This window comes from Spea bombifrons, chromosome 4, assembly GCF_027358695.1.
Source record: "Spea bombifrons isolate aSpeBom1 chromosome 4, aSpeBom1.2.pri, whole genome shotgun sequence".
NCBI lineage: Eukaryota > Metazoa > Chordata > Amphibia > Anura > Pelobatidae > Spea > Spea bombifrons.
In genome coordinates, this window is record NC_071090.1 from 56097303 (window position 1) to 56241481 (window position 144179).

Sequence of the window (144179 nt, forward strand, 5' to 3'; positions counted from 1 at the left end):
TTCAGCCTTGTGTGTTTTCTATTTGCCTGTCTATACCTACCTACCAGTTATAATGCTTTGTGGGGTATAATCAGAGCCCCTGGCATCCCTTGTAACTGGGCTCCTACCTGACCTGCTTACTCGAGTACTGACAGGATGATTAGTTGATGAACAATCAATATAATAAAATATAACGTTGGATATAACGAGGGTGCTGAAAAAAGCAGCAACAATGTTCAATGTGTTTGGTACATTAAATAATTTTATATTTACATAAATCTGAATTATCCATTCATTTAAAACAGGATAGAAAAGAAGTAAATTATATTAGTTGACTTAGAAATGTTTTACGTGAGTGATAGGGTTGTCACCAGTCTGATGAAAGCCTTACTTAGTTTTATAAAAACAAAAATACAAATGCATAAAGAGTATAGAATTAATCTTAATGACTGTAAAGCACATCATCATCAACAAATGTATTTTTGTCAGAATAAAAACAGACAGCTTAAGGAAAAGAAAGTTATCATTATTTAAGAAGAAAAATCAATGGTTCCTAGAAACTCATGTAGTTTATTAATGTTCATGCTTAACCACAAAATGTCTTTAAATAAACAAATGAACTCTCAAGCATTTATTTAAAGAATTTATTGCAGACCTGTGCTATAATCAACTATAGCAAACTGTTTTTATAAGCAAGTTTATGTTAAGTAAGCAGATGTAGTTAAGTGGTTGGTCAGTTTCTCTGATCTCAATAGTGGCATACCGGCAATACAGGGGCCCCCATAAGCTTTATTGAATGGTTCAACCTTTTTTTTTTTAGTAGTACACTGGGTAACCTATTCTTAATGTTAGGCTGCATAATTAGTTGAATCAGTTTAACTGATCAGTGTAACTATTTTGTTTCTTTTAATAAGGTGATCTTTAATGCCTCATTTTAACTCAATTTGTAATTAGTTTACCTTAGTCATCCTTCTGGATCTCTCTGCAGCCTTGGCAACTGCTCCAGGCGGCACTTTTGAAGGGGCGGCACTTTGCTGCCCCAAGCCCTTTTTTTTTTAAAGCTGAGAAGAGAGAGCGAGAGGGGCGCCGAGTGTTTTATCTTACCAAGTTGTCAGTACCTGCTCGGCGCCCCTCTCTCTCTCCTCTGCAAGCCCTCTACCTCGGTCTCGTTGCCGGCTTGTAATGTTCAGCATTACAAGCTGGCACCTAGACCGAGCAGGGAGACTCACCGAAGGACTGCTGAAAGGTAAGTATGGGGGGGGGTCGGAAGGGAGATGAAGGGTGGATAATGGGGGGGGGGTGGCATTTTAAACTTCGCCTCAGGCGGCATTTTGTCTTGGGCCGGCCCTGCATTCATTCCTATGACATCTGTCAAGTCTGGGTTTTAAAATCAGCCCTACATTTTCAGAGGGACACATGCTAAAGTATTTGATAGGACACACAAGCAAACATGGTTAGTGGGAGGCGCTACTGGGAACCAGCAATCTACTGTAGGTAGTTGCTCAGTGTGCCTGATGGTCAATCCAGACATGGTATATGTGAGATAGCTCTCTTACCTTTGCTCGTCTATCTATACCTCCTCACTATCTTCACTATCTAGTTCTGTCAGACCCTCCTCTACTTATTCTAACTTTAAGCATACACTACAAATTGACATTTTTATAGCAGCATATGCTCTATCCTCTTAAAATCGTATATCCAGGAAGGAATCTGTTTGTCCATCATCATGATCTCTAGGCCACTGACTTACTACAATCAAATAATCTTTGTCCAAGCAGTTGTTTACCTTCTGTCTCATTTCCCCTTAACCTTTGTAAGTTTCCAAAAGCATGTATTATTATGTATTATATTCATGTTACAGTTAATTTTTGTGTTGAGTGTATTCTTCCTCATAATGGTGCTTTACAGTCTTTGGATGATTTATAAATAAAGTGTATGAATGTATACATTAGTTGTGTAAATGCCTTGTACTCCCATTAAATTACTTGATAGAATTTTATATTGTTTTACCATAGTATTTTAGTGGCTGCAGTCTAGATTCCATGATCAGCATTTGCAATTTAGCCAGGAAAACAGATCGTGCATTTCCACCATCGCTAACAATGTGAACATTTAACCGAATCATGTCTGGAGTTTCTGGAAAGTGTGTGATTGATTATATATACACACATAATGCAAGCTTACAACAGAGTAGCAAAGTACAGGCAATAAAGAATGCACTGCCAACAGTATGTCTACATTATCTTCAGTAAATCAGCAAAGCTGTCAGCGCTGACCACAGCAATAAATATAGCTCATCAAGTAAAATAAAACTCATAAGATCCATGGAAAGTTCAATGCACAGACAATATGTCACATTACAATAACCTGAAACACAAGCTGTCACTTAGTTACATAGTTACATAGTACAGTATATAGTTTCATTGTTATATAGGCTGAAAAAAGACATGCGTCCATCAAGTTCAGCCTTTCCTATATCGGTTAATTTGTTGCTGTTGATCCAAAAGAAGGCTAAAAACTCCAGTTTCGCTCTTTCCAATTTTGCACTAACCAGGGAAAAAATTCCTTCTTGACCCCAAAATGGCAAAATGGATAAATAAACTGTCTCCCAATAATTAAAGATTATATACCCAAATATTATGTTTTTCCAAGTATCCATGCTTTCATCCATCCATTTCCTTCTCATTTGTCGTGACATGACTTTCAATGCCTATTGCCAAGTCATTTATAAATATGTTGAATAAAATTGGTCCCAGAACAGAACCCTGAGGGACACCACTTACCACTTTTAACCAGCTTGAAAATTTACCATTTAACAACTCTCTGTTCTCTATCTCTAAGCCAATGTTCTACCCAAGAACAAGAATTTGCATCTAGACCAATTTCCTTCAGTTTGAATACTAACCTATTGTGTGGAACCGTTCAAACGCCTTGGCAAAATCCAAGTAGATTACATCCACTGCCACACCCTGATCTACACTTCTACTTACTTCTTCGTAGAATGCAATTAAATTAGTTTGACAGGACCTATGCTTCATAAAACCATGCTGATTTTTGCTAATAATACTGTTCTTCCCAATGAATTCTTGATTTTTATCCCTAAACAGCCCTTCAAATACTTTCCTAACCACAGAAGTTAAGCTCACAGGTCTATAATTTCCGGGCACAGAGTTTGAACCCTTTTTGAATATAGGAACCACATCTGCCTTCCTCCAATCCTGTGGTACAATTCCTGAAAAAAAAGAATCCCGAAAGATTAGAAACAGAGGTTCACTTATTTCCTGACTCAGCTCCTTAAGTACTCGTGGATGAATACCGTCAGGCCCCGGAGCTTTGTTAACATTAATTTTCTTTAGTTGCTGCAGCACCTCGTCCTGAGCCATCGAATCACAGTTTGACTGAAAAAACAATTCAGTGGTCCTATATATATCCATTGCCATAGGTTCCTCCTTAATATATACTGAGGAAAAATAGTTATTAAAAGTTTCTGCTTTTTCCTGGTCCTCCTTAACCAACACTCCCCTCTCTGTTTTTAATGAACCTACGTTTTCATTTTTTGTTTTTTTAGAATTTTTTGGGGTTAGTTTTGCTCTCTTTGGCAATCACGTTCTCATTTTCTAGTTTAGCCCATCTAATCAGCTTTTTGCATGCTTTATTGGCTTCCTTATATCTTATATAGGATGCCTCTGATTTGTCTGATTTAAATGCTGTAAAAGCCATTTTCTTATTTTTAATTTTCTGCTTAACATCCCCACTAAGCCACATTGGTTTCAATTTGTTTCTTTTATATTTATTTCCTAGTGGTACATACTGAGAAGTGTACCCTGCTAATATTTGTTTGAAAATACTCCATTTTTCCTCAGTGTTTTTATCACTGAAGAGTTTATGCCAGTCAATAAGTTGTTAAGCTGCCCTTATCTTATTGAAATTGGCCTTCTTAAAATTATACGTTTTAGCCATGGTATAACCCATGGGCAATTTCTTTTTTGAGTTTAGTTCCCTATGGTCAGTATCACAGACAACATAAGCGTGAAAGGTATCATTTTTTTATGACAATTTTTGGTATATTGTTAGTAGTAAACACAATAGAGGAAACAAAGGTTCTTAAGAAACCATGTGTTGCAAGCATTATGAAAGCATGTCCTCAAATAAGTGTGGATTGCATGTGTGCCTGTAATCCTTTGTGACCTTTGGTTAACAGACAGATGGAATAAATTATATGGGCCCTTTGGTGTCTGTTTTTGCATCTGGTGCGTATTAGCAATATCAGATCAAAATTCATGTTCACCAAGAATGTAAAAGATGGAAAGAGAACTGAAAAAATATTAATCTGGTTCTATGTGGTTCTATGGCCAGATGAAACCAAAATAGGAGAGGTGGGGTTGGGGCACATAGAGAGGTAGCCATATGGAAGAGTACCTCATACCCAATGTTAAATATGGTCATGGCTTTTTAATGTTTTGGGGCTGTTTTTCTGTCAAAGGACCTAGACATTTTGTTAGGATACATGGCATCATAGACCTTATCAAATATCAACAGACATTAAATGAACACCTGACTGCCTCTGCCAGAAAGCTTGAAGAGAATGGGCCATGGCTGGATCTTCCAACAGGACAATGATACAAAACATACATCAAAATCAACAACAACATGGTGTACTGACCACAAAATCGAGATGCTACCATGACTATTCCTGTCTCCTGACTTGAACACCAAAGAAAACCTGTGGAGCGAACTGAAGAGGAGAGTCCAGGAGTGTCAACTGCGAAATTTGAAGGATCTAGAGAGATTCTGTATGAAGGAATAGTCTAAGATCCCTTGTCATGTATTCTCCAACCTCCAATCCTCTAATCTTGGCAAAGGGAGGTAGTACAAAGTTTTGACTAAAAGGGTTCCAATAATTGTGTCACACATAAATTTAACAATTTGTTTTGTTTTTTTGGGGGGATAAACCAATGTTGTGTTTGCAATTCTTTGAAATCCACGGTAGCAGAGTCTCTTTGTGTATTTTTTAAACAGAGATCAAAAGGTTAAACAATACAGGGCATTTTTCACAGCCCTCTTTGCTCATATTTACCAAGGGTGCAATATTTGTGTTGGGCACTGTATAATAAAAGAAACAACCTTTATTATTTAATTCAGAATCCTTTGAACAAGTAAGTAATAGGCAGATATTACAGTGGGGCAAAAAAGTATTTAGTCAGTCACCAATTGTGCAAGTTCTCCCACTTACAAAGATGAGAGAGGCCTGTAATTTCCACCTTTTCACCATAGGTACACTTCAACTATGAGAGACAGAATGAGACAACAAAGTCCATAAATCACATTGTCTGATTTTTAAAGAATTTATTTGCAAATTATAGCGGAAAATAAGTATTTGGTCAATAACAAAAGTTCATATCAATACTTTGTTATATACCCTTTGTTGGCAATGACAGAGGTCAAACTTTTTCTGTAAGTCATCACAAGGTTTTCACACACTGTTGCTGGTATTTTGGGCCATTCCTCCATGCAGATCTCCTCTAGAGCAGTAATGTTTTGGGGCTGTCGCTGGGCAACACGGACTTTCAACTCCCTCCAAAGGTTTTCAATGGGGTTGAGATCTGGAGACTGGCTAGGCCACTCCAGGACCTTGAAATGCTTCTTACGAAGCCACTCCTTTATTGCCCGGGTGGTGTGTTTGGGATCATTGTCATGCTGAAAGACCCAGCCACGTTTCATCTTCAATCTCACGATACATGGCCCCATTCATTCTTTCCTTTACACTGATCAGTCGTCCTGGTCCCTTTGCAGAAAAACAGCCCCAAAGCATGATGTTTCCACCCCCCTGCTTCACCGTAGGTATGGTGTTCTTTGGATGCAACTCAGCATTCTTTCTCCTCCAAACACGACGAGTTGCGTTTCTACCGAAAAATGACATTCGCCCAATCCTCTTCTGGATCATCCAAATGCTCTCTAGCAAACTTCAGACAGGCCCGGACATGTACTGGCTTAAGCTGGGGGACAAGTCTGGCACTGCATGATTTGAGTCCCTGGCGGCGTAGCGTGTTACCAATGGTAGCCTTTGTTACTTTGCTCCCAACTCTCTGCAGGTCATTCACTAGGTCTCCCTGTGTGGTTCTGGGATTTTTGCTCACCGTTCTTGTGATCATTTTGACACCACGGGGTGAGATCTTATGTGGAGCCCCAGATCGAGGGAGATTATCAGTGGTCCTGTATGTCTTCCATTTTCGAATAATTGCTCCCACAGTTGATTTCTTCACACCAAGCTGCTTGCCTATTGCAGATTCAGTCTTCCCAGCCTGGTGCAGGTCTACAATTTTGTTTCTGGTGTCCTTCGTCAGCTCTTTGGTCTTAGCCATAGTGGGGTTTGGAGTGTGACTGTTTGAGGTTGTGGACAGGTGTCTTTTATGCTGATAACAAGTTCAAACAGGTGCCATTAATACAGGTAACGGGTGGGGGACAGAGGAGACTCTTAAAGAAGATGTTACAGGTCTGTGAGAGCCAGATATCTTGCTTGTTTGTAGGTGACCAAATACTTATTTTATCGAGGAATTTACCAATGAATTCATTAGAAATCCTACAGTGTGATTTCATGTATTCTTTCCCCCCATTCTGTCTCTCATAGTTGAAGTGTACCTATGGTGAAAATTACAGGCCTCTCTCATCTTTGTAGAACTTGCACAATTGGTGGCTGACTAAATACTTTTTTGCCCCACTGTATCTGCATGGATGCACCACTGTAGCATAACCACAATTATTATGTCTGAAACATACATCATACTGAGAGGTCTCAGGACAAATACATAAATATCATGCATAATCATTAAAGTGTTAAAAAAAAGCTAGACTGAGAGATTAATTATAAGAATATTAAATGGCATCTGGTATTGTACAGTAACCTTTTTAACAGCCAACTTTACTTGTATATTTTAATTTACAGCTTTTGAGTTGGTGGAGAGACTGTTTTTTTTTTTTTTAAGAAATCTAGTAAGCATTGTAGAATTGACTCAAAGAAGGAAATATACAGAAACACATTTTTGGAGCACCTTTTACTTTTTTTTTTTTTAAATACATTTCATATGAAACATAAAGGGTTCTTTAGCCAAATACAAATACATACATAAATCGAGCTCAAGGACTGTATTTGGAAGGAATAAAATCGCTACGCCTGGTGATAACATAGTGACACATTTATATATTTACCTTTATTAATCAGTGAAATGACGTGTCTTAACTTATTAGATAAGCTTACTTTTAGCTTTATATTTTTAGATTAGTTTAAGCAGTTAGGAATCCCATTATATTAGGGACCTTCCCATCTTAGGAACAGAAAGGCAACATAAACATAAGAGAATTTTAGATTCATAAGATATGCTTACATTTTTATTATTTATTATTATTATTAGGGGCGGGCTGGGCCTCTTGATATCTAAACTAAACAGCCACTGCAAAGGGCCGGATTAACATATGGGCTGATGGAGCTGCAGCTCCAGCCCCAACCTAGAAATAGGCCCAGTCAGGGCCAGGCTTTATGAACGAGTATGCGTGATTGAGGGAATGAGTATCTGTGAATGAATGAATGAGTATCTGAATAAATGAGTATCTGTGAACGAGTGAATGAATGAGTGAATTAATGTTTGTGAATCAGTAAATTAATGAATATGTGTGATAGCATGGATGTGTAACTGGAGGGAAAGCAGGGAGGCTGCTGGAGGCTAGGATGTCACATGGGCAAGTCCTATGCTTCCAATCTGGGTGCTGGGGAAATACTGTGGATGAAATCAGGGTGCCAGGGCTGACATGATACTAAAGGGAGGGGGCATTCATTCACAATGGTGGTGCTGGCTAGGGGCATCATATAAATGGGTGGTGGGATAAATATACAATGTAGGGCTAGCTGGGGTCAATACATAAAGTTGTGGGGACATTAGGGTGACTACATCGGCCATGTTTTCCAGGACACATATGTTTGGGTGACTGTGTGGCAGAGCCTGTACTGGTGTGTGTGTTTTGGTGGTGGGGCAGAGACTGTCCTGGTGTGTGTGTTTTGGTGTTGTTGTGGCAGAGCCTGTCCTGGTGTGTGTGTTTGGGTTTCAGTGTGGCAGAGCCAGTCATGGTGTGTGTTTGGGTGTCAGTGTGTCAGAGCCTGTCCTGGTGTGTGTGTTTGGGTGTAGGTGTGGTAGAGCCTGTCCTGGCATGTTTGTGTGTCGGTGTGGCAGAGGCTGTCCTTGTGTATGTTTTAGGTCATCTGTTTCCTGGCACTTTACTTACTGGAAGAATAAATTGAACTATTTAAGTAAAGGTTTTGTGTTATTTACTCTATTTGTTTCATTAAAAAGGATTAGTGGCACTAAATTGTGGCTTCAGGGGTCCCATGTTTTGTTTTTAGTGCACTGATGTACTCCCAATCCCATCACATTACATCAATTTTCGTTAGAAAATCAGGAAAAGATGGGCATGGATGGTGGCTGATTCGGTGCCGTAATGGGCCACTTGACTAGACTTGTCCCCCCCAGGCCTTAGGATACCAGCCCTCCATTGTCTGTTATATTAGGGACCTTCCCAGCTTCCAACATGAAGGCCACGTAAAAGAACATTTTAGAATCCTAAGATATGCCTTAATGTTTTTTTAGTAATATTTAAAGGTAAGGAAATAGTTAAAAGATAAAGATTTTGTACTGGACTTAAATGTTTTATGTTGGGGTTTTCGAAACAAGTAAAGGAAGTCAAAAGTCCTGTTTTATTTTTACCAAAAACCAAAGTATAAGCAAAAATGTGTGGTATCTGTATAAATTCAACCCCCCTCCTGAGGCACAAAGGAAATTTGACAGTTTAAACACGGAAAATAGTATGCCATAATGCATTTTTGTTTAGGGGTATATTTTTTTAGAAAAAGTATTTTGACACCTGGGGGGCATTCTCATTTTGTCTGCATACAAGGTGTTCAATAGTCCTGACATTGTACTTTGTGAGAGTAATTATTCAATAAACATTGATATAGTGTTAAAGACTACTTGAGACAAGTGGATGATTTTAGGTTCAACTTAATACTGGTTAAGTCTGATTTAAATCCAAAGTAAAGGTGAAAAATGACAAAACAGAAAGAAATGGTTACATTAAAATGCTTTAATTTCCAACAATAGCAAAATTATACAAAATCAAATTCCTATTATAACAATGTGTAAAATATTAATTCCAAAAGAACTGATTTTATCCCTAAACATATGTAAAGTGTTCACATTTGAGACCTGTTTAGAGCTAGACAGTGCAATTGTACAAAATAATTACAATTAGAGGAGAAATAATATAAATGTTGCTAACAATCAACATATTAGAAATTGTTGCTTACCTTAAAATACAAAAACAGTGTCTAAAACAAAGATATGCTGTTTATCATAGTAAATATAAGTAAAACACAAATTCTATTGTACATACGCCTTTTATAGCATGAAATTCCACAATAGACAGTTGTACAGACAAGTGTACACAAGATCTTATATGCCTCAAAACTACCAAAAAATCACATGCCTCTTATATTCTTTGAATTATTAAAACTTGTACCTACGTGTTTAGTTGTACTAATCCATTACACTAAAGTTTCTGTGTAATCTCTTATTAATAATTGCCACTGTGGGCTTACATATATTATTTAAATGGAAACGTAGTTGCAGCAAGGATTAAATTAAATATATTTAAAGAAAATATATATATATATATATATATATATATATATATATATATATATATATATATATTCTTTAAACTAAACATACTGAAAGATTGCAAGGAGATATGAAGTTCTAAACCATTAGCTCCATCCTTCAGTGATATCACAATATGCCCTTCACTGTTTGTCAATGTGGATTGACTAGCGTGGTGTTGAGTTTGTTATATGGCCACTCAAAGTTACTTATTGCAACTGATACCGGCCGCAATGATATTTAACATATACAAATCTTGTACACGTCAGTTGTTGTTTAATAATTGCATACACTTTAGGCTATTACAGGAATTGTTGGTTTGACACTTTTCTAGGATTTTTGCTAACCTAATTCAGAAAAGATACACATGAAATATAATTTGCATTGACAACTACGCATTTCTAGCATTTTTAAACATCCAATACAATACAAGAATGTGACACACACACACACACACACATATATATATATATATATATATATATATATATCACTACAAACATATGTCTGTGTTATTTTGTTCTACAGAGTATTGTTTTCCAGCAAGTGAATAGGCTACACCTAGAATAACATGAACATTTTTAAACATTTGGAGTCCATGCAACAAATCATCTTTTTAATTAATCACTTAAAGGAAGAAGAAGCAAACTAGGTTGCTGGGAGAAAGAGTGGCCTGAACCAGACCCAGGGCTCAGCTAGCATGAGCCTAGCCAGACACATCTGCTACAGAGAGAAAGTTCCCCCAAGTGACCCCAATATTATGTCTATATAAAAACAAGTTATGTGATGGATCACACAGCAAACTATTGTATATTTAAGGATAATGCAAATCAGTTGTAAAGGAAAGTACTTTCTATTGTCCATAAACCAATTATAAAACACAACACGCATATACAAAGTATTCAAATTTCGATAGCTCCCTATATAATTTAATATTCTGTGTCAGAGGTGACTACTGAAAAAATGTGTACTACTGGAATGTTTGTATAGATGAGTTACTTTAGTATATTTTTCTGCTTAGGTCACTGTTTATTCAAAGAAAAGGTTAATTGCCTATGTATACATCTTGAACCCCAATTTCAATTGAAGAGGGAAAAAACATAACTTAATGGGCCATAGCATCAAAATAAACAACAACCATCCTTCATTCCTTTTTTTAAAAATCAGCAATAAACAACAGCTCTGTTATGGTACTCAGATATTTTGCAGGAAGAAATGACAAAAGAGTCTGGTATCTCTTACTGCGCCATTAAAGTAGAACGTTTTAGTTTTTTGTCTTAAAAAAAAAAAGATATGCAGGACATGGATCATTGTACAAGGACTTAACACAACATACCATTGACATAAACCAAGTTTTGATGCAATGTGCATTTTTTTTTTGTTATTAGTGATCAACTCCTTGCATTTCGTTATAATAGTTTGGCATAATTGGTATCATGTCTGCTAGAATTATACAAATGCAATGAGTTCTATACATAACTTGGATTTTGAAATTGTTTCTAAGGGAATTATGAAATACAGTCATGAACATCCATTAGTGACACAACGTTTATCTTAAGCATGCCATGTTATTTGTAAAACCATTTAATGAATTCAAAATTTTTGTTGTGTTACTTATTCAATAGCAATTTTTGAATACACTGAAAAAAATACTATTCATTCATTTAGTACATTTTAAGTTCTAAAACAAAGTGTTCAGTATTCATTTACAAAGATTAAAAAGCCACAATGGTCTCTTATTTACAGAAATATCAATGTTGAAAAGATGCTTATCATTCTTTTTTTAAAATCTTGGGACAAAATTTTAAACTAACCACCTCTGACAAGCGATCGGGAAGAAAACAGAAAGCAATCGGTGACCGGGCAGTCCTTTTCAGCTGCATGGCCATTGTCAACATCACTGGCATCAATAGGAAGCTGAGCATATGCTTTCATATAAAGGGCCCTAAATTTAAAAAAAGCCTTTAAATAACATCTTCTAAACAAAAAATTCTTTAAGAGGCAGAGGAGGTAGCATTTGTTTCACTTTTAAGTGCTTCTGTTTTTGAAGGCTAATATTATTTTGTTATATATACTTTAATATTCACTTAAAATTGTAAATAAATGCTGGTTACGAAAATAATACATACATGTCTGGACTTTACAAAACACTACCAATAATGAAAGATCCTATCACTATTTATATAATACTACTTTAAAAAAAATGTGCATTTCACCATATGGGACTCACAAAAATGTCCTTAAATATGCCTATATACAGAAATCTACAACTATATGTGCCTATTTGCTTTGCCTAAAATGCTATATGATATTTAATCAATCATGACTTTTCAAGCAAGTCCAAAGGGCATCATAATATATAAACCCCAAGGGATACCGTAATCCATGTAGTCATTTTGTCATACTACCAGTCCTGGAGTATTTTTAAAACTTCCTTGAGAGTCTTTGGAAAGAATATGGTCATTTATTTTGGTATACCAAAGATAGTATACATCACTAAGTACATACCTTATTGCTTTTCTGCTTTTAAGGGTAAATGGTCAGACTATATCTTCATCAGTTTGCCATGATCCTTATTTAGAATGGACCTTTTAGAATTATTTAGAATTGACCTGGGAACTTCTGGGCTCCGGCTACCCGGAGCTTACCCTTGCTGGACACCACCAGGACTGCCCACTGATGTCAGAGGGCGGTACCACTGATGTCAGGGGCGGTCCTTTTGACATCGAGGCTTACTCGCTGATGTCGGAGGGCATTCCCTCTGACATCGCAGGAAACACCCCCATTTAAAGGGTAAATGGGCAGGGAGTGAGGCCTGTCAGGACCCCGCTTCTGGGACCTGGAGGATTCAGTTGTTGACCCGGAGAACTTTACCCAGAGAGTTCCCAGGTATGCAAATCACACTCAAATGAAAACTTCCACTACACTTTTAGATTGCCTAATTATTGTTCTATGGTTGTAAGGAATATATAAGTGATACTTGTCACAAAAAAGTCATAACTTCTATGTTCCACAGGACTACTTACCTATTAATGATCTATTGCTATTTGTGAAGCTAGTTCTCATGATTCACAAGTCAATCCAGAGCGAACATTGAATTTACTGCAGGCAAATCACACTGGGAAACCAGGAAGAGAAATAAAAAGTTGTGCAAATCCATATGTAATCTGCTCTTCTGCTTCAAGTAACAAAACACTACTTAGCACACATTTCTGACTGCACTCTACAAACATGGAACCTACTGAAAACAAACAAAGCAAAAAAAGGGTATTCTCCATTAATGTTATAACCTCCTCCATCATTAGGTACCGCTAAGAGACACAATTTCTTGTGGATCAGAGGAAGTTTCACCAATAAAAAAAAAACTTTTAAACTCTGTAAAAAAAAAAGTAAGCAGAGTCAGAAGACATTTCAACACATTTAACATTAATCACATTTATGACTTGGACAAACATTTCTGAATCAGTAATTTAGTTGTTTGCCCTAATTTTTACTCTGAATATTTGGGAAGGTCACAACCTTTTGATATGATAGTTTTTGATAGTGCTGCACATCAGTGATCAATGTTTAAACACGACCACAGTCTAGGCATAATAATTTGCCAATCCACATTTTTATGAATTATGAAGAAAAACTGAAAAAAATAGAAAACTTTCTGGCAAAAAAATAACATAAAATAGTATTCCCTTAATTAAGTTTCCACAAAACAGAATATTTACACACAAGAAAAAATATATGTTGACAAAAATAACATTAATGCATAAAGTTCCAAGCTGCCAGCCTATAGACCCACAAACCTATGATACAAATGATAACAACAAAATACAAATGTATGGTTACTGGTAAAAATTAATCATCACAACCAGCCGCAGATTGGGTACTTTGTATATATTCTATTAATCACTACTTTAGGAGCTTTATACAAATATTAAAATATTGAAAAAAATAAATTGTTATGGAAGAAATACAATGGTATGTGAAGATACAACAAGGATGTTAGCATTAATCTAATTTGACAAAATGCTGACACAAATGATTGAAGATTAGCTAGATAAAAATGTATTTAATTGCTAAAATAGCCAAAAACTTATATTGATTTTCAGTGCAAACCACCTTAGAGTATAATAAATTTCACCTTGTGTGATATATAATTGTAAAATGTTATAAATTGTGACTATAATTAAAAAAATCTAATTAAGGTGCAGAAACAAGTTAAATGTTTACTGGAAACATACCCTGTTAGTTTTAAAACATCATATATCTATTTTTATAGCAGTTTTAATGTTTAATCTTAAAAAATGAAAACATTTCAAATGTACATAACAAGTGTGTTTTATAACTAGATAGCTATTTTCAACAGTGGGTTCCAACAGAGGCAAATGTGGACATTTCACGTCGTATGGTACTAAAAGGGGAAAGTTCCAGTTCTGTGGTAAACTCATTGTCATTATCATCACTTGTTGCAGTTGAGGACTTCTGAATGCACTCATCACAACAACAGCAACAACATTCCATGAAAGCCCGGCTAAAAGGCTTGCAAAGGCAAAAAAGTAGGACAGGGGTAACACATGATTTAAAGAACAAAAGAAACTGACTAATGAGATGAAGAAGATCCAAAGTCTGCCTAGAGACTCCAGTAGACATGTAAGCTGCTACAATGTTACAGATATTTTCAGGAATTATACAAAAGCCATATAAAATGGTCAGAGCTACAACAGTACAGTTCATTTGACTTTCAAGTTGAATTTGACGTTTATTTCCTCTTGTACAAGCTTTCTCTGCCTTTCTGATTTTTCTTGCTGTTACTAGTGAACAGGTAATTGTGAAAAGAGTGGGCAAACAAAAATAGCAGCCAAAGTACCACCAGAGTCTTGCACCATCATAGGTGAGCGCTAAAACATAAATTGTATCAGGAAGGTCCGTGGAGATTTTAACAACACAACGTTCACTGAGGAAGTTGGTGTTTCCTCCTGAATCATCTTTTGATAACTGACGAAGAACAACTTCTGGTAGAGCTAAAAGAAGAGCACCAACCCATATTACAGCTAGCTTGGCAGTCGTTGAAGTGCAGTTCTCAATCATTTCATAATACATCTGAACGTTTGTAGCAGCTCGGAATCGGTCAATGCAAAGGGCACATAACGTGAACGTCGTTACACCAAGGGAGGCAACCTGTAAGAAACAAATGAATATGCAAGTAAGATTCATTAAAATAAGACGCTCATTCCAATTAGATAACTAACACCAAAAAGTAAAATATTTCTTATGACTGCAATCATTTAGCTATAATATCCTTTAATTCATTTTCAGGAAAATACACATTCTAAGTCCCTATACAAGGAAACAGAAGGTTTGCCTATGAGCCAAAGATAGCCACGGCAACATTATGAAGTTGGAAGTTACATATTTCATAGCGGTAATTTAATTAAGGTTAGGATAGTGATGACAACTTCATCATGAATGTGTTTAATTGGCCTTCTTTACCAAAGGTACCCAAAAACCCAGAGCTTGTTCAAATTTGTATCATATGTCTGTTCAGCCTCAATTGTTTATATAAAAAAAGACACATTTTGTGAGCCTTTAGCACTTTTAGAGCTTTGCTGCTGGTGCTAGAGTTCTACCTGTTTATTGTGAAAAAGAACATTGAAATCTGAATACTTATATAATGTATGTGTTTAGGGTTTTTTGTATTTTTTTTATTGGGGTGGATTTGCTGTTGGGTGGGTGGTGGCTAGTTGCAGCATAGAGTCTAATCACCTGCATGGCAGTAGTGATCGTACAATTTTCATTGGCAGCTGGCAGCCTGATGGCTCACATTTAAAAAAAAATTCTATTACTTGTGAATTACCGTATTTGCTCGATTATAAGACGAGGTTTTTTCCAGAGCAAATGCTCTGAAAAATACCCCTCGTCTTATAATCGGGGTCGTCTTCTAATCAGACCCCAAAAAAATGGCTGGGGCCATGCTGCTTACCGGTCGCGAGCAGCGTCTCTTCCGTTAGAAGCAGGAGGACAGGAAGCTTGTAGCTTCCTCACAGAACTCTATCTCCCCCTCCCTCCTCTGGGGGCGGGGCCAGAGAAGTTGCTGGTACAGCCGGTCCCCTGCAGAAGTCTTCGAGTGAGAGATCTGCAGTTCAGGTAAGGGGGTGGGGGAGGGTTTTTGGGTAAGTATGTGTGATTAATGTGTGAAGTATGTGTGATTAATGGAATGAATGAGTATTTAAATGTTTGTGAATGTGTGTTTGTGTGTGATAGCATGGATGTGTAAGGGGGGTGGGGGTTGTAGCATGGCATCGGGAGGCTGTAATCCCACTACTATCATCCCCAGGTTCCAGCATGTACTGGCTGCCTTGGCTTGATAGGAGTGTGATTGCTGGACCTCCAGAAATGCATTTTAACCCCCTATATGCCACTCAGCCCCATGATATGCATATATACCTCCAGAAATGCATTTTAACCCCCTATATGCCACTCAGCCCCATGATATGCCTTTTAACCCCCTATATGCCAGAGTGGCATATAGGGGTATAAGGCATATCATGGGGCAGAGTGGCAAATAGGGGGGGGTATAAAGCATTTCTGGGGGCAGAGTGGCATAACTGGGGGGGGCAGGTTGGCAAATAAAAGGAAATTTAAAAAATATATTTACATGAATTAATATTTACTGGTAAAACTTTTTTTCCTATAGGGTCGTCTTATATTCAGGCTTTTTGTTTTTTTCCTAAATTAATATTTTGATTTTGGGGGGTCGTCTTATAATCGGGGTCGTCTTATAATCGAGCAAATACGGTATTATTCCTGAGGCTGCTGATCAGTCTCTGACCAATCAGTAGCACTCCCTGTGAATGGATCCTCACATACAGTGTAAACATAGGCTTCCATACATGTAGGTCTCACATTTACATGTAGATTGCGCACGACTTATGGTGCGAGGATGGTTCCTGACTACTGCCTTGGGTGTGAAGCAATGCCCTGTACTGAGATCCATGCCGTCATGATGGATTTTTGTAGGCACACATTTTCGTGACAGCATGGAACGTTATGAAGGAGTTAAATGGTTAAGTGGCTTAACAGGAAACGATAGTGTGTAGCAACAAATCACTTTGTATCGCTCTTTGTTTTGGAAAACAGTATTTTAGCACTGGGTTTACAAGCATGGGACATTAAAACAAGTCTTGTGGGCATCAGCCTGAACAGATTTTACCCAACTTAGAAGTCTGTGAGTTGAAAATGCATCTCTCCTACAATTTATGCTTTAGAGAATAAACCCCGGGGTGTGGTGCTTAAATTTCTCATATTAACACATAAGTGAATAAGAAACATAGAATTTAACAGGGCAAAAATAAATTGCCCAATCTAGTCGGCCCATTTTGTCTGGTGCCAGGACTCAAACCTCAATCAGTCATTGGTCTAGTATAAGATTCAGGAGAGCCATATGCCTATTCCATGCATCCATTCCGACTGTATGTAACCTTGTGCTTGACACTTGTTCTAGGACTTTACTTGGAAATGGACCATTTTTTTATAAACTATGTGAGGAGTTTTACTGATGTAGAATGGGGTAGTGTTTTGCACTGTACAAATTAAATACTGCATCAGAGAAGGGCTTTGTTATGATGCTTTTATGCTAATAAAATATACTGGAGCAGAAATGGTGATTGCTCTGTGATTACTATTTACACACTTTAGCTTCACATTCTCATTTCTAGCACATTTACATAATCAGCAAGTCATTGTGAACACAGTAAATACTAACAATCCAATTAATTCATTGTGAATTATTCTGCTACTATTGTGTGAGACAATATGTGTAAGTCGTGTTTGCAGTAATAATCAGTACTACGTGTCTACTGGAAGTGTAGAATCAGGTATTTTGAAGGTTTCATTGTTATCACTTTAACCCATGACTAGTTGCTTACAAAAAAGATAATAAACTTTGGCATGAGGTGGCATATTTTCACAAGGCAGATTGATATTTCTGAGACAAGAAAGATAGTTATAACAACTAAACGACAATAACAATTTATACTGTGAAATCCTATATGGCTTCAAAGCTTCTGAAAACTGTCCAAAACTAGTATATGATTTATGAATATGAATATACACTATACCACTATGCCCAATGCCAAGTGTAGTGTTGGTTGGCAAATGAGTAGTTTTAAGCACACAACCACTTGACTTTGGAAAATTACGAAATTGATGTAGCAGCAGGATGAATATACAAACATGTTAGAAATGAATTTACTGAATATTAAAAAGTAATTTCTAATTACTTAGAAACACCAGAAAATGTGAGACACATTTGTGCAGAGAATATTATCATGCATATGTGTGGCTAATTTATCTCAGCTGCGTACACCATAGCATTACCCTGATTCTTAGGGGGTGCTAAAAGCCTATCATTAACTAATGAGAAATCAAGAAGAGAGGAATGAATTTATGACAGCTGAGCACCATTGCCCTTCTGGTCCACCCATCTATTATCCTGATTTGAGTAGAAGTCACCTGACTAGCCACATCTGCTCTTGACCTGCCCTTCACTGTCCAGATATGAACAGCATCTCATCAAACCGTTGTACTGACAGGGGTTCCTGCTTCAATTATAACAGTGTTCTAGAAGCTACAGTGGGTATTTGTACCAAACAGATAAGTGTAAACATTGACTCTGTTCTGTAGTTTCAAGGTCAAACAGTACATTTATTTACCAATAAAGGCATACATCCTTTGTTTTTGTACATAATAAAAATAATGAAAAATAGATATATTTGTTGAACTGCAATATGTATGCTGCTACTGCCCCCTGCTTTAGTTAACCAAGTGCTATATTTATTCTAAATGGTTTACATTGCATTTTGTGCACAGGAGCACCATACTGTCGACATACGTTACTGAGAATTTCAGGTATTACCAGAAAAATGGAGAACAGTATTGAGATGGCTGAAATAAATATTGCAGTAATTTAAGTTTTAGTGATAATGTGAGCCATAATTGATCACGGAACCAAAGCTCTCCTCCTACAAATCCTTAAATTACAGGTAATGTGCATGGATTAACATTTGCAGGATTTTCAATTAACTAGAGTGAAAATTAAACATAATGATTACACTTTTACCACATTACTTATACTTCCTACCAATTTAACCTGTTTGCATTGCTACTCTAAAAGAAGCTAAAATTTTGATTTAAAAAAAATAGCAACTGAAATGTATTTATTTTTTTGAAACCACATTTGTTTCAAATTGTCTACTATAGTAAGTACCCAGATCATTTTCTTGGGCAACAGGGGTACATTATTAGAATCATTACTTTCTATTATTGTATGTTACACAAGATTAACAAATTATTAGTTTTTATTTTGCAATGGTGGTCGATATCTGAACAACAACAAACTTATCTAGTAAGTAGCAACAATTTCCACATCAACCTGTTTATAAGTTTGGAACAAAATATTATCATATTAAATGTTGATCTAGTCGTTTTCACCTTTTAATATATTTCTGCATTAAGCTGCTTTTGGTTAAAACGTACAAACCCAAAATATATAAAAAAAACAAAAAAGCCACTTCCATGTTTATATTATGAGGAGTAACTCCATTTATAGATTATTTACAGAGTTACCAAGTGATGGTCCCTAGCTTCCAAAGTTCTATTAAGAACAAAGAAGAATAAACGATGTTCTTAACAAAACAATCATTTGGAGAAAAGAATAAAACAATGATTAATGGTTTGACAAGACGTGTACTTTCCCACCATTCTGATAACAAAGGACACTGTTACTTGGCACAGAACTCTGATACACTGCTCCATTGTTAGCACCATGACATTTTGTTAATAGATGTGCAACTCCACTATGAGAGAAAGGCATGCTTTACTTTGTAAAAGCTATCTGTCGGTTATAGGTTTAGCTAGAAACATCAGCATTATTTGTATGGCTATACGTCAGCACTTAGGGACTGGTTATTATCAATGTTAACAATATCTGCTACATTTTAGATATACCCTATGGTTCCTGGTGTAATCTAGTGTAGGTATTCCAAACAGATGTAAAAGCTAAATGTCTATATGTCTTGCTTTTGTGGAGAGACATTTGACCAAATCTCTTCCTTCAGTGCCCCTCGCCATGGTGCTAAAAAGACAATGAGACACATAGTAAGAAAATACATACCCCTGCTAGTATGCCAACCTTGTGACAGCTTTGGCGCACCAGCTTTTGAGGACTACAACTCCTTAATAGATTGATGGGTGTTGAAGTCAACAAAGGCTCATCTGTCAATTTAAAAAAATGAAAAAATAAATGTTTTGTAATAAAATATCTTGTTTTTTAATTTTATTTTCTAAATTGGGGGAAATCAGTAGCCCTGATCCAAGCTTGTTAGCTGTTATCATGCTTTTTCACCAGCATGAAAGCCAGCTGATCTCACAAGAGATGTAGCAAATATCCATATTGGGTTTCCTGATCCATGGGCCAATTGCTGCCTAAAGGTCTATGACTGATCTGCAATGTTCTGTTTGTTTCCTCTTTAATGGAAATTTGGCACATTGACTTCCTTCAGAAGAGGGAATGGTGGCTCCCTTACATTACTAATGTGAGAAATTTGACCTTAGTGTGGCATTACACACATGGTACATACCTAGCACATTTAGCCCTTTTGGTCCAGGCAACCAAGTGTAATAATTATGGGGACGCGTAAAAGGTTTATTTCAAGGAAGATGAGATATAGTATTTATTCAATATCCTGCCCTGAAGCATCCACATTAATCAGCAACTTAACAATTGTCAGAAATAATTTAATGAAGAGAAGTGATCATGCAGGTCTTGAGAATGGGAAGTTAAGATGTCTGATCTTGTGGTATGTGCATAAAGTGAGTTTCTAATACATGTATATTATTATTTTCATCCTGAAAGACAGTTACATAAAAGTATGTTAATTTACTGTACAGAACAGCAAAATATTGAATTTGGGAAAGAGATGGATCCAATTTACATTCTTATATAGCTGGTATTGAGAATATCCTCAGTTGCAATATTTAATGAACACGCCTTTAAGTACTTTCAAAAGAATAAAATGATAGCTAGAACCGGACTATGTCAGACCTCATGCGATATGTAAAGTGCTATGTAAATGGTTGGTTTTATATAAAGAATTATGATAATTATCAACAATATTAAGCAATAATAATTATGGAAAAGACACAAACTGTGCTGTATTATCAATCAAATGGTGTGTCACAAGATACCAAAATATTTCATGTCATAACTTCCTAACCACTTAAGGACAAGGAAGGACTATATTACACTAGAGGACTATGGCAATTTTCTTGAACTATTATTTTTTTCTTTCTCGTTTAGTAAACCCACACAAATAATATATTTTTTTGAGGGGGGTTAAGGTTTTTATGTTTAGCTTTTTTATTTTTATTATTTTTTTATTTATTCTAGAATCAAATCTCTGTTTATTTAGAACAATCAGTAAATAGCATGTGACAGTATAAAATATACAAGAATCTAATGATATGAGGACATATACAGAAGATAAGTAGCAATGGCAAGTGTACAGGAGAATAGCATACAGCGAGTCTCATACAGAACTCGGATAAATATTTATATAACAAAATTTCTGGAAAACATAAAACCAATTTAGGAATAATTGGTGTGCTGGTATGGAAATGTTGTTACAAAAACCAAAGGAAGGCAAAAAAAGAAAAGTGGAAAAGAGGAACATAAAAACTAGCTTTTGTTTTAAACCCCTACCTAACAAATTACCCACTAACAAAACATCCACCACGGTAAATATATAGTTTAGCATTTTTAATGAAGCCCTTAGGCTTCATTAAAAATGCTAAACTATATATTTACACAATGTAAGCCAATAACACACAAACAATGATAATCTTCCATGTCTTTATTGAACACACCCATTAAACATTTACAGTGCTCTCCTTTTGTAGCAATAACCTCAAACAAGCACCTCTTGTAGCTTCAGATCAGACCTGCACAACATTTAGCAATAATTTTAGACCATTCTTCCTCACAGAACTTAAACTCAGCCATATTCCTAAGATGTCTGATGCGAACATATAGAAATATTACCTTACTGAAAAAGTAGTGGATGCATGGAATAAATTTCCAGCAGAAGTGGTAGATGTTACTACAGTGAAGGTGTTTAAGCAAGCATGAGATAGGCATAAGGCTAAGCTAGATATAAGATAAAGCCAGTGACTAAAGGAAAGTATTCAGATGTTGGGCAGACTGGATGGGCCAAATGGTTCTTATCTGCCATCACCTTCCATGTTTTTGTTCCTATTTACTTGATGTTTAGGGTCATTGACCTGTTGTGCATCACACAACTTCTAATAAGATGGACAGCCAGGTATGATACCTTGATAAACTTGGGAATTAATTGTCCCCCTAAATGATGGCAACCTGTCCAGGCAGCAAACCAACCCCAAATAATGATGCTCCCTCCACCATAATTTACCATTGGGATAATGTTTTCATGTGGGTATTTGGTGCCTTTATGCAATACATAGAGCTGCATGTTCTTCATGAGCAATTTTTCATCAGTCCAAAACACTTTTTCCCATTCGCGTTGTAGAGTGTCAAGGTGCTCATTGGCAAACTTCAGATGAACAGCAATGTTAAATTGTACAACAGCGGCTTCCACCGTGCTGTCATTGACCACATGCCTGTCCAATATTTTGCATATGGTACACAGAGATGTTAAACAGTTCCAATGATTCAAGCAGTTTACCTGTAACTCTAGGCATTCTGCGTTGTGCCCTTGGAGTCATCTTGGCTGGGTGCTCAGTGTAATATTGTCTCCATTTATAAAACATGTGTCTAACTGCGGACTGATTAACATGTAAATTCTTTATGAGGTTACTTTGTAACTCTTTCCCATTTTATGCAAATCAACAATTCTTGATTGTAGGTCTTCTGAGATTTCATTTTTGGAAGGCATGGTTCACATCAGCAGATGCTTCTTGAGAGTAGCAAACTCAAAATACTTAAGTGTTTTTATGTCAAAGCAGCTCTAAACCACACCTCCATTCCCTTGTCATTGATTGGACTCCATGTTTGTTAACTCCTGACTTCAATTAGCTTTTGTTAAAATGATTTGCTTAGGAGTTCACATACTTTTTCCAGCCCAGAATATGAATGCTGTATTCAATATGGACAGGAACAATCTGTGTGTTATTAGTTAAAACAGATTGTGTTTGTTCATTATTGTAAATTGAAGATAAAGATTATATAATATTTTAAGACACATTCAGGGCCGGCCCAACGCATAATGCTCTGGCCGGCGGCATCAGCACACATCGGCCATTTAGATTAGATTTCCAGCAATCTGATGGCCTCATAGCGATGGGAGCAGCGTGAGGGGTGAAAGGTCCGTGCGAGGGGGCAGAGCTTTCAACTCCCACGCTGCTCCCATCACTAGGCGGCCATCGCACACGGGCGCTGGGTGCTGATGCCGCCGGCCGGCGCTGCTTTAATACTTTCTTTTAAAAAAAGAATTGAAGTAGCGCCGGCCGTGAGCAACTCTATGATGTCTCCAAATGAATGTGCCGCCTCTATAGTAGTCATGACAGGGAACATGCACCTACATCAGTGCACCCCCGTGCATAAAAATTCCTAATGCCCTTGCACCATTAAACTGCTATGCCTGAGTTAAAAAATCTGTATTTTGCTATACAACCATTTACTAATATGACATCGATAAAAATAATAAATATATTTGGAAATGTATTTAGATACCAGCAAAACATAGATACCATTCACAATCAAGAACAACAAAAACCCAAAAACAAGAACGCACAACAGGATTTATTTACCAAAAGAAGAGTTGTGGTTTTACCTCCTTCACTATTCATTATGAAGGGCCAAAACTGACAAGTTTCTCTACCAAGAAGGCCTGGGCTGGCCCTTTATAATTAAAAATTCAATATATACAAAGACTTTAAAGACATCTCACTGATGTTACTATTATGAGGTTGCTAAACATAAGAGACCCTTGAGATTAATCATTGCCATTTTTCACTATGCCCCCAAGAGGTGCTGACCAACAGCATATTTCTACAGCAGTACGTACTGGAGAAATTTAGATTTTTCATCTGCTCATTGAGTTTTATAGGGCAATGTAAGACATATGTTATCAGCCTTCTGAAACTAGTCATTTTAAAAATTAACTCATCACATATAGTTGGCTGCTGGGGCTTCTGGTTGATCTCACAAAGATCACAACGGAGAACTGTATATTTCTAAAGGAATGTAAAAATGAGTACAAGTCAAAGTGAGACTGGTAACATCTCATTATCCTGTTACCACAAAAATGTCCTATTGCTTTTTAAACAGACAATGTGTAGGACTGGCATAAAATGTGGTATCAAAATGTAATTTATGAAATTCAACTCCCTAACAACCTGTTTTTAATTTTTGTACACTTCGTGACCGATGCTGTTTTAACATTTTTGCGGTGTTTGTGTTCAGCTGTAATTTTCTTCTTGCTTATTTAGCAGTGCACCCACACAAATTATATTTTTTTTTTCAGGACAAGAAAAGCGTTATTCAACTTGGGGTATTTTTACACTTTTCGTGTAGCCATTTTACCACCAATCTTTGCCAAACAGGTACATTTTTGCTGCTTTTTTCCCACACAGGATTGCAAATCATGTATCAATTTTCTAAGAATATAGCGGGTTACTGGGAAACAACACCCATAATGTAACAAATATGTCTTCAGTAACAGTGATACAACCCATGCATAGGTTTATTTGGTTGTTTGGGGGCTAAAAGACCAAATTTGGGAAATGCACATTTCAGTTTTTCAATATCTGGTCATCCTGTGCCCATGTCCTGTTTGAGACTTCTTTGAAGCCAGCCAATTTAGTTTACCCCCATGAAACTATATATGTTTTTAAAACTAGAGTGCACAGGGTATTTCAGATGATGATATTTGAACACTTTACATGCACTAATTCTACAACCAGCCTTTGTCAAAGTTTGAGGTAATAATTTTGTATGTGTTTTTTATATATACATTGTACATCAGGTATGAATTTACAGTTCCTTGTAGATATCACTGTCAAACAACAGCCCTGTATGTGTTCAGCAACATCTTCTGACTACAGAGATACCACTCATATGCTTCTTCACTCATGAGTGAAAAAACCGCAATCATTGATCACTTTCTAAGCTCATTTACCCCATGACATTTCAGGCACGTCACTGGCCCTTAAATATATGTTTTTCCGTGATGTGCCTGGCGCATCATTGGTTGTTAGGAGATTGAAGGTATAAGAAATTATTCACCTTAAATAACTCAAGAAAGATCTGGCAAGGTACTGACAAATAAGACAGATTTTAGCAATGAACAATATGTTGAACTGAATAAGGTTTTCAACGGGCTTTGAAAGATAGAGGCATAGAATTTTATGGCAGATAAGAACGATTCTGCCCATCAAGTCTGCCTATTTTTCTCATGTAAATACTCTGACCTTAATGAGGCCTTGGTCTTGTCTTCGATTCAGGATTCCTTTATGCCTACTCTATGCATGTTTTAATTCCCCCACTCTATTAGCCTCTATTGCTTTAAGATTGTTTTAATATGGCAAATTATCTTGAAAACAAAACACACTACATGTATGGAAACATTTGTCTGTGGTGGTGGTGGGGGGTTTGAGAAGGGTTCTTGGGGGATTATAGAGAATAGTACAACAGAAAAAAAAAAACAGAATAATTGGGAAGATAAAATTTACAGAGAATCAGCTTTACAAGTTACAGCCTGTGACCAGTTTGGAAAAAATGCGTTCTACTTGGCACCAGATATATGAGATCCAGCCATGACTCAGAAACTGCCTGGAAAACTAACCACCTCTGAAAATGTGGCACATACAGATATATGCGTTTGCCCATGCAGTTCTAATACAAGTGATATACATTGGTTGAGACCTGGATTTTGGTAGGTGCTGGCTCACATCACCATGAGCATTCTTTGATGCTCTCTTTGTTTTTTTGTTAATGGTGGTGGAAGGAAGCCAGTTGGCCAAAGGCTTGCTTGGCAGAGCTACAAAACGTATTCCAAAAGCCTGGCACCAATATGTGGCTTGGTCACTTTTAAATAAGGAACAAACAAGCATGCTAATTCAAAGCAGGCAATCAGCTTCACAACTTAAGTACTTATTTACTCTTTACTCCTGATCAGGAATGAAAATGTTAACCCTCTTGGTAAATGTTAATTCTTTTTCAAAGGCATATTTTCCCCAATAAGTGATATTAGATTACTGTGAATATATATAAAATATAGCATATGAAAAAGCACAACAAACTGGCAATAATCACAAATATCAAAAATCATTTCGGAAACATGAAAAAGTCAAATTCTTACCTCAATGTATGGTACGATTTTGCATGAGAAATCCTCCAGTAACCACTTCTTGGTAAGTTCATGAAATATCACCAATGGCAAGCAGAAAAAAATGATCAGAAAGTCCCAAAAGGCCAGGTTTGCCAAAAGTGAGTTGGATATACTTCTCATATAATAATTGTGGCAGACTATACACATAACAGCCATGTTGCCCATAATCCCAATGACAAAAATGATAATGGACAGACACATGACTGCATAGGCACCGTACGAATCATCTGTGATCGGGTAAAATGGATTTCTTATATGCTGTCGTTTCTTTGAGGTGTTTTTGGGCATCAGAGCTTCACTGATTTCCATGCTATCTGGAAACACCTTGACATCATTGGTAGCAATAGGGGCAGAGCCATTTAAGGCCAAAGCGTAAGGTTCTGTATCCTTTAACATGATCAGATCCTGCAAAGTTTCATTTAAATTCACAGATACTTTTCTGTCATCATTGCCTTTATTCCACTGGTGGTTACCGGCTCCTCTCCTGGTCCTCCCATTTTGGATATAAAGCGTCCCTAGGGCATGATCAATCTCCTCCTGCTCAGGTGTAACAATCAGTTTGTTTAGGGCCAATGCTTTGTACCTGATATTGGATGTAGGGATGGCGTCTCTTTCTCCTTTTTCATTTTGCAGTGCTGATCTTTGCATCACATATGAAGGTTCAGTTGGGTTATTTAACGGTCCCTGCGACAGAGTTACATTGCATTTACAAATGAGTTTCTTTAAAGTCCTTTCACCGAGAGATTCCATATAAACAGATTCATCTCCTGTCCTTTTAGGGAAAAGTTTGCCAGTGATGCAGTGGAAACCGTGGCACCAGCCTATGCTATGCACATTTTCTTGCCTCCGGATAAAGAGATCATCCTGCAGACCGTGGACACTCACTATAAAAACCCACACAAAGCATGCAGAGAATAATGAATCGAAGGTGTTCTGCATGATTAAAAGAAACGCTTTAGCTAGAAACGAGGCAATGCATTGGTAGTTCCAAACATGTCACTCGATCCTGCTGTGCCAGACAAAAGCAGCAATGCCAGAATACAAGCGGACAATGTGCTGTAAATAAATGAACGATCCAATGGGTCAGGTTTCAGGTTTACAGGTAATCTAACAATATAAGAGAAACTCAATGCACATGACACAAAGGCTCTGTTTTCTCCATGTCCTTGATGCACATGCAGTTCAGGGGAAAAGTTAAGGTGCCTGATGCTGTAAATCCACAGAAATCCCAGGGCTCCACCCTATATGAACAGTCTGGAGAAACTGTTAGGAATGAGCCTTGCTGCTCATTTACATTTTCCTCCTCTGTACGGTGGTATCTTCTATTTTATTGCAGGGAGAAACTCCTCTCCCTCCTCTTCTTGTTAATCCCAAATGAATATAATCCCTCCCTGCCTTGAAGTAAACAGGTTGTAGATGTCATCAGAACAGATTAACTGGGAGGCATGAGATACGGATGGCAGTCACAGGCAAAAGAAATCTAAATTGCTTGTTTTTTTTCCTTTGTGTTGAGAAGAAGGTGAACAAGTGTTGGTCAGCAAGGTGCAGCATGAGAGAGACCTTTGCTTTCCAGACTGCCTGCCCCTTAATGTGGCTTCTGCTGTCAGTGCTGTGTATGCATGGGAGTGCTGAAGAGCCCCGCCTGCAGGCTTCACCACACCATCCTCTGCGCCTGTGTGGGTCTGGATTGAGACTGCCTCCCTCCTCCTTCCATACACTATCTGCACATTTACGTGGCTGTAAACAATTATCGCACCTTGCTGTCCACCGCTACTAGTGTCTGCTTATTGTCTGCTTGGAGTAAGCAAGGAATATTGCTTGCTTTTAAGTTTTAAGCGTCATGTATTTTTTTCTCCCATTTGACTTGTTTTTCTACCATACCATTTTCACCTTATTGTATTAGAAGGGTTATTTGAACCAGATACCAAGTTCTTTCTGCTATAATGAAGCAAGGCTAGTTTTCATCACACTGATGCTGACACAAAGGCTGTGCTGCTGGAGGGGGGAGTGAAGAAAAAGCACAAAAGATGCCAGGGAGATGCGAGCTGTTAGGTTGTAGAAGCGACTGTGTGCTCTACATCACGCTAACACTGCAGAGCCCCTACCGCAGACAGCACTGTGGAAATGCACTAGGTGGCAAGATATCAATTGGTTTAGTTTCATCAATGGCTTTTCATTATACTAAATTTCAATAGTAAAGTAATATTATCATTAAGAATAATAATTAGTGATAGCAATACATCTTTCCTAATTATTTTTGTAATTATCATCTTAGCCTAGAGATCTGGGAGCATAATAATATAGAGTATATATCAGGGTATATTTTTCTGTAGTGGGCCACTTCATCAGAAATGTGTGGGCCTCACTTGTTATCCATTGAGAGAAAATATACAGCATGACTCCTATCATTATAGAGTGAGCCAGACATAGACTATGGTATAGCATGGCTCCTATCATTATATAGCAAGCTAGCAGTAGCATTGTTGTGGGGGGGGCATCATCGGTGACTAAAATCCACTGAAGTTGCAAGGCTGGATGAGGATATCATAGATCTCCTTCTAACCAGCCGAAAAAAGGAGTGCAGGGTCTGTTCATGTTTCCCTGCTCCTTTACAAAGTGTGCCAGCTATTAGTCTGAGCGCCAGGATATGATGTCAGCACTGACCGAGCCGTGGAACTGAGTTAAGCCAGGATGTTTATGGAAAGCATGAATGTACTTGTGTAGCAGGCATGTGTGTTCATAGGGAGGCCTTTGATACAGTATACGTGTGTATTTTGACAGTGCATCGTTTACTGTTACTGTTTTGGGCCTAAAGGTATAAAATGAAATAAGAGATGAGCCCTGACAGAGGAGACCTAAGATATGATAATTTTGGGTGCAATGTGGGTGCTGGGGCAAATCTTGTGGGTGCATATTTTTAGATTTGTATTTTTTTTTTTTGCAAATATTTATGTGTGTGTATGTATGTGTGTGCGTGTATATATATATGTCTGTGTGTGCATGGCAATAATAATCCCCCCCTACTTTTATCCCTGTCCCCCCATATGCCCTCCCTAAATTTGCCACTGCAAGCCAGACACATAAGGTGGTACAGCAGGACTCCTATTATTATATAGTGGTTCGGACACAGACAGTGGTACAGCTTGACTCCAACTTTTAAAAAAAAAATGAGCCAGACATAGTCAGTAGCACAGTATAACTCCCATCACTATATACTGAGCCAGACATTGATGTTGGTTCAGGATAACTCCCATCATCCATTATATTTGTTTGCATTTCATTGCTTTTTCATTGCTCTTTCTTCTACTCTCTTTTACACTTTCATTCACTCTTACTCCACCAACCACATCCCTGTCCTCTTTCGAGCAGCTCTGCATCTTCTCTTGACTCTTCTTGTTCGTTTGTCTGTAAATCAGGCCTCCCAGAGCACCTCCACAAAAATGGAGAGCCTCTAGGAACACCCTCTAGAGACTCTGAAAATTAAAACAGGAGAATTTCCTGTGTTGAGATGATGCATTTGACATCACATCCTGTTTCCAGTGTATTCATGCATCACTTCCTTTAAGCAATGTCTTGAACTGTGGAAAGGAAGGATTCTAAGCCCATCCACCTTAACCTGTTTACTTTGTTTATGGAGATCATGAAGACAAGGCATGACAAGTTACCACAAGCAGAAAGCCAAGTTGGCCCTTGTCAGGCTCCATTCAGGCTGCGGAGCTGCTTCTCTCTTGTTCCCCCCATCTCGCTAGTTTCCCCCCATCTCGCTAGAGGTTCCCCTTTGCTGTAATCCATTCCTGGATTTCCATATGCTCTGTTCTGTGCTTCTGATTCCTTGATTCTAGCTCTGCTCTTTGCTTCAGCTCTGTTTCCTTTATAAGGTGTGCCCCACCCGTTTGTTATATTTGTCTCAGTCTGCCGCCTAAAGGTATGCCATTCTTGATTCTGTGTTTAGGCTCAATGTTTAGTTTTAGCTTATTCTTAATTCAGTAGACAGGGTTTAGTGCTAGAACCCACCAAATATTGGAGTACTTTGGCGTAGTGATGGGCTAAGCATATTATGGACATACGATGTGACGGAATCTAAAATTGTTATCGCATAGTCCTAGGCTAGTCCTGTATTTATGTGTGTCTGTCTTTTATGTACCTTTTCCCTCTTTTGTCTGAATCATCTGAGGATTTCTGGAGAAGCGTCTGAGGATCTCGGCTCCTCACTCCATCCCTTCTATTCCTTGTTCCCTGTCCTTTGTTGTGTCCTGTACCATGTATGTCTTGTCTGCCTGTGTTTCTTGCTCGGTCTCCCTGTTCCTTGTTCTGTCCCCCTTGCTTGCTATGTTTCAGCTGTTACTCTGCTAAGCTTCCCTACTCCCAGCTTGCAGCATCCTGCTTATTTCTCTGTAGAGCTATGTCTCATGCTTGCGTGCAGGATATCACGGTTTTGTTCTGGACAACATGAGCTGCTATGTCAGGGTACTGGTATGTGGCCGCACAAGCCTAGATGCCCACCCAGGACAGTGCAGTCACCCTGCACCAGGCCCTGTCCGACTTGAATTCCATCGATTGGGCGCCCTGGGTCTTTATAGTCGTCTGTATGGATCCAGTCCCTCACAGCCCTCCAGTGGTTACAGCAGAACAAGGTGAAGGTTCTGGAGTGGCTATCACAGTCTGCAGACCTTAATATCATTGAACATGATGCCATGTTTTGTTCATAACCTACAGTTGAATATGAATCCCATAAAAAAAGAAATATGTTTTGCTTGCTTACTCATGTTTTCTTTAACAATGGTACATATACTCACTGGCCACTTTATTAGGTACACCTTCCTAGTACAGGGTTGGACCCTCTATTGCCTTCAGAGCTGCCTTCATTCTTTGTAGCATAATTTCTACAAGGTGCTGGAAACATTCCTCAGAGATTTTGGTCCATATGGACATGATGGCATCATGCAGTCACTGCAGATTTGTCAGCCTCACATCCATGATGCGAATCTCCCGTTTCACCACATCCCAAATGTGCGCAATTGGATTAAGAATTGGTGACTATGGAGGCCATTGGAGTACAGTGAACTTATTATCATGTTCAAGAAACGAGTTTGAGATGATGTGAGCTTTGTGACATGATGCATTATCACCATGATTATACACTGTGGTCATAAAGGGATGGACATGGTCAGCAGCAATACTCAGGTAGGCTGTCGCATTAAAACGATGCTCAATTGGTACTAAGAGGCCCAAAGTGTGGCCCCCACACCATTACACCATCACCAGCCTGAACTGTTGATACAGGGCAGGATGGATCCATGCTTTCGTGTTGTTTACGCCAAAGTCTGACCCTGTCATATGAAAGTTGCAGCTGGTATTGAAACTCATCAGACCAGGCAACGTTCTTCCAGTCTTTCACTGTCCAATTTTGGTGAGCCTGTGCGAATTGTAGCCTGCTCTTAGCTGACAGGAGTGGCACCCGGTGTGGTCTTCTGGTGCTGTAGCCCATCTGCTTCAAGGTTCAATGTTTTGTGCATTCAGAGATGGCATTCTGCATACCTTGGTTGTAACATTTGGTTATTTGAGTTACTGTTGCCTTTCTGTCATCTCGAACCAGTCTGCCCATCCTCCTCTGACATGAACAAGGCGTTTTCTTCCACAACTGCCGCTCACTGGATATTTTTCCTTTTTTGGACCATTCTCTGTAAACTCTAGAGGTGGTTGTGCGTGAAATTCCCAGTAGATCGGCAGTTTCTGAAATACTGAGACCAGCCCGACTGGCATCAACAACCATGCCACGTTTAAAATCACTTAAAACCCCTTTCTTTCCCATTCTGATGCTTGGTTTGAACTTCAGCAAGTTGTCTTGATCAGGTCTACATGCCTAAATCCATTCAGTTGGCTGATTAGCTATTTGCGTTAACAAGCAATTAAACAGGTGTAACTAATCAAGTGCCCAGTGAGTGTATATTACCAATTCTTCATGGGTATGCAAACTTTTGAGCACAACTGTATGTAGTTGTATATACATGTAGATGTATATAAAATCCAGCGAAGACTTTACTCTTTATAAATTCATGCTTCACACCTACAACTCTGCCCTCTCTCTCGCCAAACAGCTCTACTTCTCCACTCTCATATCCTCTCTTTCTTCCAACCCACGACGCCTTTTTTCTACTTTCAACTCCCTTCTCTGTCCCTCCACACCCACACCACAAACCTCTCTCACTGCCCAAGATCTTGCTACCTACTTCAAAGAGAAGATCGAGACTATTAGAAAAGACCTCTCTTCCTTACAACTCCCTCCTACACCACTCACCACCACCCTCTCTACTCCTACTATACTAACTGCCTTTTCCCCTACAACCGAAGAAGAGATAGCCACTCTTCTTTCTTCCTCTCACCCAACAACCTGTCCCCTTGACCCCATCCCTTCACACCTCACAAAGTCTCTATGTCCATCCCTTGGTCCATCACTTACCCACCTATTTAATCTTTCTCTATCATCTGGATCTGTACCATCTGCCTTCAAGCATGCGCTAATCACACCAATTCTAAAGAATCCTTCCTCAGACCCCGTCTGTTTGACTAACTACCGCCCTATCTCTCTGCTTCCTTTTACCTCTAAGCTGCTTGAACGGATTGTGTACAATTGCCTCACTAACTTCCTCTCCTCTAATTCCCTCCTTGACCCTCTACAGTCTGGTTTCAAACCCCTTCACTCTACTGAAACAGCTCTAACAAAAGTCTCCAATGACTTGCTCTCTGCCAAAGCTAAAGGTCACTACTCTATTCTAATACTACTGGATCTCTCTGCTGCTTTCGATACTGTTGATCACCACCTTCTTCTTGACTCACTTGCTTCTATGGGCATTCGAGATACAGCTCTCTCCTGGATCTCCTCATATCTGTCTAACCGTTCCTTCTCTGTCAGCTTCTCTGGCGAGACATCATCGCCCCTTCCACTTTCGGTTGGTGTCCCCCAAGGTTCAGTCCTTGGCCCTCTGCTGTTCTCTCTTTATACTTCCTCTCTTGGCAAACAAATCAACTCATTTGGTCTCCAGTATCATCTATATGCAGATGATACCCAAATCTACCTGTCTTCTCCTGATCTCTCTCCATCTCTCATGTCCCGGATCACCAGCTGCTTGTCTGCTATTTCTTCATGGATGTCACAACACTACCTGAAACTTAATCTTTCTAAAACGGAACTCATTATCTTCCCTCCCTCCATCTCCACTCCACTACCTGAATTCTCTATCACCATTAACAACACAACTATCTCTCCTACTAACCAGGCCCGATGCCTTGGGGTCATCCTTGACTCAAACCTCTCCTTCATCCCTCACATTCAGTCCCTCGCCAGATCCTGCCGCCTGCACCTAAAAAACATCTCTCGTATCCGCCCATTCCTCACCCAAGAATCCACAAAAACTCTGGTTCATTCACTTATCATTTCCCGTCTTGACTACTGCAACACTCTTCTGGTTGGCATTCCACTGTCTCGACTCTCTCCACTACAGTCTATCCTTAATTCCGCTGCTAGGCTCATCTTCCTTGCACGTCGCTCCTCTTCTGCTTCCCCCCTCTGTGAAACCCTCCACTGGCTTCCGATTACCTTTAGAATTAAATTTAAGATCCTGGTACTGACATATAAGGCCATCCACAATACTGCTCCTCCGTACATTTCTGACCTCATTAGCAAATACTCTCCTACTCGATCCCTACGTTCCTCCCATGGGCTAAGGCTCTCCTCCTCACTCATCACCTCTTCCTTTTCCCGTCTACAAGATTTCACTCGAGCTGCCCCATATCTCTGGAATCTACTCCCAAGGAACCTTCAGCATTCACCCTCCCTCCCGACATTCAAGAAACATCTAAAAACCCACTTCTTCAGAGAAGCATACCATCTTAGCTGCTAGAACATCCTTGTCATTGATACCCCACAATACCTCTCACCCTTTCTCTATGCCTTATGTTTGTCACCCCATTTTCCCTCTAGATTGTAAGCTTGCGAGCAGGGCTTTCTCCACCAAATGTATCGGTTTGTCTTAGTCTGTCAATTCTTGTCTTGTCATATCCCTTGAATTTATGTATTGTATTAAGCGCTGCGTAAACTGTTGGCGCTATATAAATAAAAGATAATAATAATAATAATAATAATAATGTTGCATGTTACCCATGCAAGTGACAGTTCTGAACTTATTGCAGGGTAAGCTTTTTTAAGAAGGGGCTAAATTCCATAACTCTGCAAAATAAATAAAATATAGGTTGTTAATACATTCACCGATCAGTCATAACATGACAACCTTCCTAATATTGTGTAGGTCTCACTTTTGTCACCAAAACAGCCCTGATCCGTCAAAGCATGGACTCCACTAGACCTTTGAGGGTATGCTGTGGTATCAAGACCTTAGCAGCAGGTTCAGTAAGTTGTTAGGTGTGGTCTCCATGGATGCATCCTGGTGCCATGTGTTCTCCAGTTAAGCGGCGCAAAACCACCCGTGCGTTGAGTTCTTATGCTCACATGCCCATTGTAGGCTCTTTCGGCAGTGGACAGGGGTCAGCGTGGGCACCTTGACTGGTCATCAACTTTGAGAACAAAATGTTCACTTGCTGCCTAATACAGTATCTCACAAAAGTGAGTACACCCTCACATTTTTGTAAATATTGTATTATATCTTTTCATGTGACAACACTGAAGAAATGACACTCTGATACAATGTAGTGAGTGTACAGCCTGTATAACAGTGTTTATATTTTCTCCTCTTCACTCATCTTGTCTCTCAGCCTGGGAGGGTCCTCTATCCTCATGTTTTAGTCTAGATATGTTTCTCTAATTTTGTCTGTTACTTCCCTTCTTATGCTCTGCACCAAATTACCTCATCTCAAGATTGTAAGCTTGCAAGCAGGTCTCTCGCCACCTAAGGTTTGTCCTAGACCAGGCATGTCCAAACTTTTTTCGAAGAGTGCCAGATTTGATGAAGTGAACATGTGCGAGGGCCGACCATTTTGCCTGACATTTTCTGAACCATTAAAATTAAATGCAAATTAACTATTTTATGCAAAGTTTATTGAAAACGGCATACCACATCTATCCCTTTCTCACTATCTCCCCTCCATACCCCCCTTCTCACAATCTCCCCTCTCCCTCCCTACCCCCCCTTCTCACAATCTCCCCTCTCCCTCCCTACCCCCCTTCTCACAATCTCCCCTCTCCCTCCCTACCCCCCTTCTCTCAATCTCCCCTCTCCCTCCCTACCCCCCTTCTCACAATCTCCCCTCTCCCTCCCTACCCCCCTTCTCACAATCTCCCCTCTTCCTCCCTACCCCTCCTTCTCACAATCTCCCCTCTTCCTCCCTACCCCCCTTCTCACAATTTCCCCTCTCCCTCCCTACCCTTCTCACGATCTACCCTCTCCCTCCCTACCCCCCTTCTAACGATCTACCCTCTCCCTCCCTACCCCCCTTCTCACGATCTACCCTCTCCCTCCCTCCCTACCCCCCCTTCTCACGATCTACCCACTCCCTCCCTACTCCCCTTTGTAGGTCACTTACCGTCAACTCCTGTGTTGGCCGTCATATGCCAGCGCTCAGCACCCGAGACAAACACCTCACACTTCCAACACTGCACTCTGGGCAGCGCAGAGGCAGGCGGCGGCGGCAGCGGTGAGCAGAGGAGTCCTGGATTTCTGTCAGTCAGGGGGGCCCAAGAGGTGCCGAGCGGTCGTTTTCAGCAACCGCTCGGCACCCCTTGGGCCCCACTGACTGGCAGAACTCCAGGGCCCGGTCGCAGTCGCGACCCCGGTAGTTCCGCCACTGCCTACAAATTTCTTCATTAGATGCCCTTGTGGCTGTGCGTGCCGGCGCAGGGAGAAGGAAAGCCCAAATCTAGCGACGTCCGAGATCGCAAGATTTGGGCTTTCCTTCTCCCTGCGCCGGCACACACAGCCACAAGGCACACACAGCCACAAGGGCATCTGATGAAGAAATTGTGTAGGGGAGGGCAGGGGCGTACCTAGAGTATTTGGCACCCGGGGCGGATCCTGTATGTGGCACCCCCCCACACACACACTTCAAAACTACCTGGCCGAAACTGAATATGACCCCCCCCACACACACCATAAAAAAAATCTAACACTTATTTAAAGTAAGTAACACACCAAAATAGGACAAAACAATTAAATAACAATATATATATATATATATATATATATATATATAATTGTTAACAGCAATCACATTCCTATCATGCCCAGGCATACCCAGATTCCAGGAGGCACTCGCAGACTTGGCATGATAGGAGTATGATTGGCCTATCTACCCCTTCTCGCTCCCTTCTGCCCTATCTACCCCTTCTCGCTCCCTTCTGCCCTATCTACCCCTCCTAACTATCTACCCTCCCCCTCTTTGAAGTTCACTTACCTTTCAGGAGTCCTGCGGTGGGGGTGCAAGGCCTCTGTCTCCCAGCTCTGCCACTGTATGGAACAGTATAGAGTGATGGGAGTTATGATGTACTTTAGAGCATAATTATATAATGAAAAATACATTGGAAATGGTACAGCATAACACCCATCACTCTCACACACTTACCAATCCACACACACACCAATCCACACATACACCAATCCACACACATACCAATCCACACACACATACCAATCCACACACACATACCAATCCACACACACACCAATCCACACATATACTAATCCACACACATACACCAATCCACACACATACACCAATCCACACACATACCAATCCACTCTCACTGTATGCTTTCTTACCTTTCCTCTTTTCTCGTTACAGCTCCTTTTCCTGCTCTTCGCTCCTCTTCTTCTTCAGTTCTTCTGTCTTCTTCTGATGGCACGGGGGTCAGAGGGCACGGACAGCGGTGGGCGCGGCTTCAGTGTTGTGCGCCGGGATCTAACAACAAACCCCGGCGCACAACAGCTGTTGCCGCGCGGATCACAAGGGAGCGGTATCGGAGGTCTTTAACAGACCTCCGGCTCCCTTGAGTGATTTTAAGCCGGGTTCAAGGGAGATCCTTGAACCGGCTTAAAATCACTCAAGGGAGCCGGTGGTCTGTTAAAGACCTCCGATACCGCTCCCTTGCGAGCCTGCTCCTCCAGCGGCGGACATTACTGTCCGTCTCTGGAGGGGTGCCGGCAAGTTGCCACCCCTCTGATGAGCGGCACCCGGTGCGGACCGCCCCCCGCTCGGTACGCTACTGAGGGGTGTGTGCCGGCGCAGGGAGAAGGAAAGCCCAAATCTCGCGCTTTCCTTCTCCCTGCGCCGGCTGATGACGCCAAGTCCCGTGGCTCACTTGGGGGCCGTATCAGTCCGGAACGCGGGCCGCAATTGGCCCGCGGGCCGGACTTTGGACATGCCTGTCCTAGACTGTCAACTCTTGTCTTGTCATACCCCTTGAATATATGTATTGTATTAAGCGCTGTGTAGATTGTTGGCACTATAAATAAAAGATAATAATAATCTTATAATCAAGGTAGTCTTTTATTCAGACTTCAGATCTGCGGCACAACTGCACAGCCGACTAAGTCTAGGGCCTTCTCACTCACCAAATAGCCTTAAATAGCGTGACCTGGACTTTACCAGTTGCCTTTTATTTAAAATCTATTTGGTACTATATGTGTATTCTACTACTACTACTGTCTTGTGAAAAAGATTATACATCCCTCTAAGAAATCTATGGTTTTACATACCAGGACACAATACCAACCATTCTTTTCCTTAGCAGGTCTGAAATTTAAGTAAATAAGCCTCAGATCATATTTCATCATGTCATGATTGATTCAACAAAAATGAAGCCAAAATAGAGAAGCCATGTGTGAAAAACTAAGAACACCTTATGATTCATGACCTTATGTTTGTGCAAATATACAGTGTTTGGTTTTTGCCAAATGTGGCACTGTAAATTATGGACAAAAGTCTCCACACCTTGGTCTTGTCTATCCAAAGGCGTACTTTATTTTTCACACGACTGTATGGGAAACCCAAATTCAATTTCTGAACTCACCCTGGATCCTGGGTCAGCAAATCCCCCAAAATGGTATTTACTACGATAGCTATGAAACCCTTTCCAGACTGATAGATGTCATGACCTTGTTTATCAACTGTTCTTGAATTTAGATTGCAGTATGACATGCTGCTTTATGAGGCATTTAGCCTACTTCACTTTGCAAGTTAGTGAAATAGAAGAAATCAGGAAGGTGGCAAATGCCTTTTTCACAGCACTGTAGTAAAACAAGCGCATATTGTAAGTATAACATTATTGAAATGTAGCCAAAACCTTGAAACCAGAGGAAAACAAAAATAGCACAAATCAGAATTACTTAAGGGATGTATAAAAACAGTTCTTTAATTGCCATTTTATAAACTGTAGACTCTGAAACAGCCAAACATTTGCTGCTCACAATTCCTTAAAAAGATCACCAAGCAAATATGGATTATCTCTTTAATATACTGACTCTTGGTACAAAATAAGTAACTTTGATGTAAGCCCCATGGCAGTTTTATTTTGCAATTTCTTCAGGCTCTAGAGCAAAAGTGACAGATGAGTTCAGAAAGCAGAGTTCCGAGATGATTGAAGTGGACATTGAAGACACCAGATTACGTAGGACGTCTCAGAGAAAAGGATATACACCTACAGCAATAAAGAAAACAGCGAGTGAAACAGAAAGAGATCAAATATGTTTTGCCTAATGCAACCAGTCACAGAGTGAATGCTGTAAGGCGTATAAGATTCATGCATAATAAAAAGGATCATGGGAAATATTCTCAGATGATGATGGAGAAAGGTGTACGGTAGAAAGAAAAGACAAAGCAGCATATTTATACACACTTTATGCTTCAGTTAAAATGCTTCTACAGCCTTAAATGTTACAAATTCTTTTTTTTTTTTTTAATACAATCATCCACCAGAAATGTTCTATTTCATGTGTTAAAGGAGTGGAAAATACGATATGTTCTTTATCCCTATTGTTTGCTTATTATTATTTTCCCTATTATTTCTCATTTTGAGAGATGAATTACAGATTTTAACATCTTTATGACATAAATTTCAAGTGTGGATTTTTCCCCATTTGATGTCACCATACAATTGCTGTTCTTTATCTAGGTCAACTTTTGTTATTCCACCAACATAAATTTGGTAATTTTAAAAACAGATTTATATGGCTCATTTCACAAGAGGAAAGTCTGTATATTTCAAACACAATGTTGTTATAGAAAGTAATAGAACAAGCCAAAATTAACCTTATAAAAGCTGGAATGCCCAGTAGACCTTACAGTCAAAGAAGTAATAAGCAATGTGCAGATATGCAAATACAATGCTGTTTACATAGTGTATTCTGTAAAGCAATTGTGGCGCCATTATTAAAAAGTGAATTTGTGGATAGTTCCAGATATGTACTTTTTTTATAAGAAGGCATTTTAGGTTTTAAGCTAGGTTTCCATTTGGTTTTTTTTTGCTAAAAACGCCTATAAAAACGCCAATAGCGCCACCTGGCGTTTTTTTTGTGAAAAACGGCTGCAGCCAGATGTTAGCTGTAATTCAATAGGAAATCGCAAAATGCCATTTCCACTTGGCGTTTTTCTGTTTGGCGTTTTTTCAGTCCTCTTTGGCGTTTTTCTGCTTTTTTGGGCTCTGTGGCAGTTTTTCAAAATCGCAGCATGTTCACACTCTGGCGTTTTTTGCAAGAAATCTTGGCGTTTTTCCTCCAATAGAAGTCTATGGGAGAGAAAAAACGCCATGAAAAAGCCATGTGGGTTTATTGCCTTGGCGTTTTTTATGGAATTTTTTCCACAGTAACAATGCAGAGGATGGACCCAGTATCTGTGTGTCCTACGAGAAATAGGCGGAAAACAAACAGTTTCACACAAAACAAAGTCCTGGACTGGTTCATATTGAATTTTACACCATTTGGAACAAACATGCCATTACAAACAAACATACGCAACTGAATCCTGCGTGCCAAAAGCAACAGCAAACAATTTGCACCATCATTTGGGGCCAATCTTCCCAGAGGAGCAGACATTCGGAATAAAGCATGCCTTACAAACCACAGAAAAGAGACAAAAGGGTCTACCAAGTAAATGACATCAGGAGAGGGCAGATACTTGCCATTTATCCTAATCCCTTTTAGCTGGGTGAAACTTCTAACTTGTAAAGGCTGGAAAAACTGCCTAAGGTCAAAAAAAGCAATTTCCACAGAAAGGCTAAAACGCCAGAAAAAACTGCAGAAAAAAACGCCAAAACGCAGGTAAATGCAGCGGCAGTTTTCTTGGCAGTTTTCCTGGCGTTTTTCATCAAGAAAAAAACGCCGGACAAAAACCCAAGTGGAAACCTAGCCTTAGAGGTGTGGGGTGAATGAGTTTTAGAGGTTCTGAAGGAAAGAGTATTCATTGTAGAGGAGAGATATGTCAGGAAGACCATCGAAGTTACAGTAGTCTAGACAGGAAAATATTATTGCATGTATTAGTGTTTTGGTTATTGTCAGAAAGGGTGTGAAGGAAGAAGTGTCATGTTTTAGCTGTTTTCTTAATTTGGGTAGTAAAAAAGGAACACAAAAAATCCAGAGGCAAAAAAGCAAAGTGGATCCATCAGCAGTAAGGTGTTGGGAGAAATATGGGTCGCAAAATAAGTAGCTCAGCCATCTAGAAAAAGACAATCATAAGGTTAGCGTATGCTGATTGTCTGGATAAAGTAATGGCCTGGACAGATAGATTTCAGTATAAGTTACCTTCAGAAAGTAGTTGAAGCCAAATGATTTTAAAACAAGGAGAACACAATGAGAACAGAACATGGGATAGACCCCTGTGTACTCCTACTGAAAGGAAAAATGTAGTTGATACAGAGGACACAGAAAAAGCTTGTGGGAAAAATCAGAAACCATGAATGAGCCGACCGCAAATGCAGAACTTGAAGGAAAAGAAGAACGGTGACGTAAAGAGTAATTTGAAAATGTAAGATTCTAAAATCGTGAAAAAAAATAAACAAATTAAGGTTAACACTAACGGCAATGAACTTTATGTCCTCTGGTATGTTGCATCATGAGAGATCTCTCTGTTGATGCACTGGAGAACAGGCTATCCAATGTCATTCTGATCTTTCCTTTATCATAAGGAGGAGGATGCAAGAAAGTGCTATTAGACTGAAAATATTTTTTTCTTTTAATCTTTCAATTTTTTTTTAAAAGAGATTTTCCATACCCAGAAGAATCCAGCAAGAATATCAAACACATAGGTCATAAAGCATTACACAAGCTTCAGGTTTTGTAGTATAATCTGAAGAGCAAAAGGAGAAGATCATATGCCATAATTGCCAATTATTCTATCCATTATTAGACGGTAAATGAGCAATTAACACTGGAAGAAAATAAAGTGGTTAGCAGATGATTACCCGGAGGTCTGAGAGGGGTTTTAGGTAACACATTACAAACACATTTGTTTAAAGTCCATATCAAGGGTTTACTACAGTTTATTAAATAGAAATGAAAGAACTTCAAAAACCTCTGGACAGGTCGTTTAAGACCATGTCCCATACCTATTGGGGAAATGCATTATTTAAACCTGACTCCCATTTAAGCATGTTTTGGTGTTTGGTTTGTCCGGCAATTCCAGAAGGTGATTGTAACATATGGATATGGCTCCACACCAAGAGCTTCCAACGCAGTGGATGAGCAGGTCAGGTGAAACACTGGCTCAAACTGTGATGATAAACTGTGTCATAGCCCTAAAACTAACCTGAGCAGAAAAGATAATAAAATGTAACCTTTATCCTGCCAGACTGGGTCCTAGGAAAATTAGAAATGCATCACATTTTTCCATGCAATGCAGAGATTGAAAATCATTGACACACAAATACATTTGTAATAATGACCTTAGTTAATTACATTTAAATGTGAACAAGCAAATATACATAAAAAAATTCCCTCAACTTGTTTGCTTGGGTTACAGTATTTGAAGCAAAAAGTATACTTCAGCTTATCCAGCAACCAACAAATATCTTGATAACGGCATTATTGTCTTGTGTTCGGCTACTGACGAAAGGTTAATATGTTTAACTTGCTAATTTGTTAAAATGTTACACATTTTTGATTTTACAGTGGCAAGAAAAAAGTAAACAAACCCTTTGGAAGTACCAGCATTTATGTATAAATTTGTCCTAAAACAATGTGTTTTAACTAATTGTATTGGTCTTGTAAATATTGAAAACATACACAGTGTGTGTTGGAAAAAGTATGTGAGCCCCTAGGCTAATCACTTCTATAAAAGCTAACTGGAGTAAGGAATATTCAAACCTGGAGTCCAACCAATGAAAAAGGATTGGAAGTGTGTTTACAACCATATGCTATTCCTAAAAGGCATCTGTTGATGTGAATCAAGAATTGTTAATTTGCATAAAGCTGGAAAGGATTGGCACACTCAGGAAACAAAGTCAGGAAAGTGAGAGGGGAGGAGTGGAGAGAGAGAGCCATCTGGAAGCACCACCATATCTTTCAGTATCAAACAGGGTCAGGGTTGCTGTCCACTAGCTGACATGCAGTAGATGTTATCTAATGCAGCAGGACAATGTGACCCTAAACATCAAAATAACTAGTATAGAATGTGTTTTTTTTAAAATGATTTTCTTTTTAAATGGCCCAGTCAGACCCATTAGAAATGCTGTGGCATGACCTCAACATTCACACCCAACATCCTAGAAATAAGCAGTTCTGTAAAGAAGGATGGTCTGAAATTCCTACTTAACATTGAGCAGGTCTCATTTGCAGCTACTGGAAGAGCTTGTTTGAGGTTATTGCTGCCAAAGGTTTGAGTAATTATTAAGTTTAAGGGCTCACTCACTTTTTCCAACATAACTGTTGAATGTTTAATAGGTGTGTTCAATAAAGACACCAAAATTATGATTGTGTGTTATTAGCTTAAGCACATTATATTTGTCTGTACCTTAAGGACAGACAAAGTTTTTTTTTATATAATTTTGTACCCTTTGGGGACTGTTTTAACACTTCTGTGGTGTTTACAAATCTGGTCAGCCTGCACCCTTGTCCTATTTGGTACATCTTTGATGCCGGCCATTTCAACCCCTGCCCCCCACAACCAAGGTACTTCAAATAGTGTTTTTTTTCTAACCATTTTCCATGCTAGGATTTTTGGGAGGATACAGTGCCAACTTTAGGACTTGCTCATAGAAATAACCATTAAAAAAAACATTTTTTGGTGTTGCTGAATGCCTCAATATCAAAGAATTGCAGCAACTACATTTGAGTGAAGGAAGAGATAGTATATTGGTTTTTACGCTTGAAAAAGTTCTAAATTGAAGCCAAGTTAATGTACCATAATTTTATTTACACACATGACAAATCAACAATTTCAAATCCTTTTGGTGACTATAGTGTCAAATATCTCATAGCACACTTGCTGCTTGCCTTCATTTGTTGCATTGTAGGATCTGATACAACATTCCAACCAAGGATATTCACCTGAAAAAATCAACACTGATTGTTAAAACAATTAGTCTAGGACTACATGTTAATATATACACAATTATTTACATTTTAGGTTTAAAGTGCATAAACTACTCCCACATTGTCTTTGCACCAGAGGATGCTATATGTTTAGTAAACGTAAAAGGAAAGTAAACTATAATGTAGACACACGTCACTGCCAGTGCTTTGATGGAAAAAACTATACTACTAAAATTCAAGGTACACTTTAGTTTTCCATACAGACCAAGCAATGAAAATAATTGTCTTCATTCTCAAATTTCAACAAAATTAAGGAACTTACTTTAAGTAGAAGCTGCAAGCTCTATAGCTTGTCTCTACACATCTCAAGCAAGCGTAGACGCTAAGGGCAGGGAAGAGGCAAATGTATCGGGGATCCTCCATGGTTTGCACAGGGAATCATATGCATGCAAGTGTATATGATGGCTAGAGTGTCTACTTAAATAAAAATGTTCTGTTAAAACTACTCTGGAAAGCATAACACTTTTAAACTAAATACTCCACTAGAAACATCAAATGGCAGCCCTCATTTGGAGTTGCCAGATAAACTAAGAGAAAAATAACAGTTTGTGTTGTTTTCAGGTGATTAAATCAGTAATAAAATTACAGACCTGCTAAGGTTGTATCCTTACCATGTTTTGTCTTAGTGGAACGGCAATCTTTACTTTGGATAATATAGCATTTAGAATTATTTTGAATAACTTGGCACAACAGCTGAATCTTTTCATAAACTGATGAGTATTTAATCATGTTTCACAATTAAAGAAAAAGTTGGAAAGCTGCCACGGAGCATTTGCACTACTTAGTCTACCCGCTACAAAGTAAACACAATTCAAGCTATGGAGTTCTTAGTTGATTTATACTACCTTAGAATAATGGCAAATTAACTACTGGTGCACTGCAATGCACCTGCACTGACGATTCACGTTTTAGCAACTTAATGCAAGTTAATTACATTGAAATATATTTCTACTTACATTCAATAAAAATGAACACAGATTACATTGATACATATATCATAATACAAGGCTTGACAAATTTGTTGTAAATCTAGGCGCCAGCTAAAAAAGTTAGGAGCCAGGATTTTTTTTCCTTCCCTGAAATAATTTGCATTATCTATGTGAATGCACTTTGATTACTGTTTTATGTGGGTATATAAATCCCTCTGCTAACAAACTATTTCTCCTCGTCCCTTTTTAGCCATATTTCATCTGGTTAATGGAGAGAATTCCTTTTCTATTGTGCTTTTACACAATAGGAAACAACGCACATGCCACTTGCTGCACTATTGATTGCAGTGTGCAGCTGCACACTAACGGTACTGAAGCTGCCACATGAGCAGCAAAAAGTGGCCATTCTGAGCCTCTCAACAAATAATGTCTCTACTAATAACTTGGGTCTGGGTTATTTAATTCTGGCACACAAAAACCTTACCTAACATCTGTACAAATATGAGCCAGTTTTAGTCACTTGGGTGATACCTTTTTATTTAAATATTCATGTGTCATATAAATACTTTTTAGGAGGTTTTGTTTAATTTAAGTTGCAACGTGTTATGTATTATACTAAATGTCTGTTGTGTTTCTGTTCCTCAAAGACTGACACAATGACAATACAAACTTACTGCGTTGTTTTCTTGGAGGGCACAATGCATTCATAATGCTCTGAAGCTGTTCTTGAAGTTTGTCATCCACAAATATCTCTGAAGCAGGAATCTGAAAAAATTGTTCCTAAATTTGGGAAGAGCAAATAATACACAAGATAAACCTTAAGGTGTATATATAATGAGTATCAAAAATTGGTTACATTCCATTATCAACTAGCTGTACACAGTTATGCTGTGTAACTTCGCTACATTGTGAAACCTTCGTAAGGGGTAACGTGCAGGTACCCAACAAGCCCACTCCCGGTTGGGTGACCCATGAATCACAACTGAGATACAATTGACTGGTTTATTTTCCTAGTGAATGGTCCAAGTATTAAGAAACAGCATACTCAATGGGGGTGATCTTTCATGGATTCACAAACTTAAACATCCATCAAAGCGAAGGGTATATTTCTGCTTCTGACTGGTTATGGCAAGAAACAAGTAACCAACACATGCAGCAATTTACTACACCTGTTAAATTTATGTGCATTAAGGTGTTTTAACACAATGTCAAGGAGGAATGACATCAACAATGATCTTAGAGAGGTAATTGTTGCTACCCATCAATCTGGGAAGCGTTAAAACGCAATTTCCAAACAATTTAAAGTCCATCGCTCTACAGTGATAAAAAATTATTCAAAACAGTTGCCAATCTTCCCAGGAGAGGGTGTCTCTGCAAATTCACACCAAGGTCAGATCATGCAATGCTCTGAGAAATTGAAAAAACCCAAGAGTTACATTTTAGACACGGTTAGATGAGTTTGGTGCGGAAGAACGTGACTAACCCGCACAGAGCCCTGATCTCAACCCCATCCAACACCTTTAGAATGAACCGGAATGGAGATTGCGAGCCAGGCTTTCTTGGTAAATGTGTACCAATGTGATCCATCGAAGATGAAGATATTGACACTCAAATCTGAAATAACTTAAAGATAAAGTAACTTGAAAAATATCCAACACAAAATGAATGATTGGACCATTACAGGTGGGATAATTAGAAAGTATATCTTTTAACGTTGTGATGCCCTCCTGATGAGATATAATTGTGCAAAGGCTAGTCAAATCCAGCATGACTAGTAAAATTTGAGGATTGTCACAATTTATGCTAGTAAATCTCCCACAAAAAAGGGGGTGGGTCGCAAATACAAGCAGGTCATGTCATGACAGATTCTTTGAAAACTGATCCAATCAGATCCTAAGCAGTTCAAGTAATTTGCCTTTAGGGAACATATTGGGATGTCCTGATGGAGAATGTTCACTTCACAGAATCTCGTATGTAATAATGGACATCTAGGATGTTTCTGATAGAGATACTGGAAGGTGTCATTGGTAATATGAACATGCTCAACAGCTTTATATAGTTTGTGATGTATATACTAATAAGAAGCAGCTGGATCTGTAAGTAACAAAGTAACGCAGATTTATCTGAGAGTTGCTGACTTATGATGGTAATATTTGTAATTCAACAAAACAATGCTCCCCCTACCTTTGTCAGCAAGGCGGATAACAGGTATAGGGCCAGATAAAAGTCAAATAATGGCTTTCCTCTCATCAGGATGAAATATTAGACACCTGATAAGGTCTTACTTTTTGATAAGACTTTTTAGACTCGCCTGCAAGAAAACAATTTAATTGTTTGATATGAATGAGGGGATTCAAATTAGCTTTTTTAAGTCATTTCTATTTAAAAAAAAAATAATAATTGTGAGGTGCATCTTTCAGTTGAATCTGTAAGTTGAATCTCCCAATCAAAATCATTACATTTAACAGATGGAACAAAGGATAATCCCCTGCTCAAATTTGACTGCTTACAAATTGTGTTGGGATTCAATCTAGGTGGCTTACCTAGTAGACAAGTGTAGTTTCCCTTTCCGGGATATTGTTTTGGAAACTATAAATGTCAGGGTGCTTCCAGTGCTAGTAATTTAACTCTTTTCATGCACTAATTATATCACCAGCCTTTTCCAAACTTCGTGGCAGTAACTGTTTTGTGCCCCCCCAACACACATTGTACTTTATGTATGAAATTACAGCTCTTTGTATGTGTCACTGCAAAACAACACCCCAATATGTGTTCAGCAACATCTTCCCAGTTCAGTGATACCAGCCATGCACAGGTTTGCCATGCGCGTTTATTGTCGTTAAGGCGATGCATTTCCGTGACGTCCCTGGCACGTCAATTGTCATCAAGGGGTTAAAACACAAGTAATAACAAACAAAACCATGTACCTATAACATACACAGCATGAATGGGTCAACAAGAAAAAAATCATAGTACTAGAGAAATTATCTTTGGGTGCCACCTGGTATAAGTGAGTATACAAATTAAATTGCCCTGTCATTTGTGCAGTAACATTAGGTTACTTAAAATTAATAGAAACAGAGAAAGCGGCGTCAGATAAGAACCATTCGGCCCATCCTGTCTGCCCAACCTCTGAATACTTTCCTTAGTCCCTGGCCTAATCTTATATCTATCTTAGTTTTATGCCATGCTTGCTGAAACAAACTCGCTGTATTAACATCTACTACTTCAGCTGAAAGACTTTTTTCAGTAAAGTCATATTTCCTGATGTTACTTTGAAACCTTTTCTCCTCTAGCTTAAGACTATGTCCTCTTGTTGTGGTAGTGTTTGTCCTTTTAAAAAAAACTATCTTCCTTTATCATGTTGACTCCCCTTAAGTATTTACATGTTTCTATCATACCCCCCCCCCGTCACGTCTTTCTTCCAGGCTATATATGTTAAGATGGTAAGTTTTATCCTGTAATCCATGAACCATTTTAGTAGCCCTTCTCTGAACTTTCGCCATTATATCTATATCCTTCTGGAGATACAGTCTCCGGTACTGTACCACAATAGGGAGGTCTCACCAGTGCTCTGTACAACGGCATAAGCACTTCCCTCTTTCTACTGCTAATACCTCTCGCTATACAACCAAGCATTCTGCTGGCATTACCTGCTGCTCTACGGCATTGTCTACCTACCTTTAAGACCTCATACATTGAGGTTAGGACAGTATCAAATATTCTATACTCTGCCCTAGGTGCATTACTTTGCATTTATCCACATTAAATGCCAGTTGCCAAAGCTCTGACTATTTTTCCAGTTTGGCTTATCCCTCCAGGAACATCAACTCTGTTGCATTTATATCTATTTTTATCTAAAAAACGTTTTATCTCCCTTTTTTTTACTGACTGAGCTATTTTCTTCTGTGTCTGATTCGGCTTTGTCTCTTTCTGCCTAATCTTATAGTGTTGTCTATCTTCTGCACTTTGTTACTAGATGCTAACACATTTGATGATCACCAGACCCAAACTTTCACCTACAGTAATATCTGTTAACAAATCTCCATTTGTGAACATTAAATGTGAAATGGCCTCCTTACGAGTTGGCTCCTAAACTACTTGTTTTAAAGATATTCCCAGTAGTGAGTTTAGAATATCTGCACTCTGGGCACAACTTTGGTTTTCCAGTTCACATTAAGAAGATTAATGACACCCATGATTATAATTGTCATTTTAACTATTTCCTCAATTTGTAGATTATCTAGCTCTTCTACTTGTCCAAGGGGTCTATAAATTACACCTACACGAGTTACTAAATTAAACAGTGATTTAAATTTTTTACTACTCGTTCATTTGTCTTCTAGCTGTGCCCACTTACATTACACACACCTAGTATAAATTGCAGAGTTTATTGTCCTGTTACCACCTATAACATTTGTATGGGGTTACTCACTGAGTAATTCCAGAGGTAGGCATTCAGGAATCCAGTTTCATCCTCTAGTTTAAAACACATAACAAATGTGTGTTTTAGTGGCTCAACACCCAATGCTGTATGAAGAAAAAAAAAGTTAAATATATATATATATATTTATACTCTTCTGACATACATGATCATCTAAAAGCATTTTATTTTTAGCTACATTTAGAGGTGTTTCTAGGTCTCCAAAAGATCCAGGTCTGGAGCCCACAACATTTTGACAGCAGTGGAGTCTGCTTTGTGAGTGGTCGCTGTAAAATTACAGGTCCTCTATAGAGCCCCCAAGGGTATATTAAATCCGATTATGTAATATGTTTTTAATCCAGGAACACTGACAGAGCAGATACCTAGACTTTTAACGTGGCAGAAATTCCTGTCGGAGCAAGACGAAAAAACCTCATGTAGTACAGTCGTGGTCAAAAGTTCATATTTGCAGTGTTGACCCTTCTTTTTTAAGACCTTTGCAATCCGCCCTGGCATGCTATCAATTAACTTTTGGGCCACATAGTGACTGATGGCAGCACATTCTTGCATAATCAATGCTTGGAGTTTGTCAGAATTTGCGTCTTTTTGTTTGTCCATCCGCCACTTGAGGATTGACCACAAGTTCTTAATGGGATTAAAGGTCTGGGGAGTTTCCTGGCCATGGACCCAACATTTTATTTTGTTCCCCGAGTTTAGTTATCACTTTTGCCTTATGGCAAGGTGCTCTATCATGCTGGAAAAGGCATTGTTTGTCACCCAAATGTTCTTGGATGGTGGAAGAAGTTCATCTTGAAGGATGTGTTGGTACCGTTCTTTATTCATGGCTGTGTTTTTAAGCAAAACTGTGAGTGAGTCCACTCCCTTGGTTGAGAAGCAACCCCACAAATGCTTTACTGTTGGCATGACAAAGGACTGATGGTGGTGCTCACCTTGTCTTCTCTAGATAAGCTTTTTTCCCAGATGCCCCAAACAATCAGAAAGTGGATTCATCAGCGAAAATGACTTTACTCCAGTCCTCACCAGTCCAATCCCTGTACCTTTTGCAGAATATCAGTCTGTCCCTGATGTTTTTCCCAGAGAGGTGGCTTCTTTGCTGCCCTTCTTGACATCAGGCCATCCTCCAAAAGCCTTCGCCTCACTGTGGTTGCAGATGCACTTGCACCTGACATTCCTGAGCAAGCTCTGCACTGGTGGCACCCGATCCTGCAGCTGAATCTTTAGGAGACTGTCCTGGTTCTTGCTGGACTTTCTTGGGTGTCCTGACACATTTTTTTTACAACAATTGAACCTCTCTACTTGAGGCACTTGATGATCCAATAAATAGTTGATTTAGGTGCAATCTTACTAGCAGCAAATCCTTGTCTGGGAAGCCCTTTTTGTGCAAAGCAACGATGACAACACCTTGCAGGTAACCACGGTTAACAGAGGAAGAACAATGATTTCAAGCACCACTCTCTCCTTTCAAAGCTGTTATTCTAAGTCAATCAGCATTACAGAGTAATCTCCAGCCTTGTCCACGTCAACACCTGTGTTAACAAGAGAATCACTGACATGATGTCAGCTGATCCTTTTGGGGGAGGGCTGCAATGCAGTGGAAATGTTTTATTGGGATTAGGTTCCTTCTCATGGCAAAGTGGGACTTTGCAATTGATTGCAATTCATCTGATCACTCTTCATAACATTCTGTAGTATATACAAATTGCCATCATCTAAACTGAGGCAGCAGACTTTGTGAAAATTTATATTTGTGTAATTCTCAAAACTTGGCCATGACTGTACACCAGTACAACAACGGTCTCCAAATCTTACCACACTAAAATGTCCCATTTAAATGTCTTGTTTTCAGCTTCAAAATGTGGCGATCAATTTAGGGGGAGCTATGGTTGATGGGGTCTTTAGGGTTAATTTAATTAATTTAATAAAGTTAACTTAAGATGCAGTTAGAGGTAAAGGGGGGCAAACTAAGGGGAATCTAAATCCTGGAGGCAGTGAAGATTAACCCTGTATTTATTTATAAAAGTATTCTGTCGGTGTGCTGTGAACAAGTATGACTATGAGGGCACTATGGGATATCTGGGGGGTACAAGGCATATCAGGGTGCACAGTGGCATATAAGGGGGTATAAGGCATACTGGGGTATAAGGCATTTCTGGGGAGGACGGAGTGGCATATTTGGGGGTATAACGCATATCTGGGGAGGACGGAGTGGCATATCTGGGGGTATAAGGCATACTGGGGTATAAGGCATATCTGGGGAGGAGGGAGTAGCATATCTGGGGTATAAGGCATACTGGGGTATAAGGCATATCAGGGGGCAGTGGAATATATGGGGGTATAAGGCATATAAGGCATATGTGGGGGAGACCGCGTGGCATGTCTGGGAGGCAGCGTGGCAAGCCTGGCCTCAAATGTGCATAACTGGGGGGGGGGGGCAGGTTGGGAACTGAAAGCAAGAAATGCATTTTTATGTTTTTTTTTTATTCTGCTGTTTGTTTTTAACATCCTGTTTATTTATTAAATTATTTTAAATAAATGAAAAATGTACATTAATTTTTTTATCCGATTAATCGAAAAAATAAATTGGCCAACTAATCTATTATGGAAATAATCGTTAGTTGCAGCCCTAATTCAAATATTAGGGTCAGGTTCATTTGGTAAAACGTATCAGATGAACCATCTTAGAAAATCAGTCAACGATAGTATGGTGATATGGCGGTTGGTCAAGCAAACAGGACCATGATACCAGAGTAGCAGCATGATCAAACAAGCCAAGTCAACACACCAGAGCAGCAGCTTGGACAAACAAGCCAGACGAGGATACCAGAATAGCAGTGTGGTCAACAAAATAAATAAAAAACGGCTAAGGATACTAGATAGAACTTCAGTTAATTACTGTTTAACAATAAGATAAAATCAAAGAAGGGGTGGGGGAATCAAGGAAGGGTGAAGGCATCAGATAAAAAAAACACCACTTTGCATACACGCGCAGCATCATTACAAAGTTTGATGTCACTGTGGAAGTACTCCTACATCTGGTTTTATGATGTAAAATGTGAGCACAGTGCTCTGTTTACTTGGTTTTCACAATCATTTGCTGTGTGTTATGAATATATAAGACACTGTTTTGGTGTGCTAGAAGAAGCCTTACCTTTTGCTATTGCAGAGACGCTCCAGGAAACATCACTGCATAACGAACTAAGCGCCTCTGGGTTTCTAAGTTTTGAACAGCTGCTGCACCTATTGAAGTATGCACATATAATTAAAAAGACAACATGTTCATGATCCTTTTTAAGCAAGGAAGAAATAACAAATAATATCTATGTTATAATGTACTATATTGTTCAATATTTAAAATGGACACCTTTATCTTGAGGGAATGGTTAGAGATGTGGCTAGGAGGTAGGGCTTTACCAATACATAAATATTTATGTAACCGAGTAGAAGACTAATGTAATTTATTTACACACATTTTCTGCTATTTCTACAAAACATTTTATGACTTATATGGCTGTGATACACTCAACAAATATTTTTAACCCCAAAAAGTTGAGAAGTGGGCATCACAGAAGGAAAGAGGAACTGTTCCACCACTAGAGGAGCATTTGGAAACTATGCCGTACTAATTAACTGATCAAACAAATACATTTCTGCAATAAGCCTAAACCATCTTAAGATACAGAAATAGCAATGACACCTAGGATAAAAGTCAGAAAGCTCTGCTTTCCTGCTACATACAATATAAGCAAACCAAACCATGAGGCAATGGTGAGCCATATTTCTACATCAACATCACTATTTGGTGCTATACTACAGTGTTACATACATTTTGACTTACATGAACTTACAAATAAATACCGTATTTGCTCGATTATAAGATGACCCCGATTATAAGACGACCCCCCAAAATCTGAATATTAATTTAGGAAAAAAAGAAAAAGCCTGAATATAAGACGACCCTATAGGAAAAAAAGTAACCAGTAAATGTTAATTCATGTAAACTATGTAAACAATTTTTTTTAATAAAAGCTATGATTGAGAAAAAATATTTTGTTTTTAATTCCTTTTATTTTCCAACCTGCCCCCCAGTTATGCACATCTGCCCACAGGCTTGTCATTCTGCCCCATAAATGCCTTAAACCCCCTATTTGACACTGTGCCCCATGATATGCCTTTTAACCCTCTAAATGCCACTGTGCCCCATGATATGCCTTTTAATCCTCTATATGCCACTGTGCCCCATGATATGCCTTTTGACCCCCTATGTGCCATTCTGCCTCCAGAAATGCCTTATATCCCTATATGCCACTCTGGCATTTAGGGGGTTAAAAGGAATATTATGGGGCAGAGTGGCTTCTAGGGAGGCAGAGTGGCATATAGATGGTTAAATGGCATTTCTGGAGGCAGAGTGGCATTAAGGGGGTTAAAAGGCATTCCATAGAGCACTCTGCCTACAGAAATGCCCTATGCCCCCCATTTAACCCCCCCCCCAAAATAAATAAATAAAAAAAAAAAAAAACTTACCGGTGCAACTGACTCCCAGTGTGTTGTCCGGGCAGCGCGTAGATGTCTACGCGATTTGCGTAGACAACTTCAGCTGCAGCCGGAAGAGGGTGCGGTTAGCAGCAGGGGTTGTCTGTGTCCATCGCGCAGACCTTCCCCGGTCGTCAGAGAGAATTCCCCGGTGAGGGGAACTCTGATCTCTGACAGCCAGGGAAGGACTGCGCGATGGACGCAGACAACCCCCGTTGCTAACCGCACCTCCTTCCGTCTACACGCTGACCCGGCTACACACCGGGGACTCAGAATCAGAAGCACCGGTAAGTTGGGGGGGGGGTCAGGACAGGAGGACCCAGGATCCAGCGTTGCGGAGGATCTGGATCTTAGTCTCATAGTCAGACCTATTTGAGGTCTGATTATAAGACAACCCCGATTATAAGACGAGAGGTATTTTTCAGAGCAAATATGGTAGTCTAAAAGTCTGTATTGGTTAATTTATCATGATGTAAATAATAATATTGTAAAACATTAGAAATAGCTTACTATACATCTGACTGCATATTTGGAGTTTATAGTTACTAAAACACTCAGGGGGACATTAAAGGTATTGATATGTTGGTTAGTAAGTCTGCACCAAAATTATTTAGTTATTTAGTTCCACTGCTAATTACATTATATTTTTCTCGGCAACTTTCTTGAATGTTCAGGGTTTTTTTTTTTTATATAACTGTATTTTTAAAATATAAATGCATATAATGTACTATTAAGCAATTACAATTAATGCTAGTATTGAAGAGAAACATGGTCTTAACATACCCATAATGCCATCTGTTGCCTTGGATGAGAAATGGGCCAGAAAGATCTAACTTTAGCTCTCCTTGATTACATTTTACAGGAATTATGCTGTCAAAATGTCTAGAGAGTCTGAAAATATCCTGGAAGGTTCCACCTAATATGCAAACAGATACCAAAATTAAAGCATTAACATGTGTTTAAAACAAGTTTTTTCACATTAGTTTTACAAAATTAAATACCTTACAAGAGCAAAAATATTTATGGCAATTCATCAGCAAACCTACCTCTTTTTGTTCACAGGGCAGTAAGCCTTTTTTTTAATGGAAAGGTATTATTACCATATTCCACTTTTGAAACTGTAAACTTAAAGGTTACTAAAAAACAAAACTCTAACTACTTCCTCTTCGCAATAAACATTCTGGGAATTGGAGATGTACCCATCATTGACAGGTGTCTATTAATATACTCAATATTTTCAAAGATTTAGAAAAGTAACAAAACACAAATAGTTACTACTGTATATTTAAATGAACAAAACACAGCCATAGCATAGGTTTTAACTCACATGCAGTCACACTGACACCAAGTGGTGTTTAATAAGAAGTACATCTTACAATTTATCCATTCAGATACAGAATACTAGAAAAAGATAACCATATGATCAATAAGATAACACAAATTTTGCACTCCAATGAGAACATCAGAACTAAAATACCCTACACTTAATACTTTACCTTCTATCATAATTAATGTGTCTTCTGGATTTTGCTGTATGTCATTTTTTTTTACAAAATGAAGAACAATGTGTGTGTTTTTCTGATTGTTAGTCTCCCAAACCACAGATTGATACCAAGATGTATTCAGGACATTTGGATTTGGACTGGCATTTTGTTCATGGCCTTGAAAAATAATGTTTACTTCATCCTCATCTGGAACGTCTTGCCTATACATAACAAAAAAAGGTCAGAAATTATGTCTATTAGTGTAAGGAACTGATAAGAAGATGTATGAAAAATAAAAGCATAGTAACAGCAATTCTTATGACACAATCTCTGTGATTTTTGGTCAACTGATAAAATAATCAGGGATACAACTGCAGATGAAACAGGTTGGCAAAAAAGTGTAAATGCATAAAACAAGAATGCATTAAGAAAGCAACTAAAGCCAATGGATAAGGGGATGTTTAAAGAGGCATCCTGCTGCTAGCTAATGTTTTGTGAGATCAGCTGGATGACATTAGTACCAAAAAAGCAGGTGCTCAAGACTCATGAGTCAAATTTGGAAATATTTGGCTGTAGCAGAAGGCAGTTTGTTTGTTGTTTGTTTAGAAGGACTGGGGAGTGGTACAAGTGTTTGCAGGCAACAGTGAAGCACAAATTTGGGGCTCCATGTCTGGAATTGGTCAGGATTAAGGCTCTCCTCAATGCTGCAAAGTACAGGCAGATACTTATCCTACATGAAATAATCTCAGGGATGCATCTGATTGGCCACAACCATATTTTAACACTCTAAAAAAACACTTCCATGTAAACATGATTTTAATTTTTAAGCCATTATTTCACCTGGCTAGCGCAAAGTGCTTGACATTTTTATCATATGACAATCATCTAGGTTACCAGACTTGGTGTTATGGGGGCACAGATGTCTGCCTTGGCTTTCCTCATCTGCTTTCCCTCAATGCTCTGAGAATGATCGTCAACAGTGATTCTAGATGCTGTTGCAATGCCACTCTTACCCCTTGTGGTCTAGTGGAGAAATATTACTTTTCTGACCCCTGCTGGTCATCAAACATTCATACTTGCACCCACCCGTTCCCTTGGGTTAATGAACAAGTCCGAGAAAAGGAATAAGCTTAGGTAAAATGCTCCAACATCTTAAGCTGACTTAATGTATGCCCCAAATCTTAATTTGTGCTCATCAACATCTGGAAGCTTTGTTAATTATCCTTCAGTGGTTTTACCACTAACATTGTTAATTAGTAGCTTGATTTTTATCTTGATACTTGTGTACAGGTTTTGGCTTGTCAGACTAGATTTGCAGTCTAATATCCTAACTGGCTAGCTGAATACTGACTGCAAACTCTTCTCATCTAACAGTTGGATATATGAATCCCTGCACTGAGCTAACTTTCTCTTCCTTGCTTTCTAGCTGATTTACTTGTTCTCAGTATCTGAAGTAATGCGTATCAACAGTGTTTATAGAGAGACAACTCATTACTGACAAGAAGAGGTTTAACAAGCTGAGAAAAATGATTTGAAAATTGGACAAAACAAAATGCGTAACTTGCAATTTCTTTAAAAAAAAAAAGGCAATACGTTTATTCGAATATCTTTGAATACTGCAAAGATCTTAATATATGATGAAATATACTTACAATGATTTACATTTAGTGCAGTGAAGCTTAAAAGACTGATAGAGGTTCTGGGGTTCAAAACTTTGCAACTGTGCTCTAACACGATATTTGTTGGGAACTTTGCTTTGAATGACAGTGGTGAGTGGTGTTACCTGCCAATCTCTGTGAGCTGGAAGCACTAAATAAGGAGAAAAAAAAAAAGAGACATTAAAATCCAAGATTTAAAGCACATATACACGATATGCTTATTGTACATCTAATTCCCAAACCATGGGCATTAATATGCAGTTGCCCACCACCCTGTGTAGCTTTAACAACCTCCAAACTTCTTGGAAGGCTTCCCAAAATATTTTGGGGATTTGTGCCCATTCTAACAATACACCATTTGTGAGGTGTTTGGTACTGTTAAGGCCAAGGTTCTGTGTAGGCCCCTCAGCTCCTCTGCACAGAGGAACCATCATACTGGAAAAGAAAGGGCATTTCCCAAACTGGCACCACAAAGTAAGAAGCATACAATTGTCTAAAATGTCTTTGTATGTTTTAGCATAAATATTACCCTTCACCGGAACAAACATTATTACTTATCTACCAATTTTTACAGCATGCCCTATACAACATTCCGGTAGCGTCACGTCATAGGAACCCCGTTGCCGGCAGATAGCCACCTGATGGTCCCAAACAACGCAGACTTAACTGGATCTGGTATGGTACGCAGGTAGGCGTGACAGTGATGAGCTGCAAGAGGCGGGCACCATGTACCGTCCCCTGGCTTGTATGGCTACCCCCTTTTAGCGTACCAAATCTGGCTACCTCTGACCATCCATTTCACATTAACCCCTGGCACTCTGTGTCCTCCTTCTGTGATTTCAGCCTACAGGTTACTTTTTCCAGTTTTTGGACCTGTCTGTGCATTGCCTATTACACTCAGTACCAAACTTAACCTGCCTACACCTGAGGCTCCTTTACTGTTAAGAGTCCCTATCCACTTAGGTTGGGGTTTCCACTCCTTGTTGGGAGGCTCAGGGCTTGAGAACCTCTGCGGTGAGTGTTCATTCGGTGACAGGTAGGTAGTCTAGTCTTCTCCGGGCATCCGCCAAACTTTGCCCATCAGACTTCCAGATGCAGCCTAATTCATCACCCCTGAGAACACGTTTCCACTGCTCCAGAGTCCAGTTGATCCAAACGAACACAAAAGGTTCCAAATTGAAACAATTCCCAAGAAGACAGGTAAAATCTTCCTGGTTTTCTGAATTCTCAATGGACAAACAAGCTATAATTAATCGTGTTTTTATTAACATTTATAGTCCTGTATATTCTGCTATACTAAAACTCAGCCCAATTTTCACCCCTTAGGGGCCACACTCTATTCTTCTTTTTGTACCCTTCTAGACTAAGGCTGTTTTAAAATTTTGAGGTTAGCTATATTTGTCTTCTCTCTCATGCACTGTACCCACACAAGCTATATATTGATTTTTTCAGGACAGTAAGGGATTTGTTTACATACCATTATTCTGATCATATCATCTAATTTAATATAAGAAAATAAATAAAAATATGATGAAAAATGTTACTCATCTACAAGGAAAACCTGCTAATATTTGTCCTGAGCTTGTTATAAGGCAATAAGTACAAGTAGCGTTTTGTTATTTCAAAACAATTTTTTTTTCCCAATTCTGGTCATCCTGCCCCCATGTCCTATTTGGAAAATCTTTAAACCTGGCCAAACTGTATGTTTTTGAAAACCAGACACTCAAGGGTATTTCAAATATTGGTATTTTAACACTTTCCATGGACTAATTCTATCACCAGCATTTGTCAAAGTATATGTAGTATCTTTTTGTGTTTTTTTCCCACACAAATTGTACTTCAGGTATAAATTGACAAAATCGAGTCATCTTAAAGCTTGCTTAAAAGGGCCCTAGCTCTATAGTACATGGCGCACATTGTCGCTCTGGGGATTGATCACATGCGGCCCCTGCAGCAGCTTTCAGTGTTGCTAATTGCAATCGATATTGAGGCGTTATAGCAACACAGTTTAGGTGAAGAAATCGATTTTTGATCACTTCCTATGCTCATTTAATGCCAGGCCTGGTATGCCATCGGTCCTTAAGGGGTTCAAGTCATCCATTTCATTGCACTACCTGTCTACGAAGTGAATTCCATGTTTTTATTGTTCTCTTTCTCCTGCTTTAGGTGAAAACTTCTCTCATTAGCTAATAGCTTTTTGTCCTTTGCACAATCCTGTTAATGAACTAGTGACCATATGACAAACAGCCTGCTTACTAGCATCTCGAGCCAAACTTTTGCACAATAGAAAATATTTCTTGCTTCATAAAAGCCTGCTTACTACCATCTCAAGCTATGCTCCGGCAAGATAGAAAGGTTTTCCTGAATTATAACAACCTGCTTACTACATCTCACGCCAAGTTCTTGCAAGATAGAAATGCTTTCCTGTATCATAAAAGCCTGCTTACTACATCAAGCCAAGCAAGCCCTTGCAAGATAGAAAAGCTTTTCTGCATTATAAGAAACAGCCCACTTACTACCATTTCATGGCAAGCTCTTACAAGATAAAAAACTTTCCTGCATCATAACAAACAGTCTGATTCTTACCACCTTAAACCAAGCTCTTGCAAGATAGAAAAGAGTTCTTGCGTCATAACAAACAGCCTGCTTACTACCACCTCAACCCAAGGTCTTACAAGACAGAAAAATCTTTCCTGCACCATAGCAAGAAACATGCTTATTACTATATCACACTCTTGCAAGAGAGAAAAGATTTAGACGACTATGCCAGATTTGCAAGCAAGTTTCCTAATTCATATTTTGTATGATTATGCATGTTTTCCTGTATACATTGATCAACATTACGACCACTGACTGGCGAAGTGAACAACACTGATATTATCATCATGACATGGATCATGAATGGGGTACTAGCATCACAAACAATCTTTGCAGTACTGCTATAAGATAAATTTAGGTGATATTTAAAATGAAATTTATATTATAGAAAGGTAATGAGACAAGCCTGGTTTCTAAAGAAACAATCATAGTAGAAAAGTATGTCTTGTTCCTTCATCATTACTTTACATCATCTAACAGGAGCCCTACCACAATAGAACTTTGAAAAGTTTATTTCAGATAAATGTACAACCTGCTGTGCAGTCTGCTTTTTACTGTGATCTTTAAATCCATTAATGATCTTATACCTGTCACAGAGAGCTCCTGGTGTCTCTCCAGAACACCAAAGGGCAACAACTCTTGGCCTGTATGTAAGATTAAAGGGAAAAAAACATAACACCTTCATAAGATGTCTTCATATAGCTTGTGATTAATTTTTTTTATCCCTACTCGGGTTATCATGACAACATACCCCATTCAATTTATATACACACACACAAGCAAATAACTTGTAGCAGGTATTTTCAGCATTGTCTTAATGTTTTTATTGTTTGTTTCCCTGAACAGAACAGATTTAAATATGTTAACCTCTCTGGGACCAGGAGTGTGTACTATAATACTATAAAGTCTGGAGGGTTTTTTTTTGCCATACGTTTAATAAAATCAGTTTTCTATTTTCCGTATTTGACATACCCACGCATATCAGAGTTGTTTGAGGACAAGAAGGGTCTTCTATGGAAATCATAGAAACATACAAAACAAAAATAATTATTAGATGAGTGCAGGAAAGGTTTTTATGAAAAATACTGTTATAATGCAAAGTTAGGGCTAAAGGGTATTGGTACACTTTTTTAAAGTTTGTATTTTTTATTAATACATTTTGCACATATCCCAATAGAATGTTATTTTATTTTCTTTCCTTTAAAGTATTTCAATGTATTTTTCAAATTTATTGTAAGCTGCTTTGATTTAATTTGTTTCCAAGATCACCAAGGGGAAAGCTAGAGGCCTAATTAGGAATGGTCCAGTGAGAACACCTGCCAGAGGACCTAGAGTACATCACTAGAGCTATTCCTCCCCAAATTTCTTACTTACCACAGTTCAGGAAAGGATCTCCTCAAAAGATTTCAGCGTTATTTAACAAATCCAGTCATGGGTGATTTTTCAGCCTCTTAACTATGCAATAGGAAGGATGACCCTGACAAGATTCTCATGTAAGAGTCATGGTGATGTAAAATTACAGAGCTGAGCTTTCTGACAAAGTAAGAACACTGACGTCACGATACCAGATGCAGATTTAATGAGAACAGAATGAATCTTGGTGGACCTTTGTAATAATGTTTTGTGGAGACACACAAGAGGGGGAAAGCCTGTTATCCTAGGGGATTTTGTTTCGAGTCCTGTGGCATCCATTGCATCCGATTCCTCAGAAAGCATCTGGCCAGACATTAGTGGCCACGCCAATCTAAAGAAACTGGTTCTGAATTTCCCTCAAATATGATTGTAAAATTGTATCTACAACTCAAACTCTGTTTTGCAAACATTCTCCCTGGCATGCAAATTAGGAAGGGCCCTATGTAATCATTGACACATTGGGCACACCAATTTTACAAGTTTGGAGGTCTAACCGCAAAAAGCTAGAAGGCAGCATGGACAGTTTGGTAACAGAATATACCGTCTTATATTAATTTGTATGTGTACTGTTTGTTTGTTTAGCTTCTGAATAAATATTGTTACATTGCCGAAAACAAGGTGTATGGACTTTACACAATGTAGTCAATGGTTATTAGTAGCATAACAACTTGCAATGCAATACATAGCTTTAAAAATAAAATCATGTACAAAATGTTACAGCAAGTGTGCCACCTTCCAAAAGATTACCTGAGCAAGTCTTAAATGTATTAATCATGGTATTATAAATAACCTTTATAAGAGGCACAGCGAAAATGCCACCATTTTGCCAGAAGCCTGCACTTTGTTTCCTTATCATTAAAGCACACTGATTAGCACCTGATAAAAGGACACATTCAATTTCAACAAACTACTGTAACTTCAGGATTGTAACATGACATTCATGCAGAGAGCCACTTGCTACAAAACAATGTTATCTTATCTTGTAAAACACATTCAGTTTGTTTGATTTTTCTGTCTAATCAAGTATGGACATGAAAAGATTTTATTTGCTTTAACATCCTGCGCACAAAAGGTTATTTGACGCCAACAAAATTGTACGCCAACAAAATGTTTAATTGAATGTTCACATTTAATGTGCAGTGAAAATAATTATGGTGGTCCAAAAGAAAAACCACAACTTAATGTTTTAATCTATGCTTTACTCGAAACTAAATGAACATTAGAAAACTATCAGCAATCACTATAGAACAATCGGTACCTAAAACCCTCACATTGTTTCTTGTAAGCTGCACTAGGAAAATGGTGTTAGCCACCGATCACTAAAGTAGCTCTAGTATCTAAGGGGAACTGTCTTATTTTGTGTTATGCTATATGATGCTATAGCATGAGACGTACCATAAATAACAAAACATTATGGGTTTAATCACTGTATTCAATTAAGGTTTTATTTCAGTCACCAGATCACAAATCCCAAGAGTAAAGTAGTCATCTTTAAATCAAAACATCATAATACTACACTGAATGAAAATAGAGAATGCACAGTGTAACTAGTTTTAATAAATGGATTTAATTAACGATAGCTGATGAGAAGATGAAAATAACTTGCACTACGTATATCTTAATGCAACATACAAGTATTTTGTCAAACTTGAATGATGCGCCTCTTTATTATCCAGCACTCCTGGCAAAGAGAACAAAAGAAACAACATCTATTCATATATTCTAAAGATTTTTGTTTTAAAATAATTTGATTACCTAATGGTGTTTTGAACACATCTGCTGATTCACAAGATGACATATCTTCCAAATTTTGAAAGTCCTTCTTATCCACAGACTCTAGAAATCTTTACATAAAACACAGTTAAATTTAAAAACAAATCTCATGTTTTTGCTTCTTTCTAAATACATTTTCCATATCTATTTTTGTGTATGTATTGTTTGGATTTCTTCTTTTTACTTGTGAAAACGCTGGGATTCTTTAAGATTTGGGGCAAAGTACATGCAAGGTATTAGTACCCCACAGTAAACGCTAGCACTAAAAATAATATATACAATGGCCAACAGGAGGATACTCGGCAACCACCGAAGAAGATGGTTACTCACTGCTTTACAATTAACAATACGAGGATTGACACACCAGCACTTTAAAAGCGAAAATCACAGTATAACAGTTATGAACGTTATTATGTTTAAATTAGATCTCAGGAGAGCAAGAAAAAGAAAGATATGGGAATTCAGACATATTGACTTGTTTGACACACTAAACACAGGCCTAAATCTGAGATCATATGTCCCATTATGATACAAATTGTGTGACACTGTCTTACACATAAAAAAAAACATCTTAAGCTCATTTTAGCACACTGAGTAAACTAAAATGTAATTTCTCAACTCGTCTTGACGCAATATCCCTAAAATCATCTGATAAATGAAGTTAGAGACAAACTTCAGCTTAAGTTTTTTTTGTGGACATCAGCGAGCCTTCCTGATGACTGAGCGGAAATTAAGAAATTATTCTCCTAGTATTGCTTTGGTATTTCTCAGGCATCTTGCCTGGAAATGTAAAGATACAATTCACATAATGTGGAAAATGCTATTGTAAGACCAGGACATACTCCAAATGTGGATGAAAAAAATAAACTTTTTTATTCATACATACACATCTTCACTGAATGCAAAATATTACTTTTGTTCAAGTAATTAAATGTGATGCGTTTTAAAGAAATAAAAAAAAAGTTTCCTATGAAATGGTCTTTAAAAATGTGTTAACAGGTAGAACAACAAAATCTAATTCAGGAACACTTACTTCTGTAGTGTTTGGGCATCATAATTATTTTCTGGAAGAACGGTAATTCCTCGACCATAAGAAGTACCCCCATGCAGATAAAATTCCAGATATGACCCATTTGGTTGATTTCCACTGTTGACTGTATGCAGCTTCGTATGAACACTATGAATTACAATGTAGCTTCCAATCTAAACAAGGGAAATAGAATATATTTAAAATGTTACCATTTTTGTAGTATGGCAAACAAAACTGTGCAAAAGAAACTTCTCAAGTCAACAAATATAAAAATGTATTTATAGAGATGTACTATATTTGATTAAAACAGTAAACCTAGAGAATCCTAAGTAATATAGAAAATAGTGTATGGAACTAATGGCATTTCAAAACATATACCAAATAATTTTAATCTGGTAGTCAGATAAATAGAAAGATATTCTACATTTTTACATCACTGATATATACACACAACAATGTTACAGGATTCTACAGCAGACATCTGTTTTTAATTTTTTACACCACAAAGGGGCAGCATCGTCTCACTTCAAATCCTTATAATTATTCAATTAAACTACACAAAGAAAAAATAATTTTATAAAGTTGTGAAAATGCATTTCCTGTCTTGACAGAGCAAAGAGAAAAGATGTCCTTTATTTTCCATAATGTATACATGTGTTAATTTATGTTATCTCCCTTCTCAACACCCCACCCTTATAAGAGCTGCCTGAACCAAACAGAAAACTAAGCAGGCAAACTCCCAAATAGGGGTTTCATATAAAAATCATGTTTTTATTCAATGCGTAGACACTATTAATTAGACTAAAATTGTAGGATTCAGGGAAGTATCCTGTCCTATAATAGATAACCTATATGTTTGCTAAAATATATTTTTATAACTTTGTTGTACAGTGCTGTGGAATCTGAACAACCAACAACTGCTACAAATTATGGGATTTGCGATGTGGTGGAAACACGAGATTTGTATCATGGATGTGCAGCCGACAAACCTGCAGCAACCACATGATGCCATCACATCCATATGGACCAAAATCTCTGAGGAATTCATGCCACGAAGAATGAAGGCAGTTCTGAAAGCAGAAGGGGGTTCAACTGGTACTAGCAAGGTGTACCTAATAAAAGGGGCCAGTGAGTACACCCCTCACATTTTTGTTTTTATTTTATTATATCTTTTCATGTGGCAACACTGAAGAAATGCTACAATGTAAAGTAGTGAGTGTACAGCCTGTATATTGGTCTAAATTTGCTGTCCCCTCAAAATAACTCAACACACAGCCATTAATGTCTAAACCTCGGCAACAAAAGCGAATACACCCCTAAGTGGAAATGTCTAAATTGGGCCAAATTAGCCATTTCCCCTCCCAGGTGTCATGTGACCCGTTAGTGTTACAAAGTTTCAGGTGTGAAGGGGGAGCAGGTGTGTTAAATTTGGTGTTATCGCACTCACACTATCTCATACTGGTCACTGGAAGTTCAACATGGCACCTCATGGCAAAGAACTCTCTGAGGATCTGAAAAAAAGAATTGTTGCTCTACATAAAGATGGCCTGGGCTATAAGAAGATTGCCAAGACTCTGAAACTGAGCTGCAGCGGTTTGCTCAGGACAGGTTCCACTCTGAACAGGCCTCGCCATGGTCGGCCAAAGAAGTGGAGTGCACGTGCTCAGCGTCATATCCAGAGATTGTCTTTGGGAAATAGACGTATGAGTGCTGCAGCCTGTCAGTGCTCAGACCACACAATGCAGACTGCATCAAATTAGTCTGCATGGCTGTCCTCCCAGAAGGAAGCCTCTTGTAAAGATGATGCACAAGGAAGGCCACAGTTTGCTGAAGACAAGCAGACTAAGGACATGGATTACTGGAACCATGTCCTGTGGTCCGATGAGACCAAGGTCTCTAATATCCACCAGCTCCGTGATGTCGTCATGGAGGAGTGGAAGAGGACACCAGTGGCAACCTGTGAAGCAACAGTGTATCTTCTCTTGCTCTGCCCAGGAACAAAGCGGAGTCATGTGATGTGATGTCACTTCCCGTGACTCCGCTGTGTTCCTGGGTGGAGCAAGAGAAGAGACGCTGTGAGGGAGCAACTCGAAGGCAGCCTTGCGAGACTGCGCAAGAAATCTGCAGTTCAGGGAAGGAGGTGGGCGTGATTTGTGGCGGGAGCTGGCGGAATTGACCACAAATGTGGCGGGATTGGGCACACATGTTGCGGGAGTGGGCGGGATTGGACAAAAAATCAGCGGGTGTGGGAGCGGAAGCTGGATTAAAAAAGCAGTCCCGCGCAGGTCTCTAGAGTATACTTACTTTTGTGATATATATCTATATATATATATATATATATATATATATATATATATATATATATATATATACACAGTCTATGGATAGTTACCAGCACTCTATGTCTTTTTCCAATAAATACAAATTCCTCTTTTGCAGGTCATTGTTTCAGTCTTTATTTCACTTTCATCAGGGGTCTTGTTGCCTTGTTACCTAGCACCAGGCTACAACAGAATTGGTTTGGAGTGCAATAGCATATTATTGGTTTTTTTATATATATATCTATATCTATCTATCTATATATATATCTATATATATCTATATACACACACCTTTGTATGCAAGTTCTAATACACTGCTTAAGTGACGGAGCCACAAAAAATAAATGGGTGCCAGACTATTTACAATTAGAGGTTACAATTTGGCCCATATAAGAGTTCAATATGAGTAGTAGCTCCATAACCTTTTTGTGAACTATATAGACATAGTTAAGTTTATAGAAATTATAACTTTTTCTGCTTTGGTTTCCTGCACCATGGAGAACCAGAGGCCCTGTTCATGGCCATCTGTACAAATTCCAAAAAGAAAAGACGTTATCAGAGCAGACTCATGAACGAACCTTTGATTTTGCAACATACTTTATTTTGCTAGTAACAGAGAAGCAGAGCCCGCATAGCAAAAGTTGTAACTCTTTACAATGTGAGGCATGGAAAATACTTAAAGTCATATATATATATATATATATATATATATATATATATATATATATATATATATATATATAAAACATTATCACTTCAAAAAATATTTGGCTGTTCCAAAACTGGTGTGATTGGGTTGCACATTGTACTGCTTTATCCAATATGTATTAATAACCTTTTTAACATACATTATTTACCCTAAATTCACAGACAGACCCTCACAATCTACAAGGCACTGTGCTTTATGTACTTATAGATGTACAATAGATGCATTGCATTACTTGTCAATAATGGACAGACCAACATGCTAAATGTCAGATGACATCCACAGCAATAAAAAATATCAACAGGAACTATTGAGAAGCAATGCACGTGCTGTGGTTGATGTTGGTTTGAAGTACACTTAGTTTATAAACCTTTACGTAATATGCATAAATACACAATATAGCATCTTCAGAGTGCTAAATTTCAGTGTTGGCATCTCGATTTGCATTGTTGCCCTCTGTGGGCACAAACCCATTAGCTTATATTTTGACTTCAAGTAAGTTTGCCTCCTAATTTTCCATGGTTTGCTGATTGACTATATGAACATGAGTTTAGACATGCTCCCCAACATGGTAATCACTACATGTTAATAGCCTTGCACAAAGAATCAATACCAACTAGTAATATACTTGCAGGGCAAAGTGCGAGTGCAGGGCAAAGTGCGAGTGCAGGGCAAAGTGCGAGTGCAGGGCAAAGTGCGAGTGCAGGGCAAAGTGCGAGTGCAGGGCAAAAAAAAAAATCCTGGCTCCTAGATTCAAAACAAATTTGTCAAGCCCTGCCTTACACGTTCCTTTACAGAACAATTTTCATACCATGTGATAAACAGGTGGAAAAGGCTCTATTCACAATCAGTTCTCAGACCAAGCTAAAAAGAACCCTCTTTCTACCACGTGTTTCATCTCCTAAGTGGCTTCATCAAGGTGTATCAGATAATGTGCCTGGCACGTCATGGCATTAAGCCCTGAACAATCAACGTGCCAGGCACGTCATGAAAAAAGAGTCAGTTAACGACAATTGACTTGTAAGGCACCTCAGAACTTTCAACGGTGTTGCAGGAATGCCTCGATGTCTGGGAGAGGGGCCACACAGGTAAATTGAATTGGCCCGCTTCAAAGTCGTCTCAAATAGGACATAGGGCAGAATTTTCAACATGTCAAAATTTTAAGTTGAAAAACGGAATTGTGCATGCCCCAAACGTGGCCCATTCCCCTAGAAATAAACTGACAAACCTATGCCTAGAGGAGTAAAATAATTTTCAAACAAATGTGAGAAAAGGTGCCCTTTTTCCACAATTTTTCATATTTTATATTCTTATAGTAAATTATACGATAGAATCAAAATAACGACATCTAAAGAAAGCCTTTCTTGTCCTGAAAAAAAAAACAACAATATATAACATGCGTGGGTACACTAAATGGGAGAGATGAAAATTACAGCTGAAAACGCTTACCGCAAAAGTGTTAAAACAGCCTTGGTCACGAAAGGGTACAAAAAGAAAAAAACCCCCAAAAAAAACACAAAAAACAGCTTGGTCCCCCTTCAATCCCAGGAATTTTTGGTACCTCACGTCCCGGAGCAATTTTGCCATTTTTGCGCTGTGTCGGTTCAGCGATTATTCTCTTTTCCTGCTAATAGTGTACCCATGTAAACTATATATTGTTTTTTCAAGGAGAGATAGAGCTTTCTTTTGATACCATAGTTGGATGATTAGCTGAAAATTTAGAATGAGAAATTTAGTAAAAACTAGCGAAAATTAGAAAAAAACACCTATTTTTTTTTTTTTTTACATTTTCCCTCTGAATCTTCATAAAATTAGGTAAAGTGATGGAAAATCCCCTCCAAGTTTATCAATTCAGGTGTACCTAATTTATATAGATTCTGCATAGTTTCCCAGCACTTATAGGGAACATACTATAAGGTGTACATTTTTTGTAGAATTTAATGCTTATGGCTTAACGGGTTTGGGGGTTGTGAACAGGGGCAGGAGGGTTATATTGGGTAGATGTTGTGCTAGGGCGGCAATGGGATGTAAGGGTTTTTTTAAAAAATATATCTTTTATTAATTGTTGTTGTATTTTTTTTATATATATATATATATATATATTAAAAAAAAAACGGTTAGGAGGTCCTCTTAGGGCAATGCCGGCTTCTGCTGTTAGGGGGGAGTCCAGGCAGTCAAACGACAGCCTGATCTCCTGTGCAGCGGCAGGGATGCATTTTTTGGACATATCGGTATGTCCATAGGGGACTGAAGGGGTTAAAGGGTTTAACCCTTCTTTCTGGTTCCAGTGCGGTCATGAGATGATGACATCATATCTGCTTCCTATGTTGTTTCTTGCTGACTGAAGGCATGTCTCCATTTTCTCCATTTGCCACCATCACACTGCTGTTCAGAATATCTCAAAGAGACGGGTATCTTTTTGATAGTGTTCTCTATTATATAATTTATATCCTACACACAATCACAGTGAAAAGCATTACATCCGATTTATAAGACGCTATTTCATTACTGCAGCACAGGAGGGAGTTCTATGGTATTTAGTATACAATATATTTTAACCATTTTTTTTGTTTGTTTTTTTTGGGTGAAATCTTTTTTTTACTATACTCTATTATTATGGAGGGATATAACTTAAACACTCTCACAAGTGAAAACAGAGAAATACCATTATAATATATTACTTTCTTAAAATTAAGCACAAATATGCCCTTCTTAAATCAGAAACTGAAGCGATCTTGTTCCCTAAGGGGGTACACACCTGGCTTTAACACTTCCCTAATGTAGAACCAAGTGATATTGCCTAAGCTATGGTGAAGGTCTTTAGGATCTTACTCTATGCATCATATTATGAAATGCACCTTAAGATAGGACATTATGCCTATTATTCGCCAGTACGTCTGATGTGTATGGGTCTACAAGACACCGCAGACTGCCCAAATGCCGTAGTGGGGACGCTGATCTATATCATTCTATGTGGACATGCCCCGTCATTCAAAACTTTTGGGAGGCTGTGAAGAGGTTTGGTTTAAGTTTAAAATGTCCCTTGACTACGCTCTCCCCGCAATTGCCGGTCCTTGCTGTTACACAGGCCCTTTCCCAATACGTAGCAAGCTCACACAAGTTATCCTAGGAGCAGCTAGAAAACCCATTCTCTACCAGTGGATACATTCAGATCCCCCATCTCTAGCACTGCTCAAAGTTAAGTTATCACCTCTTTCGTATGAACTGCTTGGATACCCTTACTTGACAAAAAGAAAAACATTGCAACATTAGACATTGACATACAACATAAAATTAAAAGCATATTAGAATTGACCGATTGTTACTGTAGACAAATACTGGCGGTGAAACCTCCAATATCTCTGCCTGGACATTCCTGATATTGTAGACATGGATGACTGGACTTATAGCTATCTTTAGGAGTTGATGATAACAGACCTCATGACATAAACAATACCTTTGGGGGGTATGGTAATGTTGTTTGGTTTAACCCCTTAATGACAAAGCCCATACATGTACGGGCTCAAAATGCATTGTTTTTAATGGCTTTAGGGACCGCCCATTGTCCTTAAGGGGTTAAGTAAATGGACCATGTGAAAATGTCACATTCTTCAATGTTACTTCTTTCAGATGGTGACAGCTGTTAATTAATCTTTGTAATATTCTCTATTTTCGTTTACTGTCAAGTAAAGCTGGACGACAAAGTGAGCTGTTTGTGCTGTCCTATCTAGTGGTGGACACATCTATGTGATTAACTCTCTGTAAACAGCATTAGCAATACTTGCACAAACAAAAAAAGACTTACTTAAAGTATTACCATGGGATATTACCTTTATGGATTTTGCAGTTTCCACATGATTATCATAAACCAAAATATCCACTGTCAGATTTTGCAGCTGGCGGATGAAATCCCTGTCACCTTCAATGGCCTCTTCTTCAACACAAACCTTCCAGGTAGGGGACACACACTTGGTACCATCCCACACCTACAAATAAAAAAACATATATGTAGGTTTCAGGCATGAGGGTTTGTTATACAGAACATGACAAATGTGTCAGGGTCGGTCAGGAGCGACAGGTGAGGAGCGGAGACCAGTATGCAGGAATAATAACTAGGCGAGGTACTAGTAGATCAGTCCCAAATAGGGTAATCAAGAGCAAATAGGGACACAGTGATCAATATATGATTCAGTCATTACTTGCACAATAATTTTACCTTTCTCTGAATATACACCATTAACTACAACCCATTCAACTACTAAAATCCAAACTCTAATATATTGAGTCTTACTGAAATCTCAAAAAGCTATACATACTCCTTCTCCCTGGTCTATCATTCTAATTACAGAGTCAAAATCATAAATGAGGTTAGTTTGAGAAGCTCACCCTGCAGTAAACCAATAATCTACCTATTTGATCACTCTTTCTCCTATTTAGAGACAGAATCTGAGCTTTAAGGGTACTGAGAGTGTTTGGACATCCCAATGTCAAACTCCCTTGTCAAATCTATTATCTTGTACTGAGCACATAGCATTTTATTTTAAATCCGTTATTGTGAGAAAGCAAGGGGATTCAGGTTTGTGAACCTGTTAAATGACACCTTCATGTCACAACTGGTACAAGCACCAACTAGAAAGGATTCTTGTCTGGATCTGGTGATAACAAACAATGTTGATCTTTTGTCTAACATTCAAGTGGGGGAGCACTTGGGAAATAGTGATCATAATATGGTGTCTTTTGAAATAAACAAAAAAGAAATTGCCCATGAGGAATACTAAAACGTATAATTTTAAGAAGGCCAATTTACAACTTTACAGCTTTACAACTTATTGGCTGGCATAAACTCTTCAGTGATAAAAACACTGAGGAAAAAATGAGTATTTTCAAACAAATATTAGCAGGGTACACTTCTCAGTATGTACCACTAGGAAATAAATATAAAAGAAACAAATTGAAACCAATGTGGCTTAGTGGGGACGTTAAGCAGAAAATTAAATATAAGAAAATGGCTTTTACAGCATTTAAATCAGACAAATCAGAGGCATCCTATATAAGATATAAGGAAGCCAATAAAGCATGCAAAAAGGTGATTAGATGAGCTAAACTAGAAAATAAGAGAGTGATTGCCAAAGAGAGCAAAACTAACCCCAAAAAAATCTTTAAGTACATAAATTCTAAAAAACGTAGGTTCAATAAAAACAGAGATGGGAGTGTTGATTAAGGAGGACCAGGAAAAAGCAGAAACTTTAAATAACTATTTTTCCTCAGTATATATTAAGGAGGAACCTATGGCAATGGATATATATAGGACTACTGGAAAATAATTTGCAATCAAACTGTGATTGGATGGCTCAGGACAAGGTGCTGCAGCAACTAAAGAAAGTTAATATTAACAAAGCTCCGGGGCCTGACGGTATTCACCCACGAGTACTTAAGGAGCTGAGTCAGGAAATAAGTGAACCTCTGTTTCTAATCTTTCGGGATTCTTTTTTTTCAGGAATTGTACCAGAGGATTGGAGGAAGCCAGATATGGTTCCTATATTCAAAAAGGGTTCAAACTATGTGTTGGGGTAAATACAAAGTATGTATATCTGTAATTAATATGTGCTTGATTAAGTTTATGTGTGTATATATGTATGTATGATAGCTGCAAGCCACTTAGGGGGGAAGTAACAGGAAAGACAGCTGTAAGAAGATTTCACACCTACATACTATGTAGAGAAGGAAGGAAATGCATCACCGGGAGATAGGCATGGGAAACATAGCAAGTCAATAACATCACACGGTGGGGTCTTGGGAACACAGGACAGGGACCTCATTTACACATCAATAGAGAAATCCCTTAAAAAGACATTGTAGAAACACACAGAAAAGGAGACTGGATTGGAGAGTCTCACCCTCGGCACATCACCCACACAGCATACACACTTAGCAGCAGATATTAGATAGATGGGATGTTTGTGAGTGGTATGAATGATTGTCATCTGTATATCACTGTAACTCTGGTTTTGTCTTTGCTGTAACATTAATCTGGGCAGATTCTAATTAAAGCTCTCTCTCTGGTAAGAATCTTGGGTTGGCTGTTTTATTGTAATATCGGGTAGAAAACCTTAGTAGAACTAGACATATATATTATCTGGAAAAGGGGATACGGTTATATGTTAGTTCTTGGAGGAGGTAACAAGGGGTATTACATTTATCATTAATACACAACGCAGAGCGGATTATTCTCCACGCATATCAATTGGTGGTATTGGTTTGAGAGAGGAGAAGTATATACAACATATGCCCTGAAATTACAGACCTGTGAGCTTGTGGTTGGGGAAGTAGTTGAAGTGTTTAGGGATAATATTCAAGAATTCATTGGGAAGAACAGTATTAGCAAAAATCAGCATGGTTTTATGAAACATAGGTCTTGTCAAACTAATTTAATTGCATTCTACGAAGAAGTAAGTAGAAGTGTAGATCAGGGTGTGGCAGTGGGTGTAATCTACTTGATTTTTGCCAAGGCGTTTGAACGGTTCCACACAATAGGTTAGTATTCAAGCTGAAAGAAATTGGTCTAGATACAAATTCTTGTTCTTGGGTAGAACATTGGCTTAGAGATAGAGAACAGAGAGTTGTTATAAATGGTAAATTTTCAAGCTGGTCAAAAGTGGTAAGTGGTGTCCCTCAGGGTTCTGTTCTGGGACCAATTTTATTCAACATATTTATAAATGACCTGGTAATAGACATTGAAAGTCATGTTTCTGTGTTTGCAGATGACACTAAACTAGGCAAAGTAATACAGTGTGAGTAGGATATTACAGTGCTGCAGAGGGATCTAGATAGACTGGGGGACTTGGCACACAAATGGCATATGAAATTCAATGTAGATAAATGTAAAGTTATGCACTTCGGGGTAGGGGTTGCACAAGCAACCCTAAACAGTAGTGAATTAGGGGTAACGACAAATGAGAAGGATTTGGGAATTGTTATAGACAACAAACTAGGCAACAATGTGCAATGTCGGTCAGCATTTGCTTAGGCCAGTAAGGTATATTGTCATGTATAAAAAGGGGCATCAATTCGCGGGATAAAAATATAATTTTGCCTCTGTATTAATCAATGGTAAGGCCACATCTTGAATATGCTGTGCAATTTTGGGCACCTATTCTAAGAAGGATATCATAGCACTAGAAAGGGTGCAGAGGCGAGCTAAAAAATTAATAAAAGGAATGGAGCACTATAATTATGAAGAAAGGTTAACAAATTTAAATCTGTTTAGTTTAGAAAAACGGCGCCTCAGAGGGGATATGATAACATTATATAAATATATTCGGGGCCGATACAAACCATTGTGTGAAAATCTGTTCATAAACAGGACTATGCACAGGACACGTGGTCATGCATTTAGACTGGAAGAAAGGAGATTTCATCTAAAGCAAAGGAAACCGGAATCAAATGGACGCATGTCTTTTTTCAGCCTATATAACTATGTAACTATGTAATTATAACTACAATTTCAGACCCCTAGCACAAAAATAAAGAAAAAGGGATGATGAGTGCTTGAGACAAGGGTGGGTATGCATATATATATATATATATATATAAAATTTTATTTATTTATTTATTTATTTTTTTTACACACAGGCACACACATTTGGGTGGAAAAAAGCTATGAAAACTACCAATGAAATTGCACATAAAGAAATCTATTTGATTTCAAACATATTGTCTTTCCTAAATTAAGTATTGGATCATTTAATTTATAAATATGTCATGCTTCTAAAGCATTATTTTTATTACAGTGGTTACAGTAGCTAGTAAATTACTAGCTAAACAAGACTAGAGAGGAAAAAGTCATGTTTTATTATATAACTGTTAGAGCTACACTTAGGTTTGGTAAACTTGATAAATTGTGAATATGAAATCACTGGAGCTCATCAGTAAGATTTCAACCTTTCCGTTCTTTGATTTAAAAGCAGGGGATAATGGATCCTGCGACGTGTGTGGATGCTTGGTGGAAAACAGCATGTTAAAAACCAATATGTACATAAATAGATGCTTTATCTTACCTTTAGAAGATATGATGCTTGATCCATCTCCGCTTTTCCAATAAGCTGGCAGATTAAATCAAAAAACTGTACTGGTTGAATATCTGAAAGTCTTACACGTGATCCTGGAAATTTAAGGTTATTTGCTGCCCAGTCACGTAAAAGTTCCACCTTTTTTTGATCGTCGCTATTAAAGCTGTAGGACTTACTGGATGTTCTGGGAATTAATGGTGCTCCAACTGTACCATCAAATACTAAGGCTGAAAAACCACTAGTATTAATGCCTTGTATGTCGTCATTAAATTTCTGGATCTGCAAATTGATCAGATAATTTACAGGTACTGTACATCTGCATTTATGAAGAGAACATGCAAGAAAGATAAACGTGGTAAATAATAAAATAATAAGTAGTACAAAATAAGTCCACTGAACATTTACATTGCAGCTATCATCTATTTGCAGTTAATTTACAGAATATGTAATTTTAATAAGTGATTTAAAGCAAACTTTTACATTATTTGAAATGCATTGATATCAGCATGAAACAGATTATATATATATATATATATATCTATATATATATATATATATATATATATATATATATATATATATAGATATATATATATATATATATATCAGGGCTTGACAAATTTGTTGTGAATCTAGGCGCCAGCTAAAAAAGTTAGGAGCCAGGATTTTTTTTTTAAACTAACAGTTGGTTAGGAGTGATCTGATCATCATCAGCCCACTTACTAAACTCACAGCATTTGACCTGGAAGCACCCTGGACTTTCAGGTCAGTGCTGTTTTTTTGGGTTTTTTTTTTTTAAATAATTTTTTTTGATATATATATATTTTTTTAACACTTTCAATGCTGATGTTCCATTGGAGCACAGCATTGATTGATATTTAGTCCCCACAAGCTTGTGGGGACAAATGTTAACCCCTGCAATGCCACGAATGTGTTATAAACAATTGTGGAATTGAAGGGGTTAACGCTGCCCTGTCGCTCTCATGGAGCGATCAGGCAGCAGGGGGGTGTTGGGGCTGGTCTCCACACTCATGTGGAGACCAAAGAACCCTCTCCCCCTGTCACTGAAGCTGCCTCTGGCAGCTGGGAAGCAATTGCTGGTCTATAGACCAGCCATTGCAGGGGGGAGTCTCTGATGACTGCTGTAGGCTTCCATGCCTACAGGAGTCATCAAAGGGCTTGTGGGGGCTCGTTTTTGCTGTTGCTGGTCTGCCTGGACTTCCAGGCAAACCACCAGCAGCAGAGCCCCTTGAAAAACGGGAATTAACCCCTAAATGCCGCGATCGCGGCATTGAAGGGGTTAACGCTGCCCTGTCGCTCTCATGGAGCGATCAGGCAGCAGGGGGATGTTGTGTCAGGTCCCCACACTTGTGTGGGGACCCAATCAACACTCAACCCCCTTTCCTGAAGCTGCCTGTGGCAGCTGAAAACGCTATTGCAGGTTTCTCTGCAATCGCGGTTTCAGCCTACAGGATCACTCCGTGGGAGTGATCACAGGCTCGGGGGCGGGCTCGGAGTGGCTGTGCTGTCTGCCCAGACTCCGGGGCAGACAGCAACAGCAGCGCCCCCGCGTGGTGACACGGGGGCATTTTTTTGTGAATGTAAGAGGCTGACAAACTCCTAGGCGCCAGGACAAAATTCTGAGTCGCCATGGCGACCTGGCGCCTGGGATTTGTCGAGCCCTGATATATATATATACACACACACACACACACCAGCATCAATGTCTTCATTCATAATAACAAGTTTACAAACGTATTCAAAGTAATCTGATAATGCAAAAAGGTAATTAAAAGTAACAGTTTCTGGTTTAGTTTTAGTATAACATGATTCAGAAAATCAATTAACAATGTAGGAAAGCAAAGAATGCTTCTACCAGCAAGATTTAAGAGACTGTACGTGGTACAGTATGATGCAAGTGTCAGTTTTGCCTTGGACATCTGGTGCATATCCACAGTAAAGCTTTAATTATCGCTTTTGAAAACTGGCCCAGCATGATCAGATTCAAAAGTGAGTCTTTAAATGGAAGTGAAGTGTCTAGGAAACTTTTAGCTAAACCCCTGAAAAATGAATTTCAACTTAAATGAAACCAGTTATATGTTATAATGAATGTTGTAGGAAACTATTACAAAGCAGTAGGTACTTCTTACGATGCATTTACTTTGGATGTAACTTATTTAGAGAGTTCAAATGTGAATCACAGAAACTAATGGTTTTGTCTATGCTTTCAGAACAAATTAAGAATGCCATGCTTGTACTACATTAGAAAATATGACAATATTCTATTTGTATGTGGGTCATTATTATAACGGTTTGTCATATTTAACCCCTTCAATCCCAGGGGTTTTTGGTACCTCAAAGCCCAGAGCAATTTTGCCATTTTTGGGGTATGCCGGTTTAGCGATGATTCTCTTTTCCTGTGAATAGTGTACCCATATAAACTATATATTGTTTTTTCAAGGAGAGATAGAGCTTTCGTTTGATACCATAGTTGGATGATTAGCTGAAAATTTAGAATGAGAAATTTAGTAAAAACTAGCGAAGATTAGAAAAATAAACTATTTTTTTTTTACATTTTCCCTCACAAAATTAGGTAAAGTGATGGAAAATCCCCTCCAAGTTTATTAATTCAGGTGTCCTGATTTCAGAAATATCTAATTTATATAGATTTTCCAGACTTTCCCAGCACCAGGGAGCATACTATAAGGTGTACAATTTTGTATAATTTTTATGCCTATGGCTTAACAGGTTTGGGGGTTGTGAACGGGGGCAGAAGGGTTATACTGGCTAGATGTTATGCTAGGGCAATGGGAAGTAAGGTTTTTTAATACATTTTTTTATTATCTTTTTTTTATATATTTTTTTTTAAATGTTTTTAATTTTAATTTTTTTACATTTTTTTTTATTTTTTATATATTATTTTTACACAGAAATGGTTAGAGGTCCTCCTAGGGACCTCCTGAACATGCCAGTGATGTCACAATGACATCACACCTCACATTATAATTTTTTTTTTGTATTATTTATATTATTATTTTAATGATTTATTTAATATTTTTTAAATGAATTAACTTTTTTTTTCTGCTTTTCTCTTTCAGGACGGGAGGGGAGTGAGAGAGATGGTTTCTCACTCCCCTCCCCGCGATCCCCCTGCACCGATCACACTGTGATCTCTATGCAGGTCCTCACAGACCTGCATAGAGATCGCAGCGTCTCTGTGCCTCATCGGAGGGCAGGATATCCCCGCAGGGGATATCCTGTCCTCCGATGACCTTCCGGGTTACGTCAGCAGTGACGCATCCCGGAAGGGAATGCCCGATCGCGCAACTGCGCGATCGGGCACTTTCAACGGTAACAGCTTACCGGCTTTCATGCCGGAAGCTGTTAGGGGAGATCGGGCAGCAGAAAGCCGGCGATGCCGGCTTCTGCTGCCAGGGGGGAGTCCAGGCTGTCCCTGACGCTGCACGAAGGGCTGGACGTACTGGGACGTCCATAGGGGTTTCTTTGTGGGCGTTTTTTGGACGTCCCGGTACGTCTATAGGGGAATGAAGGGGTTAAAACAACCCAGACCAAGACACTTGTTTTAGTTTATTTACTATTTACTATAATACTATTTGGTTAACCAGTATATGATGAAACATTTATGATTTGTTCTAAAGTTTATTTTTTTAAATCCTTCTAATTACTAGGCTAATTCAAGTTTGGAGAAATTACATTTAGGACTACCAAAGTAACAAGTAGACTATGCAAAACCCTCTTCTATGAAACTGCACTACCCACTGAAAATCAAAATTGACTGAAATCAATAGAACACATTAGGAATAAAGAACGTATTTTGCTTAACTAAAAAGAACTCCATGAATATTTATGAAAGCAACATAACCACACACTGTTGCAACAGCAATAGTTATTTGCTGAAACGACTAGGTTGTACATCAGGTCCACATAGTCAGACTATGAACCATTTTTAATGCTTCCGTCATATTCTCGCGTTGTATATAAAAATGGGGAGGACTGCAATGAGACAAGCCTACTCTTCCATTGAAATTCTAGAAAAAATTAAAAAGGGAAGCACCTGTGAGAAGGATAGTAGGATAATGCCATAGAAGATAGGAATGATAATGTCTAGATCAGGCATGTCCAAACTTTTTTCAAAGAGTGCCAGATTTGATGAAGTGAACATGTGCGAGGGCCGGCCATTTTGCTTCACATTCTTTGAAATATCAAAATTAAATACAAATTAACTATTTTATGCAAAGTTTATTGAAAACGGCATACGTTTCATTTTGTGACTTGGATGACAAATCTAAACAGGTGTTAAATCACTCTGCCTTTAATATAAAAAAAACAGATCTATATTTGGGCAATTTATCTGTGGGGCCTTATGAGTCCGGAACGTGGGCCGCAATTGGCCCTCTGGCCGGACTTTGGACATGCCTGGTCTAGATTAACTGATGCAATCAATTTTACTTTTACGTTTAAAATGAAAATACATAACTTAAAATGAAATGCATACCTTTACTCTATGGAATCTTACAATATCTCCTGCATTGTAAACTTTAGGCAATGTGTCTGGATTACCACTAAAGAGCATACACTTTATTTTGACATCTGTCTTATCCACAACTGTGACAATTGAACAATAATCTGTAAGAAAAAATACAAAAGACAAAAGAGGATTACTGAGACATTCACATTGTATGCCAAAAGCTGTAACACACAATAAACTGGTAATTAAGAGATTGTTTTGCTGCATGGCTATATGGACAATTACTGTATTTGCTCGAATGTAGGACCTCAAATAGAGGTCTGACTATAAGACTAAGATCCAGATCCCCCAAAGCGATGCAGAGGACCTGGATCCTCCTCTCTGGCAGCCGCTGGGCGTCTACGCAATGCGTGCAGACAACCTCGGCTGCTGCCCAGTACTTCCGCACCCACATGACATGCCCTTCCAGCACTCCGTCATAGAAGCCCTGGTGGAAGCGCGGGGCAGCAGCAGAGGTTTTCTATGCGAATCACGCAGACGTCTACTGGCTGCCCCCACTAGACACCAGGGAGTCTGGGGATGCATTGGTAAGTCTGGGGGACAGTGGCATATAGGAGAGGTATAAGGCATATCTGGGGGGCGGAGTGGCAAGCCTGGGGGCAGATGTGCATAGCTGGGGTCAGATATGGATAACTGGGGTGCAGTTTGGCAAACAAAACGAAATAAAAACAAGAAATGCATTTTTCACAAGCATAGTTTTTATTAACTGTTACTGTGTTACATGTGTGAATTAATATTTACCAGTAAAAGTTGTTTTCTATAGGGTAATCTTTTATTCAGGCTTTTTCTTTTTTCCTAAATTAATATTCAAATTTGGGGGGTTCGTCAAATAATCAGGGTTGTCTTATAATCGAGCAAATATGGTAGATTAAACAACCTTCGGATTGTATGGTAGGATGATAATTTGCTCACCATAACTATGGCTAAATAAGGTTCTAACTAAATGAATACATTAAAACATTAGCTTGTGATATTACATCTAAGGATGGCACTTCCAACAGTTATTCACCTAAAGGAGGAGTCCGACTTCCGTGTTCATTCTGAAAGCCCAACACAGATCTGCAGGTCTGTCCAGCAGGAAAGGTCGATCTGGCCCAGCATAGCACACAATTCAATATTTTAGGAGACTTTTTTTACAATTTGTTTAACTATGCATTGGATAGGGCTAGCCAAGATCTTCCTGCAGCATAAACTCACTGTGGTAGGACTTTCTTAATCTATGGTGAAGTAAAGGAGTTCAACTCTCAAGTACCTCCTTGTAGAACAGATCCAACTGTTATGAACAAAGAAACATAAAATATTAAAATTACTGATCAAACTGACGAAATTAGTAGCTAAAAAACTAACTCATATCTAATGGTAAAATTGGAGTTTGTAACTACATTTGTGGTGGTATTCTTTGTGGGTTTTTCCCCCACACATGTAATTCAGGTATGAATTTACAGCTCCTGGTATATGTCACTGTCAAACAACACCCCAATATGTGTTCAGCAACATCCACTGAGTACAGTCATAACACCCATGCACGGGTTTTTTGAGTTATTTGGGGGGTGTGCTTTTTGGGTGAATTTGATCAGTCTGTGCCCATGTCCTTGGGGTACTCTGCCAAATCCATTTACCCATCAAATCATACATTTTTTAAAACTAGGAGCCCCGTGGGCATTTAACATGCCAGTATTTTAACAGGAAGGTTTCCCTGGTGGTGACTATTTTCATTAAATGTATGTTACTAATTACATTGTGATTAAAAAGCTTGGCTCCATTGACTTGCGTGGTACCTATATTCAACCTGCAGCTCTGGAGAGATCCTGTTGGAAACTTGATTTATTTTTTTAAAGGACACCGCCATCTCGCAAGAGAGAGAAATCTCTCACAGTGGCGATTGTGGTCGCTTTCCGGAGCATGTCCCACAATGCCACCTGACAGCCCGTCAGTGCCATTTTTCCCACAAAACAGCCTGTCGGTGCCATTTTTCCACAAAACAGCCTGTCGGTGCCATTTTTCCCACAAAACAGCCTGTTGGTGCCATTTTTCCCACAGAACAGCCTGGCGGCGCCATTTTTCCCACAAAACAGCCTGTCGGCACCATTTTTCCCACAAAACAGCCTGTCGGTGCCATTTTTCCACAAAACAGCCTGTTGGTGTCATTTTTCCCACAAAACAGCCTGTCAGTGCCTCCAAACAGCAGTTGAGTAGTTACACCACTATCTTACATTATATCAGGGCAGGGAATTTATGTGATAATGATAGTCACGCTGTGTCAAATATCTCAGCTTCCTCAAGGTTCATTTTTAAAGTATCCACAACTACATTGATTGACAAAAAATGTAAATTACCGTATTTGCTCGATTATAAGACCGTTGATTATAAGACGACCCCCCAAAATCTGAATATTAATTAATGAAAAAAAGAAAAAGCCTGAATATAAGACGACCATATAGGAAAAAAGTTTTACCAGTAAAAGTTAATTCATGTAAACTATGTGAACAATTGTTTGTTAATAAAAGCTATGATTGAGAAAAATATGTTGTTTTTGTTTTTATTTCCTTTTTTCAACCTGCCCCCCCAGTTATGCACATCTGCCCCAGGCTTGCCACTCTGCCCCAGAAATGTCTTATACCCTCTAAATGCCACTGTGCCCCATGATACGCCTTTTAACCCTCTATATGCCACTGTGCCCCATGATATGCCTTTTGACCCCCCCTATGTGCCACTCTGCCTCCAGAATTGCCTTATACCCCTATATGCCACTCTGGCATTTAGGGAGGTAAAAGGCGTATCATGGGGCACAGTGGCATTTAGAGGGTTAAAAGGCATTTCTGAAGGCAGAGTGGCATTAAGGGGGTTAAAAGGCATTTCACAGAGCACTCTGCCTCTAGAAATGCCTTATGCCCCCCCCCCCCATTTAACACTCCCTCTCCCTCCTCCAAACTTACCAGTGCTTCTGAGTCCCTGGTGCTTAGTCCGGGCAGCATGTAGAGCTCTACGCGCTTGAGCGGAAGTTGTCTACGCGATTCGCGTAGAGCTCTACACACTGCCCGGACTAAGCACCGGGGACTCAGAAGCACCGGTAAGTTGGGGGGAGGCATAGCACAGACGGAAGATCCAGGTCCCCTGCATCGCTGCGGGGGATCTGGATCTTAGTCTCATAGTCAGACCAGAGGTCTGATTATAAGATGACCTCGATTATAAGACGAGGGGTATTTTTCAGAGCATTTGCTCTGGAAAAAACCTTGTCTTATAATCGGGCAAATACGGTACATGCAGCTTCAATAAATTAATTTGGTTATAGAAAAAGCTATGTTAGTTTTCTTTTTATAGAAAATCATTTTTATCATTCTCATAGAATACAATGCAAGAATAATGTGAAAAGGAAAGTGGAGTTTACTAAATGTTATAATATTCTATATAAAAAAACTATTACAAAGTCAATCTGTAAAAATATATATTATTTTACTTTCATTTGTTTGATTCTAGCCCAATGGAGTGCATGAGTCATCCTAGCGAATTGTAAATTTAATATGATAGGTGGCATGTAATAGGATACAGCGGTTTAAATTAGTTCTAATATGAACATTTCAGACTTAAGAAAATGATTCTTCTACATGTGAACCTTCTGGGGATGGAGAAAAAGAATCTCAAAAGTAAAGAAATAAGATCAATTTTAATCATTTCTGTGAGTACAATAATAGAGAAATACTAGAAAAGTGATCTTGAGGACACTTTACAGACTATGAAAAAGATTACTGATGGAAGCAATTTCCAAAGCAATTACTTTAAAAATAGGTAATCTGCATCTTTACATGTCAAATAAGATCAAATAGCAACAAAAATCCAAGTTGAAAAGAGGCACTGCCACCACCCTGGTGGCAGTAGACATCACTAGATGTTACTCCATATCGATAGTATAACATTGATGTCCATATACAAACACTGGCCACTTTATTAAGTACACCTGTTCAATTGCTCGTTAACAAGGAAGAGGGATTTAAGTGACTTTGAACATGGCATGGTTGTTGGTGCCAGACAGGCTGGTCTGAATATTTCAGAAGCTGCTCATTGCCACGTCCTCGGGTCCCGTTAGCCGCGGGCGGGGGTCTGCTCGTGGATCACAGGGACCCGATACTTCTCTCTCCGGACCCGTGGTCGGCGAGCGGACAACCGCTCGCGGCGCACGGGCACCCGAGAGACTTACACGTTCTCTCCGTGCCGGCGGCGAACAGACCGGCCGCCCACACGGGAGAACGAAGGTCGGTTCCGGGAACTCCTCGACGGGCAGATCTAAGGCTGCCCGTCTATGCAGGAGTTCCCAGAGGGGTTCCCTTACCTGCTGTCCGGCCGCCGGTCCGTCCACTAGGGGCGCAGCTACTCCTTCTGGCTGGTGCCGTGGACGTGATGGACGTCTGGAGGCGTGGTCTTGACTCTGCTAGGAGGCGGGGTTTTCTGTTTGGCGCCAGATTTAAAAATCCTTGCTGGCACCGCAACAGGCACCCTGTTGTGGTCTTTACCTGTGATTCTGAGTTTTGCTGCTGATCTTTGTTTTTGGACCCTTGCCTGCCTGACCTCCCTTTTGCCTTTGTGATTTTGTACTTCTGCTAACCTGCTTCTGTGTACCGACCCGGCTTGTCTGCTAAACCTGCTCCTGTGTACTGACCCGGCTTGTCTGCTAACCTGCTCCTGTGTACCGACCCAGCTTGTCTGCTAACCTGCTCCTGTGTACCGACCCGGCTTGTCTGCTAACCTGCTCCTGTGTACCGGCCCGGCTTGTCTGCTAACCTGCTCCTGTGTACTGACCCGGCTTGTCTGCTAACCTGCTCCTGTGTACCGACCCGGCTTGTCTGCTAACCTGCTCCTGTGCACCGACCCGGCTTGTCTGATATCTTCACCTGTACCTGTTTGCCATACTCAGTACTTACCTGCTACCTGTGTTCACGGAAAGTGTCTCACTGTGGGGATCGTCTAAGTCCTGGATTACCACTGTTGGGGCTTCTCCCTATACAGCAGTTTTCTGGGCAGAATAACTCCTGCGGTGAGTACCTCTAGTGATACACGAGCGACACTCATCTACTGGGATTTTGGTTCATGCACAACCATCTCTAGGGTTTACAGACAAAAAAGAAGAAATATCCAGTGAGCCGCAGTTGTATTTTTGAAGAAAGTGCCTTGTTGATGTGAGAGGAGAATGGGCAGACTGATTCTCGATGAGAGAAAGGCAACAGTAACTCAAATAACCACTCATTACAACCAAGGTATGCAAAAAAAAACAGCTCTGAACGCACAACACATCAAACCTTGAAGCAGATGGGCTACAGCAGCAAAAGACCACACTGGGTGCCACACCTGTCAGCTAAGAACACGAAACTGAGGCTACAACTCGCACAGGCAATGAAAATTGGGCAATGAAGACTGGAAGAATGTTGCCTGGTCCCAAATCCAGCTATGACATTTAGATGGCAGGGTCAGACTTTGGCGTAAACATGAAAGCATGGATCCATCCTGCATTGTATAAACGTTTCAGGCTGGTGGTGGTGTAATGGTGGGGGGGTTGCATTTTTTTGCACATTGATGAAAAACATGTTCTGAGCAATCCTAGGTGTGCTAAGATAACTACAAAGCTGGAAATGTCTGCAGGTCCTAATTTCTAAGATCTTTCTTCCTCCCACAGGCATTAATCATCCAGCTAATACTTTCTTATTATATATTATTATATCACTTGAATAGCCTAGTTTGTGCTTCAGTGTTTATTTCTGGAATTCTGTACCTGGTCCTACCCATTTTGGAATCATGTTTCCCGCAGCCACTGTTGCCAACAGTCATAGCTAATTCACAAGTCCCTTAGTGCCTCATGTTGCCTAATTGTTGCACCAAATTACTACCTTACAATCCTGCCATTACTTTATACACATTCCTCTAGGCACTATATAAAAGGTAACTGAATTTCAGTTCCTGTACTCCATCCTGGACTATATTTATCAAAGGAAAGAATGAAGGCCAGAATATCTTTGGTTTGCTCTCCTTCAGGTGAAGATGACGCGTGTACTTAGAAGTTACAATTCACCACCTACAGGTTTTACAGATAGCAATCACATTGTCTAATACGACAAACACACTTGAATTCAATAAACACAAGTGAATATGTAGCAAACTTTTATATATATGATTTGCAACCAATGTAGCTGTCTATAAGTGTACATTCTCCAGTGGCAAATGAACAAACATAATCCATAATTCCGAGCACTCAAAGTTTTATTAGCTATCTTCATCATCTGTTTAAGAGCGCGATCTTTCTAAAAATCTTTCAAGTTCTGAATATTCCGAAATATGTTTTAACTATTATTTATTAATGCTCCAGCACAGCTCTCATTATTTTGTACCTTCAAGGGATAGCAAGGTAATTTGGAATATTTAATTAGTTCTACATTATTACTAACCCTTTTATTGAAAAGGTTGTATGAAAAATGCCCAAGTATAATTAAAATACATACACACACATATATATATAGTATGATATGATAGTACAAATCTTCAAAGTCTAAACAAATATAAAATACATACATTTCATAACAGTTTGAAATATGAAATACACCAGTATGCATAATGAATGTATTTTCCACTATTATACAAGGGCTTTCAACTATGAACACCCATGGAATTGAAATATATTTATGGAGAGCCACATAATTAGCACATCAACATAGAAAATAAATTGTATTTTTCCTCCTCTTCTTCTCCAGAAAAACAAAGACAACACAGTATGTTTTCATGGCCTAATGTGTCATCTTAGCAATGCCTTCACTCCACACTAGGGATCCTGGTTTATTACAGTCATCTACATTTCCTGAATCAAGAGGAGTAACTTACTGTTGCTTCTTGAAAGAGATGTTTTTTTCTGAGAATTACTCTTTAAGTCGTCATGTATTGGAATTTTTAAGGAAATATTTTAAGTGCCATTTTTACAGTACCCAAGTAATTGCTGGATCTGGATATTATTGTTGATACATCACACAACAACAAAAGCTTAGTACAGACTTCACAGATTGAGGCATGGGCCTCCTGGATCCATCAGACAATTTTGGTGTCTCAGACCAACATAAAGTAAAATAATCTTACAAAAGAATGTAAAAGAAGCTTCCCTAATTTAACTAATGATCGACTGTACAGTGTGCATTTGAATGACAAACAAGCAGCATTGATGCATTATGTAATGTCTGATGAATGTTTTTTTATATGTATATTTACTAGAAAGGGAAGGTTTAATCTATTTTTGGTGTCAAGAAATGGAACTACAATCAAACCCTACATATCATAATATGCTTTATGTCACGTAATTTCCCCCAAGAAAACCTATAGTGATATTATAGCAACACACTCTTAAAGAGCTTTTACTCTTCCATTTACCCATCTACTTTAATGTATTAGGATGTAGTCTGGTTTATTATGATTTGGTTTTAAGAAAGAAAAACACTTCTGTCATGCTACACTGCTAAAATTGCTTGTTTCTCCAATACACCTGCTAAGGAACAAGACCCAGAAATGAAACTGATTTTATTTACTAGATAATCACACTGTAAAAATCTCATGTATAAAAAGTTTCCTTCTAGAGACTGGGTATGTAACACATCAAATGTTTTACAATAATCTACTATGTACTAACTGCCATTTTTACTTTACCCAAGTAATTGCTGGATTTGGTGAGGCTACTACAGAATCAACCGTGATGATCAACGATGTTGGCACTCTATCACTGCCCGCTTTTGTGTCACATACCAATTAGTCTTCCCCGCGAAAATAATGAAAGAGGTAAAACTTAACCTTTTTATTGTAAATATAATTTTAAGCACTAAAGGAGGTTTGGGCATTCAATAATACAATAAACTAGGAATTATGTTTCTAATGATACATTGTGCACATGGTAAATCCTTACAATTAAGACTACAACTTCAGAATCTAATTCCTTGTGCCTCTCCTCTCATTTACTTCTTTTCTATAATCTCAGAATGTTGAAATGTATGAAAGCATGAGTGTATCACCGTGTCCTAACACCCTAAAATCACAGTAATGTTTATATTAAAAAATGCAAAGCCATATCAAAAGGGCCATCAGAGCAGAAGACTGTTATATCTGTTAGATTCCTACAAAAGTAGACAATCATTTTAAAACGTGCTAAATGTTTCCCCATTGTGCTCCACAGAACTTGAAGAGTTAACATAATGTGTACAGTACACTGTCTGTGGGGAACAGAATGATTTGGAATGTGACTGCTCCAGCGCAGTAAGTAATCTATATCAAGTAGCTGCAGAACCACTTTACAGCTGATGATTAAGTCACAACTGTGCTGGCATCCCGTTACCCTCTGAAGGTGAAAACTAACTTTTTCTTAGTAAAGGTCTAGGTGATTGAATTTATTTAACCTAGTATGTATCATCGGGTGGCTTTTTTTTTTTTTTATAACTGAAAGTTAAACATTTGTGGCTTGAATGCTAAAATGAACTATCTTGGTCTTTAATCAACTGTACTTTGTATAGGCCTTAGACCATTGTGGTACAGTGAACAATCTTGCTATATAGATAAAATATATTTTATAAAAATCTGAGGGGATGGTACGCATGCCTAGGGTGCCATTTGGTATAGGCCCAACCGTGCATCTAATATAGTTCTTTACACTTTACTAGATAAATCTAATTATGCAAGCACAGTGGCGCCCTTGAATTACAGAGATATTAGACACATTTGGGATATGATGTGTACATTTAGAGAAATCAGTGGACCCTAATGCAGGATAACACTGGTCTGTCCTCACAATGTCTTAAACACCTCACAATGTAGAAATGAACAGCAAAAGAAAATATATACGTATATTTATTACCTGTTTAAATCTTACAAGGTACTTTGTTGTATCAGAGATCATTTTACTAATAATTTGTACATAAAATACCTCAATGATGTAGCATACCAGTACATACATACCAGTGCCTTTACTTCGATATGGTGGCTTGAAAAATTTAACAACTCCAAACAGATTGGTTACCATGCCCTCTTTCAGCTGGTCATGTGGGGTATAGGTATATTTTATTGGAGGGGCCTAAAAAAAAAAAAAGGGAAAAATTACACTCAAAACTTTTAAAATTATACAAAACACTATAGTGAACATTAATATGCATCTCATGTCTGCCACTGTCTAATTTATATATACCGTATTGGCTCGAATATAGGCCGCACTTTTTCCCCCCACTTTAAGTCTTTAAAGTGGGGGTGCGGCCTATATTCGGGGTCTAGCGCCCGACGCCCCTATATATCACTGTCCCCTTGATATGCCCCCCCAGACTTACCCCTGCGCTCCAGACTCCTTGGTGTCTAGTAGAGGCAGCCTGTGTGTGCGTTTACGTGATGTGCGTAGACAACCTCTGCTTCTGGCTGGCACTTTCGCTGGAGCTTCTATGACTGAGCACCAGAAGGTCATGTGACACTGGTGCTCGATCATAGAAGCCCCAGTGGAAGTGCCAGTAGTAGCGGAGGATGTCTGCGCGCATCGCACAGATGGCCACAACTGCCAGAGAGAATGATCCGGGTCCCCTGCAGCGCTGCGGCGGATCCTCCTCTCTGGCAGCCTGCGAACGTTGCCAAATTGGACGCAGACCACCTCTGCTGTGCTGGCCGATACTTCTGCCAGGGCTTCTATGGAGGACCTTCTATGAAGGTCACGTCATGCTGGTGCTTCATCATAGAAGCCATGGCGGAAGTGGAGGACAGTAGCGGTGGATGTCTGTGCGCATCGCACAGACGCACACCTGCTGTCAGAGAGGAGGATCCGGGTCCCCTGCAGAGCTGCGGGGGATCTGGATCTTAGTGTTATTTCAGAGCATTTGCTCTGAAAAAACCCTCATCTTATCGATAAAATCAATTCAACTAATCGATAATGAAATTCGTTGGCAACAATTTTAATTATCGGTTATTATCGATTAGTTGTTGCAGCCCTACATGTATTTAAACATTTTTGTTATCTATTATGCAGTTAATCAGCATATGTTATATACAAACATAAACTTGGAAAACCAATAGCCATTTTAAGGCCCCCCTCTTAATTCATAATGCAACTTATTTATAGATATGACACTCTGCCCCCCAGACATGCCTTATACCATCTGATATTACACTCTGCCCCCAGATATGCCACTCTGCACAAACAAGACCAGTTCACAATCAGGGTTTTTTGGCATTTTTACCCTTCCTTCGTTCACCTATTCAGTTTCTTTATTAATTGATGAGTTGGCAGAAGAGTTGAGGTTTAAACTCTCTTGTTTCACTATTATAAATGATAAACACAAACAAGCTTCTTCAGCAAGAAGGGCTGAGCTGGTCCTGTATAATGTATAGTTCAATAGGTGTGAGATTCCTTCAAGGTTTCAACAATGCATTATGCAAGGCCAGCCAAGCTGATGCCCTTGGGTTGCCCTTTTCTGTGAACAGTGTAAACAAACTATATTTTTTTTTCAAGGACAGAGACAACTTTCTTTTTAAACCATTTAAATATGTATATCCCACTAAATTGGCTCCCCTATACCCTCCAGAATCAAATTTAAACTTCTTACCCTAACCTACAGAGCCCTTAACAACTCTGCACCCCTATATCGCTACCCTCTTTTCCAAATACACCCCTAACTGCCCTCTTCATTTCTTCTATAAATTGTGTTTCTTCTACTGTCATTACCTCTTCTCACCTGCTGGACCACTACTCTGGAATTCCCAACCCTGTTCTGTCAAGACGTTCTCCCTTGTAAGCAAACTTCAAAAGCTTTCTGAAAAACACACCTTTTTTGAGAAGCGTACAACCTTTCTTACGAACGCTCAGCAAGCATCCTAATCAAGCCATCTGAACGACCAACAACCTTTACAGATCATATAGACTCAATAAACTCTTCCTTATCCTCTCCAGTCTTCTCTTACTGTTTACTTCACTCTCAAACACTAACTAGATTAAGCTCGCAAGAGCGGGGACCTCTTCTCCTTTTGTACCAGTTTGTTATTGTGTGAGATTTTAAATTATTTTACTGTAGGAGGGCTACGGAATCTGCTGGCACTGTACAAATAAATGTAATGTATAATCCAACGTAATCCAAAATGGGGGGAAAAAACCACACCTTTAATAATTTTTCTTGTAAATATTTACTAAACAAGCTCATTTATAAGGGGTGTCCATATATTTCTGGAGCCTTGATTTATACAGCCCATATGAGTTGTTCATATTTTAGCCTACTCATGATGTGGAAACATGGGTGTTGGTAAGATGGTGTTTTACTCCAGTTGGACCATATGGATTTTTGTTTCTTTTTTTTTTTTTTACACAATACCTTTCACTAGGGTCACTGTTTTCTTATTATTTCACAGTCCATTGTATAACTCAAGTTTCTTTTTAGCACAACAGTATTTATCGATGGGATGTACACCAATAAATTAGAACAAAAATTAATTTTAAATTAATTTGCTCACTGGAGATAAAGTTACATGAGGTGCCATGAGTCTCTCTAAATCTGGGTATTACAGGTATCCCCATCTTCAAGGGTAGATAATCATGTACTTTGGGCACAGGTTCAGTGTGCCTCATTTTACATGGTGGAAGGAGGATAAAAGTGTCACTTGAGTTTTAAAATGTTACTACCCTACACCAATTCCAACTACCTACCTACCAAACTGACTCATGCTTAGCATCGACCGAAATATTTATTTTTTTACATAAAAATATCAAAATATATGTTAAAAAAACACAAACTATATATCAAGGGGACTGAAGCATCTGGGAGAACAGAAAGCTATTTAGGGGATAATCAGGGGTAATCCAGAATGTTTTTAATGTCACAAATGTTACAACTTTTAGAAAACTGCTTCTCTCACAATGACATCAATATCAAATTACTCTCAGCCACAAATTGGTTCTTGATTTGCCTTGGTTGTAAATAAAACTTCATTTCAACAAGTGGGCCGAGTGAATAAAACGTACCCCTTGTCGAACGACATTTCCACAGTCTTCAGCCATGTCTCCAAGTTTACGTTTTTATGGCGTTTTCCACTTGAACGTTCTTCACAATTACCTCCTATACACACACAAAAAAACATTTTTTCTCAAACATTAATACTTAATAAGAACTTTCAAATTAATTTTTAAAAGGGATTGTCTAATGCCTTGACACCATTTCTGAAGAAAAGCACATATTAAAGTACTCTGTCAGTGATTTAAAACAGATTCTTCAAAATGGAAAAAGGCACTTACCTGACCTAAAAGTTGCAGCCCTGGTGCAGAAGGGTCCAACATGCAAGCAGCCAGTGGCAGGAAGGTTTTCAAAAAATGGGAACACTTGCCGCACACGAGGACATGAACAGTTCCCCGTCAGCAAGGTTTCCCAAGCCAGTGCTGGAGCTGACCGGGGGTTAGTATATCACATGCCGAGAAATGTGTTCAGATTGAACACAACTTCTGCACAGAAAAATACTGTATCGGCACGGATATAGGCCGCACCCTAAAAGTTAGGTGCTTTTTTAAAGAAAAAAATTTCTTAATAAAAAAAAAAACCAATTACATATGCTGCCACTCTGCTCCCCCGAGATATGTTGCCACTCTATCCCCCCCTGAGATATGCACTCTGCCCCCGAGATGTGCCCCCCCCGAGATATGCTGCCACTCTGCCCCCAAGAGGTCCCCCCACCGACTTACTGGTGCAGACTCCCCGGGGTCTTGCAGGGCCGGCGGGGGACAGCTAAGCAGTACGCGTACTCAACTTCCAGTGCTGGCTGTTTACGCACATCGCTGCTGCCGGTGAACGTCTGCGCGATGTGCTTAGACAATCTCCCGTGCCGGCACTCCCCACCGCTGCGGGGGATCTGTATCCTAACCCCGCTGCCTGCCCGGCGCCCGGGACTGCATGTCGGGCGCTAGACCCCGAATATAGGCCGCACCCCCCACTTTAAAGACTTAAATTGGGGGAAAAAAGTGCGGCCTATATTCGAGCCAATACGGTAGGTGGGGAGCCGATGAAGGGGCAAACGTACATAGAAGCTTCTGCAGAACCCCATCATGGATTTGCAAACTTACACAATTAAAGGTGCCAAACAACTATAATTTGATTTTAAGTGCATACGATGGAGGCAGTGTCCCTTTAACTTTGTTAAAAAAAAAACAAAACAGGAAGGTGTTCTCACCTAAATAATGTAAGTGCCAAATGCACATCCATGAAAGGAGCCTCATTCAATTCGGTAGCACTGACCAAGCCGTTTCGGGTATAAAATAAGTTATATTTTGTTATGATGTTATTTGGTGAAGATAAGCCTTAAAAGAAAACTTTATCCAACTCAGAGCAGGGAGTTCTCTTTACTATTTTAAGGTAATCAAGCTGCCTGCCCCCCACAGCATAGAATGTTGTTAGCGTCCATAGCACACATCATAAAAAATCTGCCGAGTTAACCCTTTCCCCCATAGGAGAGGCTGCCAGTATCCCAGGAATGAAACCTATATGGGTTTATTTCAGATGGCTGATATTAATAAATAATCTAGATTTGGGATTTCAAATTATATAATATGACTTTTTATTTTATGTTACTGATGTTGCAGACTCAGAAAAAAAGCCCAGTAAGCTGACCAGTACTTGTGTATACCCACAAACTATAATTAGTTTTATAAGAACATTTATCATTATTCCAATTGATCGAGAGGTGCTTTACATATAAGCACAACTGTGTCATGCACACATATGCACATTCTACTCTTCGTACTTAAACATCTGCAGTGTTTGTAACACATTTCCGCTGGTCTGTCTGTCTCAGACACCAGTTAGTCGCAAGGCTGGTTTGATCTGAAACAGCTCTCGCACGACACCCATGTATACAACACAGACTGTAAATACAAACCAAGCTGAGTGCCTCCATTTTATTTGTCCGGTCTACTAAACATTTAATTTAACGCTTTTTAACTTGTATAAACTAAAGTCTCGTTTGGTTTTACCTGCTACGACGTACACTGATCTCACCGCCATCCCACGACGAGAAGCGGCGGGATAAAGACGTCACCGCGCAACCCCGCCTTCAGCTTGCTCTACACTGAGCATTAGGGAAGAGTCGCTGCGGTGCTTCAAAGCATGGAAGAGTTATCCGCTCTCTTCTTTACCGTAGTAAAGTCGGGCTTGTGCCCAAATGAAGTCTTTAACACGCAAACGAATTTCTACAGCATGGCGTTATTGCCTGCACTTGCGAAACACCAGCAAAATCAGCTTTGTGTACATCTGGGAGAGAAAAACACTAGAAGAGGCCACCATTTTCTCTGTTTATTATAAAACTAATAATGGCTTATAGAATTACACTTTTCTCGTCATGTTTACGATACCCTTAAGAGTCTGCAGATTATTTTCTAGCTATGGTGGCAGAAGTATCACAATTATATTCTATATATGCTTTTCCACTTTTGCCTGATATCCCCTTAAGGACCGGGCTTGTTTTTTATTTTTGTACCCTTTGGGACTGAAGCTGTTTTAACACTTTTTCGGTGCTTGTGTTCAGCTGTAATTTTCTCCTCACCCATTTAGTGTACCCACACATGTTATGTATTGTTTTTTTTCAGGACAAGATGGGCTTTCTTCAGATACCCATATGTTTTGATCATATCATCTTATTTACTATAAAAAAAAGATAATGAAACATGGTGAAAATTTGAAAAAACCACCTTTTATGACTTTTCTTTGAAAATCTTTTACTCACCTTCAAAAGGAAGTAAAAAAACTAGCGAAATAGATTCTACTACTTGTCCTGAGTTTAGAAATACCCAATGTTTTTGTTTTTGGGCAATAAGTACAAGTAGCGTTTTATGATTTCCAAACCTTTTTTCCAAATCTGGTCATTCTGCCTCCATCTCCTCTTTTGGAACATCTTTAAAGCCGGTTAACTCAATTAATCCCCATCAAACCATGTATTTTTGAAAAATAGACACCCCAGGGTATTTCAAATGCTGGTATTTTAACCCTTTCCATGCACTAATTATACAACCATTATTTTCTTTTTTTTTCACACCAATTGTAATTTAGTTATACATATAAAGCTCCTGGTATATGTCACTGTCAAACAACAACCCCATTTGTGTTCAGCAACATCTCCTGAGTATGGTGATATCCCACATGTATAGGTTTGTCAGATTGTTTGGCTGGTAAAAGGCTACTTTTGGGACATGCGTAATTCATTTGGTCATTCTGTCTCTATCGCCTCTTTGGAACATCTTTGAAGCCGGCTACTTCAATTTACCCCATCAAACTATGTACTTTTGAAAACTAGACACCACAAAGTACCGTATTTGTTCGATTATAAGACGACCCTGATTATAAGACCACCCCCCAAATCTGAATATTAATTTAGGAAAAAAAGAAAAAGCCTTAATATAAGACGACCCTATAGGAAAAAAGTTTTACCAGTAAATGTTAATTCATGTAAATGATTTTTTTTAATAAAAGCTATGATTGAGAAAAATATTTTGGTTTTATTTCCTTCTATTTTCCAACCTGCCCCCCCAGTTATGCACATCTGCCCCAGAAATGCCTTATACCCCCTATATGCCACTGTGCCCCATGATATGCCTTTTAACCCTATATGCCACTGTGCCCTATGATATGCCTTTTGACCCCCTATGTGCCACTCTGCCTCCAGAAATGCCTTTTACCCCTATATACCAGAGTGGCATATAGGGAGGTTTAAGGCATTTCAGGAGGCAGAGTGGCATATAGAGCGTTAAAAAGGCATTTCAGGAGGCAGAGTGGCATTAAGGGGGTTAAAAGTTTCATAGAACACTCTGCCTCCAGAAATGCCTTATGCCCCCCATTTAACACTCCCCTGCCCCCCCCCAACTTACCGGTGCTTCTGACTCCCTTGTCATGCAGCCTGGGCAGCGTGTAGATGTCTACACGATTCGCGTAGACAACTTACGCTGCAGCCGGAAGGAGGTGTGGCTAGCAGCGGGGGTTGTCTGCGTCCATCATGTAGACCTTCCCTGACTGTCAGAGAGAATTCCCTGCACCGTTGCTGGGAACTCTGATCTCTGACAGCCGGGGAAGGTCTGCGCGATGGACGCAGACAACCCCCGCTGCTAGCCACACCTCCTTCCGGCTGCAGCGTAAGTTGTCTACGCGAATCGTAGACATTTACACACTGCTCGGCTGCACACCAGGGACTCAGAAGCACCGGTAAGTGGGGCGGGGGGGGGGGAGATCTGGATCTTAGTCGTCTCATAGGCAGACCTATTTGAGGTCTGATTATAAGACGACCCGATTATAAGACGAGGGGTATTTTTCAGAGCATTTGCTCTGAAAAAAGCCTCATAATCGAGCAAATACGGTATTTCAAATGCTGGTATTTTAACCCTTTTATGCATGAGATTCTACCACCTGCCTTTGTCAAAATTTAATTTTGTATTTTTTTCCACACAAATTGTACTTCAGGAATGAATTCATAGCTCCTGGTATGCGTCACTATCAAACAACATCCCAATGTGTGTTCAGCAACATCTCCCGAGTGCAGTGATACCCCACATGCATGGGTTTGTCATGTTGTTTGAGATTTAAAATGCCACATTTGAGAAGTGCGCTTTTTTTCTCCGTTTTGGTCAGTCTGTACCTATCTTTGAGCCCGGCCACTCCAATTTACCCCATCAAGCCATTTTTTAAATTAAATTAGACACCCCTTGGGTATTTGAAGTGCTTTTATTTTAACTCTTTCTATGTTGAGATTTTTGAGAAATTTTAGCACTTGATCAATTTCAGAGGATTGGAAGCTGGCAATTGCGGTACCGCTTGGGAACTTGAACAGACATTGAGTGAGCTGATCTTCATTTGTCCAATCAGCTCCCTCCTGTCACATCATGCTGAGGGCTGGTCCAATGGCTGTGCTGCATCTTGTTTCCATGGCAACTTGAATGAATGGGATTTCCGAAAACGAAAAAATGTTGGCCGAATTTCGTCTGAACCGAAGAAGGAGACAGATGAATTTCGTTGAATACGAAGAAAATGTTTACCCTAAAACAAATTTTCCACCTGTCCCCAAGTCTAGTTTGCAGGATACAACTTATCAGGAAACACTAAGGGAACTCTATGTGCAGCTTGGAGGAAAGAAGAGTAATAGAAAAAAACTAAATACTTAAACAGATATAACAAAGTACAGGAGGGATGTATACTTCAAAGGATGGGACATGCTAGAAAAAGAGGTCATAGTCTAAAAGGGTGGTAGATAAATGGAACAGCCTACCATCAAAAGTGATAGGGACTAATACAGTAAGGGAATTTAAACATGCACGGGATAGGCATGAAGCTATCCTTTATCTAAGACAAGATCAAGGACTGATGAACATCCAAGTCTTACATCAGGAAAAATGGGTAGACTAGATGGGCAAAATGGTTCATTTACGCTGTGAATTTCTATGTTTCCATCTGCACAATTTCCCCTCTTCTGGGGATGCACTCCCCACATCAGGATATGCAGTCCCCTCCTTCCTTTCTAGTCCAAAGACAAAGAAGAGGGGGGCTTCCAGTGCCAACAACATATCCATCCAAGAGAAAATTACACGTGAAGAAAGACATGCCTGAAGTATGTGCCAATGTTATGCCATTTAATCCACCAGCCTATGGCTGCTGCCATAAACCCATAAAAATGTTCCTTTTATGTTCCTTTTACCCATCAGAGGGTAAACATTTTTTTAAAGTACATGAGGGGTCCAAATAGGCCAAATACAGAGCTATATATACAAGTAAGAAAAGGGGCAAGACAAATATCACAGGATCCAATTACCATGTCAGGAAGGAAGTACCGTTTTTGCTCGATTATAAGACGAAAAATGCTCTGAAAAATACCCCTCGTTTTATAATCTGGGTCGTTTTATAATCAGACCTCATCTGACTATGAGACTAAGATCCAGATCTCCCGCAACGCTGCAGAGGACCTGGATCCTCCTGCCCCCCCCAACTTACCGGTGCTTCTGAGTCCCCGGTGTAGCTGGGGCAGCGTGTAGACGTCTACGTAATTTGCGAGTTCCCCTCACCGGGGAATTCTCTCTGACAGCCAGGGACGGTCTTTGCGATGGACGCAGAGAACTCCCTCTGCTAAACGCACCTCCTTCCGGCTGCCGCGGAAGTTGCCTAAGCGAATTGTGTAGACGTCTACACGCTGCCTGGACAACACACCGGGAGTCAGAAGCACTAGTAAGTTTTTTTGTGGGGGGTGGTTAAATGGGGGGCATAAGGCATTTCTGTAGGCAGAGTGCTCTATGAAATGCCTTTTAACCCCCTTAATGCCACTCTGCCTCCAGAAATGCCTTATACCTCCCTATATGCCAGGGAGGTACAGGGTCAGACGCTTGGGGATGAAACAAGTCCCAGAAAGAACGGGTACAAGCCAAGAAGTGCCCGGGTCATAACACGGTCTCCTCGTCTTGATGATGAGACGAGGATACGTCGCACATTCGGGATAGTGAGTCCGCTTTGGTGTTCCGTGCACCTGGTCTGTAGGTAATGTGGAGTGGAAACCTGGTGAAGAACAAGGACCACCTTGTGAATCTGGGTTGTAACTGTTTGGTGGTCCTGTAATACTCCATGTTTTTGTGATCCGTGAAAACGGTAATGGGGTGGAGTGTCCCCTCCAGCAGATGTCTCCACTCCTCAAATGCCAATTTCATGGCTAATATTTCTTTTTCTCTGACCCCATAATTCTGTTCTGCTGGAGTCATGGTTTGTGAGTAGAAGGCAACCGGGTGGAGCTGGTTGTCAGTATCAGCCCTTTGCGAGAGAACAGCACCGACCGCGGTGTCGGAGGCATCAACTTCCAGCGTATAAGGTCTTTGGTGTACCGGACGGATCAATATGGGGGCTGATGTGAACCGCTCCTTCAGGAAAAGGAAAGCTCTTTGAGCATCCTCAGTCCTGCAGAACTTTTGTTTGACAGAAGTTAGAGCGGTGATCAGTTGTATGACTTTGGAGAAGTTCCGGATAAAGTTCCGATAAAAGTTCGTAAAACCGACGAACCTCTGAACACCCTTCCTGTCTGTCGGGGAAGGACACTGAAAGATGGCGTTAACCTTTTTTGGATCCTTCTCCACCTGTGTAGAGGTTAATATGAAGCCCAAAAACTCTACTGACTGTGTTTCAAACACGCACTTCTCGGGTTTAGCGTATAGTTTGTTATCTCTGAGGCGTTTCAGTACCCTGGACACGTTTCCTCTGTGTTCTAACAGTGAAAGAGAGTAGATCAGTATGTCATCCAGATAAACAACAACGAACTGATCCAACATGTCTCGGAACACATCATTCATGAAATGTTGCAATGTGGCTGGGACGTTGCACAGACAGTAAGGCATAACTAGGTACTCGAAATGTCCGTAACGGGATCTGAAAGCTGTCCTCCATTCATGACCTTCTTTTATCCTCACCAGATTGTACGCTCCTCTCAGGTCTATTTTGGTGAAGAAGGAGGTGGTGCCAACACGTTCCATGAGTTCTGGGATCAACGGTAGATGGTATTGATTTTTTACCGTCACGTTATTTAGGTCCCTGTAGTCAACGCAAGGATGTAACCCCCCATCCTTCTTGGGAATGAAGAATATCCCTGCTCCAGCAGGGGAGGTGGAAGGTCCAGTAATCGACTGGCTGCTTTTTTCTCGAACACATCGGCAAATCGGCTGTAATGGCTTGGAATCGTGGGGATCGGAAGGGAGCTATAGTCATGTGCTACATTGATGGACAGAGGCGGCTTGTTTGAACGAGTGCATTTATTGGAGAGGAAGGTCACAGAACAGGAGTTCCAATCAATGTCAGGGTTTTGGGTCCGTAACCAAGGAAGACCCAAGATAACAGGGAACACAAGAGACGGAGTCACGTAGAATGATATGTCCTCCGTGTGATCAGAGTTAACGTGCATGCGTAGAGGTAATGTCTCTGTGGTGATAGGACCAGACCATAGAGGGCGTCCGTCAACTAACTGCAGCAGTAGAGGTGTTGTCTTCTTCTGGACGGGTATGCCGTACTGCTGGATTAAGCTGGTGTCGAGTATGTTACTGCTGGCTCCAGAGTCAATCATCGCTGAGAGAGCGACGGAATCCCCCTTCCACTGCAATGAAATGGAGAGGGACACATGATGGGGTGAAGGTGGAGAAACACCGTGGGTGACAGGAATTGACAGTGAGGGTAGCTTACCGCTGGATGGTCGTCTCCTGTTTCGACACTTGTTGGTGTAGTGGCCCTTAGTGCCACAATAGAGACAGAGATCAAGAGACCGACGTTGTTCCTTTTCGGCACCAGACAAGGGACCTCGGATGAGTCCTATCTGTATAGGTTCCTCTGTGGTTTCTTTGGGTGTAGTTTTGGTTTACGGTCTGGTGGTGGACCAAGCATGGGAAGAAGACGACAGTCGTTTGGCCTTTCTCTCCTGTAACCTCCTGTCGATCTGTACGCAAAGTCCTCCAAGGAGGACGGGACAGCAGAGCGGGCAAGTTCATCACGTATAGAATCCGACAGACCCAACCGGAACTGGTCATGCAGTGCTGATTCGTTCCATGTTGTCTCTAGGGAGACACGCCTTGACGAAGGGCCCTTAAGGCACTTGTAGCAGAAGTGGTCCTGAAAGGTTCATCGTAGGAAAGAAGTCCATAGTGGAAAGAAGTCCACGTTTCCAGTACAGGGCTGTTGCTGTGGAGCAGGTGATGGGCCCAGAGTTGTGGTTCCTCAGACAATAGCGAGATGACTGTGTGGATCTTGATATAATCTGTGGTATAGGTTCTGGGTTTGAGGCCGAACAAGATCTGACACGAGGTTATGAAAGTCTTGTATTTCGTGCGATCTCCAGTGTATCGTTCTGGCAAGGGAACCTGCGGTTCTGGTGCGGTCGCTTCTTGTAGTACCAGTGGTTCTGGCACCCCAGGGGGTATCGGAGGAGGTTCACCAGGAAAGTTGAGAGCACCTTGCATTTGTACTATCTGTTGTTGCAGTTGATTCGGTCCTGTTTGGACTTCATGTAAGGACTGAGTGAACGTCACCATCTGTTGAGCGAGAGCAGTCACAGCTTCAGCTAACCCCGCGGTTTCCATAAAGGCTCAGTTGTTATATTACGTTTGAACAGTTGAGGAAACCAGGATGCAAGGAATGAGGTATCAGTCTCTTGATTGTGCTCAAAAGGTATGGACGACTCCTGGGTAGGAGCGAAGTAGACAGCACAGTGCAACAGATAGTATTGTCCGGGTATCAGGCAGAGAATGGTCAGGCAATCCGGGTCAGGAGCAGAGAGGTCAATGAGGTCAAATTACAAGCAAGGGTCGGTACCGGGTATCAGACAGAGAATGGTCAGGCAATCCGGGTCAGGAGCAGAGTGGTCAGAATACATGCAATGGTCGGCAACAGAAATCCAGCAGAGAACACCATTAAGCAGATAAGTATACAGAGCAGTTGTTAGAACAACTGAGCACTGAATAGGTATCAGTGCTCTGTTTTTAAATCAGCTGCCCTTCTAGATCCCGCCCCCAACCGTGATGTCGTCCAATGGACGTTTCGTCTCCTCCATTGGGTTGTGGGAGAGGAAGGGGGGCGTGGCGTGCAGCGTCGTATACGTCCTTCACTTAGTGGCAGTTTGTTCTTGTGAACCGCCGTGTATGAGGACGCAGCGACGCTGCAAGGGCTCTGTTGAGGTAAGTGACGAGTACCTGCTACCCATGGGTACTCGGGTGACGAACTCCGAACGGGAGCGTGACGGCGCAAGTACACGGGCGACGCGCTCCGGACGGGACCGCGACGCAGTGGGTACTCGGGCAATGCACTCCGGACGGGAGCGCGACGCCGCGGGCACCCTGGCGACGCACTCCGGACGAGACCATGACATCAGCCTTCTTCCTACAACAGGATGACCAGCTGACATTACAGTTTTGAGACTCTGAGTAGTAAAACACGTACCTGGGGAAAATCAGTAGAAACTGACCCCCTGTGTCCACACACAGAAGTCTCTACTAGGCCTGGGCCCATAGTCAGTAGGGAGGAGGCTGGCTCTCAGGCCTCTCCAGGGGTCACACCCCCTTTATGCCACTCTGCCTCCCTGATATGCCTTATACCCTCCTATATGCCACTCTGCCTCCCTGATATGCCTTTAACTCCCTATATGCCACTCTGCTTCCAGTATTGCATTAAACCCCCTTTATGCCACTCTGCCTCCAGAATTGCCTTTTAACCCCCTATATGCCAGTCTGCCTCCAGAAATGCCTTATACCCCTATATGCCACTCTGGGTTAAAAAGCATATCATGGGACAGAGTGGCATATAAGGGGGTGTAAGGCATTTCTGGAGGCAGAGTGGCATATGGAGGGTTAAAGGGCATTTCTGGAGGCAGAGTGCCATACAGGGGGTTAAAAGGCATATCACAGGGCACTCTGCCTCCAGAAATGCCTTATGCCACCCATACAACACTCCCCCCCCTCCCGATATACAAGTGCTTCTGACTCTCTGGTGTCTGGTGGGGGCAGCAGGTGTTCCACCGGAACTTCTGTGAGCACCGGAAGGTCATGTGACGCCGGTGCTGCGTTATAGAAGCTACGGCGGAAGTACAATCAGCAGCCGGGGTTGTCTGCGTTCATCGAGCAGATGTTCGCCGGCTGGCAGAGAAGAGAATTCCCAGCAGCGCTGCAGGGTATCTGAATCTTAGTCTCATAGTCAGACCTCATTTGAGGTCTGATTAGAAGACGAGCATTTGCTCTGAAACAAAATGTGTCTTATAATTGAGCAAATACGGTAATTAACCACAACATTTCTAGATAAGATTGAATGACTACATGTTTGTGGACAGTTTCACATACACTTTCCTGTATCACTAAAGGTATTAAAACCATTTGGGTGAGAGTCTGCCATGCAGTAGTCTTGTAATGGCGCCTGTCAATAAGCCCCACAGCCCATTTCTTCCACAGATTTTCTGAAGTCATTATTCATGTTATTCACATTCATGGTTACCACTAGTCAGTTTGACACATATGCCACAGTCTAGAAATATTATATAAAAATGAGTATTGTTTTAGTTATGTTTTTAATGTGATAGTAGTAATAGAAATATCACCTTGAAAATGTGAGTAAAGCCAATAAATGCTTATATGTTTCAAGACAATAGTGATCTTGATCAGAGGTGAAGTTAGCTTCCAGGCCTCAGAATAAAAAGCATAGATTGTTTGCATGTCAAGCAAATGATTATGTAATATGAAATAATGTTTAAGGCAAATATGCAAGAGTAAAATTGTTGCTGTTAAAATTATTGCTGAGAGCCATGCTAGTTTTCTAAAATGCGTAAGATAAATGAAAGATAGCAGATAACGGGAGAACACATCATTGGTTCATTCATTTGGGTTACTTGTATTCATTTGGTTGCAGAAAAAAACAGTTTGTAAAAATGAAAAGACTATTAGTAAAATCAAATGAAAAAAATATATATATACAGTATTTGCTCGATTATAAGACGAGGTTTTTTTCAGAGCAAATGCTCTGAAAAATACCCCTCGTCTTCTAATCAGGGTCGTCTTCTAATCAGACCTCAAATAGAGGTCTGATTATGAGACTAAGATCCAGATCCCCCGCACCGCTGCAGGGGACCTGGATCCTCCTGTCTCCCCCCCCCATACACACACTTACCGGTGCTTCCTGCTGTGTTGCCGGGGCAGTGGGTTGACGTCTACGCGATCCGCTTAGACAACGTCCGCTGCAGCCAGAAGGAGGTGTGGCTAGCAGCGGGGGTTGTCTGCGTCCGTCGCGCATACCTTCCCCTACTGTCAGAGAGTGCGGGGAACTCTGTTCTCTGACAGCAGGGCAGGTATGCGCGACGGACGCAGACAAACCCCCGCTGCCAACTCCACCTCCTTCCGGCTGCAGCGGAAGGAGACGTCAACCCACTGCCCCGGCAAAACAGCAGGAAATTGGAAGCACCGGTAAGTGTGTGTGTGTGTGTGTTAGTGTGTTAAATGGGGGCATAGGGGATTTCTGGAATCCCTTATACCCCTATATGCCACTCTGGCACTTAGGGGGTTAAAAGGCATATTATGGGGCAGAGTGGCATATAGGGAGGTATAAGGCATTTCAGGAGGCAGAGTGGCGTTAAGGGGGCATTTAATAGAGCACTCTGCCTCCTGAAATGCCTTATACCTCCCTATATGCCACTCTGCCCCATAATATGCCTTTTAACCCCCTAAATGCCAGAGTGGCATATAGGGGTATAAGGCATTTCTTGAGGCAGAGTGCTCTATACAATGCCTTTTAACTCCCTTAATGCCACTCTGCCTCCTGGAATGCCTTATACCTCCCTATATGCCACTCTGCCCCATAATATGCATTTTAACCCCCTAAATGCCAGAATGGGCATTTCTGGAGGCAGAGTGGCACATAGGGGGTCAAAAGGCATACCATGGGGCACAGTGGCATATAGAGGGTTAAAAGGCATATCATGGGCCACAGTGCCATATTGGTGTGGCAAGCCTGGGGGCAGATGTGCGTAACTGGGGGACAGGTTGGAAAATACAAGGAAATAAAAACAAAAAAATATTTTTCTCAATCATAGCTTTTATTAAAAAAAATAGTTTACATGAATTAACATTTACTGGTAAAACTTTTTTCCTTTAGGGTCGTCTTATATTCAGGCTTTTTCTTTTTTTCCTAAGTTAATATTCAGATTTTGGGGGGGTCAGGCATGAAAAACACATCAAATAGTTGGTCATTCTTCTGTCTTCGAGCTTAAAACATTTCCATGAGATGACCTAAAATATATGATTTAACTTTAAGAATTTATTCAGAATTCAAACACATAAGATAATTTAAAAAATAGAAGAGTTAATTTAGTGTAGATATTGGTGTTGGGAGGTCTTGGCCTCTGTTAAGTTTTAGTGCATCTGTAAATACACTTACACATACATTCGAACACCTAAGTGAATATAGTGTTACAAACTGGATTTGGACAGGTGTGTCTGAAATCCCATACCTTACCTTTTTACGCATATTATCTCGGCTTCACCCAGAGCATATACATCCAGTTCTAGTGCTAATCCTATAAAACAGCCAAAGATTCAGTGCTACTTTCACAAACTAGATTTGGAGGCATAGCAGTGATGATAAGTTAGTTCAAACTTGGCTGATACAACTTTTTTAGTTGTGTCCACGGGTACTGCCAGTCTTTAACCTGGCTGGGACTGTAAATATGCTCCAGTTATATGAACTCCCTGTAAGTAAAACATAGCATAATTTTAAACAGAGAAAGTATCGTTTGACCAGTAAGCACATGAATGTCACAACGTACAAACTTCAGTCTAAGAATAGAAAATTTGCAACTGTGCTTTTTTATAACCGACTTTAGCCATAGAGAAAATGTAACTGGGCATCTGTGTCGGACTGCTTTGATGCAGACCGTTACTACACTCAGATGCAATCCAGCTTGATATGTTCGAGAGCTCCTAGGTAAAGTATGGCTTTATAGGTGTAGTTTATGGCAAGCACATTTTCAATAAAATGCACATATAATTATAGAAATATAATCATTCAAAAAAGTTAGATATTAAAAAATATTCTGAATGTATAGTCAATTAACTTAGTGAAGTCAGGTGCATTATGGAGAGTATTCAGTGATGGGAAAAGAGCTAAAGATAAAAATAATGTTATTCCACAAACCACGATTGTCACATCAATTGATAGGAGTTAGTGTTGTGCAACATATATGTTATAATAGACCAGCTAATACCTTAAAGTTAACATTTCTTGCAAAATAGCACTAAAGTATTATTCATTATTATTGACATATTAATAATGAATCTCCATAAAATATGGAAATACAATAGGGATATTGGTTCTGCTTTAAAGAGCTGTTCCTGATTTTTCACAGTTGTCAGTTTGTTTTGCAGAACCTGACAAAATGTATGTATTTTCTCATTAGCCTTTTCAGTAAGTGCTATACTATTTAATTTATAAATTAGATGCCCAGAAGATCATCTTTTACGGTACACAAATAAAATGAAAAGAAGCAGACCTTTAAAAACTAATTGACAAAATAGACTGTCAGCAAACATTAGACTCAGAAGTGGGAAGTTATAAAAGGTTATGTCACTTCACAATACACAAAACATCTATTATGTATCTTTCAGAGGAAAAAGTTTACAAAGCTTTCATAATCATAAATCACTACATTTTCAAAATATTAATGTAATGACTGTTCTCGTGTCAAATGAAAGTCTGTTATTGTAAGCAAACATTTTCCAGAATTATTCAAACATTTTTCATGCAATGCTGTAACAATGCCTTGCTGTCTTATCACATTAACCAAATACACAAAAAATAGTTTTTTTAGATAAGTAAAGGATTTTTCAAATAAAAGTGAGTTTATTTCAATTTTTCATCATATTTCATTATATTTTGTAGGAACTTAAATGATATGATCAAGAAAGCCCTTCTTGTCCTTCAAAAACAATATATAAATTGTGTGGGTTCACTAAATGGGATAAGAGAAAATTACAGCTAAACACAAGCAAAGTGTTAAAACAGCCTTAGTCACAAAGGGCACAAAAAAATAAAAATAAGCCTAGTCCTTAAGGGGTTAATGTTGTTGCTGTGTATTGTAGTTATTTATTAAGTTTCCTGCCTTAGAAGCCTATGTATGCAGGAAGCCTGTCAGAACAGAGTTACATAGATAAGAGGCAAAATAAAGGGAGAATGCAGGAGTCTTGAGGTTTTAACTCTCTTACTTAACTATTCATTATTGAGGGCAAATACTAATGAAGAAAGCTTTATGTCTGTCCCATGCCCGTTTAAATTTCCTCACTGTATGCTGGGAGACTGTTCCATTTAGCCACTACCCTCTGAGTAAAGTAGAACTTCCTTACGTTACATGTAAGCCTTTGACCCTCTAGTTTTATACCGTGACAGCTTGTTCTAACATTGCTAACATTTTTACGTCTCAAGTGCATTATTTTACATTTATCAATATTCAACTGCAGCTGCCACACTCTCGACCATTCTTCTTTAAAGCAAGATAAAACAGGCAGACCAAATGGTTCTTATGTGAAATCAATTCTATGTGTCTATGTTTTAAAACATGATCTTTTGTGAAAGACCTAATAATATTTAAGCAACCCAAAATCATCAATCAAAAAGTGCAAAACTGTTTCAGTTTTATTTACATTGAGATGTTTCTGTGGTCACATCTAGATCTGATCAGTGGAATGTTTTTCCCTCAAAAAGCTTCATATTAATATATAGTTTTTGGCTAGCAATATGTTTCCCCAGCTTTTTTATAGCTGATTCTCATAGATGTGAGCAGTGGCGGAACATCCAGGTTCGCAGGGGTAGCGACTGCGACCGGGCCCTGGAGTTCTGCCAGTCGGGGGGGGCCAAGGGGTGACTCCTTTGCTCCCTGCCGCCACTTGCCTCAGCGCTGCCCCGACTGCAGTGGTGGGAGCGCGAGGCGTCTGTCTCGTCATATGCTGATTCTCAGCAGTGAAACCGCACACACCTCGGCAAAGCAGCGAGACAGAGGCCTCCGTTTCCCACCACAGGACTGCACGGTAAGCAGTGGCGTCGGCAGGGGGGGGCCAGAGGGGGCCATGGCCCCCCCTACATCATGCTGTGCCCCCCCCGTGTGCCCCCCCAATTGAAACGCCGTCTTTTTTTTTTTATATATACGCGGAGGAGAGAGAGGGGCGCCGAACGATCGCTGAGGAATAAGTTTTCAGAAACCGTTCAGCGCCTCTCACTCTTCTCCGCGAGGCCTCTGCCTTGGTCGCAGTGCCAGCATTTCAAGTTGAGCGCCAGTATATGATGTCATATGCAGCGCTCAGCTGTGATGCCGCGCACACTGCGGCAGAACCAGGGAGACGGGGACCTCGCAATCACACCGCTGGACTTCTACAAGCCCAAGGTAAGTGAACTTCAAAGGGGGAGAGGGTAGAAAGTTAGGAGGGGGTTAGAGAGTGAGAAGAGGTAGATAGGGAGGGAGAGGGGATAGATAGGATAGATTGGGAGGGAGAGGGGATAGATAGGATAGATTGGGAGGGAGAGGGGATAGATAGGATTGATTGGGAGGGAGAGGGGGTAGCTAGGATAGATTGGGAGGGAGAGGGGGTAGATAGGATAGATTGGAAGGGAGAGGGGGTAGATAGGATAGATTGGGAGGGAGAGGGGGTATGGAGGGAGAGGGGGTAGATAGGATAGATTGGGAGGGAGAGAGGGTAGATAGGGAGGGAGAGGAGGTAGATAGGATAGATAAGGAGGGAGAGGTGGGAGGGAGGGAGAGGAGTTAGATAGGGTAGATTGGGAGGGAGAGGGGGTAGATAGGATAGATTGAGAGGGGATAGATAGGATAGATTGGGAGGGAGAGGGTATATAGGGAGGGAGATGTGGTAGATAGGATAGATTGGGAGGGAGAGGTGGTAGATAGGATAGATAATGAGGGAGAGGTGGTAGGGAGGGAGAGGGGTTAGATAGGGTAGATTGGGAGGGAGAGGGGGTAGATAGGATAGATTGGGAGGGAGAGGGGATAGATCGGATAGATTGGGAGGGAGATGGGGTATATAGGGAGGGAGAGGTGGTAGATAGGATAGATAAGGAGGGAGAGGTGGGAGGGAGGGAGAGGGGTTAGATAGGGTAGATAGGATAGATTGGGAGGGAGAGGGGGTAGATAGGATAGATAGGGAGAGAGAGGGGGTATATAGGGAGGGAGAGGGGGTAGATAGGATAGATTGGGAGATTTTAATGCAGAGTTTATATGTAATTTCCAATTGATATATACCTGCAAAGCTGGGTTTTGTGTTATTCTGTTGATCTGTATCGGCTATATTTCAATACATTATTTATGTTTACCTGCACATATAGGATTTGTATGTCTTATTCGGTTGATCAATACCTGGAGTGCTGTTTCCATGTGTTGTTTATTTATTCTATACCTTCAGTGCTGAGTGTACATGTGATTTCCAGTTGATATATACCTGCAATGCTGGGTTTGTGTGTTCTGTTGGTTTATACCTGCAATGCTATGTTTCCATACATTAGTTATGTATACCTGCAAATACAAGTTTTTTTTTTATCTCATTCAGTTGCATGTGCTGTTTCTATGTGTTGTTTATTTGATCTATATCTGAACTACAGGGTGTAAGTAAAAGAGCGGTATGGTTTAGTGAATGAGGGGACAAAGGGACTCTGGGGATGATTACAGAGGAGAGGACCTCTCAATGTCACGGTGCAGAACTGACTCTCACGGTCTTCCTCCGATCTGCAGTCAGTGTGGCAAATATTTTTTTTTTGGTATGGTAGCGGAGGGAGTGATTGCATGCAAGGAAGCGTTGAGTGGGGCCCAAGGAAATGCTTGGGTAGGGTCAAGTTTTTTTCACTATAAAATATATTGGCAGCAGGTTCTAATATTTATATATATATTGGCAGCAGGGGCAAATATTTATATATGTTTTGGCAGCAGGGGCTAATATTTATTTATATATTGGCAGCAGGGTCTAATATTTATTTAGATATTGACAGCAGTGTTTAATATTTATATATATTGGCAGCAGCGTCTAATATTAATATATATTGGCTGCAGGGGCTAATATTTATATATATAGGAAGCAGGGACTAATACTATATATATCGGCAGCAGGGTCTAATATTAATATATATCGGCAGCAGGGGCTAATATTAATATATATCGGCAGCAGGGGCTAATATATATTGGCAGCAGGAGCTAATATTAACATATATTGGCAGCAGGGGCTAATATTTATATTTATTAGCAGCAGGGTCTAGTATTTATATTCATATTGGCAGCAGGGTCTATTATTTATATATATATATCGGCAGCAGGGGCTAATATTAATATATATTGGCTGCAGTGGCTAATTATATATATATTGGCAGCAGGGGCTAATATTAATATATATTGGCAGCAGGGTCAAATATTAATATATATATCGGCAGCAGGGTATAATTTTTATGTATATCGGCAGCAGGGTATAATATAAGTATATATCCGCAGCAGGGGCTAATATCAATATATATATCCGCAGCAGGGGTTAATATTAATATATATCGGAAGCAGGGTGTAATATTTCTATATATCCGCAGCAGGGGCTAATATTTATATATATTGTCAGCAGGGGCTAATATTAAAGAATGAAAAATAACTGCCAGTTTAGCTGTTATTTTGAAATCATATTTCAATCACGGTCTTTACTTCAAAGAGATAAGTGCATATTATGTAGTTAAAAATGCACGTCTAACATGTATATGTATATATACATATATATATATGTATATATGTATATATACATATATATATATATATGTATATATATATATATATATATATATATGTATATATATATATATGTATATATATATATATATATATATACATATATATATATGTATATATATATATATATATGTATATATATATATATATATGTATATATATATATATATATATGTATATATATATATATATATATATATATATGTATATATATATATATATATATATATATATATGTATATATATATATATATATATATATGTATATATATATATATATATATATATATATATGTATATATATATATATATATATATATATATATATATATATATATGTATGTATGTATGTATATATATATATAGTGTATATGTACCGTTTTATAATTGGCCCCCGTACTTTGGTCCCTGGCCCCCCATGTGCCCCCCCTAAATATGAAAGCTGAAGATGCCACTGACGGTAAGTGACCTACAAAGGGGGGTAGGGAGAGGGTAGATAGTGAGAAGGGGGGGGTAGGAAGAGGGTAGATAGCCTGAGAAGGGGGGAGAGGTGGTAGATAGTGTGAGAAGGGGGAAAGGGGTAGATGGTGTGAGAAGGGGGATAGATAGTGTGAGAAGGGGGAGATGGGTAGATAGTGTGAGAAGAGGGGTAGATAGTGAGAAGGGGGAGAGGTGGTAGATAGTGTGAGAAGGGGGGAAAGGGGTAGATAGTGTGAGAGGAGGGGGAGAGGGGTAGATAGTGTGAGAAGGGCCCTCAACAGATTCTTGCACCGGGGCCCTGAGGCTTCTAGTTACGCCCCAGTGACACAAAGAGGAGCTTTGCTACTGAAAATGTACCAGTTTGTGCGCAAAATATATATATATATATATATATATATATATATATATATATATATATCAATATATACATAAAATAATAACTGGGTTGGAAACACATTTGCTTACTCTTATATATTGTGGCAAGGTAAGTCTGTGTATATCAGTAGCAGGTTGGAACGCTCATTATTCCCAGCATGAGGGGGTTAATTGCTGGGAGGTCAGCAGGTGGAACCGATTAACCTGCACTGAGGTGTTTAAAGGGCGGTCGTTAGAGGCATTAGTTGTCTGGAAACAGGGAGAGAGGCAGTTAAGCCAGAGGCCCTCAGACTTTATAAAAAGGTACGGTCCAAAAATACTGTGTTGTGATGCTATTACTTTTATGACTGGGACTGGATTAGCTGGCCAGTTAGTTAGTGAGGTAAGAACCTTGTATAGTTAGTCTCCAAGATGGAGTAGGATTTGTTTTTTGTTTTGGTTTATTTATACTGTGAAGTGCAACACTGTGGACCATACAAAGGTGCAATAAACCACATTTTGCTTTTATTCTGCTGGTGTTAGGAGTTTCTTGTTTTGATCGGGCCATCCTGCCACAATATATATATTGGAGAGTCACTTCAAACACGGTCCTGAGCTTGTGCTTTAGATGCAGTTTATTGTGAACAGCAACAGAAAAAAAATATTTGCCCTTTAAGTGTATGCTTCCCCTTATAACAAACCGGTTTTGGACACCAAATAATAGAAAACACACAAACAAACAGGGCTACTCCTTTTAGGAGGCTACCTCATGGTGGTTCCCTTACTACCAGGCGCTGAACCAGCTACTCTGGGTTTCAGTACTAAATTAAGACACACAAGAATGCAGTCTTTTTTGTATTACAAATGCCTCTCGCCACTTATTGGTTTGTAGAGGCAGACTGGGTCTTCAAACACTCTATCCCAGTGCAGCATCTCCCCCTGCTCCCGTCAGGCATGGCAAACGCAGTTTTCTCTCTGGTGTGCTCACATAACGGTATCTGCCAATAACCTTTTGTCAGATCTAGCACAGAGAGCAATCTAGAATCTACTAGTCTCTCTATTAGCTCGTCAACATGGGGCATGGCAGACAAGAGGAACAATTTGGGCCATACGCTCCTGTATTTGTTCCACATGTTTTACCATATTGATCCTCTGGACTCCCTGTTCCTCCCAAGTTTCTCCTCCCCTGGGGTGCCTACCATACAAAAGCACAAACGGGGAGAAGCTTGAGGAGCTTTGGGGATTTCCCCAGATCACAAACAATAAATAGGGAAACAGTGAGTTCTGATCTTTTCCAACCCTACTAACCACTTTTCTCAACATTCCTTTTAAGGTGCGATAAAATCTCTCTACCAACCTGTCCATTTGGGGGTGGTATACAGAAGTTTAAACAGCTGACATAACTCTTTCATGATACGGGAAACAAAAGGGATACCCGGATCCTTAAGTATTTCTTTTGGTATGCCAACCTGTGAAAATACAAGGGCTAATTCCTTTGCAGTATTTTTGGTATTAACCTTGCTCAGGGGAATTCCTCAGGATATCAAACTACATAAACAAGTATCACTAAAATATACTGGTGACCACAAGCAGATTTCTCCAATGGACCTACAATGTTCATGCCTTCCTTTCAAACTTTCAAAGGGTACATCAATTATTGGGAGAGATATGAGTGGGGCCCTTAACCTGGGTTTTGGGGAACACAGTTGGTATTATGGGCAAGACGCACAATACCTTTTAACCTCCTCATATAACCCTGTCTAAAAGAACCTTCTAAGCACTCGTTCTTGAGTTTTTCAAATTCCCCCCCTAAGAGATGAGAATGGAAGAAACGTTGGGTTTCTCTCCAACGAGAAAAGGAACAATAATTCCTGCCCACTGTTCTGGAGGCCAGGCTTCACGTGTGGCTGTCTGTTCAAACGCCAGCTAATAAGTCTACACATCATCATCCAGAGTAATTTTCTGCAGGCAACTTGCCCGTATCTTGCTGACACCCGTGCCTGTGCCTGTACCTATGCAGACACTCCCTATGTACAAAGGCATCCCAGGACATCCTTTAGCATATATATATATATATATATATATATATATATATATATATATATATATATACTGTATATTGTTTAATAGGGTGTTCTATTGATTATATTATAACAAACAGAAGTACAACATATAGTAAAGTAAAACAATGATAAAAACAGCTTTTAACATAAATTTTATAACAGCAAAATATTTTGTGAACTCCTTATAGATAATGAACTGATGGATTGTATTTAGTGTTCAGTAAAACAGATGGGAATAGAGTAAAAAGATACATTTTAATTCTTTGTGGCTGAATAGTTTTGTTTTTCATAACAGTTGGTGCTGTGTTTACAGCTGATAATGTTTGAAAGAAAACAGTTTTACATATGGTCTAACACGCAGGTGCTCTATAGGTTTTCTCTGGTAGTCTGCCAGGTTAATGTCGTTTTCAAATGCAGCTATTTTATGGTCCTAATTACTGTTCTATTTATGCTTAGTGGTGTGTAGCATTTTCACAGTTTACATGCTAATGAACACATATATATTCAACAATGAAAATGAGTAGTTTTATACACAATTTTACATCCTACTACCTAATGCATAAAATATAAGTTTACAATTAATAAATAGCAATAAAATTACCTATTGGTTTGATAATAGTTTAATGTTCATATATTGTTTGAATGCTGCATTACTTTGGCAGATACTGAATATAGCCACATAAAGAAGCAAAGGTATTGTTTTAGACCTGATAAAGAGAGAAAACCTCTCAAAAGTTTTTCTTTATAGTCTACAAATAAGTGCAAAGACAGAGCGACAAGGTCTTGTGGTGCCTGGTTGTTGTGAGCAGATCTGTAGCTAGCTCCTCTTGCTGCCAAGGCAACAATGGAAAATTGTGCCCACTCGCTATTTTTCCCCCAGAGGTTATTTTATTTACACTGCCTTTACACACACCTGCCCATGAACACACATACACTGCCCCTACACATGACTGCCCACACACACTGCCTTTACACACACATATACACATACACTGCCCTTGCACCTAACTGCCCATACACACACCCTTACAAACACACATATACCTACACTGCTCTTACACACACCTGCCCATACACACATACACTACCCTTAACAAAGCAGCTTACAAACACACACATATACACATGCATTGTCCTATCATACCTCTTTCTCCCCATCTCTTACCTTTCTCCTCTTCCATATGCTATCTTCCATCTTGTCATTGGAGCACCTCCTACCCAGACCAGCGCTCATGGTGCCTGGGTGCTGACTACCCACGTTGGCACCCGATCAGCAGGGCTGGTTGGGGAGATCACAACCTTAAACTCAGCGCGGCCCTGAAGACTGGCCCCCTACCTATAGATGTGTTACTGTTTTAGGGGCTCCATGGTAAATCACATTGCTGACAGCAATGTGATTAACCACAGTGCCCCTAGAATGCGGAGCCCTGGGAAACTGCCCAGTATGCCTATGCAATTAGACGGCACTGTTTCAATTGGTCCTGCAGCTGGTTAGATGGACAAAAGGGAGGGCAAGAAATAACCTATGGTGGGCAATTGCCCCTGTAGTGACTCCTTTACACCGGGGCACTGGAATAACTAAGCATCAATGTTCCTATTAGATGCTGGTTATAGCTATTATACCTGCTGTGGAGGGCGACCTGTGCCGTGCGTGTGCTACTTGCTAGTGGTGCACGTACACATCGCTCACATGCACTTGACAGAAGAGGACACCTGCAAGCAGGCCTAGAGGATAAGCCCCAAGTTCTTCAACAGATCGCTGGAGGTAAGGTGCAGTGGAGGTCATGACAATATTAGTGTGAGAGTGTGTTAGTATAATTGGATGTGTTAGAGGGGGTGTGTGTTAGCGTGGATGTGTATGTGCCAGCTTGTGTTAGTTTGTGTGTTAGTGGGTATATGTAAAAATGTGTGCCAGTTCCTGTTTAGGAGGGTAAGGGGCCAATGGGCCGCTTGGATTTACCTGCTCCTCTGGCCAGAAAGTTCCAGCCTTCCCCTGACTGAAACTATACCCAACACCAAATCAAGTATGGTAGTATTCAAATGTTTTTCAATTTTGACAAGTGAATTGGACACAGAAAGACTATATAATAAACAATAAACTACGACACAGATAAAGAAAACCAAAGCATGTAAATATAATGTTACATTTTTATCACATGGTATTATCTGTTGCCCCTCCACTTCTTCAGTGGAGTGTTTTAGTTAGGGACTGCCCTTTGCCTGACTCAGGGCAGGGACCCCAAGTGCCCCTAACCACTTTACTACTATGACCGTCACCCATTCTGGTGAGCACCAGGAATGACGTTATATTATTGTTATATTATTGTTGAGTACTAATACACCAGCAAGCCTTATTGCTGAATAGAAAGAGGTAGATTAATAATGAACAAAAGGGGCACATGCCTTTTGATGTCTGATAAAATGCCTATGTTTAAGGGTTAACAAGGCATCTTACCATGAATCCTACCAAGAATGCTATCTAAAATCTTGGCCAGACCCACCCATAAAATCAGCGGAACATGAAGAGCACCCAAACAGGGGATCTTTAAAACATGGCTGATGTTCTGTCCTGGGTGCCATAAAATCTTACAACGAACCAGGCACTTGGGTCACACAGGGGACGTAGCACAACATAAAGAGGTATACCCCTACTTGGTCATTATTAATCAGAGAACATAATAGAGAGCTCAATCAGAATGCTAATAACTTGGCGTATAATTTCGTATTAGTATTCAAAAGGAAAATTGGATGATAATTAGCACAGTTTGTTGGAGATTTGCCGGGCTTGTGAATATTCACTATGTATGCCTCTGACATGTCTTGGGGCATAAAATAAAGCTTGTGGGGAATCAGAAAATTAAAAAAAAATATTAAATGTCCACTAGGGAGACAATCTGGCCCAGGGGCTTTGTGTAGTTTGGACATCTTTATCGATCGTGACAATTTGTCTGCCGTGAGAGGCTTAGTGAGCTGAGTCCACTGTTCCTGGCAGTGTTTAGGTATGCATAAAGAGTGCAGAAATGTATTGATGTCATCTTTCTTAGGGTGCACAAGATGAGGATCACGGTGAAGGTTGTAGAACGATTTATAGTAGTCAGCAGGCATGTTACATATGTCTTTGGGATTTAAAGCTTTGTATCCTGTTGGATGATGTAAGTAGTGCGTAGATAATTGCGCAGTTGGAGCTCTAAGTTTGCTGGCCAGCAACAAATCATTTGCTTAATTTTATGTAACAGAAATTCAGTTTTTTGCAACTGGACTTTGGAAATTTAATTTCTTATGTGGTCAATTTGTTGGGATTTCTCTTTAGGCGTGAGGTGAGGTCCATTAGCACCTGGGTATTATTCCGTTTGTTTTGCTCTGCCAGATGGATAAGGCGTGTATAGATCACCGCCAGAGTGTTTCAGGGGAGATTTCTGATGTCTTATTGCGGCAAAAGTGGGAGGAGAGTTCATCAGAAATTGTTTTACAAATTCACAGGCTTTGTACCAGGCTTTAATTAACCCTCCAGCATGAGTTAGTGGAAAATACTTAGCAACTGTGATCCACACCTGGGCATGGTGTGACAAAGTTGTATCTCCAATGTGTGCTTGCTCCACTCATTGTAGGAGAGAACTGTCCACTAGGATCAGGTCAATTCTAGAGTAGGTGTGAGTAGAAAAAAATCCCTAGTATGTAGAATGTAGTATGTAGTATGTAGTATGTAGAGCTCATGCCGTTGTCGATTTCCTTGAGCCAACATTTTCATATGTTTGGTAGATGGTTTGGCAATAGAATCCATGCTTGAGCTAGCGAACATGTTGAAATCCCCACATGGGATAGTGTTACCTTGACTTAAATATGAAATGTACCGTATTTGCTCGATTATAAGATGACCTTGATTATAAGACGACCCCCCAAAATCTGAATATTAATTTATGAAAAAAAGAAAAAGCCTGAATATAAGACGACCCTATAGGAAAAAAGTTTTACCAGTAAATGTTAATTCATGTAAACTATGTGAACAATTGTTTGTTCATAAAAGCTATGATTGAGAAAAATATTTTGTTTTTATTTCTTTTTTTTTTCAACCTGCCCCCCAGTTATGCACATCTGCTCCAGGCTTGCCACTCTGCCCCAGAAATGCTTTATACCCCCTATATACCACTGTGCCCCATGATATGCCTTTTAACACTCTAAATGCCACTGTGCCTCTTGATATGCCTTTTGACCCCCTAAATGCCACTCTGCCTCCAGAATTGCCTTATACCCCTATATGCCACTCTGGCATTTAGGGGGTTAAAAGGCATATTATGGGGCAGTGAAATATAGGGAGGTATAAGGCATTTCACAGAGCACTCTGCCTCCAGAAATGACTTATGCCCCCCCATTTAACACTCCCTCTCCCTCCCTCCTTCAAACTTACCGGTGCTTCTGATTGCCCGGTGCTTAGTACGGGCAGCGTGTAGAGCTCTACGCGATTCGCGTAGACCAATTCTTGCTTGAGTGGAAGTTGTCTACGCGAATCGCTTAGAGCTCTACATGCTGCCCGGACTAAGCACCGGGGACTCAGAAGCACCGGTAAGTTGGGGGGGGGGGCATAACACAGGAGGATCCAGGTCCCCTGCATCTGAGTCCCCGGTGCTTAGTCTCTTTTTGTAAGAGGCATTGAAACCTTCAGCATTTACCGATAATATAATGATCTGCGTAATAACAAAATTCAGAAACAAGATGCTTGGTCTGTTTAATATATTTAAAGCAGACTGAATGGTTCTTATGTGGTTCTTTAAATTTCTATGATCTATAGTGGACATTTCAGAATTTATTGCAAAGTGACACTGTGCATCATTATTGTGACATTATTTTTCCTATTTGCCTTAGCTAAATATTATACTTTAAAATTGAGTTGTAAACATTGTTCTTCAGATTCTTGTAGTTATATTACTCATGTAAATTAAATATCATATCTTGTGCCTAACATTTGTCAGTTTGCAAGTGAAATAGAAAAAGTATCTCTCAAATTACTTTACTTTGTACTCTGCTTTGGAAGGCATAGGATATTGAACATTTATATTCTTAGCTGTGCAGTGTGTAATAAAGTTTGATTTAAAAGTTTGAAGTATAGACCTTGAGTAAAATTGCAAAACATTATTGCACATATTCCTTTTCATTGTTATGCAATCTTGTCCTTGTTAGGCTGTACGGTAACTTAACCATACATCACCGTAGAAGAGTTGGTATTTTTGAAGTGAGATCCAGACATGCATCTTTGCTATGTTACTTGATATATATATATAGTTGAAATATGTACTAGGAAAATAATTATTATGCTCAACTGATCTTTTCAATTTCTCTTTAGTCATAAACAAAAACGCATAAACAAGTTCATGCCCTCTCCTGATCCTCCAAACGGGGGAGAGGACATCGCCACAAGCGTTGTAATTTTACCCTCTTGTGAACTGAGGACAATATGGCGGCGCTTGCAGTGATGTCCTCTGTCCCAATTGGGGGATCAGGAGAAGGCGTGAATTTGAATGCACAAGTCTAAAAATAAATACACACCATTAATTAGGGAATATCATCATACATCTCCTCATAGTCTCATAATTAAATAAGCAGGGGAAGGCTGGCCTGCTGTGTCTAAGACACTTTAAACATGGCTAACTTGGACCACCAAACATGCGTAGGGGGGAACACGCAATGTTATGTGACCCTGCGGTAATAATGTGGCCACTCGCACAATGTGTACCTGGGCTTGTAAGGGTGTGATGGTGTGATTTGGTGCAACATAGTGAGTGATTGTGTCAGGACTGCGAGTACTGGGTCTAGTAGGAGTCTCTGTGCAGGGACAGGTTCAGCATCCGGATCCTGTGTGGGGCAGGCAGGTGGAGATGCACCTGGTTGCTGACTGCTGTGTGCTGCAGCTTAAGGCTTCTTCCCTGGTGCCATCTACAGGGTCAGGCAAGCCAAGGTCATACACGAGTGGGAAAAAGTACACAGCCCAAGGAAAAAGTCGAAATCCACATAATCAGGCGAGGTAGAAAAACAAGAGCCGTAATCAGATTCCAATGCCAGGGATCAAAACCAGAATTCACACATCAAAAACACACACAACTGCAGGGCCAGGAAGTAAAATGCTCCAGTTAGGGAGCCTGGGAGCACCCCTGGTATATAAAGGCCCTTGATTACCTAACGGCCACAGGTATGACAGGAATCTAAAACACACTTGACAGAGACGTGGAGGAAACAGAAGTCCCAGTGACTACTAAGTATCCTGGTGGAGAAACCAGTAGGTGCATGGTCTGCCATGCTCAGGGTCACCAGTTTAAGTGTTGTGGTTCCTGACAAAGTGTTAGAATGTAAGTGTGTGTCAGGAACCATGAGCCATGAACCAGAGACTCTGAGCATTGCTGACTGTTCACCTACGGTTATCATCACTAGGATGCTCTGTGTTGCTGGGATTATATATCTTGTTGCAGTGTATTTACAGTTCCCCAGTCTGTCTGCTGCCATCTGCCAGTTCCCTAGTCTGTCTGCTGCCTGCCAGTTCCCAAGTCCATCTGCTGCTGTCTGCCTGTCTCTAAGCTTGAACGTGTCCCTGCATAGAGACTCCTACCAGGCTCAGTACCCACAGTTGTGGCAGTGTGTGTTAGCATGTGAATGTAAGTGTGTTTGTGTTAGCATGTGTCTGTATGGTGGTGTGTAATAATCTGTTAGCATGAGTGTGTATGTGTGTTAGCATGATTCTGTATGTATACATGTTTGTATGAGTGTTAGCATGGGTCAGTACATGTGTGTTTCTGTTAGCATGAATGTGTATGTGTTAATGTGTATGTGTGTGCTAGCATGAGTATGTATGGATAAGTGTGTGTGTTTATGTGTACTATTGTGTATGTTACTAATAAGTATTGAGTAGACGAGAAGGCAGATGCACTGTAAGTTATGGGAGGAACAAAGTTTCCAGCTACAATAATAAATCATATACATTTGTTCATCGCATTTGAGCAGTTACATACACATTCAAAGATTGATGAAGTTGGTACTTGCACCTGTATGCAAAGCTAAGCATTAAACCTAAATTAAGCAAGGATTTATGAATGTTCTGGTTAAATAAATATTAATCTGATCTGGAAATATATCTGGAAACTCTGCAATGATTTATAGAGCTAAATTCATAAAGATTATTTTTACATCAGTACTAGCAAAAGTACTACAACTCTGTGTAAAAAAATTGTTAAATATTTTAATTCATGTTCATAAACAGCACAGATTTACTTAAGGGAAATCTTGTCATGAAACATGTATTGCTTCTTTGACTTGGTAATTAAAAGAATAGTCTAGGGAGGGCAGTTTATTGCTATAGCTTTTCTGGATTTCACTAACACATTTCACATTGTCCTCCGTAGAAGATTTGAAGAAAGGGTTTGTATTGGGATAATAAAATAGATGCATGGCTAAGAAAATGGCTGAATGGCAGACCACAGAGAGGTACAGTTAATGTACATGAATAAAAAACCTTTGCTGTTGACCTTCCCAAAATAATAAAAAAATACTGTTGTGTGTAAAGGAGCATTTTTGCCTCCCAAAACATAAGAAAACCTATGGATGTAGCACATTACTGTACTTAAGTTTCACTGAACATATTTTCCTTTTCATTTTAGAAGGGACATATCCCATGGAGTCAACCCTAAGCATGTTTTCATCTTTATTTTATAACTATTTTTTAAATGTATTAATATGATTTTGAATGAAAGCTCTACATACAATATATAATTTCTGTGCATACACTAAACACAAAAAAGATGAATCATGATTTAAGAACATAGTATAAATGACAAAAAAGCTGAGGTCTTGAGGGTACAAAATATCCTTTCTTACAAAAGGGTTAAATATGTTAGGCTGCAGATGTTATTTACTCTGTATTGTGTGGAAAAACCGCAAACATAGCGTTTGATGCTTAGATTTTGGGCTGCAACTAGCGATTATTTTCATAATCGATTAGTTGTCCAAATATTTTTTGATTAATCGGGTAAAAAAATAAATGTAAATTTTTCATTTATTTAAAATAATTTAATAAACAAACAGGATGTTAAAAACAAACAGCAGACTAAAAAAAAAAAACTTTTATAAAATTGCTTTTCTTGTTTTTATTTCCCAACCTACCCCCCCAGATATGCACAGGCTTGCCACACTACCTCCCAGATATGCCACACTACCTCCCAGATATGCCACACTCCCTTCCAGATATGCCACACTGCCTCCCACATATGCCACACTGGCCTCCCCACATATGCCTTATTTAACCTTTATGCCTTAATACCCTCAGATATGTCACTCCGTTCTCCCCAGATATGCCTTATTCCCCTCAGATATCCCATAGTGCCCTCATAGATTCACAGACTCGTTCACAACACACTGACAATACTTTTATAAATAAGTACTGGGTTAATCTTCACTGCCCCCTAACTTCACTGCCCTCACTAACCTCTAACTGCACCTTAAGTTGACCTTATTAAATTAATTAAATTAACCCTCAGTCCTCAGCATTAAATTAATCCTATAGACCCCGAGAACCATAACTGCCCCTAAATTAGCCCTAAACACCCCATTAACCATAACTGCTCCTAAATTAGCCCTAAACACTCTATGAACATAACTGCCCCTAAATTAGCCCTAAACACCCCATTAACCATAACTGCCCCTAAATTAACCCTAAACACCCCATCAACCATAACTGCCCCTAAATTAACCCTAAACACCCCATCAACCATAACTGCCCCTGAATTAACCCTAAATACCCCATCAACCATAACTGCCCCTAAACACCCCATTAACCATAACTGTCCCTAAATTCACCCTAAAAACCCCAGTAACCATAACTGTCCCTAAATTAGCCCTAAACACCCTATGAACCATAATTGTCCCTAAATTAGCCCTAAATACCCTATGAACCATAACTGCCCCTGAATTAGCCCTAAACACCCCATTAACCATAACTGCCCCTAAATTAGCCCTAAACACCCTATGAACCATAACTGCCCCTAAATTAGCCCTAAACACCCCATTAACCATAAATGCCCCTAAATTAGCCCTGAAGACCCCATTAACGATAACTGCACCTAAATTAACCCTGAAGACCCCATTAACCATAACTGTCCCTAAATTAACCCTGAAGACCCCATTAACCATAACTGCCCCTAAATTAACCCTAAACACCCCATCAACCATAACTGCCCCTAAATTAACCCTAAACACCCCATTAACCATAACTGCCCCTAAATTAACCCTGAAGACCCCATTAACCATAACTGCCCCTAAATTACCCTAAACACCCTATGAACCATAACTGCCCCTAAATTAACCCTGAATACCCCATTAACCATAACTGCCCCTAAATTAGCCCTAAACACCCCATCAACCATAACTGCCCCTAAATTAACCCTAAACACCCCATTAACCATAACTGCCCCTAAATTAACCCTAAACATCCCATTAACATAACTGCCCCTAAATTCACCCTAAAAACCCCATTAACCATAACTGCCCCTAAATTAGCCCTAAACACCCTATGAACCATAACTGCCCCTAAATTAGCCCTAACACCCCATTAACCATAACTGCCCTTAAATTAACCCTAAACACCCCATTAACCATAACTGCCCCTTAATTAGCCGTAAACACCCCATAAACCATAACTGCCCCTAAATTAGCCCTAAACACCATATGAACCATAACTGCCCCTAAGTTAACCCTAAACACCCCATTAGCCATAACTGCCCCTAGATTAACCCCCACCTTCGCTAACTTTCAGTAGCCCAAATATTAATTTTATACTCACAGTTAGACCCATGTGGACACTATAGGAAATGGGCGGGGCCAATTGGCAGTGTGACTGCAAGTAGGGACTGTAAGTAGTAAGTGCTGTGAGTCACTGCATGAAATGGATTATAAAATGAGGGGTATTTTTTATAAAAATCGATTCAACTAATCAATAATGAAATTCGTTGGCAACAATTTTCTTTTTCAGGGCCTCTCCTTGCCCTTGGGGGCACAGGGGAAACTCCTCTCTTCCTTACAGTCTCTGAATCTGTCTTAAGGGAGTTTAAATGTCCATTAGCTGTACCTGCTGACATCCGCTCTGGACCCATATATAATATTTGAATACAAACACAACAAAATACCTCCCTGGGGCTGAACAGTACCACAAAACAGGTTTACTATATTTCAATATCTTTTGATATTGTTGCATGAGCCATGAATCTTTAGCATTGTACAAATAAATTACTTTTAACATTCGATTTGTTAGTGAAAAGAACATAAAAAATATCAGCAAATGTAACCACTTTGTTGCAAAATGGTATTTACTCTGTATTGTGTGGAAAAACCGCAAACATAGCGTTTGATGCTTAGATTTTGGGCTGCAACTAGCGATTATTTTCATAATCGATTAGTTGTCCAAATATTTTTTGATTAATCGGGTAAAAAAATAAATGTAAATTTTTCATTTATTTAAAATAATTTAATAAACAAACAGGATGTTAAAAACAAACAGCAGACTAAAAAAAAAAAACTTTTATAAAATTGCTTTTCTTGTTTTTATTTCCCAACCTACCCCCCCAGATATGCACAGGCTTGCCACACTACCTCCCAGATATGCCACACTACCTCCCAGATATGCCACACTCCCTTCCAGATATGCCACACTGCCTCCCACATATGCCACACTGGCCTCCCCACATATGCCTTATTTAACCTTTATGCCTTAATACCCTCAGATATGTCACTCCGTTCTCCCCAGATATGCCTTATTCCCCTCAGATATCCCATAGTGCCCTCATAGATTCACAGACTCGTTCACAACACACTGACAATACTTTTATAAATAAGTACTGGGTTAATCTTCACTGCCCCCTAACTTCACTGCCCTCACTAACCTCTAACTGCACCTTAAGTTGACCTTATTAAATTAATTAAATTAACCCTCAGTCCTCAGCATTAAATTAATCCTATAGACCCCGAGAACCATAACTGCCCCTAAATTAGCCCTAAACACCCCATTAACCATAACTGCTCCTAAATTAGCCCTAAACACTCTATGAACATAACTGCCCCTAAATTAGCCCTAAACACCCCATTAACCATAACTGCCCCTAAATTAACCCTAAACACCCCATCAACCATAACTGCCCCTAAATTAACCCTAAACACCCCATCAACCATAACTGCCCCTGAATTAACCCTAAATACCCCATCAACCATAACTGCCCCTAAACACCCCATTAACCATAACTGTCCCTAAATTCACCCTAAAAACCCCAGTAACCATAACTGTCCCTAAATTAGCCCTAAACACCCTATGAACCATAATTGTCCCTAAATTAGCCCTAAATACCCTATGAACCATAACTGCCCCTGAATTAGCCCTAAACACCCCATTAACCATAACTGCCCCTAAATTAGCCCTAAACACCCTATGAACCATAACTGCCCCTAAATTAGCCCTAAACACCCCATTAACCATAAATGCCCCTAAATTAGCCCTGAAGACCCCATTAACGATAACTGCACCTAAATTAACCCTGAAGACCCCATTAACCATAACTGTCCCTAAATTAACCCTGAAGACCCCATTAACCATAACTGCCCCTAAATTAACCCTAAACACCCCATCAACCATAACTGCCCCTAAATTAACCCTAAACACCCCATTAACCATAACTGCCCCTAAATTAACCCTGAAGACCCCATTAACCATAACTGCCCCTAAATTACCCTAAACACCCTATGAACCATAACTGCCCCTAAATTAACCCTGAATACCCCATTAACCATAACTGCCCCTAAATTAGCCCTAAACACCCCATCAACCATAACTGCCCCTAAATTAACCCTAAACACCCCATTAACCATAACTGCCCCTAAATTAACCCTAAACATCCCATTAACATAACTGCCCCTAAATTCACCCTAAAAACCCCATTAACCATAACTGCCCCTAAATTAGCCCTAAACACCCTATGAACCATAACTGCCCCTAAATTAGCCCTAACACCCCATTAACCATAACTGCCCTTAAATTAACCCTAAACACCCCATTAACCATAACTGCCCCTTAATTAGCCGTAAACACCCCATAAACCATAACTGCCCCTAAATTAGCCCTAAACACCATATGAACCATAACTGCCCCTAAGTTAACCCTAAACACCCCATTAGCCATAACTGCCCCTAGATTAACCCCCACCTTCGCTAACTTTCAGTAGCCCAAATATTAATTTTATACTCACAGTTAGACCCATGTGGACACTATAGGAAATGGGCGGGGCCAATTGGCAGTGTGACTGCAAGTAGGGACTGTAAGTAGTAAGTGCTGTGAGTCACTGCATGAAATGGATTATAAAATGAGGGGTATTTTTTATAAAAATCGATTCAACTAATCAATAATGAAATTCGTTGGCAACAATTTTCTTTTTCAGGGCCTCTCCTTGCCCTTGGGGGCACAGGGGAAACTCCTCTCTTCCTTACAGTCTCTGAATCTGTCTTAAGGGAGTTTAAATGTCCATTAGCTGTACCTGCTGACATCCGCTCTGGACCCATATATAATATTTGAATACAAACACAACAAAATACCTCCCTGGGGCTGAACAGTACCACAAAACAGGTTTACTATATTTCAATATCTTTTGATATTGTTGCATGAGCCATGAATCTTTAGCATTGTACAAATAAATTACTTTTAACATTCGATTTGTTAGTGAAAAGAACATAAAAAATATCAGCAAATGTAACCACTTTGTTGCAAAATGGCATTTGAAAAGGGTATGTGCCAATATCTTGTCATTTGTTTTCTACAGATAAATACTTGACCTTTTCGAGGAAAAACATTTTTATATTGCAAAAAGTGATAACATTAGTTCCCTTAAGGGGGTGATGCATTTAAAAAAGGTTGAAATTCAGATAATGACTGTATATCAAACTCAAAGTAAAACATAAAAAATGTCATTCATCTCCATTTGCATTGGTTAAATTATAACTGGCTGTTGTGTGTGAAATACAGCATATAGGTGTTCGGCTCCATTGCCTGCTCATGCTTGGCACGGTTGCCCGTTACCTTGGACTGTCCCTTCTGTCTTCCTCTCTCAATCACGATACAGCCGTGCGATTGCGGAACAGGCCACATTACCAGCTTCAAGTTATATGCACGCCGCAATCTATGATGCAGTTGTGAATTAAGCCAAATCCACGGCCTCAAGTTGTACACACGCCACGTTTGGCGGTGTGGTTCTGGAGCAGGCCATGTCCCTTGCATCAAAACTTGAACACACACACTGCTCTCAGTGGCATACTTACGGGATAGGCTGCGTCCCTGGCCTGAAACTCTCCAAACTTTTTCCCACACATTTCTTCATTGGCTGTAATACATACCTAGCCAATCCTGCTCTGAGAAACTTAGTTACCTGAATGCTAATAGGAGGAGCCAGTCACATGTAGCCCTATATAAGCTCTGCTTTCCCTTCATTCCTTGCTTGAGTGTTACCCACTGATGTCAGTAGACCCGCCCACCCACATACCGAGGAGCGAGGTCTCTGAGTAGCTGGAGCCTGAATGTTTCCAGGTATGCTTATTACCCTGAAGTAGTATTGGAATGTGCTGTATGTACTGGAGATATACATATGTATGTCTAGTCTACAGTAGACTCATACACAATTCTACTGCTCCAGGGTCCAGTGAACGATGTGCACTACACCACTCCAGCCAATGCTTGGCATTACGCAAAGTAACCTTCGAATTGTGTGCAGCTGCTTAGCCATGGAAACCAATTTAATGAAGCCCAGTGATTGTGGTGATGTTGCTTCCAAAGGCACTTTGGAACTGTGTAGTGAGTGATGCTATAGAGGACAGGCATTTGTATGCACTATGACCTTTCATACTTATCAGCCCCAGTCTGTGAGTGTGCATGGTCTAAGGCTGTGAAGCTAAGCTGTTGTTACTTCTAGATGCTTACACTTAACAGGGAAGACATTCCACAACCTGACTTGTGGCAATGGGAGCTCCTATCACCGAGTCACTCACTGAGCTCTTCAACAAGACCTGTTCTACTGTCTACTATTTGTTTATGGATATGGCATGCCTAGGTTCTTGAGTTTGTATACCTGTAAGCAATGGGTGTGGCTTAAACACCAAAACTCAATAATTAGGAGGGCTATCCACATACTTTTGGAAGCCTGTTCAACATTATTTTCTTTGTTTTGGTGTATACAGAAATTGTGCAGTGATTGGATATTATATAGATATACTGGAAATTATTGGTGCCCACTCTCTTTTGGAAGCTGTTGTATGTGTTTGGGCAACTAATATATATATATATATATATATATATATATATATATATATATATATATATATATATATATATAAAAGAAATAAAATGGTCCATCTTTTGTTACATTGAAGGCCATTATTTTACATTAATTTATGTATAAATTACAATATAAAATGTGTATTATTCAGTAATTAATGGGCATTGTTCTTTATTGCTGGCTCTTTGCATTGTGCTCTCTTTTGAAAACCAGGAAGTATAACAATTGCTCAGATTTTTATCTCATTGTAGTCATCGACTCTTGCATTGTTACTTATTAAGAGATTACTCTGAACTTTGCTACCACCTAACTTTTCTTTTTTTGAAAAACAGTTTCAGCAAATAATTGAATAATGAATAATATCTCCCTTTATCACAATGACACACACTCACCTTTTCAAGTTATAATGTGGCTATAAAAAATATATTTGAAATATATGCAGAACAAGGCTTTAAGAAATGTTGTTCTTTTGTATTTGCCTTTGTTACCATGGAAACAAACACATTATTGCTTGTAGATGAACCTTCCAAAACTGTAAAATGTAAGCACCTGCCACTAATTGAACTGTTTTGTATGTTATATAAGAAGACTAACAATATTCAACTTTACATTAAATGTCAGAATATTTTCTTTGACTGTACTTGGGAATTTAACTATATTTATCTGTCTATCAATCAACAGGGCCAAGCCTAGGCACCCCCTCCCCAAGGTGGATGTGGCAATATTGCTAACGCCTCCTTAACAAGCATAACCCCTCTAACCACACCCATTTTCTACGGCAACCACTCCACCTTTTTGGGCCCCCAACTTCACCATGTAACATGTCACTCACTTCGCACAGTGGCAGTGTGACGGGAATGACCTGTACCGCAACTGGGTATACCCGCCAGACAATCCTTCCTTCTCCCCATGGCCAACGGGAACATGAAACTTCAACCGTCACGCTGGACTAGGGTTGAAGACAGCAGGAAACATAGATCTTTGGGAACCTTGGCGGCACTGAAGTATACAGAAGCATAGCAATACAGTGCTTTACCCCCCTGATAAGGGTTGCACCGAGGCTTACCCCAATAACAAGACAGGACTCGTATTGAGGTAAAGCAGGAACCAACTTTATTGAGGAAACAATCACCACCAGCCTCCAAGAGCCTTTCAATAGGCTGGCGGTGAGTTAAGACCAACATGCATCACACCATTTGTAAAACGCAATATGCAGATCATATGACTGTCATGGACAAAGTCAGTGGAAAATGGAGGGTCCTAAAGAATGATTTCAGGGAATTAGCTGAAGAAAAAGCTGAAAAGAAAAGCTGAAGAAAAAGAGCTCCAAGGTAGTATTTTCAGAAATATTACCTGTCCCACGCGCAACAGTAGAAAGGCAGCGGTTAATGCATGGCTAAACTTCCCATAATAAAATACATTTCCCTAAACTCAGTGATTTATTCCCATTTTGACACTAAGGAGGGAACAGCATAACTCCCATCAATATACTGTATACTGAAACTATATCAATATATATATCAATATATACTGAGGCTGACACTGATGTAGTACAGCATAACTCCCAATATCATATCAGTGTATTATATGACTTTTTAATTATATGTGCTGGGCCATTGCTGCAAGCTTCCCTAGTGTTTACACAAAGTAGTTTTAGGTAAAATATGTGTTCAATAATTATACAGTCTAAAGGGCCAGTTTAAATATATATAAAATGACCAGCTAGAAGAAACTATATAAGGTGGGCCCATCAAAATGTACAATTAAAAATATGAACATAGATTCATCACAGATCAACAAATCAACAAATCTTTATGGTGTTAACAAAGTAATAATAAAAAAAAACAAACAGAAAACTACCAAAAGTGGAATCTAGTGAAAAATGGACATTTGTATTCAACATAGCAGGTATATATATTACAGGTCACACCCCAAAGGCCAGCCCTGGCACCCAGATTGCATCAGCAAAACTTGCTCAGCAGTTACATCCAAGCCATTTGCCGCAGGACCCACATTGCACTCCCGGGACTTGCTCATCACCCAGGTTGCACTCATAGGACTTACTCCATCGCAGTGTGCACGGGTTCACTGCTTAGCGCCGGGTATGGCATCATTTTTGGACGCTCAGCATCAAATACAGCGACCAAGACAGAGACCTTACGCTCCCACCACCAAAGCGGCTCATTTGTGAGAAAGTTTTCAGAGGCCGCTCGGTGTCCCCTCCTCTGTGTCCTTATAGTCTCCTATGCTTTACTATGCAGAAAGGTTGTTTAATTAGGGCTGCTTTTGGGCCTAGATTGCCCCTTTCCAGGGACTGAGGTCTGGTAGGTGGAGCATGGAAGGGGAGACAAGAGGAGCATGTAATAAAGCATCCAAGATCGCAGCATTAGGTATAACAATAAAGATAGAGTTTTTACTTTAAAGTAATCTGAGATTAAATATTAAATCACTTGTATTACCATAGAAAAACAAATATTTCTGTCAGTGAAATTAAAGTGTTATGTCTAAATATATCAATACTGTAAAAACAGAAAGTCAGGCCCTCACTCCCAAGTGTCCTCCCTTCTGCGCAACACTATTCAGCTCCTCACCTTCCTGTACATAACACTGACAGCGTCCCCCACACCCACAATTTCTCCATCATGTCACACTCAATCCAGCAGCCCCTCAGCGTACAATACATATTACATTACATTTATTTATATAGCGCCACCAGATTCTGTAGTGATGTTACAATCAATGGAATAATTTAAAAGCACACACAATAACAAACTGATACAAAGGGAGAAGATGGCTGTTGTTGTGAGCTTACAGTCTAGTTAGTGGTTGAGGGGAAAGTGAAACAATAGGAGAGAACTGCTTTGAAGGGGATGTGTTGATGTTGCTTCTTCAGATGGCATGATGAAGATGATGATGGCTGAGAGTGTTGGGAGTAAAGGTTGTACACTTCTTGAAAATGGATGTATGTGAGGAATGAAGGAGAGAGCAGAGTCAAGTGTGACACCAAGGCTGTGGCGTTGTCAACAGCAAGACATATGTCAGGAATTGTGGACAGAATGGATGTCGAATTTACCATAAACTCTTGGTGATGTTGAGCTTTAGAAAATGAGATGCCATCCATGCAGGGGAGGACTGGCAGCCTAAGTCCATGCCCATCTTTTCCTGATTTTCTAACGCATATTGATGTAATGTGATGGGATTGGGCATACATCAGTACACAAACAAAATCATACACAGGATGTCTGAAGCCACAATTTACTGCCACTAATCCTTTTTAATAAAATATGCAGATTGAAATAGAGTAAATAGCACATGGGTGTAGGAACCCCTGAAAATCTGGGTATAAAATGGGCATTTCTCCCTATCAGATACCTCTTTCCTCACTATCCCCTACCCCACTTTCTCCCCATCTCTTTTTTTGCAATACAATAATATATAACTTGAAACACTGGTAAAAATAATGTATGTTTAATACATTAAATATAGGAAAAACAGCTAATCTTTGTAACAAACATTTTTTTAAATATTGAAAAATTGGACCCTAGGCAAGCATTTCCTTGGGTCCCGCTCCATGCTCCCTAGCATGCAATCACTCCTGACACTCCCACACCAAAAAATATATTTGCCACACTGACTGCAGGTTAGGGGAAGACTGTGAGAGTCAGTCCCTGAAGTCTTCCCTCCTTCTGACCCTACCGTAATCATCCCCAGAGTCCCTTTGTCCCCTCATTCACTAAGCCATGCGTCTCTTTTCTTTCCTCTTTGTAGTTCAGATAGAGATCAAATAAACCGCACATGTAAACATCACTTCCACGTATAGATCAACTGAATAAGACATATAGACCCTGTATTTGCAGGTATATATAAAAAATGTATGGAAACGTAGCATAGCAAATACAGATCAACAGAATAACGCACAAACCCAGCTTTGCAGATATAAATCAACTGGAAATCACATGTAAACTCAGCATTAAAGGTACAGAAAACCTAAATTATAGGCATAGATCACAGGTTGCACACCCCAAAGGCCACACTGCCCACATAGAACCTGACCAGCACCCAGATTACACAAACAAATTACAGTCCAGAGTGAGCCAACTTTGTCCCAAAACAGCCCAGCATGAGACAACCTTGTCCCCAAACAGCCCAGTATGAACCATCTTTGTCCCCAGTCAGCCCTGACACCAGTACAGGCTCTGCAACATCGACACACCAAACACACACACAAGGACAGGCTCTGCCACACCGACACCCAAAACACATAGCAGGACAGGCTCTGCCACACCAACACACCAAGCACACACACCAGTACAGGCTCTGCAACAACGCACCCAGACACGCACACCAGGACAGACTCTGCCACACCGATAACCAAACACACACACCAGGACAGGCTCTGCCACAATATGACGTCATATTTCGGCGCTCAGCAGTGAAGCAGCGGCCACTGCAGCAGAGAAGGAAGACAGAAGCCTCGTGCTCCTGTCGCTGGACCGAAAGGTGAGAGGACTACAAAGGGGGAGGGTAGATAGTGAGTTGGGAGAGGGGTTAGAAAGTGATAAGGGAGGGAGAGGGGGTACAAAGTAATAAGGCAGGCGCGTCCAACATGTGGCCCGCGAGACCTCGAGGTGCGGCCCGCGTAAGATCGGCAGCCAGAGCAACCAATCTTACACGGGCCGCACCTCGAGCCCTGCCACTTACCTGTGGGAGGGTCTTCTGTACTGCATAGAGGAAGCAGAACCTAGCAGAGTTCACGTGACATCACATGACTCTGCTCCAGTCCTGTGCAGTACCAGAGAACGCAGAGGGAGGCAGCGCCCTCTGCTGAAGTCTGTGAGCGGCATCGAGGAGCTGCAGTACAGGTAAGGGGGTGGGGAGGGTGTTTGAGTGAATATGCGTGATTGAGGGAATTCATCTGTGAATGAATGAGTATATGAATGAATGAGTGTGTGTGTGATAGCATGGATGTGTACATGCTGGTACAGGGTGGCTGTAAGTGATGTGCAGACCCCATACTGCTGGCAGCATCAATACACAAGGGGGCAGCTAGCTAGGTTTCAGCATGTACTGGCTGACTTGGCATGATAAGAGTGTGATTGCTAACAGCAATCAAAGTCCCATCATGCCTAGGTTCCAGCACTTACATATCCAACCAGTAAATGCTGGAACCTAGGCATGATGGGACTGTGATTGCTGTTAGCAATCACACTACTATCATGCCAAGTCAGCCAGTACATGCTGAACATAGCTAGCTGCCCTCATTGTGTATTGATGCTGCCAGCCGTATGGGGTCTGCACATCACTTACAGCCACCCTGTACCAGCATGTGCTGTCTGACAGTGCCATTATGCCTAGGTTCCAGCATTTACTGGTTGGATGTGTAAGTGCTGTTTTTATGTGAATTCCAATTGATCTATACCTGAAAAGCTGGGTTTTTGCGTTATTCTGTAGATCCATATCTATATATTTCCATACATTATTTTTATTATTATTATTATTATGTATACCTGCATGTCTTATTCAGTTGATTAATACCTGCAATACTGTTTCCATGTATTTATTTGATCTATACCTGTAATGCTACGTTTCATATACTATTGTATACCTGCAAATATAGGATTTGTATGTCTGATTTATTTGATATATACCTTCAGTGCTGAGATCACAAGTGAATTTCAGTTGATCTATACATGCAAAGCTTGGTTTGTGTTTTAATGTGTTGATCTATACCTGCTATCGGCATCTGGGGCTAATATTAATATATATGGGCAGCAGGGGCATCAATACACAAGGGGCAAAAACACTAAGGAGGGTATAAACAACAATGCAGTATGAAAAATCCATCCTGATGTAGACGTCTGTGACATAGATTGTGTCCTGCTGTTTGTGTGTTTTTGGTTATCAGTGTAGCAGAGCCTGTCCTCGGGTGTGTGTGTTCGGTTGTCAGTGTGACAGAGCTTGTCCTAGGGTATGTGTAGGTGTCAGTGTGTCAGAGCCTGTCCTGGTGTGTGTGTGTGTTTGGTTGTCGGTGTGGCAGAGCCTGTCCTGGTGTGTGTGTCTGTGTGTCGGTGGGGCAGAGCCTGTGTTGGTGTGTGTGTGTTGGTCATCTGTTTCCTGGCACTTAACTTACAGTAGGAATTATTTAATTTATATTTATCCAGAGATAAAATTCCCTCCTGAAGTTGTAGTGACTTCAGGGGACAAAACGTTCAAGGCCCTGAAATCATGTTGAATGATCAAGTATTATTTTAGCCCAATCACAAAAGTATAATTCCATAGCACATTACTTTTGGAAATTATGAATGCCCCCCCAGTTTGACTGTGGTATCTTGTGTGCCCCCCCCTATATATTGTTTCTAGAGTCGCCACTGCACACACCAGGACAGGCTCTGCCACACTGACACCCAAACACACACACACCAGGACAGATTCTGCCACACAGACATCCAGACACACACACACCAGGACAGGCTCTGCCACACCGACACCCAGACACACACACACACACACACACACACACACACACCAGGACAGGCTCTGTCCGGGTTAATCTACACAAAGTATAAAAAAAATGGTTTGTTTTTTGTGTGTTCCGCCCCTTGTGTATTGATGCCCCAGTCAGGCCCCCCTTTGGTTTTAATGTATTTCCCCCACACCCTTGTGTATAACCCCATGTGCATTTATGCCCCAACACCCTTGTGTATTGATTTATGTGATGTCCCCAGCCAGCCCCCCTCCCTTGTGTATTGATGCCCCCTTTTGTACTGGTTAATGTACCCACGTGTATTGCCCCCAGCCAGCCACCCCTCTTTGTGTATTGATTTATGTGATGCCCCACCCACCCCCTGGCACCCCCATTTGCATATGGGTCCCCTCCACCTATCCCCAACTATTTTTTTAAATACTTACTTTTCTGCTGCCTTTCTTCCCTGCAGACGGCTCTCCAACGACATGCTCTTCTAGCTGTCACGAGGAGCTGTTCCGTCTGAGCCCGCGAAGAGCTTACTGAGGCACTGAGAGGCATGTTTTTAAAGCGGCCAGCGTGTCTTACTGCCGCTGTAAAACTTGCAGCCGCAATGGCATCTCGGTGTGCCTGCCCACGGACTGGCCGGCCCACCACGGGTGCTGATTCGGGGCGTCCTGGTGGGCAATTGCACTCCGGCTCAGCCCCCCCTGCAACCATGATCCAATTCCTGTCAGGCAGTCGGTGAGGGGAGTTAGAAGAGAGCCTGGAAGGTCAGGAGAGGAAATGTCTTCTGCAAAAGAAGATACCAGTTGTCCAAGGGAGGAGTTGTAGATCGTGATAGCGATAGGGGGGAGGAACAAGTTCCAGTGATTGAAACACTTAATAAGTGTTTTTGAAGCATAATAAGTGATTTGAAGCAGAAAACAGTTATGTAATGGATGCCATGAGCATGGAGGGTTTATAGGAGGAGGGGGTGGTCAATTGTGTCAAAGGCTGCAGAGATGTCCAAGAGAAGAAGCAGTGAGAAGTGGCATTTTGTTTTAGCTGTGAGGAGATCATAAGTAATTTTAGTGAGTGCGGTTTCTGTTGAATGCTGGGGACGGAAACCAGATTACAGAGACAAAAATTTGGGGTCTAAAAAATTGGGTGCGTCTTATACAGTGGTGTGTTACTCAGCAGCATATCTTGATCCTTCGAGGCGACACAGGAACCCAGTGGAGTCATGTGAATGCACATCAGATGACTCAGCTCCGTTCCTGTTCGAGCAACGCAGAGGGAAACAGCGGCCCCCACGGAAGTCTGCGAGCGGCTGACCACTTAGAAAAAGTCCACTTGGGATGAGGCCACTGCAGCCACATGTCCAAGCAACCCTCCACACACACACATAACACTATGTGGCAACCCTGGCCCCTGCACACAATACACAAGCACTTCAGTCCAAAATACTCCCAAACATGCCTTTTCCTACCTTACCTTACTACCACATTCCTGTGCCTCTCCCCTTGCCACTGTCTATATCAAATGCTGCCTCAACAGAACTGCATCACTGCCCCATCCTTGCCTCTTCCTTAACATAATTGTCTGTGACCACACCTGTTCACAGCTTCTCTCTGCAACATCATCTGTCCACCCCCTCTCTTCCCCCATATCACCATCTTCATTCCCTGCTTCCCCTCCTTGTCTCCATCTACATGCATAAAAATGAATGTAATTATAATATTACAAAAAATACATTATCAGTTTAGGTTTAGATATTCCCTGTTTAATGAATCTCTACGGGGGGGGGGTTGCAAGGGGACACTATGGAAATTTAAAGGGATCATATGCAATAGTGCTGGAGTGTACCTTTAATATTTTACTCAGGAACTCAGTGACCCTGCATATAGGAGGGGATGTACCAGGGTCTCCAGGATTGTTGCAATATTTTGACTCTCCATGGACTGATATCTTTACCCATTCATAACACATATGATTGTATAGGGGATAGTTTGTAGGTATAGTTACATGCACCCTCTCTCACTTATACATAAATTTATGTATGTGTGTGATTCCACAAGAGCATATTTGTGGTCGGCTTCATATTGTTGAAACTACTTTTTAAAATTTGGCAGTATCATGTCAAATGTGTTTGACTATATAGTATGCTGTTACCCTGTTCTTTTACAATATGAGGGATTCCCCATGGATGAAGAGCCACTTCGTCTTATATAGGAACTATGCCTGGTCAAATAAATATGGAATTACATTTTATAAAGAAGAGGGAAAATTAATAACATAAATAAAGTTTTGATTTGATTGTCTTATTGTGGCTCACACAACAGAATATGCTTAAAATGAAACATTAGGAACCTTTTATGAAGATTGTTATTTTTCTTATTGTATAGCCTTTATTTATTTTGGAATTTATATAATTTAAAATTCTTTCAACTTTGTTTAAAAATTATTACTTAAGCAAAGAGTTTTTTTAATGTTGAGATTTATCATCAAGCATTTAGTATTTCACAAATATAATATTTCACTAAAAAATAAGACATAACAAGCAATTGGAAACTTCAAGATGTTGTCACGCCTACCGTGTCCACCGGGTCCCGCACCGGTCTGCTGCTGATAGGTGGCGCTCGCGTGATGGCGTGCACATGTACTCTCCGTATGCTCTCCGTACGCATCGGTGCGGCACGCCCACAGCGTGTGCACACTGTTATGTGAGCTGCCACAAGTGGCACTCGCCCTCTAACGTGAGTTGCACTTGCGGGTGTTACACACTGACGACGCTTTTCGCTTGTGTCAGTCGCGATTACGTCATTCACAATCCTATTGCTCCAGTGTTGATTTTCCCGCCCCCTTGTTCCTATTTTAACCTCCTGTCCCACTAGTTCAGTGTCTGTTCAAAGAGTCACATAGTGATTTGCTCTGGGTTTGTTTACTTATGCTTCTAGTCTACCAATGTCTATCGTGTACCGAACCTTGGCTTGTTTTTGACCTTGATCCTGTGCTGCCTGCCCCGACCTCGGATATATATCTTGTTTTGCACTTGTGCCGTCTGCTCTGACCTTGGACTTTCCCTGCTGTTTTGGATTTCTCTATAAGTACTCTATTTTGTCTTGTGAGTCCGCTACTCCGTCTCTGCAACATGGGTTCAGCAAACTGTGCTACCCCGGACCCCATAACAGATGTAGCTTGTAATTAATTGGCTGATTTAGTATGCGTCTTTGCACCATCTAATAACCGTATAACTGTACATACGGTACTTACAGGTATATAAAAGACTATGATAAGGACTCTAACCCTTATCACAACATTTTTTAACAAGAAAGTTGTTAAGCTCTATGTCAATTTCCTCTCATGTTACTTTTCATGTAGTTCAATGTTGATATAAAGGGGGCCAGAAGGCAAATTGGATATATTTTCTAATTATGATATTTTAAAATGGTCCACATCATTTTTTTCAACTCTTCAATGCAACATAGAAACAGATACAACTGGTACATATCGGTTATTGGAAAAGTTGAACTTGATGGACTTTATATCATGTTTCAACCTCTATAACTATATAACCATACTGTGCCTAAAGATAACAATAAATTGGTAGATTTAGGCTACCCATTTCTATTATATCACATATATCTATGTAATTGTTTTCAAGGATATAATCCTAAAACAGATTTAGTTTGCTTATGGTCTTAAAATTCATTATTTTCACTGGAAAGTGATTCCACATATTTATCACCCTGTCTGGTTAGGACTTCTTTAAAGGGACAATTCTGCTAGTGTATGCACTTCAATAGATATAACAGCTGTCCCTCTAAATTTGTGTGATGTTCATTTCGCAAATGCACAGGGGTTTTTGCAGAATCCCCCATATGCATGTGCCCCTTCTTCTTCAAAGCCTTAAAACATTTACAAATTACATCAATTATATAGTTTTGTTTATTCTATAGGTGACTCAATAATGCTTTAAATTATTTTGACTTTTTTTTTTAATTACAATTACTATGGATGCTAACCAAGACTTTTGATACCATATTCAGACTAAAGTGGCATCACACATTTTATATTTCCAGCAGTGTTTTATAAAGAAAAGACATACAATAAAGAACACAATGTCAAAGATGAATTGATTTCCCTTATTCATTTGTCATTGAAAAAAGAGAGCATGGAAATATGACTCACAATGTCTGTTGTTCAAGACTGTGTGACTGAAGGCTTTCAAACAATAAAGAAAAACGTGTTTCAATCAGCAAAGAGAGCTGTCCTGAAGAAGTCTAGTGTGTTCTTTGTCCTCATAATGTGAATACATTTTGATTAAAGAAGTAAACTCTTGGTACTTGTATGTATCTATGTTTGTGCATTTGTATTTAAGTAAAAATTACCTTTCTGTTGTATATATGTACATTATATACAAAAATAGTTGCCAAGGACCCATTGGGGGCAAGGAGTATGCGATTATGGCAAAGGACTTCAAAGTACCTAGTACACACTATCTTCTTAGATAGATATGGTACACACAAAATCAATATACAATATAACCAAAAAACATCAGCACAAAAGAACTACCTCACTTGTGAGTACTACCAGAAACATACTGTATATTTTAAACATGGCACATTCAAGAGCTACCAGGACCCCTCTCTCAATGTCTATCCATCACCACCTTTAGCCCACATAAATACCTGTATACATATGATGTCCCATCTATGTAGAGTAACAGCAGTAGATCATATAGCTTACAAGTATAAAATCACAAATACACTTATCAGCAACCAATGAAGATTATCATAACAGTCCCAATGTATCCAACAGAGTCCCCAATCTGTCCAGTTCTGCCCTTGGATGGTTAGCATCCACTTATAGAACTCAAGGCACTTGTGGTGCAGATGTGAATAACTACAGTTGTGTAACAAAAATTACATAGACCCCCATGTGAGAAATGTGAGTCTTATGGTGGGTAACTCGAGATAGAGTGCATAGTGGAAATAGGTCACACTAGATGTCTTTAGCTGACCTGTGGCGTTTTGAGCTTCTGTAACAAATAGTCCATAGCTGCACACTTATGAGCCTCCCAAAGCATTTCTGAAGGAGTTCCATGTAAAATTAAGAGGTAGAAATAGGTAGTCTTTCAATGCATTTTTCTTTTCACGAGAGTAGATTTGCATTATTAAACTGTTCAGATAGGTTGAAGATGACAGGGGCATGATCTGTCCAGGAAATTATGCCAGTAGTATATTTTCTTACTGTGTGTGTGTTACCTTTCCGGCAGTTCCGGGGTTTCCTCGAGCAGGGGAGCCGAGACGCAGCCCGCCTGTTCAGCCCCCTGCTCGTTTCATTCGCGGGAGACGTCCTTCCTGGCTCTAGATGCGCGCCCCCGTGAGGATCGAAAGATCTAGACAGGACGCGCGCCTCAATCTCATGAATATTCATGGCACGTCTTAAAGGGGTATTTATCTTTTTTCCTCCTCCCCCTAATTAAGGGGGTAGGAGGATCTAGGAGCAAGAGGGTTATTTAAACCCTCAGTTTGCAGCTATCCCTTGCCTGTGATAGAGCCTTGTTTGCCTTCACTAGCACTTTGAAACTTCTCTTTGTATTTCGTTACCTGAACTCTGCTTGTACCTGACTACCCGTTGTTTGCCGCCTGCCCTGAGCTCGCGACCCTGACTATCCGATTGCCTGCTCCTTGAATTATCTCCGTGTTCCTGCATTATTGGGGACCCCTGGTTGCTGATTCTTCTACCAGGAATCTACGTAGCTCAGTATTGCGTAGCTCCTCATCAAAGCTTGGGGACGCCTTTCCTTGTACTGCAGCATGGATCCACTGCCTGACCCACCGTTAGTGACAGTGTGTTTGTCTAGTATGAAGTAATTGAGTCAGGAATAGGATTTATGTACTTGGGAGAAAAAAAGGAAAGTCTTTCATGAATGGATTTAATGCTCGCCATGCATCAAACATGTTGAGTTCTGCTGCAGTTTTCAAAAAGTGCTTGCTCTCAAATGTGAGATTTTTCAGATATTTGCTACCCAGAGCCACCTTGTGAGGTGCAGGTAGAAGGTCACGCTGCACACACATCATTGTTGGAGAGTGAGTGGAGGGGTTGTGGAGCGGGCCGCAACACTGCTCCTGCGACCTGGAGTTTCCCTGTAGTAACCTGGAGACCCGAAGAAGCAGTGCTTTACCTGGAGTCTCTGGGCAAAACCCTGAGAGTTTCCAGGTATGCTTTTTACCCATAAGTTCCATTAGGGCTTTTAAAAGGCAGGCTGTCAGATGCAGCTGACAGGCTTTATCTTGGTTTGTAACACTCTGGAGTTGTAATACTCTGTCTGTATTATACTCCTGGTATTTCCTATGTGTCTTACCTTGGGACTTGTTGTGTCAGGGTCAGCAGTTCTCAATCCACTGCCAGCTCCTTAACTCATAAACATCATTCCAGGGTGCCATCTGTTAGAAGGAAATCCAAGTTACATGTTACATAATAAGTATGTTTCAAAATAAATACATACATTGCAATGCGTACATTGTAATCAAAATGTAATGGAATCTACGGGGTGCATCACTATGGTGAAACACCCCATAAAGCCTGCCAAACATGACCCAAATGGGCTTGGTTGTTCTAGTAGTCTAGTACCAGAAACCAGGGGTTTAGAGAGTGATAAAACTGCTAAATAAAGTTAAAATAGATATAGCACCAGGGCCAGAGGGATTACATCCCCAGGTACATAGAGCCAAGAATTAGTCAGACCATCGTAAACTGGTGTTAAGCAAAAATCTCCGCTAGGTAATTTCAGATCCCTGAGACTCACATATGTGGTGGAGAAATGATTCTATGGCTTATTAAGGGAAAATATTCAGGGAGATACTTTGTCCAAAAACATTATCAGTAAGAGTCAACATGGCTTTATAAGGACAGATGTTGTCAGACTATGAAGAGGAGAGAAAAACCATTTAGTAGATGTGATTTACTTGGATTCTGCGAAAACATTAGATACAATTCCTCCTTAAAGGCTACTGTACAAATTGAAAGAATTATGCTTAGGCAATAGCTTTGCAACTGTATTGAAAACTGGCTTTAGGACAGAGTTGAGAGAGTTGGGAACGGAAGATGCTCCAACTGGACAAAAGTGGTTAGGGAACTTATAGCCACATATTGGCTTTTGCAGATGACACAAAAGTAGGTAAGGTAATACAGTCTGAACTAAATTGTGTTCCTTCAATGAGATTTGGTCAAATAAGAGGACTGTGCAGCCAAGTTGCAGATGAGATTTAATGTTGACAAATTCAAAATTACATATTTTGTAAAATACACACATGTGCAAATGATACCTTAAAAGGAGTTTAGTTAGTAAAATCATTAATTGAAAAGGACTTGGAAATAACTGTAGACAATTAAGCAATAACTTGCTTAACAATGCTTAACAATGTTCAGTTTCAGTCAGCTGCTACAAGTAAGATATTGTCTTATATTAAAAGGGAGTCACATGAGAAAACAAATACCTCTGTATAAGTCAGTGGTAAGACCCCACCTTGAATATGCAGTTTAAGTTAAAATGCAAAATGAGACATTCTCAGGTGATCAAGCCAAGTGTTCTTGTACCTTCCAACAATAGATCAAGAAAGTGATTCTTCATTATTTCACTATACGTAAATATGATGTCAATTATCTTTACCAGCACAGTAGAAAACATATGATTCTCCTTAGAGAATTGTATATGGGATAGATGGCTAATTAAGCATACATCAGAAAATATTTTTTAAATGTTTTAGCTCAATTAAACTGACTCAGAGTCTATTGGAATATTTTTTGACAGCTGTAGGCTTCAGGGGACAAATGCTGTTTTTCATCCAGGTCATGCTGCACCATTGTTGCATTTTAAAGGATTAAAAGAGTAAGGAGATGTTTGTGTGCCCAGCACCGGCGTGACATAAGTGATGTCCCAGACAAAATACAACATGCAGCAAAAACAGCCCACGCAACAAATATTTTTAAGATTTGGTAAACATTCTGAAGTAGATAAGGATAAATCCATAAATTATAGGGTAAGCAGTTTAGAGCAGATTCGTATAAATCCATAAATTACTGCAATATTATGCAAAATCAATATTAACCTTATCAAAACAAAAAAAATATCATGACACTGCACAGGCAAAAATACCAAGATAAGTTGTTTTTGCATTTAAGTGTTTACAAGTCTGTCAACTAATGAAACCTGTGGTTATTGTCCTCACCAGCATAGTTTATCTTGTTACTGTTAACTATAGACCATTTTCTAAATTCAACTTAATTTGTTTAGATTTTTTACTTTCTAAATATTTGCCATGTATTGCCTGAATCTTAGCCTGATATGTATCTCAGATTTTTTCTGTATACATTTATACTTATGTATCTAATTTATACTTACGTATCTAATGTATAATTGTGAAATCAATATTTTCAATGAAAACAGATTACCAAAGAGAAAGCAGAACACATTTATAATACTGTAAGGATGAATTATCAAACATAAATTACAACTATAATTGACAAAATATAGAACATGTGTGTATTTAAAAAAATCATGAATATACTGTAGACTATGTAGTCAGTTATTTTGTTAGAAAGAAGATGATCGTGGAACAATACAGTTATAAAATCAAAGAAGCAAATGTACAACAGCATGTGTGCCAGATTGCTTTTATTTCTTTCCAATACATCATTATTTTATTGGCCTAACAATGGGTACTGGAAAGCAAAGCAAGTCATTACCTTGGCATCAACCTCTAATATTCCAACACTATTGATTGATCTAGGTTTATTCAATTTGTGCAAGTCCCAGTAGTAAATTGTCGAATCCATATATATATATATGTATATATATATATATATATACCAGCTGCATGAACTTTCAAACAGATCTATTGTCCTGCGAAAAAAGTTTAATGGCTAGATTTATTGCCAAGACAAAAAAAATTTAAAAGCAAAATCTATAAATTCTAAAATATATTTTTTACCAGCTAGTAATGTAAAGCAACACCTTTGATTTTATTAATTACCCAGCAGATTCGAGAGAATAACTACATCTACAACACATTATTCACTGAGAGCTACATGGCAATTATTTGGGGATTTTGAATTGAGTAATAATATAACAACATGACTTTTAATTACCTTCTTGAAAATGTTATTGCAGGTGGTATATTTTAGAGTCATTTATTTATAGCACTTATTTGAATGATATAGTTGAAATAAAATTACAACAATGCCCATTAGTGGTTGTAGAGTATTTTCCACACCAAGTATGAAACATATTTGCTTACGTATTGCATTACAATAAGCTTTTAATACTGTTTGTTACTACTTTACATGATTAGCAATATAATATCATTGGACATAGGGAAAACAGAGAGACCAATGAAGATACATAAGAGGACCTCTTTCTTACACAGATTGTATTTTAGGAGGAATATTTTAATAAAAACATGTAAGGACTGATTTACCATAGCAGAAATTGTTTTGTGGAATAGTCCCACATATTCCAGTTGATACCTTTTGGTGTCGTGATTTTCTTTTTTTTTGTACTACCCATGTTAACTGACCCTTCTTAAAATATAGGAATATAAAAATATGCAGTCCTGTTGAGTTTTTCCATTTTTATTATCCACAGTTAAGGCAATACTGTGCCACACAACTTTATAAAAAAAAAATAAAGAAAAAATCATCAGATTTCAGTCTGCTTTAACCTTTCCCTTCTGTAATGCCTTTCCTTTTGCAGTAATCAACATTTGCCTGATATATGTGTTACCAAGACATTGCCTTTGCCCCTGTTATGCAGGCCCAGGCAACACAGGGGATGGACCCACTATGCAGGAACGGTGGCGTACTCGCAAACGGACGGCAAGATAAATCCGAATCAAATAGGCAAATCAGGGCCAGAGGCAGAGAAACGAAAACTAAATAAGCCGAGGTCGGGGCAGGTAGCGCAGGATCAGTGTCAGGAAACAAAGCTGAGGTCTGGTACACGAATATCAGGCAAAAAAGAGAGCCTGAAAGAGAGCACGAAACAATAACCCAGAGTACCGCAATAGTGACCTTGAACGGGCACTGGTGAACTGGGCAAGGAAGTTTAAATAGGAACTAAAGGCGGGAGAACAGGGAATGGACCAATGGGAAGCAAGATTATGTCATCTCGACTGACGTACGCGAATAACGTCGTCGCGATGGCAACAGCGTGTGGTGCTAACATCACTGTTAGGTGGGCGTGCCCTGTCAGTGCGAACGCCCCTCCGTGTATGTGCCGAGCGTACGATGGTCCACGGAGAGGACGCGCAAGCTTCCCTGCAAAACAAATTCACTGCTGCAGAATGAATGCCATTCTCATCAGTGGATTTTCATTTTGTGTTATTAGAGTCATCTATGGGCCTTCCTGACTAATAGTACCCAAGTGTGATGGAGGTCTGTGTAAAATAAAACATTGTTTATTGCAGAATTCTATACATTCCTTCATGATGTCACACCATGTTCATACTAAGCAAGCATTGATGTAACACCATGTGCAAACTGTTTCACTGTAAAACAAGCATGGCACATGTACAGTATCTCACGAAAGTGAGTACACCCCTCACATTTTTTGAAAATATTTTAATATATATTTTCGTGTGACAACACTGAAGAAATGACACTCTGCTACAATGTTAAGTAGTGAGTGTACAGCCTGTATAACAGTGTAAATTTGCTGTCCCCTCAACACACAGCCATTCATGTCTAAACCTTGGCAACAAAAGTGAGTACACCTCTAAGTGTAAATGCCCAAATTGGGCCCAATTAGCCATTTTCTCTCCCTGGTGTCATGTGACTCGTTAGTGTTACAAGGTCTCAGGTGTGAATGGGGATGAGGTGTGTTAAATTTGGTGTGTTAAATACTGGTCACTGGAAGTTCAACATGGCACCTACATTTGCCATGTTCAGATGCCCTGAAACTTTGCTGCAGCACGGTGGCCATACAGCGGTTTCACAGGACAGGTCTCTACATAAAGATGACCTAGATGCCCTGAAACTTTGCTGCAGCACGGTGGCC

At 39.7% G+C, this 144179-nt stretch overlaps 2 protein-coding genes across 4 annotated transcripts; both read right to left on the bottom strand.

Moving 5' to 3' along the window:
- Nucleotides 1-13366: 13366 nt before the first annotated feature.
- Nucleotides 13367-28126, bottom strand: GPR37 (G protein-coupled receptor 37). Its single transcript, XM_053462113.1, has 2 exons — nucleotides 26072-28126; nucleotides 13367-14855 (listed from the first exon to the last, which is right to left on the bottom strand). Exons 1-2 carry the CDS (start codon nucleotides 27038-27040, stop codon nucleotides 14037-14039), a joined length of 1788 nt encoding a protein of 595 aa, XP_053318088.1. The 5' UTR covers nucleotides 27041-28126; the 3' UTR covers nucleotides 13367-14036.
- Nucleotides 28127-43432: 15306 nt separating this feature from the next.
- POT1 (protection of telomeres 1) lies at nucleotides 43433-93169 on the bottom strand. 3 transcript variants are annotated; one of them, XM_053462110.1, is made up of 16 exons: nucleotides 93127-93169; nucleotides 91132-91225; nucleotides 88104-88218; nucleotides 79104-79234; nucleotides 74576-74866; nucleotides 70349-70504; nucleotides 63495-63664; nucleotides 62444-62532; nucleotides 59863-59919; nucleotides 56672-56828; nucleotides 55032-55240; nucleotides 54319-54451; nucleotides 52154-52242; nucleotides 48997-49091; nucleotides 45236-45341; nucleotides 43433-43587 (listed from the first exon to the last, which is right to left on the bottom strand). In XM_053462110.1, the coding sequence occupies exons 2-16, from the start codon at nucleotides 91165-91167 to the stop codon at nucleotides 43478-43480; spliced, it is 1944 nt and encodes a 647-aa protein (XP_053318085.1). In that variant the 5' UTR covers nucleotides 91168-91225; nucleotides 93127-93169; the 3' UTR covers nucleotides 43433-43477. The 3 variants fall into 3 exon arrangements, with proteins under 3 accessions (XP_053318085.1, XP_053318086.1, XP_053318087.1); XM_053462111.1 differs by lacking the exon at nucleotides 93127-93169 and adding an exon at nucleotides 93033-93051; XM_053462112.1 differs by lacking the exons at nucleotides 88104-88218; nucleotides 93127-93169 and having other exon boundaries at nucleotides 91132-91199.
- Between the last annotated feature and the right edge of the window lie 51010 nt (nucleotides 93170-144179).

What these genes read in the sequence shown, in the direction of transcription:
- GPR37 (XM_053462113.1), bottom strand. Translation starts at nt 27,040, where the DNA reads ATGCAGAACACCTTCGATTCATTATTCTCTGCATGCTTTGTGTGGGTT. An exon ending in AAATCGTACCATACATTGAG is followed by an intron (nt 14,856 to 26,071) that starts GTAAGAATTTGA and finishes TGTTTCTTACAG; the next exon opens with GTTGCCTCCCTTGGTGTAAC.
- POT1 (XM_053462110.1), bottom strand. Translation starts at nt 91,167, where the DNA reads ATGGCTGAAGACTGTGGAAATGTCGTTCGACAAGGG. An exon ending in CCAGGAGCTCTCTGTGACAG is followed by an intron (nt 56,829 to 59,862) that starts GTATAAGATCAT and finishes CTCCTTATTTAG; the next exon opens with TGCTTCCAGCTCACAGAGAT. An exon ending in CGTCTCTGCAATAGCAAAAG is followed by an intron (nt 49,092 to 52,153) that starts GTAAGGCTTCTT and finishes TTCTTCATACAG; the next exon opens with CATTGGGTGTTGAGCCACTA.